General features: G+C 48.9%; 3 protein-coding genes across 3 annotated transcripts; all 3 read left to right on the forward strand.

Moving 5' to 3' along the window:
* Positions 1-59,776: 59,776 nt before the first annotated feature.
* Positions 59,777-78,639, forward strand: SLC25A33 (solute carrier family 25 member 33). The gene is made up of 7 exons (XM_075437412.1): positions 59,777-59,901; positions 68,928-69,107; positions 72,870-72,947; positions 74,463-74,563; positions 75,722-75,788; positions 77,125-77,408; positions 78,075-78,639. The coding sequence occupies exons 1-7, from the start codon at positions 59,852-59,854 to the stop codon at positions 78,275-78,277; spliced, it is 963 nt and encodes a 320-aa protein (XP_075293527.1). The 5' UTR covers positions 59,777-59,851; the 3' UTR covers positions 78,278-78,639.
* A 4,580-nt stretch (positions 78,640-83,219) lies between these two features.
* On the forward strand, positions 83,220-113,662 carry TMEM201 (transmembrane protein 201). The gene is made up of 11 exons (XM_075437177.1): positions 83,220-83,349; positions 89,464-89,584; positions 90,230-90,424; positions 93,402-93,578; positions 94,199-94,587; positions 95,069-95,272; positions 105,326-105,543; positions 107,141-107,212; positions 108,074-108,364; positions 108,865-108,996; positions 109,403-113,662. The coding sequence occupies exons 1-11, from the start codon at positions 83,246-83,248 to the stop codon at positions 109,498-109,500; spliced, it is 2,001 nt and encodes a 666-aa protein (XP_075293292.1). The 5' UTR covers positions 83,220-83,245; the 3' UTR covers positions 109,501-113,662.
* A 1,972-nt stretch (positions 113,663-115,634) lies between these two features.
* LOC142363398 (forkhead box protein D4-like) lies at positions 115,635-118,157 on the forward strand. Its single transcript, XM_075437671.1, has 2 exons — positions 115,635-116,050; positions 118,118-118,157. Exons 1-2 carry the CDS (start codon positions 115,635-115,637, stop codon positions 118,155-118,157), a joined length of 456 nt encoding a protein of 151 aa, XP_075293786.1.
* The last annotated feature ends 3,739 nt before the right edge of the window (positions 118,158-121,896 follow it).

The following is a 121,896-nucleotide window of genomic DNA, read 5'->3' on the forward strand; positions in this document are numbered from 1 at the left end:
CTGGGGCTGCTTGCTTGTCTTGCCCCCTCAAAATTCAAACATAGCTTTGGGTGTGCATGACGTGCGCCTCTGGCAGGCATGCTCTGAAAATGCGAACGTCTGCAGATAGCTAGCAGCCAGAAAGAGCTAGCCTGGAAAGCTGTTGCTCAGCCTCATCTGCCCATGGCACTGCTCGCACAGAGGCACAGAGACTGGGGCTGCTTGCTTGTCTTGCCACCTCCAACTTCAAACGTATCTTAGGTCGTGAGTGCAGGAGGCCTCCGGCAGCCCTGCTCTGAAAATGCGAACGTCTGCAGATAGCTCGCAGCCAGAAGGAGCTAGCCTGGAAAGCTGTTGCTCAGCCTCATCTGCCCATGGCACTGCTCACACAGAGACACAGAGACTGGGGCTGCTTGCTTGTCTTGCCCCCTCAAAATTCAAACGTATCTTTGGGGGTGCATGACGGGCGCCTCCGGCAGCCCTGCTCTGACAATGCGAACGCCTGCAGATAGCTCGCAGCCAGAAGGAACTAGCATGGAAAGATTTTGCTCAGCCTCATCTGCCGATGGCACTGCTCGCACAGAGGCACAGAGACTGGGGCTGCTTGCTTGTCTTGCCACCTCAAACTTTAAACATATCTTTGGGGGTGCATGACGTGCGCCTCCTGCAGCCATGCTCTGAAAATGCGAACGTCTGCAGATAGCTCGCAGGCAGAAAGAGCTAGCCTGGAAAGCTGTTGCTCAGCCTCATCTGCCCATGGCACTGCTCGCACAGAGGCACAGAGACTGGGGCTGCTTGCTTGTCTTGCCCCCTCAAACTTCAAACGTTCCTTTATGGGTGCATGACGGGAGCCTCCGTCTGTGCTGCTCCGAAAATGCGAACGTCTGCAGATAGCTGGCAGGCAGAAAGAGCTAGCCTGGAAAGCTGATGCTCAGCCTCATCTGTCCATGGCACTGCTCGCACAGAGGAACAGAGACTGGGGCTGCTTGCTTGTCTTGCCACCTCAAACTTCAAAACTGTCTTTGGGGGTGCATGACGGGCGACTCCGGCAGCCCTGCTCTGAAAATGCGAACGTCTGCAGATAGCTCGCAGCCAGAAAGTGCTAGCCTGGAAACCTGTTGCTCAGCCTCATCTGCCCATGGCACTGCTCGCACAGAGGCAAAGACACTGGGACTGCTTGCTTGTCTTGCACCCTTAAACTTCAGCGATATCATTGGGGGTGCATGACGGACGCATCCGGGAACCCTGCTCTAAAAATGCGAACGTCTGCAGATAGCTTGCAGGCAGCCAGAAAGAGCTAGCCTGGAAAGCTGATGCTCAGCCTCATCTGCCCATGGCACTGCTCGCACAGAGGCACAGAGACTGGGGCTGCTTGCTTGTCTTGCCCCCTCAAACTTCAAACGTATCTTTGGGGGTGCAAGAAGGGCAACTCCGGCAGCCCTGCTCTGACAATGCGAACGTCTGCAGAGAGCTCGCAGCCAGAAGGAACTAGCCTGGAAAGATGTTGCTCAGCCTCATCTGCCCATGGCACTGCTCGCACAGAGGCACAGAGACTGGGGCTGCTTGCTTGTCTTGCCCCCTCAAAATTCAAACGTAGATTAGGTGGTCCGTGCCGGGCGCCTCCGGCATCCCTGCTCTGAAAATGCGCACGTCTGTAGATAGCTCGGAGCCAAAAAGAGCTAGCCTGGAAAGCTGTTTCTTGGCCTCATCTGCCCATGGCACTGCTCGCACAGAGGCACAGAGACTGGGGCTGCTTGCTTGTCTTGCCCCCTCCAACTTTAAACGTAGCTTAGGTGGTGCGTGCAGGAGGCCTCCGGCAGCCCTGCTCTGAAAATGCGAACGTCTGCAGATAGCTCGCAGCCAGAAAAAGCTAGCCTGGAAACCTGTTGCTCAGCCTCATCTGCCCCTGGCACTGCTCGCACAGAGGCACAGAGACGGGGGCTGCTTGCTTGTCTTGCCCAATCAAACTTCAAACATCGCTTTGGGGGTGCATGACATGCGCCTCCGGCAGCCCTGCTCTGAAAATGCGAACGTCTGCAGATAGCTCACAGCCAGAAAGTGCTAGCCTGGAAAGCTGTTGCCCAGCCTCATCTGCCCATGGCACTGCTCGCACAGAGGCACAGAGACTGGGGCTGCTTGCTTGTCTTGCCCCCTCAAAATTCAAACGTACCTTAGGTGGTCCTTGCCGGGAGCCTCCGGCAGGCATGCTTTGAATATGCGAACGTCTGCAGATAGGTAGCAGCCAGAAAGATCTAGCCTGGAAAGCCATTGCTTGGCCTCATCTGCCCATGGCACTGCTCGCACAGAGGCACAGAGACTGGGGCTGCTTGCTTGTCTTGCCCTCTTCAACTTCAAACGTAGCTTAGGTGGTGCGTGCAGGAGGTCTCCGTCAGGCCTGCTCTGAAAATGCGAACGTCTGCAGATAGCTCGCAGGCAGAAAGAGCTAGCCTGGAAAGCTGTTACACATCTGCCCAAGGCACTGCTCACACAGAGGCAGAGAGACTGGGGCTGCTTGCTTGTCTTGCCCCCTCAAAATTCAAACGTAGCTTTGGGGGTCCGTGCAGGGGGCCACCGCAGCCCTGCTCTGAAAATGCGAACGTCTGCAGATAGCTCGCAGGCAGAAAGAGCTAGCCTGGAAAGCTGTTGCTCACCTCATCTGCCCCTGGCACTGCTCGCACAGAGGCACAGAGACTGGGGCTGCTTGCTTGTCTTGCCCCCTCAAAATTCAAACGTAGCTTTGGGGGTGCATGACGGGCGCCTCCGGCAGCCCTGCTCTGACAATGCGAACGTCTGCAGATAGCTCGCAGGCAGAAGGAGCTAGCCTGGAAAGATGTTGCTCAGCCTCATCTGCCCATGGCACTGCTCGCACAGAGGCACAGAGACTGGGGCTGCTTGCTTGTCTTGCCACCTCCAACTTCAAACGTATCTTAGGTCGTGAGTGCAGGAGGCCTCCGGCAGCCCTGCTCTGAAAATGCGAACGTCTGCAGATAGCTCGCAGCCAGAAGGAGCTAGCCTGGAAAGCTGTTGCTCAGCCTCATCTGCCCATGGCACTGCTCACACAGAGACACAGAGACTGGGGCTGCTTGCTTGTCTTGCCCCCTCAAAATTCAAACGTATCTTTGGGGGTGCATGACGGGCGCCTCCGGCAGCCCTGCTCTGACAATGCGAACGCCTGCAGATAGCTCGCAGCCAGAAGGAACTAGCATGGAAAGATTTTGCTCAGCCTCATCTGCCGATGGCACTGCTCGCACAGAGGCACAGAGACTGGGGCTGCTTGCTTGTCTTGCCACCTCAAACTTTAAACATATCTTTGGGGGTGCATGACGTGCGCCTCCTGCAGCCATGCTCTGAAAATGCGAACGTCTGCAGATAGCTCGCAGGCAGAAAGAGCTAGCCTGGAAAGCTGTTGCTCAGCCTCATCTGCCCATGGCACTGCTCGCACAGAGGCACAGAGACTGGGGCTGCTTGCTTGTCTTGCCCCCTCAAACTTCAAACGTTCCTTTATGGGTGCATGACGGGAGCCTCCGTCTGTGCTGCTCCGAAAATGCGAACGTCTGCAGATAGCTGGCAGGCAGAAAGAGCTAGCCTGGAAAGCTGATGCTCAGCCTCATCTGTCCATGGCACTGCTCGCACAGAGGAACAGAGACTGGGGCTGCTTGCTTGTCTTGCCACCTCAAACTTCAAAACTGTCTTTGGGGGTGCATGACGGGCGACTCCGGCAGCCCTGCTCTGAAAATGCGAACGTCTGCAGATAGCTCGCAGCCAGAAAGTGCTAGCCTGGAAACCTGTTGCTCAGCCTCATCTGCCCATGGCACTGCTCGCACAGAGGCAAAGACACTGGGACTGCTTGCTTGTCTTGCACCCTTAAACTTCAGCGATATCATTGGGGGTGCATGACGGACGCATCCGGGAACCCTGCTCTAAAAATGCGAACGTCTGCAGATAGCTTGCAGGCAGCCAGAAAGAGCTAGCCTGGAAAGCTGATGCTCAGCCTCATCTGCCCATGGCACTGCTCGCACAGAGGCACAGAGACTGGGGCTGCTTGCTTGTCTTGCCCCCTCAAACTTCAAACGTATCTTTGGGGGTGCAAGAAGGGCAACTCCGGCAGCCCTGCTCTGACAATGCGAACGTCTGCAGAGAGCTCGCAGCCAGAAGGAACTAGCCTGGAAAGATGTTGCTCAGCCTCATCTGCCCATGGCACTGCTCGCACAGAGGCACAGAGACTGGGGCTGCTTGCTTGTCTTGCCCCCTCAAAATTCAAACGTAGATTAGGTGGTCCGTGCCGGGCGCCTCCGGCATCCCTGCTCTGAAAATGCGCACGTCTGTAGATAGCTCGGAGCCAAAAAGAGCTAGCCTGGAAAGCTGTTTCTTGGCCTCATCTGCCCATGGCACTGCTCGCACAGAGGCACAGAGACTGGGGCTGCTTGCTTGTCTTGCCCCCTCCAACCTTAAACGTAGCTTAGGTGGTGCGTGCAGGAGGCCTCCGGCAGCCCTGCTCTGAAAATGCGAACGTCTGCAGATAGCTCGCAGCCAGAAAAAGCTAGCCTGGAAACCTGTTGCTCAGCCTCATCTGCCCCTGGCACTGCTCGCACAGAGGCACAGAGACGGGGGCTGCTTGCTTGTCTTGCCCAATCAAACTTCAAACATCGCTTTGGGGGTGCATGACATGCGCCTCCGGCAGCCCTGCTCTGAAAATGCGAACGTCTGCAGATAGCTCACAGCCAGAAAGTGCTAGCCTGGAAAGCTGTTGCCCAGCCTCATCTGCCCATGGCACTGCTCGCACAGAGGCACAGAGACTGGGGCTGCTTGCTTGTCTTGCCCCCTCAAAATTCAAACGTACCTTAGGTGGTCCTTGCCGGGAGCCTCCGGCAGGCATGCTTTGAATATGCGAACGTCTGCAGATAGGTAGCAGCCAGAAAGATCTAGCCTGGAAAGCCATTGCTTGGCCTCATCTGCCCATGGCACTGCTCGCACAGAGGCACAGAGACTGGGGCTGCTTGCTTGTCTTGCCCTCTTCAACTTCAAACGTAGCTTAGGTGGTGCGTGCAGGAGGTCTCCGTCAGGCCTGCTCTGAAAATGCGAACGTCTGCAGATAGCTCGCAGGCAGAAAGAGCTAGCCTGGAAAGCTGTTACACATCTGCCCAAGGCACTGCTCACACAGAGGCAGAGAGACTGGGGCTGCTTGCTTGTCTTGCCCCCTCAAAATTCAAACGTAGCTTTGGGGGTCCGTGCAGGGGGCCACCGCAGCCCTGCTCTGAAAATGCGAACGTCTGCAGATAGCTCGCAGGCAGAAAGAGCTAGCCTGGAAAGCTGTTGCTCACCTCATCTGCCCCTGGCACTGCTCGCACAGAGGCACAGAGACTGGGGCTGCTTGCTTGTCTTGCCCCCTCAAACTTCAAACGTAGCTTTGGGGGTGCATGACGGGCGCCTCCGGCAGCCCTGCTCTGACAATGCGAACGTCTGCAGATAGCTCGCAGGCAGAAGGAGCTAGCCTGGAAAGATGTTGCTCAGCCTCATCTGCCCATGGCACTGCTCGCACAGAGGCACAGAGACTGGGACTGCTTGCTTGTCTTGCCCCCTCAAACTTCAAACGTATCTTAGGTTGTAGGTGCCAGGGGCCTCCGGCAGCCCTGCTAGAAAATGCGAACGTCTGCAGATAGCTCGCAGTCAGAAAGAGCTAGCCTGGAAAGCTGTTTCTTGGTCTCATCTGCACATTGCACTGCTCGCACAGAGGCACAGAGACTGGGGCTGTTTGCTTGTCTTGCCCACTCAAACTTCAAACGTATCTTTGGGGGTGCATGACGGGCGACTCCGGCAGCCCTGCTCCCAAAATGCGAACGTCTGCAGATAGCTCACAGCCAGAATAAGCTAGCCTGGAAAGCTGTTGCTCAGCCTCATCTGCCCATGGCACTGCTCGCACAGAGGCACAGAGACGGGCTGCTTGCTTGTCTTGCCCCCTCAAACTTCAGACGTAGCTTAGGTGGTCCGTGCCGAGCGCCTCCGGCAGCCCTGCTCTGAAAATGCGAACGTCTGCAGATAGCTCGCAGGCAGAAAGAGCTAGCCTGGAAACCTGTTCCTCAGCCTCATCTGCCCATGGCACTGCTCGCACAGAGGCACAGAGACTGGGGCTGCTTGCTTGTCTTGCACCCTTAAACTTCAGCGATATCTTTGGGGGTGCATGACGGGCGCCTCCGGCAACGCTGCTCTAAAAATGCGAACGTCTGCAGATAGCTCGCAGGCAGAAAGAGCTAGCCTGGAAAGCTGTTGTTCAGCCTCATCTGCACATGGCACTGCTCGCACAGACGCACAGAGACTGGGGCTGCTTGCTTGTCTTGCCCCCTCAAACTTCAAACATAGCTTTGGGTGTGCATGACGTGCGCCTCCGGCTCCCATGCTCTGAAAATGCAAACGTCTGCAGATAGATCTCAGCCAGAAAGAGCTAGCCTGGAAAGCTGATGCTCAGCCTTATCTGCCCATGGCACTGCTCACACAGAGGCACAGAGACTGGGGCTGCTTGCTTGTCTTGCCACCTCAAACTTCAAACGTAGCTTAGGTGGTGCGTGCTGGAGGCCTCCGGCACGCCTGCTCTGAAAATGCGAACGTCTGCAGATAGCTCGCAGGCAGAAAAAGCTAGCCTGGAAAGCTGTTTCTCAGCCTCATCTGCCCATGGCACTGCTAGCACAGAGGCACAGAGACTGGGGCTGCTTGCTTGTCTTGCCCCCTCAAACTTCAAACATCGCTTTGGGGGTGCATGACAGGCGCCTCCGGCAGCCCTGCTCTGACAATGCGAACGTCTGCAGATAGCTCGCAGCCAGAAGGAGCTAGCCTGGAAAGATGTTGCTCAGCCTCATCTGCACAGGGCACTGCTTGCACAGAGGCACAGAGACGGGGGCTGCTTACTTGTCTTGCCCCCTCAAACTTCAAACATCGCTTTGGGGGTGCATGACGTGCGCCTCCGACAGCCCTGCTCAGAAAATGCGAAAGTCTGCAGATAGCTCACAGCCAGAAAGTGCTAGCCTGGAAAGCTGTTGCTCAGCCTCATCTGCCCATGGCACTGCTCGCACAGAGGCACAGAGACTGGGGCTGCTTGCTTGTCTTGCCCCCTCAAAATTCAAACGTAGCTTTGGGGGTGCATGACGGGCGCCTCCGGCAGGCATACTCTGACAATGCGAACGTCTGCAGATAGCTCGCAGGCAGAAGGAGCTAGCATGGAAAGATGTTGCTCAGCCTCATCTGCCCATGGCACTGCTCGCACAGAGGCACAGAGACTGGGGCTGCTTGCTGGTCTTGCCCCCTCCATCTTCAAACGTAGCTTAGGTGGTGCGTGCAGGGGGCCTCCGGCAGGCCTGCTCTGAAAATGCGAACGTCTACAGATAGCTCGCAGGCAGAAAGAGCTAGCCTGGAAAGCTGTTGCTCACCTCATCTGCCCCTAGCACTGCTCGCACAGAGGCACAGAGACTGGGGCTGTTTGCTTGTCTTGCCACCTCAAACTTCAAACGTAGCTTAGGTGGTCCATGCAGGGGGCCACCGCAGCCCTGCTCTGACAATGCAAACGTCTGCAGATAGCTCGCAGGCAGAAGGAGCTAGCCTGGAAAGATGTTGCTCAGCCTCATCTGCCCATGGCACTGCTCACACAGAGGCACAGAGACTGGGACTGCTTGCTTGTCTTGCCCCCTCAAACTTCAAACGTATCTTAGGTTGTAGGTGCCAGGGGCCTCCGGCAGCCCTGCTAGAAAATGCGAACGTCTGCAGATAGCTCGCAGTCAGAAAGAGCTAGCCTGGAAAGCTGTTTCTTGGTCTCATCTGCACATTGCACTGCTCGCACAGAGGCACAGAGACTGGGGCTGCTTGCTTGTCTTGCCCACTCAAACTTCAAACGTATCTTTGGGGGTGCATGACGGGCGACTCCGGCAGCCCTGCTCCCAAAATGCGAACGTCTGCAGATAGCTCACAGCCAGAATAAGCTAGCCTGGAAAGCTGTTGCTCAGCCTCATCTGCCCATGGCACTGCTCGCACAGAGGCACAGAGACGGGCTGCTTGCTTGTCTTGCCCCCTCAAACTTCAGACGTAGCTTAGGTGGTCCGTGCCGAGCGCCTCCGGCAGCCCTGCTCTGAAAATGCGAACGTCTGCAGATAGCTCGCAGGCAGAAAGAGCTAGCCTGGAAACCTGTTCCTCAGCCTCATCTGCCCATGGCACTGCTCGCACAGAGGCACAGAGACTGGGACTGCTTGCTTGTCTTGCACCCTTAAACTTCAGCGATATCTTTGGGGGTGCATGACGGGCGCCTCCGGCAACGCTGCTCTAAAAATGCGAACGTCTGCAGATAGCTCGCAGGCAGAAAGAGCTAGCCTGGAAAGCTGATGTTCAGCCTCATCTGCACATGGCACTGCTAGCACAGAGGCACAGAGACTGGGGCTGCTTGCTTGTCTTGCCCCCTCAAACTTCAAACATCGCTTTGGGGGTGCATGACAGGCGCCTCCGGCAGCCCTGCTCTGACAATGCGAACGTCTGCAGATAGCTCGCAGCCAGAAGGAGCTAGCCTGGAAAGATGTTGCTCAGCCTCATCTGCACAGGGCACTGCTTGCACAGAGGCACAGAGACGGGGGCTGCTTACTTGTCTTGCCCCCTCAAACTTCAAACATCGCTTTGGGGGTGCATGACGTGCGCCTCCGACAGCCCTGCTCTGAAAATGCGAAAGTCTGCAGATAGCTCACAGCCAGAAATTGCTAGCCTGGAAAGCTGTTGCTCAGCCTCATCTGCCCATGGCACTGCTCGCACAGAGGCACAGAGACTGGGGCTGCTTGCTTGTCTTGCCCCCTCAAAATTCAAACGTAGCTTAGGTGGTCCTTGCCGGGCGCCTCCGGCAGGCATGCTCTGAAAATGCGAACGTCTGCAGATAGGTAGCAGCCAGAAATATCTAGCCTGGAAAGCCGTTGCTTGGCCTCATCTGCCCATGGCACTGCTCGCACAGAGGCACAGAGACTGGGGCTGCCTGCTTTTCTTGCCCCCTCAAACTTCAAACGTATCTTTGGAGGTGCATGACGGGCGACTCCGGCAGCCCTGCTCTGAAAACGCGAACGTCTGCAGATAGCTCGCAGGCAGAAAGAGCTAGCCTGGAAAGCTGTTGCTCAGCCTCATCTGCCCATGGCACTGCTCGCACAGAGGCACAGAGACTGGGGCTGCTTGCTTTTCTTGCCCTCTTCAACTTCAAACGTAGCTTAGGTGGTGCGTGCAGGAGGCCTCCGGCAGGCCTGCTCTGAAAATGCGAACGTCTGCAGATAGCTAGCAGCCAGAAAGAGCTAGCCTGGAAAGCTGTTACACATCTGCCCAAGGCACTGCTCACACAGAGGCTGAGAGACTGGGGCTGTTTGCTTGTCTTGCCACCTCAAACTTCAAACGTAGCTTTGGGGGTCCGTGCAGGGGGCCACCGCAGCCCTGCTCTGAAAATGCGAACGTCTGCAGATAGCTCGCAGGCAGAAAGAGCTAGCCTGGAAAGCTGTTGCTCACCTCATCTGCCCCTGGCACTGCTCGCACAGAGGCACAGAGACTGGGGCTGCTTGCTTGTCTTGCCCCCTCAAACTTCAAACGTAGCTTTGGGGGTGCATGACGGGCGCCTCCGGCAGCCCTGCTCTGACAATGCGAACGTCTGCAGATAGCTCGCAGGCAGAAGGAGCTAGCATGGAAAGATGTTGCTCAGCCTCATCTGCCCATGGCACTGCTTGCACAGAGGCACAGAGACTGGGGCTGCTTGCTTGTCTTGCCCCCTCCATCTTCAAACGTAGCTTAGGTGGTGCGTGCAGGGGGCCTCCGGCAGGCCTGCTCTGAAAATGCCAACGTCTGCAGATAGCTCGCAGCCAGAAAGAGCTAGCCTGGAAAGCTGTTGCTCAGCCTCATCTGCCCATGGCACTGCTCGCACAGAGGCACAGAGACTGGGGCTGCTTGCTTGTCTTGCCCCCTCAAAATTCAAACGTAGCTTAGTGGTCCGTGCCGGGCGCCTCCGGCAGGCATGCTCTGAAAATGCCAACGTCTGCAGATAGCTCGCAGCCAGAAAGATCTAGCCTGGAAAGCTGTTTCTTGGCCTCATCTGCACATGGCACTGCTCGCACAGAGGCACAGAGACTGGGGCTGCTTGCTTGTCTTGCCCCCTCAAAATTCAAACGTAGCTTAGTGGTCCGTGCCGGACGCCTCCGGCAGGCATGCTCTGAAAATGCGAACGTCTGCAGATAGCTCGCAGGCAGAAAGAGCTAGCCTGGAAAGCTGTTGCTCAGCCTCATCTGCCCATGGCACTGCTCGCACAGAGGCACAGAGACTGGGGCTGCTTGCTTGTCTTGCCCCCTCAAACTTCAAACGTATCTTTGGGGGTGCATGACGTGCGCCTCCGGCAGCCCTGCTCTGAAAATGCGAACGTCTGCAGATAGCTCACAGCCAGAAAGTGCTAGCCTGGAAAGCTGTTGCCCAGCCTCATCTGCTCATGGCACTGCTCGCACAGAGGCACAGAGACTGGGGCTGCTTGCTTGTCTTGCCCCCTCAAAATTCAAACGTACCTTAGGTGGTCCTTGCCGGGCGCCTCCGGCAGGCATGCTCTGAAAATGCGAACGTCTGCAGATAGATCTCAGCCAGAAAGATCTAGCCTGGAAAGCCGTTGCTTGGCCTCATCTGCCCATGGCACTGCTCGCACAGAGGCAGAGAGACTGGGGCTGCTTGCTTGTCTTGCCCCCTTCAACTTCAAACGTAGCTTAGGTGGTGCGTGCAGGAGGACTCCGGCAGGCCTGGTCTGAAAATGCGAACGTCTGCAGATAGCTCGCAGGCAGAAAGAGCTAGCCTGGAAAGCTGTTACACATCTGCCCAAGGCACTGCTCACACAGAGGCACAGAGACTGGGGCTGCTTGCTTGTCTTGCCACCTCAAACTTCAAACGTAGCTTTGGGGGTCCGTGCAGGGGGCCACCGGCAGCCCTGCTCTGACAATGCGAACGTCTGCAGATAGCTCGCAGGCAGAAAGAGCTAGCCTGAAAAGCTGTTGCTCACCTCATCTGCCCCTGGCACTGCTCGCACAGAGGCACAGAGACTGGGGCTGCTTTCTTGTCTTGCCCCCTCAGACTTCAAACGTACCTTAGCTTGTAGGTGCCAGGGGCCTCCGGCAGCCCAGCCTGAAAATGCGAACGTCTGCAGATAGCTAGCAGCCAGAAAGAGCTAGCTTGGAAAGCTGTTGCTTGGCCTCATCTGCCCATGGCACTGCTCGCACAGAGGCACAGAGACTGGGGCTGCTTGCTTGTCTTGCCCCCTCAAAATTCAAACGTAGCTTAGGTGGTGCGTGCAGGGGGCCTCCGGCAGGCCTACTCTGAAAATGCGAACGTCTGCAGATAGATCTCAGCCAGAAAGAGCTAGCCTGGAAAGCTGTTACTCATCCGCCCATGGCACTGCTCACACAGACGCACAGAGACTGGGGCTGCTTGCTTGTCTTGCCCCCTCCATCTTCAAACGTAGCTTTGGGGGTGCATGAAGGGCGCCTCCGGCAGCCCTGCTCTGAAAATGCGAACGTCTGCAGATAGCTCGCAGCCAGAAAGAGCTAGCCTGGAAAGCTGTTGCTCAGCCTCATCTGCCCATGGCACTGCTCGCACAGAGGCACAGAGACTGGGGCTGCTTGCTTGTCTTGCCCCCTCAAACTTCAAACATAGCTTTGGGTGTGCATGACGTGCGCCTCCGGCAGGCATGCTCTGAAAATGCGAACGTCTGCAGATAGCTAGCAGCCAGAAAGAGCTAGCCTGGAAAGCTGTTGCTCAGCCTCATCTGCCCATGGCACTGCTCGCACAGAGGCACAGAGACTGGGGCTGCTTGCTTGTCTTGCCACCTCCAACTTCAAACTTATCTTAGGTGGTGAGTGCAGGAGGTCTCCGGCAGGCCTGCTCTGAAAATGCGAACGTCTACAGATAGCTCGCAGGCAGAAAGAGCTAGCCTGGAAAGCTGTTACACATCTGCCCAAGGCACTGCTCGCACAGAGGCACAGAGACTGGGGCTGCTTGCTTGTCTTGCCCCCTCAAACTTCAAACGTAGCTTTGGGGGTGCATGACGGGCGCCTCCGGCAGCCCTGCTCTGACAATGCGAACGTCTGCAGATAGCTCGCAGGCAGAAGGAGCTAGCATGGAAAGATGTTGCTCAGCCTCATCTGCCCATGGCACTGCTCGCACAGAGGCACAGAGACTGGGGCTGCTTGCTTGTCTTGCCCCCTCCATCTTCAAACGTAGCTTAGGTGGTGCGTGCAGGGGGCCTCCGGCAGGCCTGCTCTGAAAATGCCAACGTCTGCAGATAGCTCGCAGGCAGAAAGAGCTAGCCTGGAAAGCTGTTGCTCAGCCTCATCTGCCCATGGCACTGCTCGCACAGAGGCACAGAGACTGGGGCTGCTTGCTTGTCTTGCCCCCTCAAACTTCAAACATATCTTTCGGGGTGTATGACGGGCACCTCCGGCAGCCCTGCTCTGACAATGCGAACGTCTGCAGAGAGCTCGCAGCCAGAAAGATCTAGCCTGGAAAGCTGTTTCTTGGCCTCATCTGCACATGGCACTGCTCGCACAGAGGCACAGAGACTGGGGCTGCTTGCTTGTCTTGCCCCCTCAAAATTCAAACGTAGCTTAGTGGTCCGTGCCGGACGCCTCCGGCAGGCATGCTCTGAAAATGCGAACGTCTGCAGATAGCTCGCAGGCAGAAAGAGCTAGCCTGGAAAGCTGTTGCTCAGCCTCATCTGCCCATGGCACTGCTCGCACAGAGGCACAGAGACTGGGGCTGCTTGCTTGTCTTGCCCCCTCAAACTTCAAACGTATCTTTGGAGGTGCATGACGTGCGCCTCCGGCAGCCCTGCTCTGAAAATGCGAACGTCTGCAGATAGCTCACAGCCAGAAAGTGCTAGCCTGGAAAGCTGTTGCCCAGCCTCATCTGCTCACGGCACTGCTCGCACAGAGGCACAGAGACTGGGGCTGCTTGCTTGTCTTGCCCCCTCAAAATTCAAACGTACCTTAGGTGGTCCTTGCCGGGCGCCTCCGGCAGGCATGCTCTGAAAATGCGAACGTCTGCAGATAGATCTCAGCCAGAAAGATCTAGCCTGGAAAGCCGTTGCTTGGCCTCATCTGCCCATGGCACTGCTCGCACAGAGGCAGAGAGACTGGGGCTGCTTGCTTGTCTTGCCCCCTTCAACTTCAAACGTAGCTTAGGTGGTGCGTGCAGGAGGACTCCGGCAGGCCTGCTCTGAAAATGCGAACGTCTGCAGATAGCTCGCAGGCAGAAAGAGCTAGCCTGGAAAGCTGTTACACATCTGCCCAAGGCACTGCTCACACAGAGGCACAGAGACTGGGGCTGCTTGCTTGTCTTGCCACCTCAAACTTCAAACGTAGCTTTGGGGGTCCGTGCAGGGGGCCACCGGCAGCCCTGCTCTGACAATGCAAACGTCTGCAGATAGCTCGCAGGCAGAAAGAGCTAGCCTGAAAAGCTGTTGCTCACCTCATCTGCCCCTGGCACTGCTCGCACAGAGGCACAGAGACTGGGGCTGCTTTCTTGTCTTGCCCCCTCAAACTTCAAACGTACCTTAGCTTGTAGGTGCCAGGGGCCTCCGGCAGCCCAGCCTGAAAATGCGAACGTCTGCAGATAGCTAGCAGCCAGAAAGAGCTAGCTTGGAAAGCTGTTGCCCAGCCTCATCTGCCCATGGCACTGCTCGCACAGAGGCACAGAGACGGGGGCTGCTTGCTTGTCTTGCCCCCTCAAAATTCAAACGTAGCTTAGGTGGTGCGTGCAGGGGGCCTCCGGCAGGCCTACTCTGAAAATGCGAACGTCTGCAGATAGATCTCAGCCAGAAAGAGCTAGCCTGGAAAGCTGTTACTCATCCGCCCATGGCACTGCTCACACAGAGGCACAGAGACTGGGGCTGCTTGCTTGTCTTGCCCCCTCCATCTTCAAACGTAGCTTTGGGGGTGCATGAAGGGCGCCTCCGGCAGCCCTGCTCTGAAAATGCGAACGTCTGCAGATAGCTCGCAGCCAGAAAGAGCTAGCCTGGAAAGCTGTTGCTCAGCCTCATCTGCCCATGGCACTGCTCGCACAGAGGCACAGAGACTGGGGCTGCTTGCTTGTCTTGCCCCCTCAAACTTCAAACATAGCTTTGGGTGTGCATGACGTGCGCCTCCGGCAGGCATGCTCTGAAAATGCGAACGTCTGCAGATAGCTAGCAGCCAGAAAGAGCTAGCCTGGAAAGCTGTTGCTCAGCCTCATCTGCCCATGGCACTGCTCGCACAGAGGCACAGAGACTGGGGCTGCTTGCTTGTCTTGCCACCTCCAACTTCAAACTTATCTTAGGTGGTGAGTGCAGGAGGCCTCCGGCAGGCCTGCTCTGAAAATGCGAACGTCTACAGATAGCTCGCAGGCAGAAAGAGCTAGCCTGGAAAGCTGTTACACATCTGCCCAAGGCACTGCTCGCACAGAGGCACAGAGACTGGGGCTGCTTGCTTGTCTTGCCCCCTCAAACTTCAAACGTAGCTTTGGGGGTGCATGACGGGCGCCTCCGGCAGCCCTGCTCTGACAATGCGAACGTCTGCAGATAGCTCGCAGGCAGAAGGAGCTAGCATGGAAAGATGTTGCTCAGCCTCATCTGCCCATGGCACTGCTCGCACAGAGGCACAGAGACTGGGGCTGCTTGCTTGTCTTGCCCCCTCCATCTTCAAACGTAGCTTAGGTGGTGCGTGCAGGGGGCCTCCGGCAGGCCTGCTCTGAAAATGCCAACGTCTGCAGATAGCTCGCAGCCAGAAAGAGCTAGCCTGGAAAGCTGTTGCTCAGCCTCATCTGCCCATGGCACTGCTCGCACAGAGGCACAGAGACTGGGGCTGCTTGCTTGTCTTGCCCCCTCAAACTTCAAACATATCTTTCGGGGTGTATGACGGGCACCTCCGGCAGCCCTGCTCTGACAATGCGAACGTCTGCAGAGAGCTCGCAGCCAGAAAGATCTAGCCTGGAAAGCTGTTTCTTGGCCTCATCTGCACATGGCACTGCTCGCACAGAGGCACAGAGACTGGGGCTGCTTGCTTGTCTTGCCCCCTCAAAATTCAAACGTAGCTTAGTGGTCCGTGCCGGACGCCTCCGGCAGGCATGCTCTGAAAATGCGAACGTCTGCAGATAGCTCGCAGGCAGAAAGAGCTAGCCTGGAAAGCTGTTGCTCAGCCTCATCTGCCCATGGCACTGCTCGCACAGAGGCACAGAGACTGGGGCTGCTTGCTTGTCTTGCCCCCTCAAACTTCAAACGTATCTTTGGGGGTGCATGACGTGCGCCTCCGGCAGCCCTGCTCTGAAAATGCGAACGTCTGCAGATAGCTCACAGCCAGAAAGTGCTAGCCTGGAAAGCTGTTGCCCAGCCTCATCTGCTCACGGCACTGCTCGCACAGAGGCACAGAGACTGGGGCTGCTTGCTTGTCTTGCCCCCTCAAAATTCAAACGTACCTTAGGTGGTCCTTGCCGGGCGCCTCCGGCAGGCATGCTCTGAAAATGCGAACGTCTGCAGATAGATCTCAGCCAGAAAGATCTAGCCTGGAAAGCCGTTGCTTGGCCTCATCTGCCCATGGCACTGCTCGCACAGAGGCAGAGAGACTGGGGCTGCTTGCTTGTCTTGCCCCCTTCAACTTCAAACGTAGCTTAGGTGGTGCGTGCAGGAGGACTCCGGCAGGCCTGCTCTGAAAATGCGAACGTCTGCAGATAGCTCGCAGGCAGAAAGAGCTAGCCTGGAAAGCTGTTACACATCTGCCCAAGGCACTGCTCACACAGAGGCACAGAGACTGGGGCTGCTTGCTTGTCTTGCCACCTCAAACTTCAAACGTAGCTTTGGGGGTCCGTGCAGGGGGCCACCGGCAGCCCTGCTCTGACAATGCAAACGTCTGCAGATAGCTCGCAGGCAGAAAGAGCTAGCCTGAAAAGCTGTTGCTCACCTCATCTGCCCCTGGCACTGCTCGCACAGAGGCACAGAGACTGGGGCTGCTTTCTTGTCTTGCCCCCTCAAACTTCAAACGTACCTTAGCTTGTAGGTGCCAGGGGCCTCCGGCAGCCCAGCCTGAAAATGCGAACGTCTGCAGATAGCTAGCAGCCAGAAAGAGCTAGCTTGGAAAGCTGTTACCCAGCCTCATCTGCCCATGGCACTGCTCGCACAGAGGCACAGAGACGGGGGCTGCTTGCTTGTCTTGCCCCCTCAAAATTCAAACGTAGCTTAGGTGGTGCGTGCAGGGGGCCTCCGGCAGGCCTACTCTGAAAATGCGAACGTCTGCAGATAGATCTCAGCCAGAAAGAGCTAGCCTGGAAAGCTGTTACTCATCCGCCCATGGCACTGCTCACACAGAGGCACAGAGACTGGGGCTGCTTGCTTGTCTTGCCCCCTCCATCTTCAAACGTAGCTTTGGGGGTGCATGAAGGGCGCCTCCGGCAGCCCTGCTCTGAAAATGCGAACGTCTGCAGATAGCTCGCAGCCAGAAAGAGCTAGCCTGGAAAGCTGTTGCTCAGCCTCATCTGCCCATGGCACTGCTCGCACAGAGGCACAGAGACTGGGGCTGCTTGCTTGTCTTGCCCCCTCAAACTTCAAACATAGCTTTGGGTGTGCATGACGTGCGCCTCCGGCAGGCATGCTCTGAAAATGCGAACGTCTGCAGATAGCTAGCAGCCAGAAAGAGCTAGCCTGGAAAGCTGTTGCTCAGCCTCATCTGCCCATGGCACTGCTCGCACAGAGGCACAGAGACTGGGGCTGCTTGCTTGTCTTGCCACCTCCAACTTCAAACGTATCTTAGGTGGTGAGTGCAGGAGGCCTCCGGCAGGCCTGATCTGAAAATGCGAACGTCTGCAGATAGCTCGCAGCCAGAAAAAGCTAGCCTGGAAAGCTGTTGCTCAGCCTCATCTGCCCATGGCACTGCTCACACAGAGGCACAGAGACTGGGGCTGCTTGCTTGTCTTGCCACCTCAAACTTCAAACGTATCTTTGGGGGTCCGTGCCGGGCGCCTCCGGCAGCCCTGCTCTGACAATGCGAACGCCTGCAGATAGCTCGCAGCCAGAAGGAACTAGCATGGAAAGATGTTGCTCAGCCTCATCTGCACAGGGCACTGCTCGCACAGAGGCACAGAGACTGGGGCTGCTTGCTTGTCTTGCCACCTCAAACTTTAAACATATCTTTGGGGGTGCATGACGTGCGCCTTCGACAGCCCTGCTCTGAAAATGCGAAAGTCTGCAGATAGCTCACAGCCAGAAAGTGCTAGCCTGGAAAGCTGTTGCTCAGCCTCATCTGCCCATGGCACTGCTCGCACAGAGGCACAGAGACTGGGGCTGCTTGCTTGTCTTGCCCCCTCAAACTTCAAACATATCTTTCGGGGTGTATGACGGGCACCTCCGGCAGCCCTGCTCTGACAATGCGAACGTCTGCAGAGAGCTCGCAGACAGAAGGAACTAGCCTGGAAAGATATTGCTCAGCCTCATCTGCCCATGGCACTGCTCGCACAGAGGCACAGAGACTGGGGCTGCTTGCTTGTCTTGCCCCCTTCAACTTCAAACGTAGCTTTGGTGGTGCATGCAGGAGGACTCCGGCAGGCCTTCTCTGAAAATGCGAACGTCTGCAGATAGCTCGCAGCCAGAAAGAGCTAGCCTGGAAAGCTGTTACACATCTGCCCAAGGCACTGCTCACACAGAGGCACAGAGACTGGGGCTGCTTGCTTGTCTTGCCACCTCAAACTTCAAACGTAGCTTTGGGGGTCCGTGCAGGGGGCCACCGGCAGCCCTGCTCTGACAATGCGAACGTCTGCAGATAGCTCGCAGGCAGAAAGAGCTAGCCTGAAAAGCTGTTGCTCACCTCATCTGCCCCTGGCACTGCTCGCACAGAGGCACAGAGACTGGGGCTGCTTTCTTGTATTGCCCCCTCAAACTTCAAACGTACCTTAGCTTGTAGGTGCCAGGGGCCTCCGGCAGCCCAGCCTGAAAATGCGAACGTCTGCAGATAGCTAGCAGCCAGAAAGAGCTAGCTTGGAAAGCTGTTGCCCAGCCTCATCTGCCCATGGCACTGCTCGCACAGAGGCACAGAGACTGGGGCTGCTTGCTTGTCTTGCCCCCTCAAAATTCAAACGTAGCTTAGGTGGTGCGTGCAGGCGGCCTCCGGCAGGCCTACTCTGAAAATGCGAACGTCTGCAGATAGATCTCAGCCAGAAAGAGCTAGCCTGGAAAGCTGTTACTCATCCACCCATGGCACTGCTCACACAGACGCACAGAGACTGGGGCTGCTTGCTTGTCTTGCCCCCTCCATCTTCAAACGTAGCTTTGGGGGTGCATGAAGGGCGCCTCCGGCAGTCCTTCTCTGAAAATGCGAACGTCTGCAGATAGCTCGCAGCCAGAAAGAGCTAGCCTGGAAAGCTGTTGCTCAGCCTCATCTGCCCATGGCACTGCTCGCACAGAGGCACAGAGACTGGGACTGCTTGCTTGTCTTGCCCCCTCAAACTTCAAACATAGCTTTGGGTGTGCATGACGTGCGCCTCCGGCAGGCATGCTCTGAAAATGCGAACGTCTGCAGATAGCTAGCAGCCAGAAAGAGCTAGCCTGGAAAGCTGTTGCTCAGCCTCATCTGCCCATGGCACTGCTCACACAGAGGCACAGAGACTGGGGCTGCTTGCTTGTCTTGCCCCCTCAAAATTCAAACGTATCTTTGGGGGTGCATGACGGGCGCCTCCGGCAGCCCTGCTCTGACAATGCGAACGCCTGCAGATAGCTCGCAGCCAGAAGGAACTAGCATGGAAAGATGTTGCTCAGCCTCATCTGCCCATGGCACTGCTCGCACAGAGGCACAGAGACTGGGGCTGCTTGCTTGTCTTGCCACCTCAAACTTTAAACATATCTTTGGGGGTGCATGACGTGCGCCTCCTGCAGCCATGCTCTGAAAATGCGAACGTCTGCAGATAGCTCGCAGGCAGAAAGAGCTAGCCTGGAAAGCTGTTGCTCAGCCTCATCTGCCCATGGCACTGCTCGCACAGAGGCACAGAGACTGGGGCTGCTTGCTTGTCTTGCCCCCTCAAACTTCAAACGTTCCTTTATGGGTGCATGACGGGAGCCTCCGTCTGTGCTGCTCCGAAAATGCGAACGTCTGCAGATAGCTGGCACGCAGAAAGAGCTAGCCTGGAAAGCTGATGCTCAGCCTCATCTGTCCATGGCACTGCTCGCACAGAGGAACAGAGACTGGGGCTGCTTGCTTGTCTTGCCACCTCAAACTTCAAAAGTGTCTTTGGGGGTGCATGACGGGCGACTCCGGCAGCCATGCTCTGAAAATGCGAACGTCTGCAGATAGCTCGCAGCCAGAAAGTGCTAGCCTGGAAACCTGTTGCTCAGCCTCATCTGCCCATGGCACTGCTCGCACAGAGGCAAAGACACTGGGACTGCTTGCTTGTCTTGCACCCTTAAACTTCAGCGATATCATTGGGGGTGCATGACGGACGCATCCGGGAACCCTGCTCTAAAAATGCAAACGTCTGCAGATAGCTTGCAGGCAGAAAGAGCTAGCCTGGAAAGCTGATGCTCAGCCTCATCTGCCCATGGCACTGCTCGCACAGAGGCACAGAGACTGGGGCTGCTTGCTTGTCTTGCCCCCTCAAACTTCAAACGTATCTTTGGGGGTGCATGACGGGCACATCCGGCAGCCCTGCTCTGACAATGTGAACGTCTGCAGAGAGCTCGCAGCCAGAAGGAACTAGCCTGGAAAGATGTTGCTCAGCCTCATCTGCCCATGGCACTGCTCGCACAGAGGCACAGAGACTGGGGCTGCTTGCTTGTCTTGCCCCCTCAAAATTCAAACGTAGATTAGGTGGTCCGTGTCGGGCGCCTCCGGCATCCCTGCTCTGAAAATGCGCACGTCTGTAGATAGCTCGGAGCCAAAAAGAGCTAGCCTGGAAAGCTGTTTCTTGGCCTCATCTGCCCATGGCACTGCTCGCACAGAGGCACAGAGACTGGGGCTGCTTGCTTGTCTTGCCCCCTCCAACTTTAAACGTAGCTTAGGTGGTGCGTGCAGGAGGCCTCCGGCAGCCCTGCTCTGAAAATGCGAACGTCTGCAGATAGCTCGCAGCCAGAAAAAGCTAGCCTGGAAACCTGTTGCTCAGCCTCATCTGCCCATGGCACTGCTCGCACAGAGGCACAGAGACGGGGGCTGCTTGCTTGTCTTGCCCCCTCAAACTTCAAACATCGCTTTGGGGGTGCATGACATGCGCCTCCGGCAGCCCTGCTCTGAAAATGCGAACGTCTGCAGATAGCTCACAGCCAGAAAGTGCTAGCCTGGAAAGCTGTTGCCCAGCCTCATCTGCCCATGGCACTGCTCGCACAGAGGCACAGAGACTGGGGCTGCTTGCTTGTCTTGCCCCCTCAAAATTCAAACGTAACTTAGGTGGTCCTTGCCGGGAGCCTCCGGCAGGCATGCTTTGAATATGCGAACGTCTGAAGATAGATCTCAGCCAGAAAGTTCTAGCCTGGAAAGCCGTTGCTTGGCCTCATCTGCCCATGGCACTGCTCGCACAGAGGCAGAGAGACTGGGGCTGCTTGCTTGTCTTGCCCCCTTCAACTTCAAACGTAGCTTAGGTGGTGCGTGCAGGAGGACTCCGGCAGGCCTGCTCTGAAAATGCGAACGTCTGCAGATAGCTCGCAGGCAGAAAGAGCTAGCCTGGAAAGCTGTTACACATCTGCCCAAGGCACTGCTCACACAGAGGCACAGAGACTGGGGCTGCTTGCTTGTCTTGCCACCTCAAACTTCAAACGTAGCTTTGGGGGTCCGTGCAGGGGGCCACCGGCAGCCCTGCTCTGACAATGCGAACGTCTGCAGATAGCTCGCAGGCAGAAAGAGCTAGCCTGAAAAGCTGTTGCTCACCTCATCTGCCCCTGGCACTGCTCGCACAGAGGCACAGAGACTGGGGCTGCTTTCTTGTCTTGCCCCCTCAAACTTCAAACGTACCTTAGCTTGTAGGTGCCAGGGGCCTCCGGCAGCCCAGCCTGAAAATGCGAACGTCTGCAGATAGATCTCAGCCAGAAAGAGCTAGCCTGGAAAGCTGTTACTCATCCACCCATGGCACTGCTCACACAGACGCACAGAGACTGGGGCTGCTTGCTTGTCTTGCCCCCTCCATCTTCAAACGTAGCTTTGGGGGTGCATGAAGGGCGCCTCCGGCAGTCCTTCTCTGAAAATGCGAACGTCTGCAGATAGCTCGCAGCCAGAAAGAGCTAGCCTGGAAAGCTGTTGCTCAGCCTCATCTGCCCATGGCACTGCTCGCACAGAGGCACAGAGACTGGGACTGCTTGCTTGTCTTGCCCCCTCAAACTTCAAACATAGCTTTGGGTGTGCATGACGTGCGCCTCCGGCAGGCATGCTCTGAAAATGCGAACGTCTGCAGATAGCTAGCAGCCAGAAAGAGCTAGCCTGGAAAGCTGTTGCTCAGCCTCATCTGCCCATGGCACTGCTCGCACAGAGGCACAGAGACTGGGGCTGCTTGCTTGTCTTGCCACCTCCAACTTCAAACGTATCTTAGGTGGTGAGTGCAGGAGGCCTCCGGCAGCCCTGCTCTGAAAATGCGAACGTCTGCAGATAGCTCGCAGCCAGAAAAAGCTAGCCTGGAAAGCTGTTGCTCAGCCTCATCTGCCCATGGCACTGCTCACACAGAGGCACAGAGACTGGGGCTGCTTGCTTGTCTTGCCCCCTCAAAATTCAAACGTATCTTTGGGGGTGCATGACGGGCGCCTCCGGCAGCCCTGCTCTGACAATGCGAACGCCTGCAGATAGCTCGCAGCCAGAAGGAACTAGCATGGAAAGATGTTGCTCAGCCTCATCTGCACAGGGCACTGCTCGCACAGAGGCACAGAGACTGGGGCTGCTTGCTTGTCTTGCCACCTCAAACTTTAAACATATCTTTGGGGGTGCATGACGTGCGCCTCCTGCAGCCATGCTCTGAAAATGCGAACGTCTGCAGATAGCTCGCAGGCAGAAAGAGCTAGCCTGGAAAGCTGTTGCTCAGCCTCATCTGCCCATGGCACTGCTCGCACAGAGGCACAGAGACTGGGGCTGCTTGCTTGTCTTGCCCCCTCAAACTTCAAACGTTCCTTTATGGGTGCATGACGGGAGCCTCCGTCTGTGCTGCTCCGAAAATGCGAACGTCTGCAGATAGCTGGCACGCAGAAAGAGCTAGCCTGGAAAGCTGATGCTCAGCCTCATCTGTCCATGGCACTGCTCGCACAGAGGAACAGAGACTGGGGCTGCTTGCTTGTCTTGCCACCTCAAACTTCAAAAGTGTCTTTGGGGGTGCATGACGGGCGACTCCGGCAGCCCTGCTCTGAAAATGCAAACGTCTGCAGATAGCTCGCAGCCAGAAAGTGCTAGCCTGGAAACCTGTTGCTCAGCCTCATCTGCCCATGGCACTGCTCGCACAGAGGCAAAGACACTGGGACTGCTTGCTTGTCTTGCACCCTTAAACTTCAGCGATATCATTGGGGGTGCATGACGGACGCCTCCGGCAACCCTGCTCTAAAAATGCGAACGTCTGCAGATAGCTTGCAGGCAAAAAGAGCTAGCCTGGAAAGCTGATGCTCAGCCTCATCTGCCCATGGCACTGCTCGCACAGAGGCACAGAGACTGGGGCTGCTTGCTTGTCTTGCCCCCTCAAACTTCAAACGTATCTTTGGGGGTGCATGACGGGCACATCCGGCAGCCCTGCTCTGACAATGCGAACGTCTGCAGAGAGCTCGCAGCCAGAAGGAACTAGCCTGGAAAGATGTTGCTCAGCCTCATCTGCCCATGGCACTGCTCGCACAGAGGCACAGAGACTGGGGCTGCTTGCTTGTCTTGCCCCCTCAAAATTCAAACGTAGATTAGGTGGTCCGTGTCGGGCGCCTCCGGCATCCCTGCTCTGAAAATGCGCACGTCTGTAGATAGCTCGGAGCCAAAAAGAGCTAGCCTGGAAAGCTGTTTCTTGGCCTCATCTGCCCATGGCACTGCTCGCACAGAGGCACAGAGACGGGGGCTGCTTGCTTGTCTTGCCCCCTCAAACTTCAAACATCGCTTTGGGGGTGCATGACATGCGCCTCCGGCAGCCCTGCTCTGAAAATGCGAACGTCTGCAGATAGCTCACAGCCAGAAAGTGCTAGCCTGGAAAGCTGTTGCCCAGCCTCATCTGCCCATGGCACTGCTCGCACAGAGGCACAGAGACTGGGGCTGCTTGCTTGTCTTGCCCCCTCAAAATTCAAACGTACCTTAGGTGGTCCTTGCCGGGAGCCTCCGGCAGGCATGCTTTGAATATGCGAACGTCTGAAGATAGGTAGCAGCCAGAAAGATCTAGCCTGGAAAGCCATTGCTTGGCCTCATCTGCCCATGGCACTGCTCGCACAGAGGCACAGAGACTGGGGCTGCTTGCTTGTCTTGCCCTCTTCAACTTCAAACGTAGCTTAGGTGGTGCGTGCAGGAGGTCTCCGTCAGGCCTGCTCTGAAAATGCGAACGTCTGCAGATAGCTCGCAGCCAGAAAGAGCTAGCCTGGAAAGCTGTTGCTCACCTCATCTGCCCCTGGCACTGCTCGCACAGAGGCACAGAGACTGGGGCTGCTTGCTTGTCTTGCCCCCTCAAACTTCAAACGTAGCTTTGGGGGTGCATGACGGGCGCCTCCGGCAGCCCTGCTCTGACAATGCGAACGTCTGCAGATAGCTCGCAGGCAGAAGGAGCTAGCATGGAAAGATGTTGCTCAGCCTCATCTGCCCATGGCACTGCTCGCACAGAGGCACAGAGACTGGGGCTGCTTGCTTGTCTTGCCCCCTCAAACTTCAAACGTATCTTAGGTTGTAGGTGCCAGGGGCCTCCGGCAGCCCTGCTAGAAAATGCGAACGTCTGCAGATAGCTCGCAGTCAGAAAGAGCTAGCCTGGAAAGCTGTTTCTTGGTCTCATCTGCACATTGCACTGCTCGCACAGAGGCACAGAGACTGGGGCTGCTTGCTTCTCTTGCCCACTCAAACTTCAAAAGTATCTTTGGGGGTGCATGACGGGCGACTCCGGCAGACCTGCTCCCAAAATGCGAACGTCTGCAGATAGCTCACAGCCAGAATAAGCTAGCCTGGAAAGCTGTTGCTCAGCCTCATCTGCCCATGGCACTGCTCGCACAGAGGCACAGAGACGGGCTGCTTGCTTGTCTTGCCCCCTCAAACTTCAAACATAGCTTAGGTGGTCCGTGCCGAGCGCCTCCGGCAGCCCTGCTCTGAAAATGCGAACGTCTGCAAATAGCTCGCAGGCAGAAAGAACTAGCCTAGAAACCTGTTCCTCAGCCTCATCTGCCCATGGCACTGCTCGCACAGAGGCACAGAGACTGGGACTGCTTGCTTGTCTTGCACCCTTAAACTTCAGCGATATCTTTGGGGGTGCATGACGGGCGCCTCCGGCAGCCCTGCTCTAAAAATGCGGACGTCTGCAGATAGCTCGCAGGCAGAAAGAGCTAGCCTGGAAAGCTGATGCTCAGCCTCATCTGCCCATGGCACTGCTCGCACAGAGGCACAGAGACTGGGGCTGCTTGCTTGTCTTGCCCCCTCAAACTTCAAACATAGCTTTGGGTGTGCATGACGTGCGCCTCCGGCTGCCATGCTCTGAAAATGCGAACGTCTGCAGATAGATCTCAGCCAGAAAGAGCTAGCCTGGAAAGCTGATGCTCAGCCTCATCTGCCCATGGCACTGCTCGCACAGAGGCACAGAGACTGGGACTGCTTGCTTGTCTTGCCCCCTCAAACTTCAAACATCGCTTTGGGGGTGCATGACAGGCGCCTCCGGCAGCCCTGCTCTGACAATGCGAACGTCTGCAGATAGCTCGCAGCCAGAAGGAGCTAGCTTGGAAAGATGTTGCTCAGCCTCATCTGCACAGGGCACTGCTTGCACAGAGGCACAGAGACGGGGGCTGCTTACTTGTCTTGCCCCCTCAAACTTCAAACATCGCTTTGGGGGTGCATGACGTGCGCCTCCGACAGCCCTGCTCTGAAAATGCGAACGTCTGCACATAGCTCACAGCCAGAAAGTGCTAGCCTGGAAAGCTGTTGCTCAGCCTCATCTGCCCATGGCACTGCTCGCACAGAGGCACAGAGACTGGGGCTGCTTGCTTGTCTTGCCCCCTCAAAATTCAAACGTAGCTTAGGTGGTCCTTGCCGGGCGCCTCCGGCAGGCATGCTCTGAAAATGCGAACGTCTGCAGATAGGTAGCAGCCAGAAATATCTAGCCTGGAAAGCCGTTGCTTGGCCTCATCTGCCCATGGCACTGCTCGCACAGAGGCACAGAGACTGGGGCTGCTTGCTTGTCTTGCCCTCTTCAACTTCAAACGTAGCTTAGGTGGTGCGTGCAGGAGGTCTCCGGCAGCCCTGCTCTGAAAATGCGAACGTCTGCAGATAGCTCGCAGGCAGAAAGAGCTAGCCTGGAAAGCTGTTACACATCTGCCCAAGGCACTGCTCACACAGAGGCAGAGAGACTGGGGCTGCTTGCTTGTCTTGCCACCTCAAACTTCAAACGTAGCTTTGGGGGTCCGTGCAGGGGGCCACCGCAGCCCTGCTCTGAAAATGCGAACGTCTGCAGATAGCTCGCAGCCAGAAAGAGCTAGCCTGGAAAGCTGTTGCTCACCTCATCTGCCCCTGGCACTGCTCGCACAGAGGCACAGAGACTGGGGCTGCTTGCTTGTCTTGCCCCCTCAAAATTCAAACGTAGCTTTGGGGGTGCATGACGGGCGCCTCCGGCAGCCCTGCTCTGACAATGCGAACGTCTGCAGATAGCTCGCAGGCAGAAGGAGCTAGCCTGGAAAGATGTTGCTCAGCCTCATCTGCCCATGGCACTGCTCGCACAGAGGCACAGAGACTGGGACTGCTTGCTTGTCTTGCCCCCTCAAACTTCAAACGTATCTTAGGTTGTAGGTGCCAGGGGCCTCCGGCAGCCCTGCTAGAAAATGCGAACGTCTGCAGATAGCTCGCAGTCAGAAAGAGCTAGCCTGGAAAGCTGTTTCTTGGTCTCATCTGCACATTGCACTGCTCGCACAGAGGCACAGAGACTGGGGCTGCTTGCTTGTCTTGCCCACTCAAACTTCAAACGTATCTTTGGGGGTGCATGACGGGCGACTCCGGCAGCCCTGCTCCCAAAATGCGAACGTCTGCAGATAGCTCACAGCCAGAATAAGCTAGCCTGGAAAGCTGTTGCTCAGCCTCATCTGCACAGGGCACTGCTCGCACAGAGGCACAGAGACAGGCTGCTTGCTTGTCTTGCCCCCTCAAACTTCAGACGTAGCTTAGGTGGTCCTTGCCGGGCGCCTCCGGCAGGCATGCTCTGAAAATGCGAACGTCTGCAGATAGGTAGCAGCCAGAAATATCTAGCCTGGAAAGCCGTTGCTTGGCCTCATCTGCCCATGGCACTGCTCGCACAGAGGCACAGAGACTGGGGCTGCTTGCTTGTCTTGCCCTCTTCAACTTCAAACGTAGCTTAGGTGGTGCGTGCAGGAGGCCTCCGGCAGGCCTGCTCTGAAAATGCGAACGTCTACAGATAGCTCGCAGGCAGAAAGAGCTAGCCTGGAAAGCTGTTACACATCTGCCCAAGGCACTGCTCACACAGAGGCAGAGAGACTGGGGCTGTTTGCTTGTCTTGCCACCTCAAACTTCAAACGTAGCTTTGGGGGTCCGTGCAGGGGGCCACCGCAGCCCTGCTCTGAAAATGCGAACGTCTGCAGATAGCTCGCAGCCAGAAAGAGCTAGCCTGGAAAGCTGTTGCTCACCTCATCTGCCCCTGGCACTGCTCGCACAGAGGCACAGAGACTGGGGCTGCTTGCTTGTCTTGCCCCCTCAAACTTCAAACGTAGCTTTGGGGGTGCATGACGGGCGCCTCCGGCAGCCCTGCTCTGACAATGCGAACGTCTGCAGATAGCTCGCAGGCAGAAGGAGCTAGCCTGGAAAGATGTTGCTCAGCCTCATCTGCCCATGGCACTGCTCGCACAGAGGCACAGAGACTGGGACTGCTTGCTTGTCTTGCCCCCTCAAACTTCAAACGTATCTTAGGTTGTAGGTGCCAGGGGCCTCCGGCAGCCCTGCTAGAAAATGCGAACGTCTGCAGATAGCTCGCAGTCAGAAAGAGCTAGCCTGGAAAGCTGTTTCTTGGTCTCATCTGCACATTGCACTGCTCGCACAGAGGCACAGAGACTGGGGCTGCTTGCTTGTCTTGCCCACTCAAACTTCAAACGTATCTTTGGGGGTGCATGACGGGCGACTCCGGCAGCCCTGCTCCCAAAATGCGAACGTCTGCAGATAGCTCACAGCCAGAATAAGCTAGCCTGGAAAGCTGTTGCTCAGCCTCATCTGCACAGGGCACTGCTCGCACAGAGGCACAGAGACAGGCTGCTTGCTTGTCTTGCCCCCTCAAACTTCAGACGTAGCTTAGGTGGTCCTTGCCGGGCGCCTCCGGCAGGCATGCTCTGAAAATGCGAACGTCTGCAGATAGGTAGCAGCCAGAAATATCTAGCCTGGAAAGCCGTTGCTTGGCCTCATCTGCCCATGGCACTGCTCGCACAGAGGCACAGAGACTGGGGCTGCTTGCTTGTCTTGCCCTCTTCAACTTCAAACGTAGCTTAGGTGGTGCGTGCAGGAGGCCTCCGGCAGGCCTGCTCTGAAAATGCGAACGTCTACAGATAGCTCGCAGGCAGAAAGAGCTAGCCTGGAAAGCTGTTACACATCTGCCCAAGGCACTGCTCACACAGAGGCAGAGAGACTGGGGCTGTTTGCTTGTCTTGCCACCTCAAACTTCAAACGTAGCTTTGGGGGTCCGTGCAGGGGGCCACCGCAGCCCTGCTCTGAAAATGCGAACGTCTGCAGATAGCTCGCAGGCAGAAAGAGCTAGCCTGGAAAGCTGTTGCTCACCTCATCTGCCCCTGGCACTGCTCGCACAGAGGCACAGAGACTGGGGCTGCTTGCTTGTCTTGCCCCCTCAAACTTCAAACGTAGCTTTGGGGGTGCATGACGGGCGCCTCCGGCAGCCCTGCTCTGACAATGCGAACGTCTGCAGATAGCTCGCAGGCAGAAGGAGCTAGCATGGAAAGATGTTGCTCAGCCTCATCTGCCCATGGCACTGCTCGCACAGAGGCACAGAGACTGGGGCTGTTTGCTTGTCTTGCCACCTCAAACTTCAAACGTATCTTAGGTTGTAGGTGCCAGGGGCCTCCGGCAGCCCTGCTAGAAAATGCGAACGTCTGCAGATAGCTCGCAGGCAGAAAGAGCTAGCCTGGAAAGCTGTTTCTTGGTCTCATCTGCCCATGGCACTGCTCGCACAGAGGCACAGAGACTGGGGCTGCTTGCTTGTCTTGCCCACTCAAACTTCAAACATATCTTTGGGGGTGCATGACGGGCGACTCCGGCAGACCTGCTCCCAAAATGCGAACGTCTGCAGATAGCTCACAGCCAGAATAAGCTAGCCTGGAAAGCTGTTGCTCAGCCTCATCTGCCCATGGCACTGCTCGCACAGAGGCACAGAGACGGGCTGCTTGCTTGTCTTGCCCCCTCAAACTTCAAACATAGCTTAGGTGGTCCGTGCCGAGCGCCTCCGGCAGCCCTGCTCTGAAAATGCGAACGTCTGCAAATAGCTCGCAGGCAGAAAGAACTAGCCTAGAAACCTGTTCCTCAGCCTCATCTGCCCATGGCACTGCTCGCACAGAGGCACAGAGACTGGGACTGCTTGCTTGTCTTGCACCCTTAAACTTCAGCGATATCTTTGGGGGTGCATGACGGGCGCCTCCGGCAGCCCTGCTCTAAAAATGCGAACGTCTGCAGATAGCTCGCAGGCAGAAAGAGCTAGCCTGGAAAGCTGATGCTCAGCCTCATCTGCACATGGCACTGCTCGCACAGAGGCACAGAGACTGGGGCTGCTTGCTTGTCTTGCCCCCTCAAACTTCAAACATAGCTTTGGGTGTGCATGACGTGCGCCTCCGGCTGCCCTGCTCTGAAAATGCGAACGTCTGCAGATACATCTCAGCCAGAAAGAGCTAGCCTGGAAAGCTGATGCTCAGCCTCATCTGCCCATGGCACTGCTCGCACAGAGGCACAGAGACTGGGGCTGCTTGCTTGTCTTGCCCAATCAAACTTCAAACATCGCTTTGGGGGTGCATGACAGGCGCCTCCGGCAGCCCTGCTCTGACAATGCGAACGTCTGCAGATAGCTCGCAGCCAGAAGGAGCTAGCCTGGAAAGATGTTGCTCAGCCTCATCTGCACAGGGCACTGCTTGCACAGAGGCACAGAGACGGGGGCTGCTTACTTGTCTTGCCCCCTCAAACTTCAAACATCGCTTTGGGGGTGCATGACGTGCGCCTCCGACAGCCCTGCTCTGAAAATGCGAACGTCTGCACATAGCTCACAGCCAGAAAGTGCTAGCCTGGAAAGCTGTTGCTCAGCCTCATCTGCCCATGGCACTGCTCGCACAGAGGCACAGAGACTGGGGCTGCTTGCTTGTCTTGCCCCCTCAAAATTCAAACGTAGCTTAGGTGGTCCTTGCCGGGCGCCTCCGGCAGGCATGCTCTGAAAATGCGAACGTCTGCAGATAGGTAGCAGCCAGAAATATCTAGCCTGGAAAGCCGTTGCTTGGCCTCATCTGCCCATGGCACTGCTCGCACAGAGGCACAGAGACTGGGGCTGCTTGCTTGTCTTGCCCCCTTCAACTTCAAACGTAGCTTAGGTGGTGCGTGCAGGAGGCCTCCGGCAGGCCTGCTCTGAAAATGCGAACGTCTGCAGATAGCTCGCAGGCAGAAAGAGCTAGCCTGGAAAGCTGTTACACATCTGCCCAAGGCACTGCTCACACAGAGGCAGAGAGACTGGGGCTGCTTGCTTGTCTTGCCCCCTCAAACTTCAAACGTTCCTTTATGGGTGCATGACGAGAGCCTCCGTCAGTGCTGCTCTGAAAATGCGAACGTCTGCAGATAGCTCGCAGCCAGAAATAACTAGCCTGGAAAGCAGTTGCTCAGCCTCATCTGCCCATGGCTCTTCTCGCACAGAGGCACAGAGACTGGGGCTGCTTTCTTGTCTTGCCCCCTCAAACTTCAAACGTAGCTTAGCTTCTAGGTGCCAGGGGCCTCCGGCAGCCCTGCCTGAAAATGCGAACGTCTGCAGATAGCTAGCAGGCAGAAAGAGCTAGCCTGGAAAGCTGTTGTTCAGCCTCATCTGCCCATGGCACTGCTCGCACAGAGGCGCAGAGACTGGGGCTGCTTGCTTGTCTTGCCACCTCAAAATTCAAACGTAGCTTAGGTGGTGCGTGCAGGGGGGCTCCGGCAGGCCTGCTCTTAAAATGCGAACGTCTGCAGGTAGCTCGCAGCCAGAAAGAGGTAGCCTGGAAAGCTGTTGCTCAGCCTCATCTGCCCATGGCACTGCTCGCACAGAGGCACAGAGACTGGGGCTGCTTGCTTGTCTTGCAACCTCAAACTTCAAACGTAGCTTTGGGGGTCCGTGCATGGGGCCTCCTGCAGCCCTGCTCTGAAAATGCGAACGTCTGCAGATAGCTCGCATCCAGAAAGATCTAGCCTCGAAAGCTGTGTCCCAGCTTCATCTGCCCATGCCACTGCTCGCACAGAGGCACAGACACTGGGGCTGCTTGCTTGTCTTGCCACCTCAAACTTCAAACGTAGCTTAGGTGGTCCGTGCTGGGCGCCTCCGGCAGGCATGCTCTGAAAATGCGAACGTCTGCAGATAGATCTCAGCCAGAAAGAGCTAGCCTGGAAAGCTGTTACTCATCTGCCCATGGCACTGCTCACACAGAGGCAAAGAGACTGGGGCTGCTTGCTTGTCTTCCCCCTCAAAATTCAAACGTAGCTTTGGGGGTGCATGAAGGGCGCGTCCGGCAGCCCTGCTCTGAAAATGCGAACGTCTGCACATAGCTCGCAGGCAGAAAGATCTAGCCTGCAAAGCTGTTGTTCAGCCTCATCTGCCCATGGCACTGCTCGCACAGAGGCACAGAGACTGGGACTGCTTGCTTGTCTTCCCCCTCAAACTTCAAACATTCCTTTGGGGGTGCATGACTGGAGCCTCTGGCAGACCTGCTCTGAAAATGCGACCGTCAGCAGATAGCAGACAGCCAGAAAAAGCTAGCCTGGAAAGCTGTTGCTCAGCCTCGTCTGCCCATGGCACTGCTCGCACAGAGGCACAGAGACTGGGGCTGCTTCCTTGTCTTGCCACCTCAAACTTCAAACGTAGCTTTGGGGGTCCGTGCACGGGGCCTCCGGCAACCCTGCTCTGAAAATGCGAACGTCTGCAGATAGCTCTCAGGCAGAAAGAACTAGCCTGGAAAGCTCTTACTCAGCCTCATCTGCCCATGGAACTGCTCGCACAGAGGCAAAGAGACTGGGACTGCTTGCTTGTCTTGCACCCTTAAACTTCAACGATAACATTGGGGGTGCATGACGGGCGCATCCGGGAACCCTGCTCTAAAAATGCGAACGTCTGCATATAGCTTGCAGGCAGAAAGATCTAGCCTGGAAAGCTGATGCTCAGCCTCATCTGCCCATGGCACTGCTCGCACAGAGGCACAGAGACTGGGACTGCTTGCTTGTCTTGCCTCCTCAAGCTTCAAACGTAGTTTAGGTGGTCCGTGCCGGGCGCCTCCGGCAGCTCTGCTCTGAAAATGCCAACGTCTGCAGATAGCTCGCAGCCAGAAAGAGCTAGCCTGGAAAGCTGTTGCTCAGCCTCATCTGCCCATGGCACTGCTCGCACAGAGGCACAGAGACTGGGGCTGCTTGATTGTCTTGCCACCTCAAACTTCAAACGTATTTTACGTTGTCCGTGATGAGCGCCTCCAGCAGTCCTGCTATGATATTGCGAACGTCTGCAGATAGCTCGCAGCCAGAAAGACCTAGCCTGGAAAGCTGTTTCTTGGCCTCATCTGCCCATGGCACTGCTCGCACAGAGGCACAGAGACTGGGGCTGCTTGCTTGTCTTGCCCCCTCCAACTTCAAACGTATCTTTGGGGGTGCATGACGGGTGCCTCCGGCAGCCCTGCTCTGAAAATGCGAATGTCTGCAGATAGCTCGCAGCCAGAAGGAGCTAGCCTGGAAATCTGTTGCTCAGCCTCATCTGCCCATTGCACTGCTCGCACAGAGGCACAGAGACTGGGGCTGCTTGCTTGTCTTGCCACCTCAAACTTCAAACGTATCTTTGGGGTCCGTGCAGGTTTCCACCAGCAGTCCTGCTCTGAAATTGCGAACGTCTGCAGACAGCTGGCAGCCAGAAAGAGGTAGCCTGGAAAGCTGTTGCTCAGCCTCATCTGCCCATGGCACTGCTCGCACAGAGGCACAGAGACTGGGGCTGCTTGCTTGTCTTGCCCCCTCAAACTTCAAACGTAGCTTTGGCGGTCCGTGCATGGGGCCTCCGGCAGCCCTGCTCCAAAAATGAGAACGTCTGCAGATAGCTCGCAACCGGAAAGAGATAGCCTGGAAAGTTGTTGCTCAGCCTCATCTGCCCATGGCACTGCTCGCACAGAGGCACAGAGACTGGGGTTGCTTGCTTGTCTTGCCACCTCAAACTTCAAACGTAAATTTGGAGGTCCGTGACTGGGGCGCCTCCGGCATCCCTGCTCCCATAATGCGAACGTCCGCAGATAGCCTGCAGCCAGAAAGAGCTAGCCTGGAAAGCTATTTGTCAGCCTCATCTGCCCATGGCACTGCTCGCACAGAGGCACAGAGACTGGGGCTGCTTGCTTGTCTTGCCAACTCAGACTTCAAACGTAGCTGAGGTTGTCCGTGCCGAGCGCCTCCGGCATCCCTGCTCTGAAAATGCGAACGTCTGCAGATAGCTCGCAGCCAGAAAAACCTAGCCTTTAAAGCTGTTGCTCAGCCTCATCTGCCCATGGCACTGCTCGCACAGAGGCACAGAGACTGGGGCTGCCTGCTTTTCTTGCCCCCTCAAACTTCAAACGTATCTTTGGAGGTGCATGACGGGCGACTCCGGCAGCCCTGCTCTGAAAACGCGAACGTCTGCAGATAGCTCGCAGGCAGAAAGAGCTAGCCTGGAAAGCTGTTGCTCAGCCTCATCTGCCCATGGCACTGCTCGCACAGAGGCACAGAGACTGGGGCTGCTTGCTTTTCTTGCCCCCTCAAACTTCAAACGTATCTTTGGAGGTGCATGACGGGCGACTCCGGGAGCCCTGCTCTGAAAACGCGAACGTCTGCAGATAGCTCGCAGGCAGAAAGTGGTAGCCTGGAAAGCTGTTGCTCAGCCTCATCTGCCCATGGCACTGCTCGCACAGAGGCACAGAGACTGGGGCTGCTTGCTTTTCTTGCCCCCTCAAACTTCAAACGTATCTTTGGAGGTGCATGACGGGCGACTCCGGCAGCCCTGCTCTGAAAACGCGAACGTCTGCAGATAGCTCGCAGGCAGAAAGTGGTAGCCTGGAAAGCTGTTGCTCAGCCTCATCTGCCCCTGGCACTGCTCGCACAGAGGCACAGAGACTGGGGCTGCTTGCTTGTCTTGCACTCTTAAACTTCAGCGATATCTTTTGGGGGTGCATGACGGGCGCCTCCGGCAACCCTGCTCTAAAAATGCGAACGTCTGCAGATAGCTTGCAGGCAGAAAGAGCTAGCGTGGAAAGCTGATGCTCAGCCTCATCTGCACATGGCACTGCTCGCACAGAGGCACAGAGACTGGGGCTGCTTGCTTGTCTTTCCCTCTCAAACTTCAAACATAGCAGCAATATTAAACGCTCACTTAGCAGTGTTCAGGAGTAGACCACCAAGGATGGCTGTATCATTGCCTGTTACAGAAGCAGGGAAACTGAGTCATGGATCAATGAATTGACTCATTGAATGGCAGACAAAAGGCCAGTGTAGAGTTAGGAATTGAGCCACAGTCTCTTGAATTCCAGCCCAGAGCTTTCTCCACAGGGACACAGAGCTACTGGGTTTGGGTGTTGCCTCATTTTTGTGTTGCTCTGTCTGCACAGGAAGCACTCTACTCAAAACATGAATAAACGTGAATAATGCTCAGTTTAATTTTTTTTTTTTCTTCCCCTCTGTTTTCTTGTTACAGGACAGTCTCCCAAAATAAATGTTCCCTTGAGTCAGTTCAAGTTCTGGTAGGAAGAGTTTCCACAGAGTAAAGACCTTTACCATTGGAAGTGTACAAATGGGTGAGTCAATTTTTTTTTTTTTTTTTAAATAGCCCCATGATCATATAACTTGCTATATTAGGAACTTGTGTAATTGAGTCTTCTGCTCAGTAACTTCTGAGAATAGCTGGTCTAGATACTTCAGAGGAAAACGGAACCCCGTCCTTCCTTTCACCTGCACCTGGGCCTCTATAAAAGACAATTGTGTAATGTTAATTTCTCTGTAATCTCAACTGTGTCTTTGGGACCAACACTGTTACCCTTCCAGTCTTTTCCCTGCTAACTAAAAATGGCCCAATCTCAATTTTGGCTTCCCAGCTGAGGTTCCCACAGACTGTGACAAAAGACTACACGGACATGCGTGCAGCACTGCCCTTTCCTCAACGAATTCACTGATGCCTCTGGTGTGTCTTTTCCCCAGACTTGAGAAGTTTGTCCTGAGCAACTCTGTGTTGTGACTTTCCATCCCTTATTCACTTCTCTCTACTCCGACTCACTAGTATGACCTGACTGTAGCTTCTTTACTGAACACAGTGCTTAAATTACACAAATTATTGTCACAAGGGTAGCATTGGTTAGGCACCTCCTTAGTGTATGTCAAAATACACTTTCCAAGTCACAGTGTCAGGGCAGGAGAGGATCGTGATGAACAATGTCATCATTAAAGTGAGTGTCTGCATGTCTCTCTCCCTGCCACACTGAAGAAAAGAAAGGGAACAGGAACTGGAGAGGAAAAGAACTTGGATAGACAGCAGTTCATACCCTGTGGTGCAGACACCTTTAGGAAGGGAGGAGAGAGTGAGACAGACCACGGGTGGGAAATGCAGTTTCCTGATGGAAGAACTTTGGCTGACACATGTGCTGTGAGTAACACAGACTTAGTGACCCCTGTCTGATAGCTATTTATAACCTCTCAACAATGATTCCCTTATCACGAGCCCACAGTCAGTGTCTGCCCACCAAGCAGGGAGAGAAATCAAGTCAGAAGTGGTGTTTTTGCAACAGGAATAAGGGAATTGCCAAGAACTCTCTTCTCTATGAGTGAGGCCATGGTCCAGCAGATTACACGTACGTAGAATCAGAGAAAGGACCCTTGTGCTACCCACACACTGTGTAGATCGAGGGAATTAAATACAAGCTGTCACGGCTCTTTGCCAAAGCACCCAGATCCATGACATTACCCCTTTTGGCAGGCACTCTTTAATTAGGCTGAGAGCAGTGCAGGAGGTGAAAAGGCAGCCAGCAAGTGTCTCACTGGGACGTTGCTGTTCTGCTGTGTGTCATGACCATACATGGTTTGAAGTTCACAAGAGCTGGCTAAATGTATAGATTGCACATTGTGTAGAAAGGTGTTCTTGCTTTACAGTGTAATTTACTGTCTGTTTATCTACAGCATCAGATAACCTTTAGCACTGAAAATGAGAAATGTACAAAGAGGTAAAATTCCTAGGAAAATTTTGGGAGACAAAAGGTGCTTGTGTAAAGCAGAATTATCTCTGTCTGTCTTGTGTGCATGTATGAATTTCTCAGGAATCCTTCACAACAGAAAGTGTGTTGGATCTAGTTTGTTTATACCATTTCCTTCCTTCCCAATCCTAAGAATTCCCTAGCAATCTTTTCATGCTGCTACACTTGTGCTGCATTACATATCAGTCTTACATACTGTAAACGTGATGTTCCTCCTTGCTCCTGAGCTACGCCTTATGTCTGAGTTTCTCCTCCAGCCGTGAGGTCGATATGGTTAGTAGAATGTCCTGGAAGTCCCTGGCTGTGAAACAAGTGGAATGTAATTGCAGACTGAAAACTACTGCATATCCATATAGGTGCTACTTTCCTGTTAGTTATTTACACCTATACAGATCAAGATCCATCTGTAGTAGTAAGGTTGTGTGAAAGGCGGTAGAAGAAGACATTGGAGTTGCTGGAATCCAATGGAGGTTACAGTGTAACTTCAGAGGTAATGACTGGTTGCAATCTTCTAAAGAAAGACCAGGGCAAGGTGTGTAATCTAGCATGCTGGTGTTCCTAATGGTTCCCTGAGCAGGACTAGCTGCTTCCTAAATTACGTCCGTCTGGAGCCATTACTCTGTGTGTGTCTATGATAAATCTGCTGATGGCAACGGCTAATGAAGAGTCTTCCCTAGTCCAGCTGTCAGGACTGTAGCATGCAGAGGTGAGAAATCTGTTATCTGGCAGGCATGGTGTGAAATGCAGGGAGAACCACAAGGCCCAGTATAGCTCTGAGCTTGTTACATTTTGAGTCAGGAAAAATTTGAAGCTTGAATTGAGATTTTTTTTTTTTCCTATCTTTTTGCTTTTGTCATTTTTATTTCTGTGCTGTACTGTTAAACGGGCACATTAAGAAACTAGTGTCTCTACATTAATAACTTCTATGGTTGATAGTTTGGGCTCAGTTTGAATTTGACCAGAGCTGGCAGCAATTAAAAGGTAAGAAGAAGGCAGGTTGGGAGTAAGGACAAGGATGCAGGCTGTGATCCAGTGGTGAGAAGAAGATAGCATCAGTTAGGCTCGGGAACTAAAGAAACTGTAAAGTACTTATCACTTCTGCCAAACTTAGGTAGTGAAGGAGCAGGGGGAAGTGTTTCCTCTCTTCAAAATTAGCACAGACTTCTGTTCAAATAGGAATAACACTTGGCCTAATCATAAGGGTAAAGATGGGGAACAACAGGTTAAAACTACAGCAAGGCATGGAAGGGAAGCACCAAGTCACGCTTTGCCAGCCCAGAGTGGGTAAGCGACAGCTGCAAATCCACCAGGCTTTCTCACTCCCAGGACCAGGCAAGTGCATGTGAGCCTGTTCGCTCCCGGTCCTCAAGTGTCTGCTGCTCTGGGAGGGGAAGGTGTTTTTATTATTCAGCCAAATAGCTCTGCCTGTGTGGCAAGTGAATGACTCAAAAATACCTTGGAAGCTGTGGTGAGGGTGATGACATCACTGGGCAAGTGCGTCACTACAGCAATCTCAGTAAGCTCATTAGAAGATGAATCTTAATAACAAGACAGGGAATACAATGATACAGATGTCCAGCAGTAAGCCTGGGGAAGGGTGAAGGCTTTGGGAAGGGACGAAGGGAAAGCGTTCACGGACACCACTCATTTCTGGCTGTGATGCTCTTGGGCAAGCCTGGGCCACCCTTTAGACATATGGGGCACGTCACCTGAGCTGAGGGACAGGTGCCAGCGAGGCACAGCCCTGGGGCAAGGACTGCTTGTTGTCCTCCAGGTAGGGGAGGACCATTGCTGTACACTGGTGAAAGGGCTTAGTATAGCCCAGAGAGAGCTGGTTGTGTCATTGATATTCCTGGCTGGGAATAAGGGAAACCTAAGCACAGCTGCAGAGACAGCTGAATGGAGACTGTACAGCTTAGCACAGAGCTCTGTGAAATCTAGCTGAACTTGGCATCACGGTCTTGCTGCAGCTGCTAGGACTGTCCCCCGTCCATCTTCCCATACAAAGGGGCTGGATGCTTTTGTCAGTCCTATCATCTTTAAAGCCTTGAAGCCACCTGCTGTCCTGCTGCTGAGGGAGTGGGAAGGAGCAGGGGGGAGAAATCTGCTCAGTCCTTGCAGATTCAACTTCTGATTACTGCTTCGTCTGCTCACCAGGAAGGAGTGCTGGGAACTGGGAGCAGCTAACACAAGCCATGACCATTGCATGTGCAGGCTTCCTCAGCTTGTCCTGGGTGCCTGCCATTTCTCCTCATTCACATATACTCATGCTTGGGTTTTGCAGTTTTAGCTGCAATAGTTTTAAGCTATTTTTGCAATGAAGGAAATTAATGTAGAGCGGGAATGGAGTACAGGTAGAGAACCCAGAAGTGAATTTAAAAAAAGCAGGAAAAGAGGTCAGTCTATATCCACAATTCAAACTGAGAGGAAGATCAACCCCTGCCTCCTCTCCCACCCCCATCTCTCCACTGGCTGTTTTTACAAAGTCTCCTGGCACCATGCTGCATCAGCATCTTCCACTGAGGGTAGATACTGGCCTGGATGAGCAGCACAAAGTCTCCTTTCCAAAGAAGCTTGAAAACTTTCCCTTTCAACCAGTCATAAGCAAAGCTGTTGAGGATATAGGAAAAACTTTCTGCTTGCTGTTTGACACGTCTGGTGCAGGCAGAAGCTCACTGTGAGCTCAGCTGAACAAAGAGTGGCAGAAGTCCAGAGCCAGCAGAGAATGGAGAAAGCAGCAATCACATTGTGGAGATTTCTCTCTCCAGTGCCCCTGTATCTCTGCAAATGGAATTCCAGAGATTTTTTCACGTGCAAATGGATATTTCCTTTCAGAGTCTCTAGACTAAATAGTAGTCTTTGTGTCTAAATGGACACTGTATGCTGCTGACCTCTCAGTCCAGCACAAACCAAGTAATGTCCTACGGCTGCTTGAGGAGGATAGAAAAGGGGGAGAGGAGGAGGCATGAGACAGGTTGATCTTCTTTATCATTTCCCCCTGTCCCCCCCTTCCTCTTTCCTATTTCTCATACCTATAAAGTCTCAACACTTAGTTAATATTATGCTAGAAGTCGAAAAGGAACTTGTCTGTGCTACGCAGATGGTCGGCTCAGATAAAGAAGACAGTACTTTCCTGCCTTCGTGTGTAAAAGTGCAGATGGGCTGTATCTTGTGCTGCAGTGTGGGGCATTCGGAAGATGTTTGGACCATGTGCTCAGGAGTAGGCTGAGAAGGGTGCAAGCATTTTTTCTGCAGAAGGGAGTGTCTTTGGTTCTTTGCAGCTGGGAGGGCGCAGTGAGCAAGCTGACGAGAAGGATGCTGATGTAGTTGTTCCCGACTTTGTGCAGGAGAATGAACTATGTGACCTCTCAAGGGCTCGTTCTGGGATGAGATGATTCAGCACCCCCACGCTGACACTTCCCCCTCACAGTTGCATTTATGGCTGTCAGATAAGGGATTTGGCCCACGGAGATGGGCAGGGGTTCACTGCACTGCCCACTTCTTTCTCTGTCTAAATCCAGCTCAAGTGCCTGGGCTGACATCATTTCTCTCAGATGGGCATGAGGGAGGGGCAAGGCCGTTCTGACAAGTCACAGCCCTGATTGCTGATAAGGAGGCCTGCCACCAGAAAGCTGCCAAGATCTGCAAGTCTCTGGACTGTGTTGTCTGACCCTCTCCCTCCAAAAACTAGATGCTGGAGAAACCAGTCTCTGCTGACATCCGGTTTCACTTTGGAGAAAAGGCAACCGATACGTGAAAGCAGAGAGCCCTGGAGCCCATGCCAGTGTGAAAAGGAACTCGGCATGGGGAAATGGCACGTTCTTGTTCTTGGAGTGTGGGAGAATCTTGTGTTGGTGAAACTCTTCCCGTTGCATGTAATGAAAGATGGTCTCTTGCTTTGAACCCTTGCAAAGTGGACTTACAAAACTACAGCTCTAAGCGGGAGGATTTTGCCCCGCAGTTTGTCTAAGTGTTGTACAGCACAGAGTTGGGGGCCCATGTTCATGGCTAGAGAGAAACTGAGTAAGGCTAATCTTGTGGACTAGGAAAACAGCCTCCTTAAACCTCCTAGGAAGAAGCAGCATTTTCCTAGTGAAAGCACGGGAGGATTCCATTCTTTGACCTTTCTCTGACTTCTAGCATAAGCTGACATTTGGGCAGTATATGTTCTGCTTGGATAATCTATCTCTATCTATGAGTGACAGCGACATCTCCGTGTTCAGGGCAGAGGTTCATAGGACAGATGTTTCCCAAGTGCGTGGGATTCTCAGGAGAAAGTACTGTGTTTGTGTAAGCTATTATTAAAGCCAATTATGTCTGTAAAACTTTCTTTCCTGGTGGAAGGTTGAGGTGTTTCATGACATGCAAGTCACACAAAGGACACAGATGCGTATTTATTGCCACACGAGTACAACCTTACTCTTCCCCTTCTGCTCTCCCACCACCTGCAGAACCGGTTCTCCCCACCTAGAGCCAGTAACGAAAATCCCTCTGTGGCAAGGAGAGGGAAGAGCAGTCATGTCCAGCTCTTGATGTGACACTCCTTTCCCTGAAGGGGGTTTTGACAAGGAAACTTCCTTCACGATCCTGTCATGTTGCCTGGCTGTCTCAGCCAGCCTGTCTCACAGGGCATCCATGTTTGGAGAAGCTTGGGCCATTAATAGTCACCAGACGTGAGTTAGCCACAATTTCATAACATACCAGAAAGCCATTGTCTGGTGAGATGTATAAGCAGTTAAAAACCCTATCAGATTCCTGTGTCAAAGCCCAGGTGGAATCAAAATCATCTTGTGAGCCTACTCCAAGGGTGTATGCAGCTTCCACAAAGAAGCCAGAGAGCTACCCGAAAGCTCAGACTCCCGGGCAAATAATAACACATTGTGCTTCTATTCCATTTCAGCCCAAGAGCTCAAAGAGGTCCATAGATATTAACCCTACACTAGATCTATTTTATCCATAAACAGGCTAAGATTCTGGAACAAATCATTCTGTAACTCTTCTGTTTCCTCAACTAGATCTTTAGCTGACATTGTCAGCTCAGGACAATGTCACCCAAACCTTGCTTGGCAGTTGACTGCATCTATGTCACATAAAATTGAGTTAATTGCAAGGAGCTGCTGAGATTGTATATCCAGTAATGCCTTGCTCCCTCGCAGCCTGCAGGCTCACTGTACTCATGTTCTCTTGTGTTCAAGATGTGGTAGAGGTGCTGACCTGTTAATGTCATGAACTAGTCAGTTCTTAGACTTGTGAGAGAGTTGCTGCCACTCAATCCACTGGATGGTGTCACACTGTCAGTAGAGTTTCACTGTGAATATTACCTGCTGAATACAGACATTTTTGCTGTTGTGATTGAACGGAGATTTGCGTACGTCTCGGGGAGTGGCTGGGCCATTCAGCTGCTCCTCACTTTCTTCGTCTCTTGTAGAGACAGGTAAAATCAGATTTATTCTTGAAGGAAAACCCACTGCAATTCAAAATTACCAGTGAGATGTGAACAGTTTGGTGTCTTGCCATAACTCAGGTAGGGGATTAGACAGCAATCTTAATCCCTCTTCTGTCCCATTCCCAAAACCCCCACTCCTGCTGACAGGGCAGTTCTTTCCTATCTCCACTAAATTGTGACCTCTGCCCTGGGGCTGTGGTACCCTACATTCAGCGCCCTGATGTATAAATAGTTTTGCACCTCATCATTTTTGAATGTTGTTTATACCCCACTGCCTGCCACGTCGTGTGCCAAGGTTATAAATACGCTACTGCGTCTAGACTGTATCTAAACTTGGCATTGGGCACTCAAGTTCACAAGAGGAGCAGTTTCATCTATTAGTGCAAAAGGGGTGCCCCAGTGTGTTTGATCAGGGGTCCAAAGGAGACTTGGCAAGAGACTGCTCTCCTCCTGCCATGGCAGAGCAGCACTGGCCCCGCTTTCTGAAGGGGCCTTGGAAACTCTCTTCCTCCCCTGCTCCAAAGCTACTGGGCACCCAGCCCAAAGGAAATACCTGACCTTATCCCTTGCTGATGTGCTTCAATGCACCATTGAGTGCAAGAGGCCCGAAACATCACAGACTCACCTTCACTAGCCTGGACAGATCCAAGCTGCGGCTGGGCTCGGGCTGGCAAGACAGCCTGAGATACTGGGGGTGGTGGAGGCGGGGATCGCTGCAAGACTGAGCTGGGAAGGAACAACAAGCAAGCCTTAGTGGCTGGTTAAAGTCATGCTGATACAGCCACAGCAGGAGCCTTTGCTAGTAAATACAGAGTCACAAGCAAAGCTGATGCATTTCCCCATGCAACATGTGAGTGACAGTATGTATTTTAACTAAGGACAGTGAACCCTTAAAGCCGGAGTGTCTGTATCTATGTGAGGGAGGCTACACGAACTCCTTCCCACCTCTGGGTTTTCTTGCGAGGCTGTTACATGATGGATGAATGACAGAACAGAGGATCACATCTCGCATCAGAGCACTGGCTGTAAATGTATTTTGTGCCAACATTGGCCAGACCCTTGTGAAATCTCACTGGACCACAACCTTAGGAGGCAGCATGCTAAAGCCTGGCTCCACAGGCTGGCTCAATGCTATACAGCATTGCTCCTCTCTAACTCACAAAGGTCATAACATTCCCTGAAGGATCTGGGACAGACTTTTTGTTGCTTGACTGAATGTAGAACATCTCAGTGTGGTTGTGGCATGTAAGCAGGCAGGGGTCCCAACAGCAGGGAGCGCAGAATTGCCAGTCAGTCTCTGTGAAGTCCCCGATGATTTATTGGATGCATTTAAGCTTCTGTAGGCCATAGAAAGGTAGAGCAAGTGTGCATATCTGACTGGCCTTTTGCACGGATCCAAGTGGGTCCAGCTGCTCCAGCAAGCCCCAGGAGGGCTGAATAAGAAAAGGAACAAAACAAAACAGAAAAAAAGAAAGGAAGTAGGTCATCAATCACTTAGCTGAGATATGACTGTCCAGTTGCAAATGGCACAATGAAAGGGCAGGCTTGGGACTAGCAGGGCCAGGACCCACAGCTCTGAGCAGAACCTGTGTCCTTCCCCAGAGTGGGGTTGGTACTGGTCTCCCGCTGGCCTTGGCCAGGCTGACAGTGGGGCCGTTGTTGGCCCGGTCAAACCTCCTGCTCCTGGCAGCCTTTTGGTCCCCTCTTGCTGAACAAGACTGGGATGATGCAGACTGTAACTCTTCTCTCAGATCTTGGGTGCACCTTGGTGAATCTCTCCCACCTCAGCAGCAGTCTGCCTTCAGCAATGCTTATGAGGAAATATCTAATCAACCCTAATAAGACGTAACAAGTTGTACCTTGCCACACCACAGGGCTCTCCGTGCTGCTGATACTAGCTGTCTGTGGTGGTGGAGGTCCTTTAGCCATGAGGGATGGTCATTTGGCTATCAACAGCAGGAAATGGGCAGATTCTGGCTCTGCCATGACGCATAGAGAAGACTGCGCAGGACTTGATTACTTTCTGGCCCCAGCAGTTTTGTTTTCTGACAACTCCAGTCCTTTTTGTGTTGTTGAGCTGCAAGGATTACAGAGGTCTTGACACAATGCTTCTCTTGCTTTCAGAGGGGAACAGAAGACAAAGCCATGTGTGAGAAATCTCCTTCTTCATGGAAAATTGCAAGGGATAATGGTACTTTGCTCCCCACGCCGTGCTGGTGCCCATACATCTTACATGACCACTCTGAGGTTAGTCTTAAAAAGCAAAGAAAAATCTGAAGCAAACTTGATTGCAGTTGTACTGGAAAAATCATGCAGCTTCAGTAATCTGAAAAATGCTCCCATTCATGGAGTTAAACGTTCTCTCATATCAAGGCTCTCAGCAGGGGCACAGTAAAAGGAATTGAGTAACAGTTCAAAAAGATGTATTTTGGAACACCACCATAATTTCATGGTATTTAAAACTATTGAAGAATTCCCAAGGAGTGCTTTCCCAGTGCCTCACTGGGAGCAAGCATCCAAGCAGTGATTATTTCTGCTGCAGAAAGATTTCCACCCATTCAGTACAAAAGGTGTCACCTTGGATTCCTGTGTACTTCTCTCCAGAATACCTGACAGGTGCTTGTGATGCCTGGAAGATGGGAGATCTGGCCAATGTCAGACGTGATCTGTTGCAGCAGTGCTGCTATACTTAAAGATGCAGGTCTTGAGGTGGGTAGGTGGCAAACCTTGATCTGGTATTGCTGTCCTGTAACCTCACAGTGGTCTGTAGGGTGCCAAAGACGGATGTCCCGAGTTGCTCAGGGACTGATGCCTCACTTATTGACTTGGGGTGAGAAAATGAGGAAGGAGGAGAAAGAAAAAGTTTTTTGGGGTGCTGAAAGTACCCAGCGAGCAAGTGAGTAAACCGTAATAACCTACTTGGGCAGGAAGCACATCTGTTTGCAGACACTAGCTAAAGTGTGAGCTAGAGCGCAACTGCTCACACAGAGATAACAACAATTAAAAAATCCCTCCGCAGGTTTATGGGCCCAGAGGAACTGAAGTTGCTAAATGGCTATGGTTTCCCTGTTTGACATGTCGCCTGACCCCCACTCTGGCAATGACCTGCAGCACCAGGGGCACAGCACTTGCCTCCTAGATGTTATTGCTTGTCACCTGACTTGCTGTTTGTTTCCTTGTGCATTAGGGCAGAAACACGTGCTAGGCATCATCCCTACAAGTCCCATTTGCCCTTTTGGCAGCACCCTCATTTCGATCATGGTGTACTAAGCAACATGCAGATGTGTTTATTTTGTTTCCTGACAGCAGGTTGAGCCTCAACACTGCTATAACTGTGTTTTGACTTGGGAGATGATACAAAGGCTGTAGCAGGGACACCAGGCTTGATACTATCGGCTTTACGCAGATGATATTCCTTGTGACTTCAGTGAGTGAGTTGCCTGCATTAGCAGTACAGGATTGCTGAGCGCCTGCCACAGCCTTTGTTCCAGCTCCTTAACCCCTTGCATGGGCTGAAAGGCTGGGGGTGTTGAGTTCATGTGTCTCAGTTCAGGCTGTGGCTCAGGAGGACAGAGTATGTACTGCAGGATTACGTATGTGGCTGCAAGTAGTGCTCGTGTGTGTCAGAGGACACGTACTTTCTAGAAGATATGTCATGGGACCTGCCTTTGCAGGTAGGGAGAGGTACCAAGGGGAGTGGTGTGAGCTGGACCGCATTTGCCTCATGGCTTTGCCTGTGTTTGGAGAATCTGCAGGGTGTGAGGGGTGGGGGATGGCGTTGATTTTGTGTCAGGCGCTGCGTGCTGAATGAGGCGCCTGCCCAGGAATCTGGCTGGGGATGTTTCTCCTCCAAGCTCTCCAATATTCTGGGATGTCCTGGGGAGGCTGCAGAGCTCATTTCCTCAGTGCCTGGCACTAAATCTACTTCCCAGCTCTGCAGCAGCCATGCGAAGCTGCAGGGAGGCCATGAGGTGAGGCATGTTTGAGCTGTTACCTGGGCAACAGCTAAACACTGACTTCAGATAATAATTGTAAAATAACTTAGCGTCAAGGCAATGAGGTGGGGGGAGAGGGGGGCTGCCACTGCCCGTGGTCCCCGTGAGCCCCATAAAATCCTCAGTGAAAAGCTACTTGTGCAAGCCAAGTTGGCTGAAGCTCAACCTGTACTCAGAGCTCTTGACAAGCTATACCCAGGCAGAGGCACGTGATGTCCTGGTGCTTTCAGGTGGCCTCCAGCAGCATCATATCCAGCCACCTGCTACTGCTGCCACCTCTTTGTGTTGTCTGTAGTTTTAAAGAGGCTCTGGGTGGCTCCATGAAACACATCCAAGGGGAAAGATTTACACACAGACTGTTGCCCGAGGATCCTTGAGGCAGCACAGCCTCTTGGCACACTCCTTACAGTCTTTGAGCAGCAACTTAGGTCCCTTGCACTTGAGCTTTGCTAGACTTTAGTCAATGGTTGGTTACTTTTTGGGTTGATCCTTGAAACTAACAGCGAAAGAAATAGAAAGCGCTAGAGCAGGCTGCAACTCTGCCAGTGCTGGTCCAATACTGTGGCTGGGTACGTGCATATGTGTGCTGGTAACTGGGACAGACTGTGACCTTGTTCTGCATAGAAGCAGCCTGGGGACTACGAGCATGGCTCAGCCATGACTTGCATCTTGCTTTGCTGTGACAAAAACTTGGCTTGAATGGGAAGCAGAATGCTTCAGAAGTAGATGCCTTAGAAATGGGAGGGAGGAAGGGAAGAGCAGCAGTCTGCAGAGGAAGTGGCAGACTTTCTTCCTTATCTTCTGTGCCTGCGCTTCTGGATAAGAGGGACTGAGATGTTCTGCAGCTCTACCCTCCCTGCCCAAGTGACAGATAATCTGTGGCCGGTTCTTGCACAGTTCATCAGACGCACAGGACACATCAGCTGCTGCTGGGATGGCTGCAGCAATTTGCCCTGCCTGTCTGGATCGCGTTACCTAAGGGCATTATGCACAAGAGGAACAACAAAACTGAGGCAGAGATCCTCCTCTTTGTCTGGTTGCACAGCACCCAGCACACTGAGGATCCTGGTCCATGACTAGGTCTTTAGGCACAATAGCAATATCAAGATGAATTAAGGGGTTTTGCACAGTATGTATAGCATGACATAAACTTCTACCTAAGCACACAGCCATTCTGCACCACATACGTGTTACAGTGCAGAGCTTAGTATTTGTTTGCCACTCCTAGATTTACTGGAAAATTCCTTGACCAGGGTAGGTTGTACAATACAGAGTTATTAAAAATTACTAGCACTGTTCTGTCTCTGTGGTAAAGCTGGCCCTGGTGCAGTGAGGACTTGCTTCCAGACAGATGGAGCTGAAGCATTAGGTAGTCAAGGGAGGGATGGGATTATATTTGACAAGCAGCATGAGGTCACTTTTTCAGTCCCCTTCGGGTGGGATATATCAACAGGCTGCTGTTTGCCTTGAATGCAATGACTAATTTATTTTTTAAAAGCTGCTTCCCCTTCCCTCTTAACTCCTTCTCATCCTTTGCAGTTCCTCTTTGTTTCAGTCAGAGATGACAAAGAAGTGTGAACTACATCAAATGATGACATTTGCCTTGGAGCCACAGATTAGCAAAGGGGATGTTTCTCAGAGCAGCCAACATACCATAAGATCACCCACTGGCATACCCTGCAGTCAGCCGCCTGCCAACTCCTACAGGCATCTCTGTACAGCTATAAAATAGGAATAGTTCTCCTTCTTTTATCTGCCTTATCATCTTAGACTGTGAACCATGTAGGTCTTGACAACGGGATTAAAACTGCTGGGGAATCCTGAGGATCAGGGAAAAAGTTGTCACTAGTGCCGTGGCATTTGGGGTCCATCCAACATTTCCTTTATGGAGCGACTCGGGCAGCATATTAGAAAACAGAGCATGGGCTGAAGGACCACTTCTGGAGGTGACTGGCGTGAATTCCGAGAAGAGTCTAGAGAACTCCCCAGTTCGCCAGCAGATCCGTGTGCTGAATCCATTTATGGCAAGGTCTAAAGTTAGAAAATGTGTAAGCGGTTTTGAGGGGAAGCACCAGCAGGCTGTTACTTGCTAGGCCAGCAAAAGGTGGGTGCCAGCTTACCCAGTGTAGTGGATAGACAGTTTGGTTTGGATACCAGTGCCAAAGCCAGAATGAGGCCCAGCAGCACTGGGAAAAGTGGAAAATGCAAAAGGTGTTGTACAGTGAGCTGTTAAAGTTCATTGCCTCCACCCGCATGCAACCTTGGTCTGAACTGTATTTGTCCGAGCGGCTCTCGTATACGCACAGAGTCACTACCAGGTTAGCTACATGCCAGACTGCCATGGTAACAAAACCCAACTCTCCTCCCAGCAGGGCTGGAACCGAAGTCTGACACAGTCCAGGACTGACAGTGTGTCTCACCAGCTGGTTGGAGAAAATGGGTATCCGCTGGTGTAAGTCCCCACCCAGTCAGGGAGAGGACACTGGGAATAAACCTGCTCCAAATCTTCGCCTCTGAACAAGATGTTCTTGGCGTCTGCCTGGAGCTTGTCCTACCAGATCTCGTTTTTAAAAAAAAAAAAGGCCACTACTTTTCTGTGCAAGTCAGGCAGGCGTTTTCACTCCCTCTCTGTTTGGTCAGCTCCTGGAATTACACCAGGTCATTCTTTCTGGTGAGGAGTGCTCGGGCGCGGAGGTGGGAGGAGAGGAATGAAATCTAGCTGATCTTGGAAGCTAGTCGCTGTCTGTGATTTCTCTTGTTAGCAACGAAAGCCTCCATGCTAGCGTCTGTGCTAGCAATGATAGACAGCATTGCAACTCCTGAGAGCTTCAGAGGACACTGGGCCTCTAACTCTATGGAGAATGTGGATCTAACAATTTCTTGAGCTGCGGTTTCTCTCCAGTGGCAAAACTCTGGAAATGCTGGAATTGAAGCATTAGCATTTCTGTTTATCCAACTCTACTGCAAGTAATTATTAGCATTTGTACAGTGCTTTGGATGTTTAGGTTATGTTCAGGCATTAGAGACTTACTATTCAGAAAAGGTACTTAAATGAGTCAGTGAATTCCAGGATGAAATAAATTCTCTGTTGCTGTCTTCAGAAAACTTCAGTGGCTGCTGCATCATCCAGGGGGATGAAGGTCTCTGAAGACCTGCAAGTTCTTGGAGCACAGGGGTGGTATGTGGCAGACGCTGCCTAAACCCTTCTGGATTCCTGTAGGCAGCTGCCTGTAGTGGCTGCTGTAGTGCCATCGCTGGAGTGACCGGGCGGTGTGCCTGGGGCCCTTGCTGATGGTCTAGCCTTCCATTTACCTGTGAGTTTACACTGGTGGCTGAGAAGCCACAGCAGTTCGGCCCAAGAGAGTGCCTTGCACAGGGCACAGACAGCCGAGGACTCTGGTGGAGGGGCAGAGGTCCCTGAGCAGGAGGAATTAGAGCTATGCAAGTGTTAGGCAGATGCTGAATCCCTCGATGGTTTGATTTCTTGCCAGCAGAGCATGCCGTGCTGTAGGCATAGGGACAAGGTGTGAGTAGGAAGTGTGTAAGGGAAGGGGGGAGCCTCTCCCACCAAGAATATGCGCTTTGTACCCTACACTTCTCTGGTTTTCAGCTACCCAGCAAAATGAAAAACATGTGAGGGGCGGAGCAGGAGGGCAGGGATTTATGGGTTGTTTTATAGAAGATGATATAAACCACTTTTATTTCAAGTCCTCTGTTGTGTTAATTTCCTCTCTCCTTCTCTTGCTCTCTCCTTAACCGCATGCAGGAGAGAGGCAGAGCCAGCTAGCCCCAGGCCCTCTGCAGTCGCAGCATAAATCTACCTACAGAATGCCTGTGGTCAATGGCTAGCCCACCGCTTCTATTCCGGCTTATGGGGCCAGGTAATGTCCTTATGCTGTGGGCACCAGCTCCTCCAACAGCTGTGCTGAAATGTGGAGTTATAATAACAGTGCACACTACTTTCTTTATAAAGAAACATCCTTCTGCAAAGGCACACAGGTTGGAAAGGGAGTGGAAAGCTGCAGAGCATTCATGAAACAATTTTTCATTAAGTAAAGCCAGCCTAGCCCCACAATAACATTGCAACGAGACAGAAAGACAAAGACACACTGAGAGAGCAATCAAATAGCCACGGTTGTGATTAAAACACACAGCACACACATACACACAATCAAGCAAAGTAAAAGAGCTCCTTTAAAGTAGAAAGAGGGCCAGTGGGACGCATTGCAGGCGGAAGCGCATTCCAGGCTGGTGGCCCCAGCAGAGCAAAAGCTCCAAAGTCTTGCCTGCACCACGCACAACAGTGCAGCCTCTGACAGACAGTGAGTGTAGAGTCCCATCTCACAGATGCCTGGCTGCCAGCAAAAAACCCCACAGCTCATACAGGATCCACAGCTTAAAAGGCTGCCTGTGTGAGTATCGTGAAGTGGGCTTGGTGTGGCCGAGGAAGCGCATTGCAGCACTGACACTGAGGCAGTCCTTCAGCGTCAGGAAAAAGGGAAAGGACTGAACTCTGAAAGATCCTTGGGTCCAGATTTGGTCCCAAAAGAAATCCTGAGATATTTCAGGGCATTGCAGCTTATTCTGGAGTTCTTGGAGGTGAGTGGGTGAGTGGGTGGGCTTTCTGGAAAGATCTGGTGATCAACAGTGCCAAATTTATAGAAAAAGAGGCAGGGCTGATAAAGCTGTAACAATAGGACACTCCGTCCTTGTGGGGTTTACTGCTGTACTACAAGATCTGTGTTGGCTCGTTGCTCTCATATCCAGATTGTAACATTGCAGAGCATATTTAAATGAAAATCCTCATCCAGTGAATAAAAAACAAGCCCAGGAAAAAATATGTTCAACTTGTAGCAATTATTGCTCTTGTTTCTATAAAACTTAATCCTAATCTTGGGCTGTTAGACGAAGTCTTTTTAAAGCGATGTTGGACAGCAGGGTTTACTGAGCTAAATCTGGAGGTCACCCAGAGCTTTCATGTTGTAGCTAGAGCCTCATTAATTTCAGGGGGCCTGTGCACAGACTTCATGGCAGAATCAGGATGTCAGGGATGAGGTAAAGGAAGTAGTCCTGGAATAACCCAAGGAACCTTGTATGGTAAGGCATGGAAAATGCTTGGTTGCAACCTTGTTACTTAGTTCTGAAGTGAGGACAGCAAAAATCAAAAGACAGGAAAGGTTGGAAAGGATCATTTAAAGCTAAGCTAATGATAATAAAAAAGCACATGTGGAAGGTAATAAATCTGATGGGATAGGCAGCCATTTTGCTAAGCACTTTACGCTGATGTTAGCTAATAAAACAGCAGAGTTTTTGGTAACTGAGCTCATCTCTTCTGTGCATTCCACGCTTACTTAAATTATTTTTTTCCTCTTGCAAGGAAAAGCTCTTTAAGGGAGAGATTGAATCAAGTGATGACGTGCAAATCCAGGGAAGTGAGAGTATTGTTGAGACGAAGCATATTTCATTTCATTCTTGCAGGTATTTTGCTAGTTAAACTACAGTGATGCAGGAACATGGGAAACAAAGATATCCAGATCACTGTCACATTGAAAATTTTCCCCACCTTGCTTCTGCTGTAATTCCGGTTGGAGGATGACAAGAACATATAGGTGATGCAGTCCATCACCGTGATATTATGTTTAAATTGAAAGCAACTCCAGTTCTTCTCCACAACAATGATATTGTTCACTTGCATTATAGCGTTGTCTTAAGATCCCAGCAAGGACCAATGTTCCGTCTTGCTAAACTCTGGAGAGATTCAGCACCTGCTCCAAACAGATCACGACCTGAGTGCAGGGAATTGTTCCAGGTTTCCATAAAGTCAGTGGGAGATCAGGAATGGTGCAGTTTTCTGAGCCCCCAAGTCATTGTGCAGGCCCAGAGCACACTGTCTAATGCCAGTGCTTTTCTAACCAAAAGGACAGTGAATTGATGTATTCATGTGAATTTACAGCTGAAAATGGCACTGGGTGCATTGGCTGTATGTGCATCACAGAATTCTCACGCTACCCTGGCTTCCAAGAACTGAGATGAGGACATACTGAGGAATTACTGTGACTGCCAGAGCCTCTGGACTCCCCGGGGAAAGAGAGCCTTGGCCAAAGAGATGCTAAGAACCAAGGGATGTCAGTGTGGCTCAGAGAAAACTGGTACAGGAACAAGCTGCCATTTTTCAACAAAGCAAGCCTATGCAATTTCATTGCAAAGGTAGCTGAGTCCATAATTTGTGTTTGCACTCCTTGTGGAAAAAGGCATGAAGTGTGAAGGCTGGATATGGACACAAACTCTCTCCAGCTTTGGGGATATTATTATTCGGTGATTTTGGCTGGGGCCATTTTTCCCCCCTTTCACCCAAAGAAAGATTCGTAGTTGGTGCATAAGACAGTGTAACTGCACCATTAGTTTGCGTTGTCTAAGGGTCTGTCCTTGATACTTCAGACCAGTCCTTTGGTATCCAGGACAGACCCCTTCACGCTGCTCAGCTGCTCTGCGACAGCCATCCCTTGCCTGTTAAGTCATGTATTTAGCTGGATTTTATTTAAGTGTAGAGTGATGGGATTGATAGGGGTTACTTTGTTGTTGGGGTGGACAAAGGGAAAAAAATCCAAAGAGAAGGAAAGAGGGTGAAAGAAAGATGGAGCAGAAAGGAGGATAGGGGTTTATTTGCGCATTGTACATACACGTTGTGAAACAGTGGTGAGCCCTGGCTGTGTCCTCAGTGAGACAGGGGAATCTCCCCCCACCAAATTCCACAGAGGGGTTGAGCTACAGCCTCTGAATTCAGTCTTCAGCTCCACCAAAGTTGAAGAACATTTGATTTTGCTGTCAGTCCATTGCTTGCAGATGTAGATTCATGGAAGCACCTTAAGGCTTCAGAGCTCAGAAACAGAATGGACTAGCACACTGGAACCCTAATGGCTTGTTATGAGTCCAGTTCTAACAATTAATTTGGGTACAGAGGGAAAGAGATGTTGCATGGAAGATGCAGGGCATGGTTAGTGACTCTCACGCTTTGTTGTGCTTGTGCTGGAACTGGAATGCTCCTCTCATACTGGCCTGTTGCCCTGGGAGGGTGGGAAGCATCAAACTGGAGGCCGTACCTTTTAAGTTCCCCACCCAGCCCACTCCCCATTCATGAGATGTTTGATCCCTGAGTTCACTCCTGAATGAGGTCCAGGTAGCTCCTTAGCGTTTCAGCTGCTTGTCCTGGAGCCTGGGATCACAGACTCTGCTCCCATATGTTTCCTATTAATCTTCGTCTTGCCTGCAGAGAAGCTTGCTATGGGGATGGAGGGAAGTGGGTTCGCAGAGAGGGATGCTGCTACTATTTTCTGTTGCTCCCCTTTTCATTCTTCAGAAATCAGGATTCTTTCTGCCTATATGTGGCTATATAGGCTATATTTGCATGAACTGCCAAGCGTAGAGGAACTCTGCTCACCTACTACACTTCAGTAATGCTGGCTTTTGGGAAAAGGCTCTCAGGGGCTCCCGGTATTCCTCACAGACCCCCAGGAGTTCCATGTATCCTTTAGAGGGAAAACTACTGAGGTGTCTCAGCATTATGCTACAGGCCGTCCTTCCCCACAGCATAGACATGAACTACAAGTCACCAGGATTTTCTTATGTTCGTAGCAGAAGGAGAGCTGGTCTTCCCACGGTCAGTGGCTGGCATAGCTCTCAGTGGGCACGGAGCCAGGCTGTACATGGGCAGTCTTTTAACAGTCTCTCAATAACCAAGGACTCTCAAGGCTCTCAGTCACTTGTTCCAACTGATTGCATGTCCTATTCTTCTAGAGAGAAAACCCAAAAGACTATAAAATCTTGGGCTCAGTGGCATTCTCCTACCACAACCTCCTGAATCCAGCTCCAAGCTAGTGTGGAAAAAAACATTTTCTTTTGCCAGTTTTAATTTTACCCAGCTTCTCATTCCCTTGAATGCCCTCCTTGTTCCTGTGCTGACAGTGTTGGGTCAGCTCTGCAGTGGTTGCACAACACAGTGTTTAAAATGGTAGCTGCTTCTTGGTGTCTTGGCCCTGAAGGTGGAACTCAGCCCGTTTTAGCAATGACAAGATGTTTAGTAACAGTGGCCAAGTCTCGTAAGAAACCAGGCCGTCCATCTGCAGCATCTGAGCACAGCTGGCTGGGAGGCCGTACGTGTTACAACAGACAGCTGCTGACCTTTGGGCAACGCAGTCTCTGCCCTGGCCTCATCTCTGCTCGCTCATTTTGTGCCTGCTGTCTTTGTGCTTCAGCTTTCCACATGTAAAACAGGAGTCATCAATAATCGCTCACTGCAGAATGAGACAGATAGAAGGAATTCAAATTATGTGTGTAAACTTTGCAGCCTTTAGGATGTTCATTAAACCACTTAAACTACTCTCAACAAAATATTGCTGACAGAACAGCCAGGTGAAGTGTCTCCTGCTATGTTTGTAAAAATACATATATGTCCTGCATGCTGCTACACCCCTGGACTTTGGATGCTCTTTTAGTCACACACTTCTCCCAAGGCTCCTCCCAACATATAAGCAATGACCTCAGCCATTCTTAGGGCAGCTGACTGGTATCAGGATCTTCATCACCACCAGAGAGATTTCTTTGACAGTACTCCTGGCAGGGATGCACTTCATGAAAAAGAACAGAGCTTCACATATGTATCAGCCCGCTGACAGACACCCACTTAATGCAGGCGGCTTCTAGATTGCTTTCGCCAGGTGCTTTGGCTGCTCTAAGTTCAGACCTTCAGTGCGTTCAGGAAAGAAATGTAATTCCTTATGCTCTTGCTTGATTGTGTTGCTGGTTTTAATTTGAATGCCAGAAAATAGCTGAGTTGCAGGCATCTATCAATTGTGTTGGACTATTTTACCGATATTTCAGCTAGCTGAGGACTTGAGACAGAACTGTTACAGAAGTCAGACCCAGCTCCAGCTGTGCTCAGTGCAAAGAGAGTAACTGCCTTCAGTGGGAGCTGGATTGGGACCTACACCAGTGGGTGCAGTGGTGCTGCAATGTCTTTCATCTCAAAGTTGCTGGGTGAAATCCAGACTATGATGGTAATGGTTGGGAAGCTGCCAGCTGCTAATGATGTGGAACAAGTTGGTGAGTCCTTGCTCCAGTTTGTAGGAAGCCACCAGACAAAACAAGTCCCAAGAATAGCCAGCTCGACCCTTTCCTGGTTGGGTTCATGCTGTACTGGCAAGGGAGTAATTTAGGAACTTCCCCTGATGTGGCTCCTGTGGTGTCTGATCTGTGGAGGCCACAGTGCTTCTGTGCACATTTATCCTCATGAAATTCCCTAGAAATACTCAACATGCTATAAAAACAGTGTCTGGAACATAGTGCTTTCCCAGATCCGGCCCACTCTCCTGGTGCTCTGGTACGCTCACAGCATAACCACAAAACCTGCCGCCTCCTTTGATTTCCCTGCCTGTAGAGCATCTCCTGGACTGAACACCTACACTCTGCAGTGCTCTTTCTTTCAGTTCCTATAAGTGAACTGCACTGTGTGATGGACGAGCAGACACATTCTCGTGTGGGGTACCCCAAGAGCATCCCATGCAATGGATGGCTGAAGCAAGAAAAAGTCCAGAATACTGGATTTCTAACAGTATCTCACCGGGCATGTGAAGCAGTGTGGGAGATTGGACAGACAATATTTTTCCCAATTTCAGATCAATACTGGGAAATGATGATTGGGAAGCTGAGGCAGCCCACTGCGCAGACCATCTGTACAGCTGTTGAGGCAAGCAGCTACAAGCAACCGTACCTCCTCGTTCCACCTGGCTGCGAGAAATGACAGGAAAGCTGACGGCCAGCAAGCAGGTAATACTTTTGCTGCGTGGCTCAAACAAGCGAGGAGCTCAAACAGTGCCAATGGCTTTGTTTTCTAGGGCTTCAGAAAAAATCAGCGATGCCTGAGCTTTTTAGAACTGATCTCCCCTTTGAGATGTGTTTTGTGAAGAGGGGCAGGAGCCACACGACAGACTGTCTTCAAAGTGTCCAGGGGGATGCTAGAGATATATACACGCAAAACTGGAGGTGCACTCAGAGAACAGGCGCAGGATCTGTTAGACTCCTCACTGCCCTAGGGTGGCTGTGCTTCTATCATTGCTCTTACAGTGCTCTCTGCTGGGGAGTGAGAGGTAGAGGCAGGCATGGCTGCAAGTATCGCCTAGCCTAGAAGGTAGACAACCATCGCAGGTGAAGGAACGATGTGCAAATTTAGCTTAGGCATTGCTCCAGTGAATGTATACGATGTCCTCTGGCCCATCCGTACAAACTAGGCTGAACTGTGCCCCAGGAATAAGTTTCTAGCCAATGCAGAAGCAGATGGCATAAATGTCTGGAGCCATGAACCTGTTGCCATTCTGTTGGCGTGACGGTGGTCCCTGGGCAAACAGGTTTCTCCTGCAGCCTGGAGCACATTGAGGCTGCCTCATCAAGACACCCAGCTGGAATTATGCGTAACAGACTCCTTAATGAGCTTGGCAAGACAATTAGATTAGTGTCTCTTACTGCTTCTACTCTGCTGCTGGCCGTGGTAAATCAGGTAAACAGTAAATTTCACTGGGATAACTGATCACCTAGTAAAATGGAAAAACAGAAGCTGTTGATCACCTATCTAGCTAGCAAAGGCCCTGCTAACCTCGGATTTGGTGATGGAAGAGCACTTTTGTCACCCTAACTTGTGTCATTTTCAGAAGCTGATAATGGTGGCCTGGTGAAAAAAAAACCCACCTTTCTGTGCTCCTAGAGGGTACTTCCACCAGAGCGCTCTGCAGACATGTCTTCCCATTCAGAAGGGCCTCTAGTGCATATAAGCAATTGGGTGAAAACGTACAGTTTTAATAGAAATATAGGTTCCAACCAGTATCGTGTTCTGTTACAATAGAGTCATCCCCTTTTATTAGTATTCTTTAGATTCAGTGCTGTCCGTAAATAGCCTGTAGCTACTTTACTGATATTATATAAACTCTCAATAGCTTGCAACTTGTTCCTAAACATTCTTAGTGGTGATAAATTGGGATATGTGGTCTCATACACTACAGCAAATAGAGAACTGAGCAGAAGAGTGTTCGTAGGTAGACAGTCCTGGGAACTGCCTAAGCAACTTACATCAGCTGCTGCAAGGTATTACATTTAACTGAAATCTATGCTGGGCTGCAGATGCGATGAGTGAGGAGTCAGCTCTGTCACTTCTCCTGCCCACAGTCAGACATTCCTAAATTGCTTCCATGTGAATTATGAGAGCTGAAGTACCAAACTTTAGTGGCTGCTCCATGTCTCTCTGGCAGTATTAAGGGGCATAAAGTGAGTGAAGATGCTTCTGTAAGAGTGGAGTATTTGAAGAAGCCATCATAGGCCTGGTGAATCTCACATGGGGCAGATAGGGAGGTGCTGGGCTGCAGTCTGCCCTTACAGCTATTTTCTATTGCTGCACATCTTTCCTTTTGTGTGGGGCCATAGGATGCAGAGCGTACATTAGTACAAAGTTATAAACAGTATAAAGTTTGCTGACCTTCATCTGTCCTACCTCAGCCTAACATGGAAATAGAGAAAGGGAAATCAGGCCCGACAGCTTTAACGTTGAGAATTGTAACGAGCCCTCCCTCCTGCATGCATAGCCCTGCCATGCCAGTCACTGAACCGACTCCAAATGGCTGTGTTTAAAAACAACACAGCTCTGGACACATCCTTCCGTAGGTCTCAGATCAGAAACCCTTGTCCCGAGGGGTTTCTGGGAAGCTGCTTGATGAGTGGCTGTCTTGAGCCTACGCCTCCCGCACACCCCCCGTCACGGGCTGCCACCCAAGACGAGGGCCCTGGCGCTTCCCTCCTGCCTGGCAGCCACTCTTGCTCCTGCCTGGCCCTTTGCCTTACAGCAAAGCCCAGTTACCAACCGACAGCTGCACAAGAGTCTTCAATGTGCGCAGCACAAGGGCAGGGGAAGAGCAAAGGAACGGCAACAGAATAAAACAAACCAAGGGAAAGGACACCCATCCCATGTGCACATTCTGAAGGACTCTATATGCTCCAGTTACTTCAGCTGATTTTTCTCTCCTTCCCTGTGTCCAGAAGGCACAGCTGCTTCTCTCCTCAGCCACCCTTGCCATAGGAACTTCTCATCCTTTTTCATGCATCTTGCACAACTCTGGCATGTCAGATCCTGTCAGGACCAGCTTCTCCCACACCCACACCTTTGTGCCCCTAAAACAGCTGACTAATACCTTTCATTGCAGTGGGGTTGGACTAGATGACCTTTAAAGGTCCCTTCTAACCCAGACTATTCTATGGTTCTTTCTGACTTGAGTATCTCACCTGCTTCCTCTCCCTGCCATGTCACAGCCACCCCATCTAATGTTGTCCAGGAAGGCCAATTTCTCCTTTCTTTCCTCTGCCCCCTGCTTGAAGCAGATTTTCTTCTGTCACTCAGGTCAAGCTTCCCGTTTCCACACTGTAAAGGGCTGTCTGGCACCTCCCCAGGCTACAGAAACGCATTTGATCTAGGAGCTGTTTTCCCAAGTTTGCTGGTGGGCTAGAAATAACCTCCTGCCACTGCCTGCCTATCCATGAACTGTTGTGTTTGTGCACATTCATGCACTGTCAGCAGGGCTGCTTTGCCTCTGTGGAACTGGGAGCATAAGACTGGGGCTCAAACCTGGTTTTGATGTGTGGAGGGAGCTTTTTTGTTTGGGCATGCGGGAAAAAGCTTGGCCAAGTTCAGCTTGGCTGAACTATGTATATGTGTGTGTAATAGGGCCCTGTGTGTGTGAAGACGAAAGGCTGGTAGTCCTGCCTTTGTGCATTTGTAGTTTATACACATGTGTAAATGAGAATATTTAGCCCAGCTTTCACTGTGTGTATGTGTCTGCTTATATGAATCCTTACCTATTTGCAGTGTGCGTGGGTACCACTGTTGTGTCGAGCTGGAAGTCTTAGCAAAGGGTCCTTATGGCCAGTTCTGGTTGTGTTGATGTTACCAGGTGCCCTAGATGTGTTTTCTCAATGCTTACACCTACCTGGAAGTTTCTGTCACTGTGATAAGGTCAGTGGGTTTTTTGGCTGGTGAGAGGCACTATAAACAAGGTGGGCCTCCAAAGATCACATGGTTGAATCAATACCTCAAGTAAACAAAAGAGATATGTTAATCGAGTCACCTGCATTCTGATAAACCTGCAGTGGTTACCACCTCTCTTCTGAGTCATCTCCTCGCCAGATGTTTTTCTTGTTAGATTCATTTGCATGATCCGATGGGATTACGCTTCATTTATCTCACCATTTGACAGGCCCAGCATCCTTGATATATTTACAACTAGCAAATCTATGTTGCTGCCTGGGCTCTCTGGTATATATTCTGGGTCATCACAAAGAGTAACTTTGGAAAATCTTGATGATGACTTGGGGTCCTCAGGATCCCAGGATTTATGGGGACCAGGTGGTCAGAGCTGTCACTTTGCCTCAGATCCCATTTGCAATTAATGCTGTATTTACTCCTTGGTTTCATCAGACTCTGCAGAGAAGGGATCCCATCACCCTTGTCCGCTAGACTGATTCTGCTTCAGTAAATCTCTGCTCTTTAGCCACCACACAAGATCGCTTAGAGGCAACCGTTCTTTATAGCACCTTAGGATTTGTCACCATCACCTCAAAAAAGAAAGAGAAAGGTCTAGAAGGGCTGATCTCCGGAGACTGAGGGTCCAGGACAGGCACCCCCAAACAGCGCTGGCTGATCCCAGGGGGGACCCAGGTATTGGTTTTAACCCTTAAGCCACGTGCACACCCAAATTTCAAACTCCAGCGCCTGGCAGTGTTAGGACTGGGAAGTTTGGGTTGTGCCGTAAGGCAGCAGTGAAGTTCATGTCTGAATTGAAGCTAGGAGGCTGTTTGTTCCAGCCTGTTGTCAAGGACAACAGAAAACTTGTGTACATGGAATATACGCAGACCTAGGGTCTTCTTGTAGATTTTAATGTTTTCCTCGGGATTTCAACTTTTATGTTAAAAGCCAGACACTGGTAAATGACCTGGCTGTGAAATTAACCTACAGCATATAAACTGATGGCATCTATCCTCCCGACGAGTGTAAATCACTGCTCCGGGCCGCAGTTCTTCCACTGACTTTCGGGGAGCATAAGTTTTAAACACCTCACGTCATGTGTCTCTGAAATACAAATACTTCCAAAGATCATCATGGAGCCACCCCTCAGAAATACTCAGCGCAGACATCTGAGCTTTCCCCCAGGGCGTTCAAAGGACTGAAGGAAAGCGGCAGGCTTTGACTGTGTGAACGGCACTGTGGATTTTGTTGTTGGATTAGTCTGAGGTATTTCCTCTGTTCTTAACATAAAGACGTATGAGCCATGGGCATAGAAGGGCCCATGCGAGAAGGCTGAGGGGGGACCTTAGAAATGCTTATAAATATCTGCAGGGTGGGGGTCAGGAGGACGGGGCCAGACTGTTCAGTGGTGCCCAGCGACAGGACAAGGGGCAACGGGCACAAACTGAAGCAGAGGAAGCTCCAGCTGAACATGAGGAAGCACTTCTTCCCTCTGAGGGTGACGGAGCCCTGGCCCAGGCTGCCCAGGGAGGCTGTCAAGTCTCCTTCTCTGGAGATGTTCAAGACCCGCCCTGTGCAGCCTGCTCTGGGTGACCCCGCCATGGGCCCGCAGGCCCCGCCCCTCACAGCAGCCCGCCCGCCCGCCGCAGCCACGCCCTCGGTGACGTCACACGCGGCCATTTGATGCATTGCGCGCCGCCCGCCGGCGTTAGGCGCGCGCCGCCGCGCGGCCTCCAGCTCCCGCTGGCGGAGCCGGAGCGCGAGCCGGCGGCGGCATCATGGCGGGCGGCTCGCAGGAGAACACGCTGCTGCACCTATTCGCCGGCGGGTGAGTGCGGCGGGGGAGGCCCCGCGGGGAGGGGTGCGGCGCGGCTCGGCGGCTCCCCGCGGGGTGCCCGGCCGCTGCCTCAGGCGAGGGGCGGGCTGCGGCCTCCCCTCGCCAGGCCGGGCGCGCTGCGGGGCCGGGCGCAGTCCGCCTTTTCCACCGCCTCCCTCACGACCCTGCGCGCCCGGCTCGGTCCGTCTGAGGGAGGAAGGCAGGCGGTGCCCTCCCGGGGCTAGGAAACACAGCCTTAGCCAGCCCAGCGAGGGGGGCTGAGAAGGGATGGTGCGGCTGGAGGGCAGAGCTGGTTGGGCTGCTGTGACATTTAGCTAGGTGTGATTTTAAAATCTTACGTAGCTGTGGCGTCCGGCACTGTTAAATGAAACATCTTAAATGCCGCCCTCGTGTGCGGCTTCTGATGAACTAAGCAGGAACCGAGGGGTGGCACCCAGAAAGCCTTGTCCCGACAGCAGGCTTTGGGCCTTTTTGATAGGCCATAGCTTGATCTGGTGAAGTAAGGTACCTGCACAACGCTTTAATAAGCTCTCTGTAGGTGGCAATTAATAATGGAGGCCATTTAACTGCCTGATCCATATAATTATATTGAAAAGGAAGTACTCCGAAAAGGGATGGGGGGGAAGAGAGAAGGCCCTGTTACTTCTGAGTAGTGACCTGGCATGCCAGGCTGCTGCTTTTAAGTTCCTGCAAAGAGATGTAAACTTCTTATTTTTCTTGTGTTAAAAGCTTAAAGTAACAACCCCCCTCACCCTAACCCACAAACTGCCAACTGAAAACCCTCCTAAAAAGCCTTGTTAATTAACTTACTGCAGTAATTTTAATAGTAGTCCAGTAAGATAATTTTATGGTGTGAATTAAAAATAAATTGTAAGAAATCATTTGTTATGTAGAGAGTAAGTGCTGTTGTGCACATTTCTGTCCTTATCAGAAATCTTCGCTTTTTAAAATCTTTTTTTAATGGCTTAAACTATCTTAGTAGGATATTCTGTAGTGCCTGTCAGCTGATAGTAGTTAGGAAACGAACGTGAAATCTATTGTTAGTTTAAATCTGCTGATTAGTAGACCATTGTTTGTTCTGTTGCTAAACAGGAGACTTCAGTGTCCTGTGACACGTCCCTGGAGCAGTAAGTTCGTTTAATGTAATATTAAACCCAATGAAGCTACGTTTTTCAGAGACATTGCCCTTCTGCTGACTTGGATGCTATGTGTTGTTTTAAGTCCTCCCTTTCCCTCACCTCCCCCACTTGCATTAGAGTAGTACACAGAGCCTGTGGCAGAAACTGGGCCTGAATGTACTCATGCTGCTTGTTTGGATAGTGACAATGCCTATCTAGGACTCTAGGTGTCCTCACGTAGCTCATCAGACTCTAAATAAATAGGAATTTTAAACTCATCAGTGTTTAATCTGGTACTGGGTGATCAGCATCTTCCTTATGCATTTAATGTACCCTCTACCTTTTTCAGGGATTCTAGTAAAGAACCATTTTCTGCAGCATGCCTAGGAAGTCACTGGCTCCAGTCTGTTTTTGAGAGAGCATGAGGGGAAGGAATGGAAACGCAGTAGGGAATATCCCCCGACCACTCTGGTATAATAACACTGATCTATTTCTAAACCAGCAATGAAGATACAGCACTGAGGAAAGGGATGGGCTTTTAGGATACACTGGCCTTTAAATGTTCATTGCTGGACTGGATTCTTGTTCTGTGTATCTTGTTATTTACAGAGACGTGGAAAAGTATACTACCATTTATCTTGCTGTGTTGTTACAGAAAGGGAAATGAGACAGCAAATTTAGTCTTCTCATGCACCACCCAGTACGAAAGTGTCTGGTCCACCAACCACCATCCAAACAGTTCGTTTCAGAGCGGTTCCCTGTACAAGGCCCTGAACTGCCATATCCTCTGTGCATGTACGGATCTACTAATGCTATTAGCTCTGCTTTTGAAGGGAGAAATGCAGACTTCTTGGGACTCGTTGGCTAGAACAAGAAATAGACCATCAGTTTTGAACTTTTGCCCAAGCTATGAAAACACCTTTCTCTACATGAAGGAAGTGTGGTAGGAAATATGTGATATGTTTGGTGGGGTGCTGGACTAGCTGACAGGCGAGCTAGAAACCCAAACGTGATTAGACAGGAGGCTCCGTGCCATGCCTGCCTTACCCATTTCGGTTTTTAGTAGTGGTAAAGGATGCCTGCTCAGTACAGTCTGATTAAAGGAGCTCAGCTGTGATAATATTTTGCTACATCAATTACATCATCAAAGGAGTTTTAGAAAGAATTGTTAGTGTGTTAGTGCTTGAGAAATAGTCTCTGAGGTCTTTCCTCAGTCGTTCAAATACCTTTACCTATGCGCTTTCTTTCAGAGAACCCTATTCTAATAAATGGGTTGTGTCGTGACATAAAGCTGTTTGCAGAACCAAGACCTTGGGTACAATTACCCCTTCAGCAGAAGAAAGTCTTGGAAATTCGGAATATTTAGAAGTTGTGTAAGATGCTAACCTTTGTTCAATTGTGAAGTATTTTTTGCAGATAAAGCAAGAGCAGCCCATTCACTTGGAATAATTCTGATAGCGACATTATTGGTACTACGTTAGCTTCCTGTGAAGGTGAGGGTGGGGTGCGGTGTCAGTTTAAGATGATGTGATCCAGTGTCCTCATGTATGCATGGAAGAGGCAAGCCGGCCTCAGATGATCTTAATGGCCAGAATAGAAGTGTTTAATGCTTTGGAGGCTAGAAGTGATGAAATGCACTTCAATATTAGCAAGTGTTCTCCAGTTGTTGAAAGAGACAGCTTCCTATTAGCTGACTTATTATAGGCAGACAGACTCATTGGCTTCTTTTTGTTTCTGTTAGTTCCATTTAAAGCTTACAATAGTAGCAGTAAACCAAAGGGTCTTGGCATTTTGATGGGGACGTGACTCTGAGGGCAGAGAAGATTTCAGAGCAGCGAAGAGAATGATGCCAAAGTTGCACAACAGATGTAAATGTGTTTAAAAGTCTGGGTTCCTGCTTGCTTGCTGAAGTCAGTGCAGTTGTTTATTTTTGTTTGGGAAGAAATGTGGACTGAGCTGCAGCAGAGGTTACTCTGTGTTGTCTTCCCAGATGGACTAATACTGTTTACTACACGGATTTCCTAAGAAGTGGTGTTTAGAGGCTGTGGTGCCTTTCATCAAACTGACAAAGAGCAAAAACTGGGAACAAACATTTAATCTTGATTTCATATAGGTATGTGTGATATGTATTCTTTAGTAGTTTGGTTCAAACTGGAGGGACTGTTTGTTTGAATAAAACCATGTTTGTGACTTTTTTTTTCTGTCTTGGTATTGAGGCCTAAGTCCGTAACTCCCTTGCTCCTGTGGCTCTGAAAAGCAATCTCAGATATCAAAGTTTGCCTAAATCACCTGTAAAAGAGTTGAAAGCATACTTTGGGAACACTGGTGACATCAAACTGCTTTGGACTGAGGGCATAGTGACATCTGTCTCTGTGGGCATAGGTTGGTTGTCTCAGTTGCAGCCAAGAGGTGTTTGATGCACCAGGTTGCTGAGAGCCTTGTTCAAAGTGTTGGCTTTGACCAGGATTTGCCTGAATGTCTACTCCAGGTCACAGAACTAAAGACGTGTTACTTCACAAATTGGTAACCGAACGGGTTGTGGGAAAAGGGACTGCTGTACTTCTCCCACGGATGTTAATCGTTAAGCGATGTGCTAATGCTGACAAACCGTTTGGGAAATAACGTTTCCGTTTGTGAAATGGAGAGAAGCCTTCACCTGAAGTATATGTTTCTGCTCTACTGTGCATAGTCCAGCACAGCAAGAGTTAATGAGATTGACTGTCCTCCACCCCTCTGCCTAGTTCAGGTTCTCATGTGCATTATGTTATTTACTAACAGTGTATCGGCTCAAGGAACACAGTAAGTGCTTACAGGAATATCTACTCCTGATGATAACATTATTAGCTGGACGTTTATTGAATGCTTAATAATTCAAAATTAAGGCATTAGGAACAGTGTGTATTGTTTTGGTACTTGGTTTGCTATGGCATTTGAGAATGCCGCAGTTTGTTTTGTTTACAGTCTTGACAGTGCAGTGATGAAGTATCAAAGATATAACCTACTTTGCTGTTTATGCTATGCATGTCATGCTAGAGCGTGTGGCCTGCTTTAGAAAAACAGAATGAAATTCCTGTTGCAAATACAATCTCATTTAGAACTTTCTGCACTTGATGTTAATATACCACTCGCTTTGGGATTTCCTCATCTGCCTTCATGGGCATGATCCTCTGTCAGTGACTAGGAAAGCAGCTAATACTCTGCACTGTTAGTGCTGTGGTTTAGTTGTATCCCTGGCTGTCCCACTGAATTCAGTGTCTCACGGCTGTTTTTAGGGGGCTCTGCAGGCTTCTGAGTCCATCAGAGGGATATCTATCCAGTCGGTAGTAACAAATCATATCACAAGGTGTATTTTGACATTTAAAGCTGTATGTGGTGCCATCCATGAAGCGTGACCTGACGTATGCTTGTCAGCCTGATGCTGAAGTGGCCCGTTAAGTATAGTTGCCAGAATATTTGCACTAATACTTCTCTTGCAGGTGTTTCACTTGACTCCTGTCTGTCAAAAATTCACTGTTAAATTTTGAGAGTAGCTGCTGTCCTTTGAGGAGGAAGAGGTCGTTTCAAATGCTCACATAGCAAAATGTGCCAGGCTGGGTTATAAGTTATGATTCCTCTAACCAAGCCACGCATCATCTTTGCTTATGATCTTGGTAAAGTTGGTGGGACTCTACTGAAAGATCGTGAAAGGTTTGGATGCTTTTTGTTTGTTTGCTTTTGTTTTGCGTAACTTCCTTTAATGTTCAGCATTGTGGTGTTATTCATATTAAGAATATTGTTCAGCGATTAAATCTAGGACAGATGAAGTAAGCCCTACTCTTAATTAAGATTCTTGGCATCTGTATCAATTGTGCTAGTGGGTGCTGAGAGTTTATTTCAAATGCAAGTCATTGGTGTACTGGGGATGGACTTTGTAAAGACAAAAAGCTGGCAGCAAGAGAAAAATTGGAATTGGATTTTGAGATTTACATCCGTGGCAAGTTTTCAAAACAGTTTTTTCTTTTTATGGAAGTAAATAATTTTTTGGCAGCTCTTAATGTATAGTACATTATGTATCTCCAGAAATGCAAGACATGTTTCATATTCTCAGACCAAGAGTTTCCTTACTTCCTTTCTTTGGACATCACAAGGCAGAGAACTGTTTTTTACTGCTCGAATGGTGATACATGCCCGGCCCATCATGTAACTAGAGGAGACATTCAAAGCCTGAAGTACAAATACTGTTTTTCTGGCAAGTAAGTGACAGGCCAAAGCTGATGAATTGTTGGGTGTCTCACACTGAAGTGATTCTGTGATATGTGCAGAGCATAACTGGCAACCTCTTGTTATATGCTTGCCGTGTGACCTGTTAAAAGATACTCTACCATTGTGTTTTGTTTCTGGGGAGGCTTCTAGCTTTTGACTAAGGACAGATTTAGACATTGCTTTGGGATTTTTGCAAGAGACTAGTGCAGAAACACTCCTTGACATGTCTGGACCTGTAGTTCTGCACTGAGGTATTGGGGGGGGGGGCACGACCCAAACCCTGACTCAAACCAGTATGTAGACTTGGAGATTTTACCTTGATTGCAGCATAAGACTTTCCCAAAGGAAATTTATCTGGCTGTATATCCATAGTCTGAATCTTTCAGGCCTTATGGCTGTTTATTTAGCTGAGGAATGCTGTTTTGTTTTGTTTTTTCCTTTCTTCCCAGATGCAGGCATTTGGAACACCCGAGGAATACAAAGTGTTTCTTTCATTCACAGTGTGTTATTTTTCAGCCATCTTTCCAGGGAATAGAGCAACACCAGGGTATGATGCATAGAATTCCCATGTGGAGGAAAATTAGCTCATGTGAAAAAGCTGCCTAGTACATCAAAGTCCTTACTTGAACTATCTGCTGCATATTTATATTTGGGACATAATGTAAGCACCCTGTTGACTTTGAGAATTCCTCCGATAGAGAATGCTTTTTTCTTAAATGTCACACTGACAACATAAACTCTGAGCTGTTAAAACTGATGATGCGGATATTAACTCATTGTGTTGAATATCAGAGGAATGTGTGTGCATTACCAGAAGTACTTAAATATTTAAAGGCTGCATAAATTAACTGGATTATCAAACTAAAAGGATAAAAGGCAAGAGGTGGGCTAGGAAGGCCAGAAGGCAGCTGATGCAGGAGGGAATATGACAGAGAGGCTAAAAAATTGAATGGGAAGATATCACTCTAGACTGAGCAGCTGGTAGTTCAGAAACAGCAAATGGAGTTTCGGTGTTCTGAATTTATGAATTGTTACTGTGAAGGTATTGTTTTAATGTTCATAAATGCAAAATAAATGAGGACTGAAGATGGAGTACACAGTAGTGGAGTATTGGTAGATAAATGATTTGCGAATTAAGGCAATCAGATTCTCTTCATTGAGTTCCCACAGACCTACAATTTCTCTTGAGTATGTTGATTATTCAGGTGTTAATTATACATACTCGTGTCTGTATTGGGTATACATAGTAGGAAACGTGGCAGTGAGGATCTGCAAGAGGGATCCTCAAAACCCATCCTGCTCCGAGTTACAAGTGTGAGCTGTGGGAACAGCAAAGGTTTTGCTGGAGATGCCATTCCTGACCTTTCATCTTCCTCCAAGATCTGATTTCAGAGCAATGTGAGATACACCTCACAAAACAGAGAGGGATAAACTGATGTCCTCCAGAGTAGTACTGACACAACAGTCAGCACACAAAATAATCAGATGGCTACACAAAGTAATCAGAGGCCTGATAAGGTCTCTGTGGACACTGTCATTTCTGAGCCAAATGACACAACTTCAGCTAGTACCATGAAGCTAGTACCATGAACCTAGTACCTAGTCCCGTGAACAACTTTGACTTTATTCTGCAGTCAAAGCATAAGTGGTTTCAAAGGCATGAAGGCAAAGCTCTTTCTTACAGTATCTGTCACTTCAGATGTATGGATTCTCCCTAGTTTAGGTTTTTCCCCCTTTCAGCAGGAAGGAGCAAGAACTTAAAGCAGAAACTCATTGAAGTATGGTGTTGAATGGTATTGCTAGTCTTGGTGAAAACAGTTGCTTTGTTGGATGTGTTTGTATCTGAAAAGCGGAGTGTTTGGGATCATGTGCTTGCACAGAATCTTGCAGAACTCGAAGACTGTAGTGAGGAAGTTGTATTCCCCAGCCGTGTGGTCTGACGTGTCCTTCTGAACCTTACAGAGAACCTGAATTTATGTGATTGTACAGTCAGGGTGGCCAGATTGTTAGTGCAAGTGCAGGGGCTTCAGGGTTTTGGCAAAGAGTGGTTACTCTTTGATATGAGACGTACTGTTTCAGCAAGCAACATAAGCTGTACTGGATAAAGCATTTATTAACTAGAATGTATCTCCAGCTTGGATTTTTCTGCCATTCTTTAATTACCATTTTCCTTGTGTTGCAAAAAAGATTCTCTGAGTAAAATAGTTCACGTCTAGATGGGGCTGTAGAAAATATGCACTAGTAGCTTTAGTAGTGTCCTGTGTGGATCTCTGTTCCCAAATTAGTGCATGCAGACTTCTTACGGCTCTAGCAATAGATGCCTTTTTTTATGCGCAAGACAAAGTATAGGATTTTTTTAAAAATTCATCTCCCTTTCATGGAAAACTACTAAAATGACAATTTCATGTTAACATCAGAGAGAGTGGAATTGTTGACTCCTGGTGTTTTCTAAGGAAAATCGCAAACACAGATTTTTGAAGGAATCGCATGCTTTGACACTTGTGTAACAAAATACTTCCTAGTCAGTAGGTCCAGTTGTGGTAAACACCCTTGGAAAAAGTCTGATATCTTTAGTTAAATCTTCCTAAATATCAGTGTGTTTCATTAACAAAATTTAGATATAGTGCCATTTAACCAACATCAGCATTATGTTTAGTTGTGAAATTTGGCAGAAGGGACATTCAGTTGCCAAAGAGGAATAGCAGCAGAGAGAAATGATTTGACCAGTTACTTTCCAGATCACCAATTAAAATGAAAATTAGGACTTGTACACCTTATTCTTGGCCCGCTGTGCTTTTTCTGAGGCTTAGTCCGACTACATGGAGTATATGCCTATTACAGGATCATTTATTTCTTCTTTATATAAATGTATATGTGTGTGTGTGTGTCTCTGTATGTGTATGTAGATATACACACATATGTGTGGGTGCATAGTGTTTTATTTTTGTCCTTCTGTTATCGGAGTATGGGAATTCTGTTCTTTATTAGCCGTTCTGTCCTGTTAGTCTGTTTTCCCACCCTCCCTCTCATCCTTGCAGCTTCCTTCTCCCCCACCCCCAAAAAAGTAGTTGATATCCGTTGTTTTTAAGAGGGCCTGACTTAGTGTAACTTTGAGATCTGCTGCTTCTGTAGACCACTGTTTTAATTATAAGTACTGAAATGGTGAAGAATTATATTGCTGTGTTTTCAGTCTGTAGTGTCCTAATCCCCAGTGGCTTGTTCTCATCTGCCAGCTTCCTGCTTCCCACAAGAAAAATCCATCCGAGGGTATGTCTGTTTTAGGACAACAAGCTCTGAAACATGGATGCCTGTGAAGTTTTCACAGGCAGAATTCCAAGTCCTGGCAGAACATGGGACCATCAGATGGTCAGTCAGGGATTTTTTTGTTAGTGCTGGGTATCATCTTTGTGTTTACCAATCTCATCACTACACATAATCATTGTAACAGTTTCTCAACCTTCTCTCCCCTCCCCTGGGGCTTGGGAACAGTCTCACTTACCTAATGCCAAAACTGCCCTGCTTCTGAATGATTTGTCCACAATGCGGAGCAACTGGAGACAAGTCTTCCAGTTTTGTTTATATGCTGTGCTGTAGTTTGACGCATCTGTGTAGCTATGTTTTCCTGACTTTGTCTTCTCTTTAAATTGTATTTTACAGATGCGGAGGAACAGTTGGTGCCATCTTTACATGTCCCTTAGAGGTAATAAAGACTAGGCTCCAATCTTCAAAGCTAGCCTTCCGGACTGTCTACTACCCACAAATCCAGCTGGGGACCATCAGTGGTGAAGGAATGGTCAGGCCGACGTCTGTGTCACCAGGGCTCTTCGGCGTTCTGAAGTGAGTGCTGTACCTCCAGTCATTTAGCGTTGCTTGACACCAGTGGTTTGAGTTGCAGTTCCTCTGTGCAAGCGTGGAAGGTGAATTTTTCTCCGGACTTGCACTGGAAGGATTCATGTCAGCTGGGCTTCTTCCTTCAGCAGTAGAAAGATAATTTTTTCTTTTAAAAATACATATGTATTCGGGACTCCCGAGTGTTCCTTTGAACTTCCACAGAAATTTGTTTCCACTGCTTAGAAGCCTTCCAAAGTGAATTGACTTGAATAAGTGTGTGGAGGTGTTATTTTTAAATTGTGTCCTCACATTTAGGTTTTTTGGTAGTTAGGACTTCCTAGGGATCAACACACAGGATGTACGGTAAACTCATGATGTGCCTTAGTTTGTGGGAACTATCACAGAAAATATCCTGGAGGAAAGGACTTTTTCTGTTTTTTGAGGCTGACAAGTGTCGTCTTTGTGTCTCTCTGGGAATAATCGTGTTTACTGTCTCCTTTGAGCATTGGAACAGGTAATCCTTTCTAGCTGGGCCAGTTCTTGCCAAATGATTGAAGGACTGAATGAGCCATGTACGCTGTCTTTTTCCCAGAGCTTTGGGTAGCTAGTAGAGATACTTGTTGCTATTGCTGCCCATGCTGTTTACCTGTTTGATGGAGGGGAATTTTGATTCCTCTCTTGAAGCGGTCTCTCTTTGGAGTGTCATATAAAAACGAGAGCCTGTCACCATTCCTTCATGGGAATGGACCAACATTGTAACAAGGTTTCTGATTCTCTGTGCTTAATTGTGCATGTCAGCTCCTGATCTGGCTTTGAAGCTGGCCCTGCTTTGAGCGTGAGTTTGGACCAGATGACCTCCAGAATTCTGTGTTCTCATATATTTTAAGTTATACTTGTCTGCACTCTTGTGTGGGTGATCTGTAATTGAAACTGATGGGAGTAGGGGAAGGACACTTTTTGCAAAAGCAGTGTCACTAAAATAGAATGTCTAATTTGGTCTTGCACTAATTTGGTCTTGGAAGCTTTTATCTTTTCCTCAGCTATAGCTGACTTAATGAGCTCTTCTCTGTTTGCTATTAGATGTTGTCTTTGCCAGTTATTATTGTGCATCAGTCCTGTCTACACCTGTATTACAATCCCTGCTAAAAGCCTTCTGTGTGGTTCAGACTGCAGCAGTTGATGCTCCAGTTGTTCCCTTTTCAGATGTGTGCTCATAAAGGGGAGGAAATGTGAAATCATCTAGCTTACAACTGCTGAACAGTTTTACCAGCAACTCTGAAGTCCAAAACTGTACTACTTTATTTCATATCAAAGCACCATAAACTTATGGTTCAGACCTCATGCAAGTGGGCTGAGTTTGTTTGGATCATTGGGCACTCCAGGGTTATACAGAGAGGCCCTGTTTAGATCAGGTAGCAGAAATGCCAAAGAAAATAATGACTAGCAGAGCAAGTGGAATGATTTTATGTAAGGCCAACATGCTTGGCACATTGCCTGGGGAGAAGCTGCGCAGTTATATAACAGTACAGTGCTAATTCAAATTCTCTGCAGAACGATCTGGCTAGAGTCATTCTGGGACTTGAGTTTCTGTATTGTAAACAGTGCTTCTCTCCCCTGCCAGACACTTCTTTGTCTATTCAGAGGTGAGTCTAGAGCAATTCGTGACTGAAAGCGTAAGGTAGTGCCAGCTGCCTTTGATTTTCGTCTCCTTTCCCTTGCTATTTTTTTACCTTGCAGCATTGGACTGGAGGCATCTGTAACTAAAGCAAGTGAAAACTTCAAGGCACAAGGCTCTTAGTTCATCCTCTTGGCCCATCTTTTTCTGGAGTTGTTGGGGTTTTTGTTTTTTTGTGGTTTTTTTATGGTTTTGTATTTTTTTATTTTATGGTTTTTTTAGGGAGAGAGGAAATGGTTTAAAATTGGGTCAACATTTTAATATATTTATTAACCTCATTAATTTTGGTTACCATGATCTCGATTTCATTTCATTTCAGGGACTGCTTAGCTGCACGTATTGCAAGTTTTTGACCTGCTTACTTGAGAGGATTGAGAAGTGAGAGCAAAATATTTATGCTGTCATTCCCTTGCAGGCAGCATCTATGAAGAACAGATAATGCTATTGATTATGATCCGTCTGATAAAATACAGATGTGTGAAGAAAGAAGTAAAGTTAGGTCTCTTGCTTTTACTCTTCCATCCCTTTCTCAGTCCTGGTCATGCATGCATTGCCAAACTGGATAGACTTGGGCCTTCTGGTTTGGGAAAACTGTATGGCTAAAGAAGTAGCCACTAGAGCCCTACATACAAAAGTGCTCTGTAAGAGTTCAAGGTGTTGAGTATGAAAGCCCCTTAACTGCTGTAAATAGAAAGAAAGTAGGTACTCAGGAGTGCAGGTTAAGTCTGCTGCTGAATAGAAGGCACTCCAGAAGGACAGGCTGTTTTTGTCTAATCCATTTAAGATTCTGATGAGTCACCCCAGCTGGAATCTGCAGTCGTGACTGTTAAGTGACAAAGAACAAGTAGTTGGTGGATTTGTCTCCTTGGAGACACTCAGCCCTGGAGTTTACACAGAAAGTTCAACTCTGCTGCAGAAAGTGTTTCAGAAGCTTCTATGTCTTCTTCTGTCTAATGAACTTGGTTTTGGAATCTGGGGGGAACATTCTCAACAGTGCTAATGACCTAGAAAGCAAATGCTGAAAAATTGTAAGTTCCAGCAGGTGCACGTGAACTACCCATGGAGCCCGGGGTTGTCTAGACTTTCTTGCATGGTTTTCACATGGTGAGTTCAGTTAAAGGGGCTGCTGTCTAACAGATTGTGCACTGAAATCCCAGTGATTACTGGACTATAGCTGGCTTTCACTGATAAATACTTGGCTGCTCACTAGTGTTTGGTGGTTGGTTTATTCCTTGTAAATATATCTGCTGTTAGCAGTGTAAGGAATCTGTAAGATAAGCCTTTTTTAATGAGACACTTCAGTAAGGTATTGTATAGAACTTGGCAGCTGCTGGGGAAGCTGTCCAAACAGCTTATCTTCAGAGAAGTCCTAGCCTAGCGTGCCTTCTGAGGTGTGAGGGAATATGGGTGGAAATGACTCTGGAAACCTGGGCTGTAGCCATTGCAGATCTGCAGGAAAGCATCAGTTGGTGATCTTCCTGCTTTAGACCTGATCATGAAGTCCAGTCCCAACAGTGATTCACAGCAGTACATCTGTAGTTGGAGTTTACTTGGGAAAGATGACATGAACTCTTTGGAATGCCCTCAGAACCAGATCTCCCTGAAATACCTGGGCAGACAGCTTGTGGTACGGTTGCCATGTTCAGCTTTCACTCTGGGGAAAAAAACACATCACTAGGTAACTGTGAAAGGGTTGTGGGTTTTTTTGGTATCTCTGTACAGGAAACAAACTCCTGAATTGTTTAGGTAGAGAATGACAAAAATATTCTTTGTTCATCAGAGTCAACTATTGCTGGATTCTCCATGAAACTTCAATTCTTGCTGGTTTTCAAAGAATGGAAATTATAACCATGTGCCATATGACAGACATTGGCCTGTAGTGCACTGAAGTTTTATGGTGTAGTGGCTTTTGTTCAGTAATGTATGGTTCTGGTAGTTTTCAAGTATATTGTGTATCTTAAAAGCTAACAGCTTTATAATTAGTACTCATTGCTTTTGTACAGTTAGTTTTGACTAACTGTCTGACAGAACAAGAAGTGTAATTTTTAACCCAAATACTATCTCTTTTTTTCCCTGTTTGTTTTTATTTTAAGGTCAATTCTGGAAAAAGAAGGACCAAGGTCACTCTTCCGGGGGCTGGGTCCAAACTTGGTTGGAGTTGCACCATCAAGGTGAATAGTTAAACTATTGCTAAAATACACATTTAAGGTACCAAACCAAACGTTGCATTGCGTTCATGACTCAAAAGACTAGGTCGTGAAGTTATCCCATCTATAAACTGAGATTTGTGCAAGTATATTGCACAGTATACATACCAAGAAATACTTCTAAAAATCTGCTTTGCATTTGTATAACACTGGAAGGTGCGATTAAATAAGGCACTGAAATTCCAAGTCATTGCAAGAGCCACTTATGTGCTTGAGAAAACAAGAGAAAGTAGTGCAGAAGAATCTGTAGGATTAATATTTGCATTTTTCTAATATGATGCTACTTCTCTGTGAATACATAAAAATACTTGCCAAACACTGAGTAGGAGCTATATGTCAGGGGAGAGGAGCACCTATCTGGTCATTGGTTGCCTGAATTCTTCTTGAATGAAAAACTGCAGCTGAGGGGGAAAGACCTGCATTGCTGCCACATAACCCCAAAGGTCTGTGTGTGTGCTTTTCTTTTTAAAGGAACAACAAAAGCAGGTACAAAGTTTGTTTGTGTTTGGAAGTCTTACAGGCACCTAAATTGTTCCCACATGTACCTATGACTGTCCCGTTCTTGGCAGGGCTTGAGATCTTTGTGCCTAGCTAATGTTAAAACTTGTTAGCAATCAGGAAATTGGCAGATATTCTTTGTCTGAAATTGAACCAGTTGAAAAGGGACTGGAAAGAGTGGTGTACTCCCTCTCTGGCCTCTTGCCTAGTAGGTAGGATGTTCAACCTGGAAGTGGGGAATCCTATTTCTGTGCAAGTCATCTTTGCAGAAGGGATCTGAATCCAAAACTGCCTGCTTTTTCGTGCAACTCACTCGTGCTGTCCTTTGTGTTCCTTTGTATGCTTCCATTAAGATTGGAATAAGGTACTTTATGGAAATTCTCAAATTGTAGCCACCAATATCCACCTTTTTTGTAGCAGTTCGAGGAGCTGAAATCTGAACATACTTGGTTCAGAGAGCTTCTTACTCATCGTATTGACTAATGCAGTAGCTGAGCTGCTTCTATTTCCATGCATTATGTAGGGATTTGAGGTGTGTAAAACTTTTCATTTCAGTTCAGTGTTAAGTGCTTAAAGCATGAAGTTCTGCTAATGCAGTTACAGTGCTGAACAAGACAAGGCTCCCGGAGGGAAAGTGACTTTGCCAAGCTTACACAATGTGTTTAATGCCAGAGCTGGTGGAGGTGTCCAATCTAACTTGCTTTGGCTGCAAGACCATGTTGCCTCCCATCTCAGACTTTGTGTGAAAGTAAAATATTTTTACCCTGTGGGTGTCAAGTCAGATAGTGGTACGGTAGTGTAAGGAGAAAAAAAACCCAAACCCTGTGTCCTTGTAGGTGGAAGTAATCATGTGGAGGCCTCTTTGGAGAGAAGGTCTTATTTTTCAGGGGGTGGGAGGAAAAACATTAATGCATCTGATTTGACATTGTGTGCATTACATTGCTTTTCTTATCTTTATTTTTTTCCCCCCCCTCCTCTCAGAGCTGTCTATTTTGCATGCTACTCCAAAGCCAAAGAGCGATTTAATGGCATTTTTGTGCCCAACAGCAACATTGTGCACATCTGTTCTGCTGGTTCTGCAGGTATGTATTTAATGCATGTACTGTACAGTCTGCAGCAGTACCCCCATGTCCAGCCCCTCACCAATAGCAGGCAATACACCCGTTGGTATCTGTGTGGGTCTGAGATGCACCTTTAATTTACTATAAGTATTAATAAGTATTTAGTCTAAGCTGTTGTTGCTACAAGACTTCTATCCCTCTCAATAGTTACGAAACTAATAGAATGAATCATAAGGCGGGGACTGGACTTCCAGTCTGTCTGTACAGGACCTGGTCTAACACACCAGTCTGGGCTGGCAGCTCTGGAGAACTGTGGTGTGTGAATGAGTACAGAGACCAATATGTGGTGCATTCTGAAAACATACACTTAGTCTGAGGTTGCATGTGCCAGAAAACAGGAATTTGCTAGCTCCTAATTTACCTTGTCTGCAGGGGAACTGTTTTCGTGTTCAACACTTTGAAATATTTCTAGATTGTTGTTTACTAACTTGGGATGAACTTTTTTCCAACTGCAATGCTGTGGTAATGTCTCTGAATGTGAGGGGAAAAAAAACCCACTAGTAGACACCAGCAAACTTTTGATAGTGTTTTAGTCAGATTGTTTTAGGATGTTGTATTTTTCCTAACAGGATGGGGAAGATAGTTTGTTCTTGTTGGAAAAATACTGCAGAAGAGCTCCACTAGTTCAAACATCAGTCACAAGTGATCATTAAAAATAATCTTTCCCAAACTAGTCCCTTAATTATGCATGGATTCTGTTAATGAGATGGCTCAATGGCACCACCTAGAGCCTTGGGGAAAACAAAAGACTAATACGTGTGTGTGTTCCCCACAGGTTTCCTTTTATCTGTTATTCTAATACCCAGTCAGTAAGGTATCTTGTCTACAACAGTCTTTAGAAACATGAAGTACATACTAAAATAGGTGCAAAAAGGAGGAATATTTAAAAGAAAAAAAAAAATTCCAAGGCCATGGGTTGATGGCTCCTGAAGTTGGACATGAGATGGTTCTCTGGCAAGAGAGAGATTGTAAGCTACACACCTACGTGTTGTTTGAAACCTCTAGGTAGACCCGGTAACTAGAACCGTCTCACTGCACAGTGTATAAAGTTCATGTTTGCCGTGGCAATACACCAGCCTGGATTCAGCTGTACTTACTGTCTCCTTTTCTCTTCTTCAGCCTTTATCACAAATTCCCTGATGAATCCTATATGGATGGTGAAAACCAGGATGCAACTGGAACGGAAGTAAGTAGCTGATTGAGGGAGATGGGATGCCCCTGAGTGGCTAAGGGAGCCTCTGGAAAATGGAACTTTCACATTTTTGCTCGTGGCTCTTTGTACTTTGATAGATCTTGCCTGGTTGTTTCCCTGACTCTCAACCCCACCTTTCAAGCCACCAGGCTTCTGCCTGGTCAGACCAAAGGTTAAGGTTCTGTGTGTTGAGCTTCAGTTTGATGCGCAGTTACTATAGAGAAGGATGTGGAAGTTGCCTTGAGTGCTGAGTTAGATTCAGTTTCTGGTTTCACTGTAAATCTTAAGTTGGGCATAGCAATAATTTTCTCTCAGATTCCTGCTTACAGAATCTTCTGTACTTCAGAGGTTAAAGTTGAGGATAAATATATCAAGGACTGAAATGCTTTGATACAGCAATAATAGAGGCTACGGAAAGGTCAGACAAGCTCATGTGGGAGGCTGCGCATGAGGTTGCAATCTGTGCCCCATTTGGCAACATCACTTGTACTGATCTAGATCACACGGGTGTGCGTGTACTGCAGCAAGCCCCAGGTACCGATACACAGCTAGGTAGCTGTCAACAGAAAGGCTGATGTTCAATTGTAATGAAGCCACATTAGTTTAGTGTCATAAAACATTCTAGAGGCAATAAGAATCTGTTGCAGTGATTTAATGTTCTTCTGCTTCCTTCAGCATTGCATTACTTTTAACCATACCTCCTGAAGACAGAGGGGGAATTTGACAGTAATACCTTTTATTTGAGTGATTCACAGTCACTGGTATATATCGAAGCGATGAGGGACTCTGCTAATAATGTGACTGCTTAGAATGGAAGTGTCTTCCTGCAATGGCATGTTAGGTCAGATAAGAAGGATCCTTTAAGGCACCACAACTTATAAATAATTTATAATATTTAATTCCAGCACTTTACAGGGTGGCACCTTTGAACTGAGTGCTGCCCCTTAAAAATGAAGGATGATTTCGCAGGTAGCAGACCTCTGTCTCTTTGCCTGCTGAAGATGGCTTTAAATGGAATTACTAGTTTAACACACAGCAGTGTCTTTTCAATGCTTATTGTCTTTTAAACCATTGATGTGAACTGTGACAGACTGGATAGAACTTGAGCTGAAAGAATTATTATGAGTATGTATTAGTAAATTAGCAAAGCCAAGTGTACACTCTTAGCATGATATTCCTACTCTGTGTAGCTTTCCTAGACAATTTTTGGAGTAAAACTTACCGGAGAACCATTTCTGTAGTTACGAAAACTACTGAAAGCTTTGAGATCTCTTTTAATATTAATTCTTTTTATGGGCTCATTATATGCTCTGTTCTGTTTGTTTTTTAGAGTCAGGGGTTCCAAACCAATGAATGCTTTGCAGTGTGCTAGATATGTTTACCAGACAGAAGGTATCCGCGGCTTTTATAGGGGCCTGACTGCCTCCTATGCTGGGATTTCCGAGACCATTATCTGCTTTGCCATTTACGAAAGTTTAAAAAAGCACATAAAGGAAGTCCAACTCCCACCTGCTCCTTCTAATGGGACCGAACGGAACTCAACAGACTTCTTTGGACTGATGTTTGCTGCTGCTGTTTCCAAGGGCTGTGCCTCTTGTATTGCATATCCACATGGTATGTTAACTTTTCCGTTTATGACTGCAGTAGAACAGCTGTTGCCTTTAATCCAAGACAAATGATGGGGTTTAGGGCTGTGAAATTCTTAGTTGTTTGAATGGCCAAATGCATGCTACTGTGGCGTGTGCATATGCAGTGGCATTTTCAGTACTGGTCTCGCCATTCCTAGTTGGTGTTTGGGACTCCGTGGTTTAAAAACAACTCAAAAAATGCCATAAAGAAATTGAATGCCTAGTGCTTCTGTTCTCACCTGTAGCCTCATGTAGCTGAGCACCCACAGCTTTTGGGATTCTGTGATCAAGTGGTGAGAAAGACTTGTGGGCTGAGGAGTGTTATTCTTTTTGGATAGACGTGAATGTTATCATGGGTATATAGAAAGAGCAGCATTGATTATGTGAGCGTCAGGGAAGCATTTCGTTCTGTAGTAGCTTGAATGAGAAAATAATCCACTTATTCCACATGAGAGGGACCTCATCTTTAACTTTGCTTCTTGCCTGAAGGGCAACGTGTGCAGGATTCCATGGCTGGAAGTACTGGCAGGCAATGGGTACAGGAAGGTTTTCATGTCCCTGGGTTTTGCGTACTCTTTCCTGGTAATGGCATGTTTCCCAGTGGCAAGGTTTAAGCCTTGTTAACTTTGGGCTCTGTTTTACTCTTCTGCAGAAGTCATACGGACACGGCTGCGAGAAGAAGGCACTAAATACAAGACTTTCATTCAGACAGCTCGTCTGGTAGCACATGAAGAAGGCTACCTCGCCTTCTATAGAGGACTCTTTGCCCAACTCATCCGGCAGATACCAAACACAGCCATTGTGTTGTCCACCTATGAATTAATTGTGTATCTGTTAGAAGACCATGCAAAGTAGCAGAGCCAAGACTTCGTTACAGACTGTAGACCAATTTCTTCGTTGAACAAATAGTCCTTTGAGACTGATGCAGGTGGCAGCGCTGGTGGAAAAACTACAAGTCTGTGACCACCTGCTGGATATTTCCTTTTGGATTCATGCTTTCTGAAAGGTCTCAAGTCATTAACGTTAATAGTTAATTATAACTTTTTTTAACTTAATGATAATTAAACTGTTACTAAATTAAATTACACTATTTAATTTAAGTATATGTTTGTCCTTTTCCTTAAGCACAGCCATATGTGGTCGAGGAATGTACCTCATGCTATCGAGTGATCTCTTGGACTGATGTTCATTAAAACTGTATTAAAACAGGAGAAGAACTGGTTTGGAAATTTGAAACTGTCTTCTTACTGATGGAGTCATGTCACTTTTTAGCACTGTAATAGCCTAGTGCCCAAATAACTTTGAGAGTTCTTCTGGTTTATTCAAGGTGCATCATTCATTGCTGTGTGAGCATCCTGGAGTGTTCAAGTAGGACAATCTTGTAGTACGTTTCTCTGTTTTGATGGTGTGAAATACGCACACCAGAAGCTCTTAGAAAAAGCTGTTTACACTGGTGGTATTGCTGGAATATTATTGTGGGAGGCTTTTAGTAAAAATTTAGTTACAGTACTGTGTGCACCTGTGCATTTGGGATACTTGATTATGCTAGTGTGTGTAAACAGATCTGTCATGACTTGGCTTTTAGACCTTGCTTTTGTGAGGGACTGGGAGCGTACAGACAGTCAGTGACTGTGGTCTGGCTGCCCTGCCATGAGATGCGGTAACTTGGTTGTGTATCCTGGCCTCAGCCTTTTACTGCTCTGGGGCTTTTTTGTGTTGTATTTTCCTTATACTTCAATGCTAGGGGTCTGGAGAGTGGAAGAGAGGATAAGATAGGTCCCAAACACTGTAGACTATAAATGCAGTTCTGGATTCTGCTTTATCATATGATACTCGGGGAATTTATCCCTGTTGATTTGATGTCCCTGTAGAGCAGTGCTTCTGATGGCAATGAGATACTGTGTTATCTCATGGACACGTCACTGGAGTTCAGACAGAAAAAAGTCCACAGCCTGTGAAAATAGTTTCATTATGTCATTACTTGATGTCTTACTGAAGGAAATAAGCATTCGCCAGCTTAGTGCAGCCTGTTGAACAGTTCTCGTGTTTCATGTAGATACGATATCTGCCTTTCCCTTCAAAGGCACAGTATCAAAGGGGTATTCTTCAACAGTAGTCATGATGCAGTTCTTACCTTTCAGTTACAAATTAAATATCCTGCATACTTGAGATTAGTCCTTTCATAAATATTAGAATATGCTTTTAATTTTGTTAGTCTCTTTACCACTTGTATTGCAGCAGTACCTTGTGATTAAAGTATTGTATATGAATAATTACTGATAATGCAAGATAAAATGTTTTAGAACTCCAGTGGGTAGATTGGTGTTTTGCTTTGGCCATACTATGCTCTCCTACTCATTAGTGTCATTTGCTTTGGCAGCTGAGACAAACACTACAGCATTTGAGCCCAGCTTCAGTCTTCCCTGCTGTTGAACTGAACAATGAGCTTCTCATGATTTGAGCAGGTGTTGAGTTCTTGAGCATAAACAAGTATTCACGGACATCTTAGACTTCAAGGACCATATACAGTGGAGGTGGTATTTGGACTTGGAAGGATCATGCAAAGCATTAAGAAACAGCCTAGTAGTGAGTAGGGGTGTCTTTTGTAAGATAAAGTTTTCAGGCTAGTATTTTGTTGCAGAAATACAATGGGTTGATAACTGAATTCAAACCTTCACGTTTCTTCTCATTAGAACCTAGCTGATGACTGGTACTTGAGGTCATATTTGACATCAGTGTGATGGAGGAGCATAGTGCATAGAGAGAATGTACATATACCTCATTAGGAGGCAAAACTGCAAAAATAACTGATTTCTATTATGACTTACTGAAAAGAATGTATCACATTACCCCTAAGCTAAAATAGGAAACGGCTGAGTAACTAAAAACTGGCATGGCTTTTTTTATGGAGACTATGAGCAGCAAAAGCTGTAGTCTCTCTATAGGAGTCAAAACTGTCACACAGTGCTGTTACTATTTTTGAGAACTAGGACGCTTGTGCTGCTACTTTGAAATGTTTTCTGATATTTGCTTTCTTAAATTAGTATTCCTCCGTACTTACAGTACACCAGCTCACTTTTAAAATGTTAGTCAAATATGTAGATTACTGATACTTTTTCAGAATGGGGGGAGGGAACTCAAACCCTTTTGAGGTGTTTGGGACTTGGTAAGACGGAAAGCAAGAAAAAGTGAACAAATTTTTGTTCCGCCTAAATCTGATGGAAAATCAGGAATCCTGGTGGATTTTGGGGTTTGTTATTTAAGCTTTGCTACCAACCCTGACAGAATTAGTCGTAATTTGATAGGGGGTTAATAAGCTATATGTGGAGCTAATAGAATTTCTGAATTAACTTAGTCCTTTTTCCTTCCTTTCTCTTCTAGAATTTTGAAAATTCACTAACCTGTGATTCCTTAACCTTCTGAAGAGTTAACATTTTTAGGTGATGCTCTGAGCAATCCCATTGATGTCGTTGAGTACAGAATAAGCCCATTACCAGAGGGAAAAATTTGAAGTAGCCTTTTTCCAAAGGGCTATCTGAATTTTTGAAAATAACCAACCTTTCTCTGGTTATGAAAGAAAAACCAAAAGCATTTTTCACTGTTCACTTTTTCAGCTTCCACAAAAAGTGAGTTTCATGGAAGGTACGTAAATTCGTTACTGGTTAGAATTTCTGGGGCAGTTTCCCCTCCAGGTTTAGGTTTGATTGCTAGACCCTTTGTAGCTTAATTATCAGTATGGTGATGAAACTCTGGTCATATCTGAAGGGACCACAAAGTTTCCATTAACTTCACCAGGACAGAGTCTGTTCCCATTCATAAAGTAACAGTTAAATCACAAACACACTGTTGCTACAACAGTATGAGCTACTCTTGTTGGTTAATTTAGCTTTAGAAGCATTTCTTAGGCATTTGAAGATGTCTCAAGTCCTTACACTATAAGACTGACTGCCTCCCTTTAGGTATCCGTGGTTGCCTTGGTATCCCTCAAAATTACCTACATGTACTGGTGGCTGTGATACACGCTTGTGTGGTGACTGCGCCCCTCATCATGATTTATAGTTGTTTTGCACAATTTCCTTATTAGTTCCTGTAAGGAGGAAACTTTTGGCTAACAATGCATCTGTGGTTGGACTGATACTACAGATACAGTTGATAGGAAGGGGGGACAAGCTCTCAAGTACAGAAGTCCTAGAGGACTTCTAGAAGGGCTTGATGTGCCAGGTGACTGGGCTGTTCTTCCTCCTTTCCCTATCATTTGGTCTCATAAACCAATTGCTGAATTATTGAGCTAAACAGTGGAAGAGAGATGGAAAAATTATGTCCCCCTCGCATTTATCAAGAGGAAATAGTCACTGTTATTCCATAGAATTAACTTCTGTGGCTAAATCTGTGGAGATAGAAATGGAACAGGTAAGACCCCAACCACAGTTAAGACAAGCTTAAAAGTACAGCTTGTCTCCAGTACAAACACTTGGCTATGAAGAGCTTTTCCCTTTGTGGCTTCTTAAAAACCTGATGTTGACACAACTTGGTCCTGAACTTGAGGCAGTTCTGTCTGTTGTGCTGAGAGGGTCTTTTTGTTTTAAGCAGGAAAACAGCTGTGCAATTCGAGGCAGGATCAGTCTCCTATTTGGTAGAGGTCTTGCCTCTTTCTTTCGTGTAAAAGCAGGGCACGACTCAAACCACCAACTGCTTCCAGTTCAGTAAGAAGGGTGAGGCCCACCCATGCGTGCAGAGAGGGGCAGCACATAAATGGGTGTTAACTTTGCTTTCTAGGGCAGAGCTTCTGGACAACCCTGACCTGGGAACTACTCCCATCAGAGACCAGAGGGCTTTCTGCAAACTGCATTATTTATCAGTCTATCCAGAGAGAGGGAAGGTCTAGAGCCGCAGCTTTCAGCTTCTGGCTCACAGGTAACAAGATGCCCACAGAGCCCTCTCGTTCCTGCTCCGCTTGCTGCGCTATCCCCTGGCCAACAGCCGATGTTCTTCGCAGCACGTGGCTTACTGGGTAAAACTGAGCAGGGAGCGCAACAGGGTCACAACCCCCGCTCCAAAACCGGTGCGGAGGGTGCAGGAGTGTAGCTGGGGGGATCCTCCGTGTTCCGCGGGCAGCCAGCTGGTTTGGTAGGAATGTACAAAGAGACATTGTGCATTCCTACAATGACAGAGAACCTGTTCCCTCAGAACTGGCTCTTCTTCCTCTGCCTGTTTGGTGTCTGTAATTCTCCGAACAGCTCTCCTTTTTCTGCAAAATTGTACATCAAACTCAATGGCCGGTTCCCTGCGTTGATGCAGACCCCCGTCCATCCCGTTTCCCCCGCCGGGACTCCCCTCCCGCGGAGCTGGGTCTGTCAAAGCCTTTCCCGGGCTCGGGCCTGCGGCCCCCGGGGCCCCCCTGCGCCGGGGCTTCTCTCTCCTGCTCCAGCAGGGCCGGCCCCTGCAAGGCCGGGAGCCGCCTCCGTCACGCAGAAACTCCCGCGTCTAAATTTAGGAAAAGAAATTTAAAAGAAAAAGAAAAAAACCCCAGCAAGGCAGCTGGTAGCGGCGGGCGCCGGGCCAGGCACGACGGGCCTCGCTCCGCGGAAGGGCAGGGAGCCCGCCGGGCCGCCCCCGCGGCCACGATCTCGGCCTTTGCGGCGCTGACTCACGGCTCCGCCGCACGACTCCGGCCTTTCACGCCGCGCTCTCCGAGCCGTGACTCACGGCGCCCGCCCCCGCCGCGGCGGAGCGGAGGGGCGGGGCGAGCCGGCCCGGCCCCGCCCCGCCGCGTACAAAGCGGCGCCGCCGAGGTCAGAGCAACGGCCCGGGCGCGAGAGCGGAATGGAGGGAGCCGCCGCGCTGCTGGCCCGCTGCCCCGCCGCCGGGCTGGGCGTCACCGTCTGCGCCGCCGCCGCCGGGCTGCTCGTCTGCCGCATGGCGCGGAGGTAGGGGCCAGGCCGCGGCGGACAATGGGCGGCCGGGTGCGGGCCGGGTGCGGGCCGCGGCGCGCTGAGGGGAGGCCGGGGGAGCGGCCCGGGCGCGTTTGGCACCGTTGACCCCGTTGCCTCTGCGGGGCCGCGCCCAGGAGCTGCCCGCTGCCGGAGCGGTGCGAGGGGGGCCCCGGCGCTGCCCTGCTCCCGGGCCGGAGGGCGGCCTTGCTGCCGGGGGTCCCCCCCGCGTGTGAGCTCCCCGCGTGTTTCCCCCCCACGCGTTTTCTGGGGCAGGGGGAGCGAGCGTTGGGCTGCTGGCCTTGACCGGGGTGGAGGTGGATGCGTGGGTGCAGGGGCAGCGGTGGGGGAGCGCCCGAAAGAAGAACAGTGCAGTTAGTGGGGTGCGAAAACTTGGGGAGATGGCATAGGAGTCGTTAGTGACCAGAATCCTTTGGTCGTTTGTTTCTGCGGTGCACGGAACGCTTCTTAGAATGAATTTAAACAGACCAATTGAAAGCCGGGTTTGAATAGCATCAGGAGACCAGTCAGGAGGTGGGTTTCATAAAAGGAGTAAAGCCTGATTTGACAGACTTTAATCGAACATAGCTGGCAGCGAGTGTGGGAATATATGGCATAAGAGGTACTGTGGTGGCTATAACCAGCCAGGCTCGAGCAGTCTGCTCGTCTGATGGAGAAAAAGGCGGTCCCGAGGGCTGGTTGTGGTAAGGTTCACTTCAAGTTTACGCTGTTCGATAGAAGCATATTTCTACACCCACAACAAAATACCGAAAGTTTACTCCAAGGCATTTGCTGTTCATATAACCGTATAAATGACCAGGGGTGTGTTAGCCTATGTACAAGATTTGGCATTTTTCTGGCATATTTAGGGCACCTAAGAAACACTGGTGGCCTAAAGCAACCCCCAGTGAAGCAGGCAGCATTTCTTTGTCCCAGTTGAGGCTAACATGTGTTTTGAGGGAAGAGATGGGATTTGTCTTGCTTAAGTTCATCGAAAGGTCCCTGGAATGGGAAGCATTTCTTCCCAACTCCTTGAAAACTGCTGGTGAGCTGTAAATATTTTCAGGAGGTGACCTTGATAATTCTTCAGGGCTACATATTTTGGTTTCTCAGTACTATGCTGATATTACCTAATTGCTTACTTTGCCTTAGTTAAATGAATCTTCCGTAGTCATCAAGGAGGACAGCTTTATAAGGGACTGATCCAAACACAGACCTGATGCTGCCTTGGCTTTTGGTGTTAATGTTGTGATATAGCCCTGCTTCGCTCCATTTTCAGCATGAGTGCACTTACGTATCTAGCAAGATGCCTTTACCACCTTCTGTAGCAAGGGAAATAAAATATATCAGAACAACCTAGTGGGAAACAGTTCTGGAAGAACTGTCAATATGTGGAGTTGCACTGCTGTGAGTGTGCCAGCATCAGACTGTGATTTTTATATCGGGGGGGGGAAAAGATTTGATGTCCAGATATGCACAGGAACTCCTTAAACCTTATGAGTTTGGGCCAGGTGTGTTCTGGGGCATTTCTTCGAGATCGTAGCTTGGCTACTTGTTTGTTACATATTGCTGGAAATCAGGCTGCTGAGTCCAGGCCGGCAGCTGTAGCCACATTCCCTTCATCTGCTGCGCTCCTGTTCGTTGTTGGCTGCGGACATGGTGCCAGTACCGATACAGAGTACCCCAGGAGGATCTCTTTCTTTGGGTCAATGATGGCAGAGGCAGCTCCTCCTACAGGTAAAGTTAGGATAAGCCATCACTTGTTCTGCGGGAGGCCGGCAGGAACTTGGGAGCTGCCGTGCAGCTAGTGCATGTAGTTGAGAAGCCTGTCGCAGATTGGAAATGGCAAAAAGAGGCACGTTTTCTGGAGGATCCTGTCCTGATGGCCAGTATTTGGCAGAGTATTTGAAACTGCAGCCTCTGCAACTTCTTGGAAGACAGCCTTTGAGGGGAACGGCACAGGAGGTGGGTATGACTGTGGGTATCTTATCCCCACCTGGGTCCGCTGGGCACCTTTTTTCCCTGTTAAGAGGACACTAAGTCCAGCTTTTGGGAAAGGACAGGCTGCGTTAGAACCCATGACACTGTATGAGAAATCTGGTCTTGTGGCTGAATCTTCAGCCCTCTCTACAACTGCTAGCTCTGAGCAAATGCATCCATGATATAGGTTGCCTGCTGGAACCTAGGCAGCTCCGATGTGTTTTTCCCACGTTGAAGAATGGAATTTAGTATTGGGTCTGCACTGGCAGACCCCTTCATTGACAGGTGATGGACATGGAGACAACTTGGAAGTTGTGTCCCTAGCTGTGAGCTCAACGCGGTGTTGGCCTCAGTGAGCTCCTCTTGACTCGGTCGTGGGCTTGGTCAGTACTGTGAAGCTTTGGCAGCGTGCTTATGTCAAACTGCCGTCAGATCTTGTTCTGATCAAAACTGATCTGTGCAAAAGAGTTCCTCCTCTTAGTGTGTTTTTTCTTCAAATTTGCTGGCGTAGCCAGTATAATTGCTTTGTAATCCAGTTGTGCCAGAATGAAGAGTGTTGCTTTAAGTACTTCTAATGGAGAACTGTTTTTTGCTTTTAACCCTTGGCAGAGGATGGGGGTGACCCAGTGAAGAACTGCACATCGACCTGTGGCCTCTTTTAAGAATAAGGAAAATCAAACATCTTCATCTTCCGACCTAGCAGTAAAGGGGGGTGGGGAATAGATGTAAATAAAAATATTTAGGAATCCAGTTTATTATTATTGGGTAACTGATCTGACCTGCACTTATCAGGGAGACTGTGCTTCTGGCAATCTATTCAAAGTGTGGACTTAAGCTTAACCTTAAATGTATGTATAAATGGGGAATAGCGGAGAGTGTTTGTTGGGAGTTGGAAGGAACATAGGTTCCTTGTTGTGTTACGTGAGATACCCAAGTTAGTCACTAGCAGTGTTTGTCAATGGGGATACCTGCAATCTAATATTTGTTAGCAAAATAAAGGAGTCTGATTGCCTCTCACACGGGAACGTTTTGTCATACTGTCTGAGCAGTCTCAGACATTAGGTGTTGATCTCATAACGGAGTTTACTCCAGGTATGTCCCCCCGGTGCTGTCTTAAGCAAAGATCTTCTATGTGCCAAACAATTTGTCCAAACCTGGGAATTTTTTCTAGCTTGTTTGCGTGTGCAGGCTGCATACTGAGTTAGCACAGCAAGGCAGCTCTTAATAGAATCTCTCTATGCAGTAAATAATTCAGTCACTTCTTGCTGCTCAGGTTTCGTTTTGCAAGGTGATTCTTTGTCCAGTGAAGCTAATTCAAGTTAATACAGTGTTAGATTATAAACTCCTTAGAGATGATTTGCCTAGTGTTTTGCAAAGGATTGAGCACATTGTAGATGCTCATATGGGTTTTGCGTTGTCTGTCTTCTCATAACAGAGTGTCTGACTTCAGAAGCGATGTGTGCTCTCGCTTATTCCATTCAGCTGCTGCTTGAATTCAGGCAAGGTATATATAGTTCCAAAGTCATTGCATCTGTATTTGAGAGTCTTTCCAAATGCAGTACTTGTTTTTTTGTTTTTAAAGTCCTGCCCAATTACTAGAAAATTAGCACCGTACCTATATGTTCTTGCCTCAAATGACCTTTTTTTTTTCGGTCTTCTTTTTGCGTCCAGCAGGTTGGGAACTTCTGATTTTTTTGCACCTGTTTCTATGGCAACAGATTACAGGTTCTCAAAAGGAAGGATTATTGCTTTTATCCTAAATAATCCAGGATTTAGCAGTTTCTTTTGCATACATTGTGAGAATGAAGGGCTGGTACTTAACCCTGGTAGCACTTCTTCAGCCTCGAGGGTGAGAAATGGAATCCTTTTTGGAAAAGATGGAAATGTCTTGAGTATACTAAGGATTTGGTCTCCGATATTAGCAAATTCTCAGATGGGATTTGGCATTGGTTCTGTTTTTGCTTTGTAGCATGCATGCTTTACTTATTTTTTTGGCCTGTGCTTTCCACTTCTGTGTTACCCTTGAAATTAGTGCTTCTACCTACTCTATCATGTCGTGGAAGTTAGAGAGTGGTGGTAGGTTGAGGCTGAAGTGTGGCATGTCTTATTTTTGTGGGTGCCAGAGGATGATGCTGGAGCAGCGTGAACGTGGGATTGCAGCGCTTCCTACGGTGCCTGGGACCCCTGCAGTAACCTGCATCAGAGGGTGGAGTTTAGGTTGTGCTGGCAATCCAAAGTCCATGCTCAAGGCACAATAGGATCTGTATTTTGGTGGTTTACATGCTGAAACCTATGTGTTATGTTTTCATAACTTTTACACCTATGATAGTGAGCTGAAACTAGAACTAACAGGTGTTGCTGTCCGTCCTTCATATGGCTGGTTTGAACGTGTGGTTTGCTTGGCTTTTGGTCAGTGGTAGCTCATGGATAACTTGGACTAGGGACCTAGATTTCTGCCTGCTTTAAACTTTTTTTTTTTTTTTTTTTTTTTTGCCTGTCACTTTCAATGGTGGTATTTTTAACTCAGATCACTTACTGCTTTGAGCCCCCTTGGCAATGAACAAAGCTGAGCAGTGAATATTCATTTTAAGAGGGGTGTGGGCGTATGCATCTATTTTGAGATGAGAATCTGTCACCCTAGTAGCTCCAGCCCTTTTCTTTCAGCATCTGGCAGGGAATCCTCTGTGCACTTCGGCTTGTCATGCTTCTTTATGGTGCTTTGTTTGGAGCTTATCTTTGTCATGAGTACTTAAACACGAGGCCCAAGCATCACTTGAGGATTTGATACTTTATGAACCAAGTTTCAAGACATGAAATGGGAGTGGGGAAGAATCTTAGTTGTAGGCATGCAGCTACAAGGGCAATGGCTGAGAGAGAAACCAGCTCAACGAACGGGAGAGCCACCGGCCCATTTGGCTGTAGGGTGCCAGATGACATTTCTGCAGCATTCAGAAGATGTTTTGCTACAGAATGTTGTAGCAGCAGAGAACGTTTCCTAGAGGAGGAAGAAGAGAAGTTGCTCTCAGCTGGTGAGCACTTTGGCTGACATTACGTGCTTTCCAGGCCCTTGGTGAGCCTCCCTGCTTGGTTGCTTTCGCTGCTGCCTCCGAAGCTGTCCGGCGGGCGGCTCGCTGATGGCTCGGTGGAGTTAGGCAGCGAGCAGGGCCGGCAGCAGCTGGGTGCATCTGTCTGCGTAGCTGCCATAGCGAGTCGCTGCCGGGCTTTGCCTGCGGAGCGAGGGCGACTGGGACAGGTTCTGATAAACCCAGGCAGCTGGGCTGTGTTGCCTTGACCAGCCGGGAAGCTTCCTCTTGGGTGTTGCACCAAGCCTCGAGACAAATGCAGACCTTTAGCAGGCAGGCTCAAGGGCCAGGCCACTGAAGTTCTTTGCCCAAACATCTGTCACAACCTGTTGCAATTGGGCTGTGTCACAGCTGTTTCTCTTGTAGTGACTGTTGTTTTAACAGGATTGTTTTAAAAAGCAAGGGGATTGTGGATCCAGGTCATTAGTCTTTGTCCCTGCAGTTCCAGTGCATAAAAACTGGGGAAGACACGTTGATTCCTTAGCTGCTTATGTATCTACAGCTGTGAAGAAACAGCTATTTACAGTGCCTGAACCTTGGGATAATTTGATATGTGCTTGTCCTTGAAAAATTTTCTAACAAGCAGAGCAGACAAAACTGTACCTGTGAGCCCATTTCCTGAGTTTCTGAGCACCATCATACACAGTTCTTGTGGATCCTAACTTCCATTTCCTAGGATTCTGCGTATTAAGCAGCGACTTTACTGCACCCTTTGCATATATTAACACTGCTGATTATGGAGAGAACTCGCACCCCCAGATGCACCTCTGAAAAAACAGTGAAGTGGGTTATTCACAAGGTTGTTATTCTGGCATGCTCGTGGTACTAGCACAAAGAGATACGAGCATCAGGCATAATTTATTTCTACTTTAATAGTCCATCTTTTCATTGCTAAAATGACTGCTATGAGTCATATCATTAAACACACTGAATGGCAAGATTGATTGTTATTCCAGCCTCTCTCACATTTCCCTGTTTGAAAGCCATTGCTTTCCTCTACACCAGCTGAATTCAGTGTTTGTGCCTGACGCGTTTCCTCTCCTGACAGGAAGAAGCCCACACACGTGACGGTGAACTGCTGGTTCTGCAATCAGGACACGGTAGTGCCGTATGGGAATCGCAATTGCTGGGACTGCCCCAACTGTGAGCAGTACAACGGGTTCCAAGAGGTACTGTGACAGAGTGCTCAGAGAGGGGGGCTGGGAAGGCACGTGCCCTGTGGGACAGTGCTGGCGGGAAAAGCTTGCTCCTCATTTGAGATGACACAGGCCTAGTGCGGATGAATATCCAGCGGTTTGACAGCCGGCAGCTCTGTGCTGGGCGCCTGTGAACTCAGTAGCTGATCACTTTATCAAATATGAGAAAGAATCCATGCATACTGGGATGTGCTGACATAGAATGAGAAAGACAAATTTTCTTCTCTTGCTTCAGAGGGCAAAAAGGGCCTTCACATTTTCACCAATATCTCTTAAAAACCTTTTTTTAATATATGGAACATATCTTCACTGGTTTTGTATTTTGGAACCACTGAATTGCTTTATTTAGGGTATTAAATAACAAAGCCTGTCTTAAGCCAAAGTCCACCACCAGTAACTACTTGCAGCAGGTGTACAGAAAGAGCAGTGAATGGGGGAGATTTGAAGCATTTTGTCACTTTTTCATACTTGTTTCTTTTGTTACATAGGGGAATGCATGGATTGCAGAGCTTCTGACAGAGCTTAGGGAATGTTGTTGTCAGCCAGAGGATACCTAGCTTTAATTTTTATGATCTCATGTTTGCTTTCCTTCTTGCCTCCCTTTTTGCTTCTTGTCAGAATGGAGACTACAACAAACCCATCCCTGCTCAGTACATGGAACACCTTAACCATGTTGTGTCGGGTGCTACGACTTTCTGTGATCCTACCAAACCACAGCAGTGGGTGAGCAGCCAAATTCTGCTTTGCAAGAAATGCAACAGCTATCAAACCATGAAGATCAAACAGCTGGCTTCATTCGCACCAAGGGAGGAGGTGAGTATTCATTAGGGACTGGCATCACAGGAGAATGTTTGTTCAAGGCATTCCCATGCATACACGTGCTATTCCTGCTCTGTTTAATGCCATGCTGCAGCCTTGTAAGCAGCAGGGAGAGGAATTTTTCAGTGTGCTGTGGAACAGTGCTCCAGTAGCCTTCGGAAGCACTATGTGGCACTCTAGTGCAGAGAAGGTTACTGATTAGTGTTGCAAATTTATCTAATCCTACTTGAAAGCCAGACTGTAATGACCTGTTCTAGATGGACGCTGAAAGTTGAAGCTTGAGCCCAAAACCAGTCGTGCACATTGCTGAGATCAGCTTACAACTCCAGCATTTACCATTGACCCAGCTGAGCTCACAGGATCTGATCGGCACAACAGCCCACTAGTCACCCTGAAGCCTTGACAAATTTTGTTTTTCCCGAGGCCTTGGCTGTGCTGCTCTGCTTTTACTAGTGGAGTGGGAGAGGAATCCTGTGCAGCCATATCATCTCCCTGGTTAGGCATTTGTGCCTAGGAGGGCAAAGGGATTTTACAGTTATAGCAGCAGGATTTCCTGCTGAGCAACTTCTTGGACTTCCCGTTACTTAATATGCAATAATTATACTTAATAAGGTAGGATAGTGGAGTTTCTCTTGCACAATTTTATGGCTCCCCAAAGTTTCATGCAGGGAATTTAGTGCTCCAGTCCTTAGCTTTCAACCATGGTCAAGCCTTGGGGTTATAAGACTGTGCTGTAGTGGGATGCATTTATCCTCTGGGTTGCCTAATCCAGTCTGCTTTGTGTAAATGTTGTGAGTTTAATCATGGCAACTCCCGGGGAACAGATTTAAATTTGATCATGCTTAATGAGAACATCTTCGACTGATTCCCTTTTCTCAGCTGCATTTCTAGTCCCTGCCTCTTGCCAGACCTATCCACTTGCTCAGCCGGCCTTTGGCCCCTTTTTAGGCATTGAGTGAGCTGCAGTGTCTGTGCCAGCTAAGAAACATGGTGCTGTGTTATCCAGCATGGTTAGATGTGTGTGTCAGCAACAGCCATGGCCTCTCTCAGCATTGCTGACCGGTCCAGTAAGGGGTGAGCCTGCTGCTACTAGTCTCTCCCATGTGATTTTTCTTGATTCCAGCAGAGGAAGCCTATGAAACTGCTGCAACAAGCCCTCAGGCAGCTACAATGCATCTGTGCTCTTCCCTCTCCCAAAGAAGCTGTGTGCTTTTAGCTGTATGTGTTTAGTACAAGGATCTTGGTAGAGGCTGGCAGTGGAGACGGAAGAGCCCTAGAAGCCTCTGCAATAAGTGATGTGTCTGCTGTAGTGAAGCTGAAAAATGTACCTTTGGCACTAACCACTGTCTGTTTTTACAAGTGTTATTAATGATTTACGGAGGTCATCTTGTCAGGGCTTTCAAACAGTGACAGCCTTTGAGACTGGGGGCTGAGTTTCGGAAGGAGTATCATAGAATCATAGAAAGTTTTGGGTTGGAAGGGACCCCTAGAGGTCATCTAGTCCAACCCCCCCGCAGCGAGCAGGGACACTGCTAACTAGATCAGGTTGCCCAGACCCCTGTCCAACCTGGTCTTGAATGTTTCCAGGGATGGGGCCTCCACTACCTCTCTGGGCAACCCATTCCAGTGTTTCACCACCCTCATTGTAAAGAATTTCTTCCTTATATCTACCCTGTTTTAGTTTAAAACCATTACCCCTCGTCCTGTCACTGTTGTCTCTACTAAACAGATTGTCCCCATCTTTCCTATAGGCTCCCTTTAAGTACTGAAAGGCTGCAATCAGGTCTCCCCGCAGCCTTCTCTTCTCCAGGCTGAACAAGCCCAACTCTCTCAGCCTGTCCTCATAGGAGAGGTGCTCCAGCCCTCGGATCATTTTTGTAGCCCTCCTTTGGACCCGCTCCAACAGTTCCATGTCCTTCTTGTGCTGAGGGCTCCAGAGCTGAAGGCAGTACTCCAGGTGAGGTCTCACCAGAGCAGAGTAGAGGGGCAGAATCACCTCTCTCGACCTGCTGGCCACGCTTCTCCTGATGCAGCCCAGGACACGGTTGGCCCTCTGGGCTGCCAGCGCACATTGCCGGCTCATGTCCAGCCTTTCGTCTATCAGTACCCCCAAGACCCTCTCGGCAGAGCTGCTCTTGATCCTTTCATCCCCCAGCCTGTATTGGTACCGGGGATTACCCCGACCCAGGTGTAGGACCTTGCACTTGGCCGTGTTGAACCTCATGAGGTTCACACAGGCCCACCTCTCCAGCCTGTCCAGGTCCCTCTGGATGGCATCCCGTCCTTCTGGTGTCTCGACCGTACCACTCAGCTTGATGTCATCTGCAAACTTGCTGAGGGTACACTCGATGTCGCTGTCCATGTCATTGATAAATATATTGAACAGCACTGGTCCCAGTACGGACCCCTGAGGGACTCCACTCGTCACTGGTCTCCATCCAGACATTGAGCCGTTGACCACTACCCTTTGGCTGCGACCATCCAACCAATTCCTTATCCACCGAACGGTCCACCCATCAAATCCATGGCTCTCCAATTTAGGGAGAAGGATGTTGTGGGGGACCGTGTCAAAGGCTTTACAAGAGTATGTCTCTCCTTTTTCCAGCAGGGTGGTGTGAAGGGGCAACAGGTCTTTTGTGTCCCCTCATTTGAGAAGGGGAAGAGCAGGTCTGGTTTTTTGTCTCATCTTCTGTGTTGAGTTCATAAGGGCTTGACAAAGACAGCAAAATTGGGCCACAGCAGACTTCTCCAAGGGCTGTTTTGTCTCTTTGGGGCCATGGAGGCTGGGTCAGCTGTATGAGAAGTTGGTTGTATGGCTGGCCTCCAGCTTGGTCACTGTTCAGGCCTGGTTTCAGGGAGCTGTTGCTCTGGACACTGGAAGCATACCTTGCTCATGTGTCAGTAGCAAGCATGATAACTGGTGAGGGACCTGCAGTTCTCACCTACTTTTCCTCTCCTGTTCTTTCACCAGGGCAAATACGATGAGGAGATTGAGGTGTACAAGCACCATCTAGAGCAGACCTACAAGCTGTGCCGTCCATGCCAGGCTGCTGTGGAGTATTACATAAAACATCAGAATCGGCAGCTCCGGGCGCTGCTGCTCAGCCACCATTTCAAGCGCCGTGAGACAGACAAGACCTATACTCAGGTACATAGCGGGACAGATCAGGGATTTTAGGGGGAAGTGCAGTGAACTTGGTACCTCTGCACCTGGGTTTGCTGCTGGGAAAGGAAGGCAACGGCCTTGGGGCTCTGTAGCACTGGGAGCTCGGGTGCGTGGCGGAAGTTTAGAAGAGCACAGGATAGTCACCACAGGTGCTCCTGATGTTAGTTTGAGGTTTCCTCTTGCTAGTGTCATTCAGTGCCATTGCCACAAGGTAAGTCTAAGTAAAAATAAGAACAGAGTGGAAGGCAAGTAGTGAGAGAGACAGAAAAGGGGAAATAGAGAAGCCAATTTATGAGAACAGCACATGAAAATACGGAGTACAGGTAGAAAAAAAGAAGTAGGAACGATGGGAAGTGTTTTATGACCTTCTCTTTGCCCCAGTGCGCTGTCTGACCTTGGCTTCTGCTTGTAGCTCTGCTGTTGCTCTTTGCTAGTCTACAGCATCCCTTGTGGTGTCAGCCCAGTGCAGAGACTTATAAGGACTTACAAGGCAAAACTGTCCCGTAAACCATACAGCCTGGAAGAGTTTCATAAAGCACCATTTCAAAACCTTACTGCAGTTCATTCAGCTTCTGACACAGTGTTTATCCCTTCCTCTCCAGAATTTATGTTCATCCTCTTCTGCTTCCATAACCACACCAGCTCAGGTGATATTTCTGCGGTTCTTGGCCTTCCTCAGCTGTGCGTTCCTGGTTCTGATGGCCTTGTATGGGTCAGGCGACCCCTTCTCACTCAGCACAGCGGTCCCTGCTCCTGTCTCCTCTGGTCCAGCGTCCATTTGGAACAGGACTGGCACAAGCTCACATGCAGACTTAGAAAATGACACTTCCGTGATGGTGGCACGCTGGACGGAGCTGCTCCACCTGCTCCCAGAACAGATGGTGGAGAACCTGAGTGCCGCATGGGCTTACGGGAAGCATCACCAGATGGCAGTCGCTGTCCTCGGGCTGTTCACCTGCTTGTTGGCTGTGTTTTTAGCTGGACGGATCAGGTGGGTGTCCTCTTTTCTGCTGTTTTGCTTAAAGGAAAACTGCATTATGATGGAGTTCGTTTGCCCTGTCTTGACTCGGTGAGTCGGGGGTAAGCATCTGCCAGAATGGCACACGTAATACTGTTCGTAGCACAGTGCTTATTCTTTGGGTTGCCAGCCAGCTGGGTGGAGACAGCAGATCTTGCTTTGGATCTGTGCCTTGGTTCGTACAATTTAATCTTGAGTTACTGTGAATGAAAAGCTCCCTGTACAGCTCTGTAATCTTGTAGAAAATTGGACAGATCTATTCAGGTACTTGCCACAGCAGTGGGAAGGGCTGCAGATGATATAATCGTACCAAGAGATAGTACGTAACCTGCTCAGTCTGTGTACCCTCCCCACCTTCTCCCTCCCTTCCCTCTCCTTCCTCAGGACCATGGGGATTCATTGGTGTTTAAACTCTTAACCTTGTGTCTTGTTTGGTTTCTTTTTGGCATTGCAGGCTCCGGAGAATTGATGCTTTTGCTTCGGTGTTGTGGTTCATAGTGATGAGTCTACATTTAGCTGAGAAGTACCTGAAGACGGAAACACCCAACTGGCTAGACACGGCCAAATTTGGCACCACATCCTTGTGCTGCTTGGTGGGCTTCACCGCAGCAGTGGCCACGCGGAAGGCAACGGGCCATCGGAGATACCGGCCCCGAAGGTCAGAGCCAGAGCAGTGACGCTGGGGGAAGGAGGAAAAAAAGCCTTGTGAACTCTTTGCGACTGGTGCTTCTCTCTCCTCTTTTTCTTTCCCGTTCCTCTGTTTCTTTTTTCTTTTTTTTGAAGTAGATAAGCAGTGAAGATCTTTTCTTCCTTTATATATAATTTTTGATTTTTTAACCCATCCTTGCTTACCACTGTGCTAGCTACTTGGAGCATTTCCACTGCTGGTGCTAGCCATGGAAGCTACTCCTGCTGCCTCCATTTTCCCTTCCTCCTGAATCTTATGTCAGCAGTGCAAATATCCAGCTTCCCCAAAGCCAGTTCTTCCAGCAGCTGCTTCACAAACTGCTCCATAAATGCAGCCTCCTCCCCATTCTGCTCCTCCAGCCAAAGAGATTCTGGCTTCTCCTGTCCTTCTGGTTCTTCTCACTGCCCGTCCATCCTTAGCCAGTCACAGAGGAGTCCTCTGCCTTGATCCTCCGTGGGGCCCAGGCCACCTTCAGTTTTCTAATGGTGCTGGTCATTTTAATTTTGAACTGATGGGAACTTGCCTCTGGATTCCAAGTCCTCGTACCATGTGCTGTAGTAACACTGCATGGTGTACAGGCATGCGAGGAGGGGACCATGCGTAGTCCGTAACCTGGTTGTTCTTGCCTTGCACTGTGTAGCATCACTTAACTGCATGCTCTCTCGCTCTGCCATTCTCCTGTGACTCGTATTTTAAATGGAGAGGCGTCCTTAAGTGCTTTTAACTGGAACTTCAATAATTTATTTAAAAGGGTGCTTTAAAAGGCTGTGTAGCTCAGGGTGTCTTGATTCAATATCTGAAAGTATTCAGCTGCTTCAGGCTAAATTTTCAAATCTAACAGTGGCTGTTGCTTTCAATGCCAGTTTTCATTGGGTTTTTTACCCACCTACCCCCACCACCCCCCGAGGAGCATCTGTGTAAAAGCACAACTGGATAAAAATGTGTATGCTCCTCCACTCCTGTAGCTTTAGAAAGAGAAGACATATGGGACTAACAACCTAATGCTGTGGTATATGGTCAGCTTTCATTGTACATAACTACTTAGTCGGTTAATGTTTTCCTTATGGCTGAGAGCACAGATTAGGAGGATGTGTTATAGGAAGGGGTGGGAGCCTCTGCTGTGGGACTACGTGGCAGTAGAGATGGATTTTTCGTGTTACTTGGAGGGGTTCTATTTTGAAGTCTGGCATTGGTGCTAATCCTGCTGAAGGAAGGGGTCTGGAAATTGTGACTTTCAGTTGAGTGCCTAGCAGTCCTCCGCTGAAAGCTGGGATGACTGGATGTTACTATGTGGGGAGGAGGGAGCTTTCGACTGCTTGGTTTTTTGTAGGATTAACGTGTTGGGGCCTCTTAGGATAAGCAGTCTGATTATCCTGCACTGTTTTTTTGCAAGACACTCCACTGAGTTTGTCGTCTGAATTTGGGTCTTTCAAGAGGAAATAGCACTGTTACAGAAGATCTGCTATTTCCTTTTGTTCAAAATAGTGCAATGGAATTTGCCATACTAATAGTGTGATAGAAGTTAATTGGGTGTCTCGATCTTCCTATGTATAAACTCTGTAATAATCAGAATGGAGCTCTTGCCATGAAGTATCTGCATCTCCTGCTGAACGATTCAGACACTACTGGATGATGCAGATGCTGGTGAAACTATAGAAGCTTTTTTAAAGGAAACAAAAACTATTTCATAGCTTTTCATAGTTATTGTTCTTCAAACCAGTATTCATTTTGAAAGCAGAAAGGTAGCACTAACTAAAGCTCTGTAGAGATTTGTTAACAATAAGCCGAGTGTGTCATGGGAAGGTACAGCACCAGGCTGAAGGACCATGTGCCTGTAACTTAAGGGGACACACAACCTCTTCCCCATATGTGCTTTCCTTTGGAACTTTCTCTGGTGCCTTCAGATAACTGCAATATCCATTTCCAAGCAAAGAGAACACCTTTCTCCATTCTGGTGCTTGTGAATGATGCTGCTCTGAGGGTTGTTTACTTACTTGTCCTCAGAAAGAATCCAGCATCTACAATCCGTGTTCCCATTGTTTACCAATCCTGATCCAAAAGGTTTGTCTTCCAGCTCACAGTCACAGATTGTTTCTTGTTCCAGTCTCAGACTTTCAAAATGCTGAATAATAACCATTATGTCCCATTTTCCACTGGGACGCTACATTCAATAGAGAATGTTGTTTCAAAGTAAATACTACAAAAAGCCACATGACTTTGTCAAAACAGGAAAAAAATGCCAGCAGGAGTGTGCAAGGTCCCCAGTGCTGGGTTAGACGTTCACAATGACCCTGGTGCCTCTTTCCTACTCTCCATTAGGAGATTTAATAGGAAATGCTCCTCAAAAACCCAGTCTTTTTTCTGTACCGGCCAGCCTGTTGGAGCAGGCAGCAATGTGAAGACAGACAGTAGTAGGCTGGTGAAAGGATAGGAGGGAAAAAATAGGGTGGCAGAGGGGGAAAGGAAAAGCAGGGGGACAGTGTTGTGTATGGATGTGCTATCGCTGCCTGCGCGGCTTTCCTTTCAGTGCAGTGGTCGCTATAATGTTTTCTCCTGTGGATAACTCCCCGCTGCAGCAGCCCTTCCATCACCACTGTTCTGCCGCCCTTCTGCTGTTGAAAGTGGGGCGGACAAAGCCACCTAATGAAATAAATGCTGGAACCAGATGCAGTGCCAGCTCTGCCGTTCTCTAAACAAGCTGCACAGAAGACCCAGGAAACGTTGAGCTATTGTGTCCATTAAGTGAAATAAGCCATCTAGACTTTTTTTTCCTTTCTCCCTTCTTCCTGCTTCAGTACTTTCATGTTTTCCTCATAAAGTTAAATGTAGGAAAAGACTGATGTTTCCATTTAGCTGTGATTGTCTTCTGCACTTACCTATAGAAGTTGGATTGAGAGTTCCTGCTAGCTTCTAGCACACAAACTTGCAACTGTCTGATGTGGCAGTTCCTCCTGCTGCTCTGCTGTCAAGTCTGCCCAAGTGATGGGAGGAATCTGGTGTTCAGAAGGATATATTGAGACCACTACAAGGAGGAGGGGTGTGAGCAGCTGACAAACTCTTAAAAATGCATGGAGGGGGTCATGGTAGTGTCACGCCTGGTTTCTAATGGCAATATCCTTTCTTTTTTTAATAAGAATAGAATTAATCTGTCCAAATTTTCTTGCCCAGTAGCGAGGAAACTAAGTGGCAGCCTCTAAAGATGCTTGTCAGCCTCTTCGGATGTTTTTCTTTCAGGAGCTGAAAGTCAAGTCTGTATTTGCTCTTTGCCCAGTTTCATGTGGCCTCCTATCTCTTCTGAGCAACTGTTTTCCTCCCTTCTGTTTAGCAGCACTTTTTTTTTTTTCCCTTTCAATATAAACATGCCCCATCTTTGAGCCCCGCATGTTCTGGTGCCTTTCATGATGTTTTGCTGTTAATTTTCCCACTGCCTGATCTTTTCTTTTATTCTTCTGTCTTTTTTCCTGTGCAGCCTATGATGGGATGGGGAGGGCACACACTAGATACCAGTAACGGGCAATTGGTAGAACTGTGGGAAGAAGTGGGGTTTACACGGTGAGGCCTGAATAATACTGTTAAGAAATATTTTAGCTCTGTTTGCACAGCAAGTGCAAATCTATACTGAAAGTGTTTTAAATCTTTTCATCTGGGAAATAAGTTAACTGCAATTGACATGCAAGCAAGAAATCCATTTGTCTTTATGCAGATTAGTACAAATGAGGTGTATTTACAAGTTGCACTAATTTTATGTCAGAACATCAGAAAGCTACTTTGGTTTATGGCCAAGCTGTATAACTGAAGCCCTGGTCTCTGTGGTGCTTTGTCCACAACTTCTAATGGAAGAACTTTTGGACTCATAATTGGAAAAATTTCAGAGGCGAAACAAAATAACAAAACATATTGAAGTGTGGTTCAATTTTAATGCCAAAGAAGCTTTTGTATTTGCTCACGTGTCAGCTTATTTTCCCAGTTCTTGGTGCCTCAGCACGTCTGTGCTGCTGCTGCTAAAAGCAACAGAAAACGTCAGAGCCTCAAAAAGTAACTTGCAGCAATTGAATTTTGGGTCTTTTAGAGACTCTGATGCTGACAGTCTCCTCTCTTTCTACTTTGTCTTGTGCTTTTGCTGATGGTGGAGGAGGATTGATCTTTTGGAGGAGAGGGAAGGAGGAGAAAGGTGTTTCTTACAGAGGTGTTCTGATTTATAAACTGCTAGTATTCAGTCTCTACCAACTGTGTCTCCTTAGACAATTAGACCTGAAGATCATCAGTTATCAGTATTTTACTGTTGACTGTTCTGGGGAAAAAAACAAAAATAGCTCAGCCACCACTGCCTTTACTGAGACTGTTCCTGCAGTACCTGATTTCAAAGCCAAATAGACTGTTCTGAACACTGTGCCCTGCTGTAGGTTCTGTACAGAAGGTGCTTTCCCAACTTTGCGTTTTTTCACTTGAACTTCAGTTAGGAAATAGCTCAGCAGTAACTCTGCCTGGTTGCTTCTCCCACGGTGAGTCCAGCAGAAGGAAGTGTGTGCTTCCAGCTCAGGTATCTTAGTGCAAGCCCAACATTGGAGCACAGTGCCACCATCCCCATGAAGCTGAGGTGCTATTTTGTATGACACAGGGGTATACGTTTCCTTCTGCTGAGGGGGATAATAGCTAACAAAGGGCTGGCAACTTACTAACACAGCTGACACAAAACTCATCCAGAACCACTTGGTCAGTGCTTTGAGCTTCTGATTTTAGCTTAACTGGACTCATATTTGAGGCCACACGAGGAACATGCCATAACTTGTGATCACTAGACGCATTGTTGCATTGTGGTCACCATGCTTTGTTGCCTGAGGATTCTCCCAGCCATGCAGGCCAGAGCATCCAAACATTTTGACTCAACAGTATTAGAGGATTTTAGCCCAAAAGCCTCTAATTTCAGGTGCTGCTTTTTTACGCTGGCCGTGTGCTGGTGTCTGGACCAGAGGATGGTGCCACAGAATGGAGCTGAGGTGGTGAGCTGTTGCTAGTGGGTTTGTGTGTCACTTGAAATCTGCTCCAGCCCAAAGTGGCAGACTCCAGCTCTCATAGTGGCTGTGGCTGATCTGCCGACACAGAAGCGTCTGGTACTCTGCCCAGGAGCTGGATACAGAACGGGGCCGATGGGGGTTCATTAAGTGCCTTTCCCTGGATGAGAGTATTGACAACACTGTGTTGCTCTGCTGCAGTGGAACTAACGCAGCTGCAGCTGGGGACAGCAGTACCTGTACGTCTGCCAGGCCAGTGCTTCTGTCCTTTATTTGCCACCAGTGTGTGGCTCAGAATAAGAGGATACTTGGGCTGCAATCTTAAATTTCTGAGCAACTTTGCTGACTATAGGAGGGGTGAGGGAGAACCCAGAACTAGCAACTGAGTAAGCATCTCTGCTGCTGCGACTTCTGGTCTTCCCGAAGCCCTCGCCGACATCAGTGCATGCAAACTGACGCCTTTGTGGCCCTTTACAATTCTGAACATGCTGTATTTATATCCCATTCTTTCCTTTCTATTAACTCCTCTCTTCCTATGTCTGTGCTTTGCATGCCGTAGTAAACTGAGCTTGGGTGTGTCAAACAGTGAGGACAAGAGGGGAGTATAAAAATGGTGTAGTAGTGTTTTACTTTGGCTTTATGAATATTTTTCAAGTATGCTGAAATTATGTGAAGCTAATAATCATGCTTAAATACTATAGAAAGTATGTATTGATGTATTGTGGACAAATTATTTATACTCTTATAAAAATTAATATCATTAATAGCCAGATGATTGCTCCAGACTGACTCCACTCATCAAAGCAGGGAGCTGTGGTATGTGGCTTTGCTTTGGTTTTTAAAGAGATGCTGTTGAAACCGTGTGCTGTCGCGTATAACCCGCCGGTTCATTCCAGGTGTGCTGTCACCTGCGGGTGCACCTGGGGCCTCTGAGCCGTGGCAGATGCTCTCGTATGGAAGGGGCAGTACTCTGTCCTGAAGCGTACCTTGAGTCATCCCCTGGAAATCCTCGTGTGGGACCAAAGCTGTCAAGTGTACGGGCAGGGCAGAGGTCCTCTGAACATCTTTGTCACGCCAGCACGTCTGGATTTTTGTAGGCATGGGATGTGTATACACACACCCCTCTACCCTTGTGCCGCCAGCTAGGAGGGAAGGCAAAGCTGATGCCAGACATCTGTCTGTACTTTACAAGGTATTCGTGCAGAAGCATTTTCAGCTATAATTCAACCCTCCTTTTCCATCCAAAGCAGGGCAACATTGTAGGAGAAAAGAATTCTTAGTCTTGGCAGCTAAAGTTTCTAGCTCTCAAGTCATGTATCAAACACTTAATGTGTCTGAGACCTGTGCCCTTTTTTAGCGTTATTTTCCCCTCTCTCTGTGCCTGTTTTTTTATTTGCTGTATTGCTTTTTACTCCTGATTCTGTCACCTTGACCGGAGGCACAGGTCATGCGACTGACTGATGTGATACAGCTGACCAGACCAGTGACTGCATCTCAGCTCACGGAAACTCTCTTCCCTCGCAGCCCACAGTCAGGCAATAGAGAGCTACTTCTGCAGTCTGGGCAGCAGCACCCAAGCTGCCTGGAGAAAATGATGCAGTTCTACACGGATAACTCGTAGCTAAATTAATTATGATGGGACTTAAGTCCAGAAGAAACATTTTACTGCATGACTAACACACGGTTCCCTGGCTGCCTCCAGGCAGATGAAGCTGGGTGTAGACAGCAAGCTGCCTGGCTGTGACTGCATGCTGCCTTCTTGCTTCATGTGCTGAATTATCTGATAGTAGGAGTGGGTCCATCTACAGCCCTGTAGTCTGACCTGACCCATGCTCTCCCATGTCTCTCTCCATCCCAGGGGTGATGCAGCATCTCTGGTTAAAATGTGAATTTAAAAGGCGCACACATATGGTGTTGTCTTTGGATAAGAGGTATTGGGACAGAGAAGGGGAGGCTCTGCTGGCAGGAGGTGTTTCTTCAGGACAGTGTACGGTCCCATACCATGTAATACTCTTCTTTAACCTTCTATTTATTTATTTTTAAAGTATCTGTGTAGCAGAGTTGTGCCCAACTGTCTAGTAATGCTGTGATCATTGTAAACACTAATTACAATACCCAATTTTTGATGTTCACAATACCAAGTTCTGAAATAAACGGCTTCCAGGCCCTGACTATTTCCACAAACTGTCTGACTCCAGAGCCTTTTTTTTCTTTTTTTTTTTTTTTCTTTCCTTCTTTTTTTAGTTACTTTTTCACTGTTACCAGACCCACTGTTATCACCTGCACAAATGGCTTGAAGCACTGCTGTAGTCTGCAAAGACAGAGCTGCACTGCTCCGTTCCTGGGCTGTGACATGGCTGCTTCCTGCCTTCTGATCCTCTTGGTCTCCTCACCTTTTTTCATCTGCTTCTGAAAGAAGTTTTAGTTCAGCTGACTGTTCTCAGGCGTGAAGCGCGTTCCCATCACAGCACCCCTGCTTTTTAGCAGCGTATAGCCCTCTTGACATGGCAGTGGCAGACGCTAAAGAGAAGAGCGCGTAGAAAAGGAACAGGATTTTGCGCATGTTGCAGGAATTTACTTTGTTCAGAGCAGATCAATATTTAAGCCATTCTTTGGTCAGCACTCAATCCCAAGGCATTAATATGCTATGCTTAAAATTCTTCAGCTCTTCTTTGCTAACCAGAAAAATTCCTTTTCTGGATGGTGCGAGACAAATGATTCATCAGCTGCCCTGAGGATCTGACTCCACTGACTTGGAGAGGTTGAGAAGAAGTGGGGCTGTTGAGCGGCAGAGCCCATGGAAGTCTGATCCTAAAAAAGTTATGGTCCCAGGAGACAGACTGGATTTACAAGCGATAAATGATTGTAATATCTTCCAGCCCATTAAGTGAAAAACTGCCAAAACACAATAAGCCAGATAAGCTGTTTTGCAGAGCAGCAAGGAGCTGTGTAAAGTTGGATCCTTTAGCCCAAAGATACAAAAGGTGCAAAGTTAGGAAAAAAGAGCGATGTTGTTCACAGACAATGCTCTGGTTTGGCCCTTCACAGACATGGCACAGTGAGTGGTAGGTATCACTCTTTCTGATATGATTCATATCATAGTCCTGAGCTGCACTTCTCATTTCCTTTCCCATTCGTTTTCTCTCACAAAGCTGAGATGGCCATGTGCATCTGCTGTTTACATCTGTGTGTGTGGTGGGGCACATGTGTACATGCCTGTGCACTGGAGGACTCTGCACGTTTGCGAAGCATGACACCCTTCCCAGGTCCTCTGGAACCTGAAGAGGTTGGGCAGTTTCTGCTGCAAGACTGACGAGTTCCTTGTCACTGTTAAAGGCATGTCCTGCTTGCAAGCACCAGGAGGCTGGTTGGCTCAGCTGTTGTTCAGCCTGATTAAGCTGGTCGGGATTGTTGATGTCTGCCTCGTACTAGCAGATAAGTAGTTTTATAAGATATTTTCAGTTGTAATCTTAGCTCTAGACTGCTTCTTCTGGACATGCTAGCACTGCGTAATATTGCTGCATCACCTCTTTAATCTCCAAGACAGAATGGCAAATGCATAAATAGCCTCGCAGTGCAAGATTAAGACACTTATATTCCTTCACGCTCTGATTTAGTAGTGCCTTTCCTCTGACAGAAGAAAAGCCATGTTGCTGCTTTCATCTGTCTCAGTGTTTTCATCAGAAGTGACTGATCCTCCAAATGTTACAGCTTGATTATATGCTGCAAAGTCTGTTATATCCATTTTAAAATATATACACTTCATACTTTGTTAGTACTTTCTCATGACTTATTTGACAGGAGTACTACGTGTTTCTAACTAAACATAAATCTTACAGGAGATCCTGGAGAGATGTTGTTCATATGCTAGATTTTCTTCCATGTATTTTATTCAATTGTTAAAAATACTACAAAATTCCTATACTTTCAATACTCCAACCTTCTTAGAATGCTCATTTTTGTGGTGTGAGGACACCAGTGAGACTCCAAAGCTGACTCCTCATTTCTGATGCAATGCAGTCAACTAAACTGTACACGTAGACTAAGATCAGTGTGTGACTGCAAGGAGGAATAGAAAGAAGGTAAAAATAGTAAAATTTTTACAAATTGTTCAGTTTAAGTTGATTCTTAAATTTTAAACTGCTGCAAAGGTTGGTGATGAAATGGGGATATCAGAAATTAATTGCATAGTTTGTTTGTATATAGTGACTGAGTGTGAAATACTATGGCAGTGCTAGCTGCAAAAACTGTTTGAAATGCCAAGTCCTCTTACACAATTATTTTACCGGTGGAATAGAAGTCAGTTTGTCTGTAGCACTTAAAAATCAAGCTAACGGGTACAGGTGCCCTTAGTATGTTTTGTCTGTTATCTCTGGTCTTGTGTTCTCAAGTTGGATATACTGTTCTGCAGCTCCCCTCTTTCACTTGGAAAGAACCCACTGAAAACAACTCGCAGAGCTAGAAACACGATTGCCATTATTATTGCCAATTCAATTTTTTTACAGGCACTATGATAGAGATTGTTTTTTATGTGCTAGAAGCAAGACACAGTGTATGCTACAGGAACACAGTTCCCTATGAGTGGCTATGCTAGTACATATTTGTGGTTAATTATGATATGCAGAGAAAAGAAAATGTAATGGGTTAGGCCTAAATTTAGGACTGGAGAACCCAGGTTTGTGTCTCTGCACAGGATTTTTATGTGACCCTTGACAAGTCGCTTAGCTGCTTTTTGCTTCTCTTTCCCATCTGCAGAATAAGGGTAGTGAGTCTACAGGGACAGGTTGGTGCACGATAATTTAAGTAAGGTTGAGCAGTTCTTACCTCCCCAGTTTCAAAAGTGTAGGAACATTCCTGTAAACTCTTAAGCGTTCTGCATCTTGCACTCTTGCACTGAAAAATTAGCACAAACCTAATGAGAAAGCAAATGTTCATGCAAGAAGTACAGCTGAGAGAGGGAGTCACTGGAATGTACTTGTTGCTAAATGTCTGCCATGTGTGTCATTTGCAGGTACCTTTCTGGGGATTCGATTACCCTCTTTCCCAGCGGCACTGGGACTGGCTTCGCTTCCCCTGCTACGTCTCTCTTTGTCCCAACACCACCCAATATTCTCCAGCTGACAAACCAACAGCTCTTCAGGTCTCCACGCAGAACTTCCTCTTCCTCTCTTCCCGGTCGTCTCAACAGGGCACTCTCGCTGGGCACCATCCCCTCCTTGGCTAGGGCAGGTAAGTGGTGAGCCTGAAACTTTCTGGTCCCGTGGAAATGACAGTGGAGTGGTACAAAGCTTCAGAGGGCAATGGGTTGTGAGGTATCCACATGTTACAGTCCTGTTTAGGGATTGCTTATCCCTAAACAGGCATGTCCAGTGTTGCTAATTTGTTTTTTGGCATTAAGAAATTACGCAGCATACCATTGCCATCTTGGTGAAACAAAAAGTCTCACGGAGTGCTTGCCTGCTGTGGGTTTACTGAAATCCAGAGGTTCCTCCAGGCATTCGTGGCAGTACGGCACAAGCAACAAGGCTATGTGTGGGAGAGAGACAGAAGCAGTTAGACCTGGGAATGGAGAAGAGCAGTTTTTGGCAGTGATTGGGAGCGTTAGGATAACTCGTCTGTCAAGAGCGATTGCTCCCTCCCTTCTAGCTGCTTTGTGTAGTTTGCTTTTTGCGCTACAGCTGAAGGGAGCAGAGCTGAAGGCAGGCTCTTCCCAAAGTCTGGGTTTGATATGCATTAGCACAACTATTGAAGCTGCTTTAGAGACCTCATTTCCCCTTGTTTTTAAGGGCTCTGTGCGATCTATGGAAGATTGATAGGTTTCAGGAAGGACTCTCTCAGTAACTCATTAAACTCAGTGTTGCTGTGCTTGAAACTAACAGATGGGAAATAACGTTCAAATGCTGTTCTCTATCCAAGGAAAACTAAGTTTTCCTGTGTCACTAACTGATTACCAGAGGACTGATTGTCAGAGGACAAAGCGTGGGAGTTTCTAGGATAGCACTGCAGCAAAGAGAGCAGTCTTGCAGGGAATTTTTAGTTCATTCGACATTTCTCTATCTTGCACTGCCAGCAGTTTTGCCAGATCCGCTAAGAGCAAGAGAAAGAGCAGCCGTGCAAACCTTTCAGCAGCGTGGCAGCTCTTGGCACAGCCCTTGCCTTCCTAGTTGCCAAAGTGCAAACGCAGCGGATGGCTGGGATTCCCCCTGCACACTAAACCACCCTCGTGAGGACTGGGCTTTCTTTTCCCAAGGTGCAAAGCCAGACGGACTGGCGAGAGCGTGCTGTCGGGGCTGAATATTTTTTGCGAACAGCAAGGTTTTCAACTTCCAAAACTGTTTGCCTATAATGATGTAAATCAAGTGCCTTAAGCTCTGAGGTTTGATTTGTAGCACTTCTTTTTCCTGACTTAAATACTTTTCTTTCTTTTTTTTTTCTCCTGCCTCATTATTATGGCTACTGTGCCTGACAGCTAGATGGGAATTCATCTCACCTTATGATCTACCCTTCACACTCTTTGCATGAGAAAAGGGTACAACCATATCTTTACGTTCTTCCTTTTAAAGTAGAGGCAAGCCAGGCTGTTATACAGTCACGGGGTTGTTTTTGGCGCCTGCTGTACAGATCTGTTCTGCTGCAGCTGGGAAACGTGGATTATTCTGATGCTGGCTTATAGCCTGCCCAGGAAAACAGGGACATTTTTCCTGCCTACATTTATCACCCGTCCCCTTCTGAGATTGATGACAAGATGATGCAGTTACATTTCTGAAGGACAGACCTCCAGCAGCTGAGCCAGCTGGGTTCAAACTGTTTCATTTTGGCTTTTTAGATTCTGGCTACCTGTTCAGCGGGAGTCGACCAGCCTCGCAGTCATCTCAGTCCAAGGAATCTCCTACATCAGGTAATGCACTAGGCCTTCCAGGGCAGTGAGTAGGTTGAAACACATGATCCCACGTTTAATTCTTCCCTCCCTGCTCACATCCCAGTGAAAATATCAGTTTTGCTGTCAGAAATGCTGCAGAGAGAGTTCCAGCTAAGAGTGGGATTGCGTTAAAATAAGGTGCTATATGTGTTGGATGTCCTTCTTCCTGGAGAGCTTGCAGTGAAATCAGTGAGACAAAGCAAGGATCACTTCCCTGCTCTACAGCTGAGCTGAGATGGCTTTGATAGGAGACTTTACACTGTTCCTAGGGCAGCTCTTTTAGTTCCCTTTCCTTCCCCAGCCCAAGGAATTGCTAATTTGGCTACCCTGTCTGTCTGCCCTTTCACTCTGGTGTCCCCCAGTGACCTGTCTGTTGCCCTCCTGACCCCACATGGATCCTTGGGCTGTTTGTGCTGCCTGAGGGTTTGCTGCTGGACAGGCAGCCACAGCCAGGCTAATACCCTTGTGCAGACCTCCTCGCATCCTGATACCCTTTCCCAACAGCCTTTAAAGGACACGCCAGAATGGTTAATTTGCCTGCAAAGAGCCTGTGTAGTGCAGGCTCTCCTGAATGGACACAACTGAGCAGAGAGAAAGCTCAGCCGGCTCCTGATAAACCCATCTCTAGTCGAAGTCATTCCCGAGTGTGCCAAAGCGCGTGTGGAATTTCTCCATGTTTTGCAGTGTGGGAACTGGAATGAATAAAGCATTTTAGTACAAGATTAGTTGGACGATTGCAACTCCCGTTCTCTTTTCTTGTAGAATTGTTAAAGAAAACTGTGCCTCTTGTATGGGGATTATGATCTCATTATTTTCTCTTTGGGGATGTTTCCATTTCAGAGCACTTTTCCTTGCTGTCAGGCAGCTGTGCTCCCTCCCACATCCCCTCTCCAGCACCGTCGGTGGCTGGCTCTGTGAATTCCAGCTCCAGTTCCCTGCGGTACCGCCGGCCGCTCATCAGCCCTGCCCGCCTGAACCTGAAAGGACAGAAGCTGCTGCTGTTCCCGTCTCAGAATGAGGTCCTGCTCACCCCAGCCAGCTCGGAGGAGCACACCCCCTCAGACAGCAACATCTTTGCTACCGAGTTGTCCTCCTTTCCAAAGAAGAACCTCAGCGAGCGGGGAATGCATGGTATGCTGGCAGCCTGCTGCGCTCCTGGAAATGCATTTCTGGGAAGGAGCTGGCTTGCAATCAAAGCCATACATCATCTAGGCCACACAATAGATGGGAAGCCTTCAGGAAAAACCCAGATGGTGATGACTGTTAGGCTACCAAAGCTCCCTTAAGAATCCACTGGCCTGGAGAGCCTCTTGTCTGCCAAAAGAGATGTTGTTTTCTCACTTAGTGGTGGCCCAGGGACACTACTACCACCAACTCCTCCCTTGTTTAGATAACTCTTTTAGCCACGGGTGTGGCAGTGCTGATATGGACGATGTACGGGACAAACATGCAGACAACTTCTGCTGCGCAGCAGTGAAATTTGCCTTTTGTTTCCAGCTCCTGTCCTCAATCCTTTCGTGATTTTACCAGGCAACCATTCATTACTCATGTCTAGCTTTCGTCTGGTAACTTCTGCTACTTTTGGCTTCCACTGGTGCTTGCTGAATTTTCGTATCTTTTTCTCCTTGCAGATATGAGATCTGCTGTGGAAGGAGGGAGTATCTGCAGTGATAATTCCATCAAAAAGGAGGATCACTCATCACGCTCATCTATGTGTGTGGTAGACACAACTTCCAAAGGGGAAGATTTGGCAGGCTGGAGAGGTAGGTGCAAGTTGTGCAAGTGCTTCATATATGTGTGAGCGTTTCTGTGAGGGTAACTGAGATCTTTCCTTAACCTTAATAAGGCTGTTCCTGTTCTTTGGACTGTCTGAAGAATACAGAGTGTATTTTTCAGACAGTCCAAAGTCACAGAGTGCTGAACTAGACAGAAGGAAATGGGTGGGGGTGTGGGTGTTGAGAAGAGCGATGAGATGAGAATAGAACCAGAGAGAGCAGTGGAATCTTTGCTGACAGGAAAAGTGCTTCATTGATTTCTGCTTGTGGTGAAAATGCTGGGCAAAGAGAGAGAAAGAACACAACATATGTTCAGTGTTATTTATCTCATCGATTCTTTAATATCTCTTTCTACTATTCCCTTTTTTGATTTGTGTTGTCCTCTTTCACCAAGGTCATTTTGGTAACTCTGCTCTCCGAGGTCTGCTAGCCGTGAGTCTGACTCTCAATGCTATCTTCACATCAGCCTATGTCTACCGGAGCCTGCGTTGATTTGTGCCAACACTCCGTTTCTTTCTGGTTCCACCTGCTTCTGAGGAGACAAGAAGAATTCAACCACGGCTTCATGTCTAATGGCCGTGCCACTGGTGCATGCTGTTTTTAAAAAAACTACTGTATGCTGAACTGTCATGACAAGGAAGCCAGGTAGCTGCTGCCGCCACTTCCAGATAGAACATATCACAGGATTGTCTCTGGAGGTGGCAGGCAGAATTCCCAGCAAATTCTTCAAAGCAAGAGGCCAGTCAAATGGCCCATGCACTTTCTTTCAAAGGAACTAGACCTAAGGCATGAGCCTGGAAATGTGTAAGCTACGTTTTTAGGAACCTATCCCCAACTCTTCTTTCTGACATATTAACCTCATGCTGATGGTGCTGGTAAAATGAGGAGAATCAGAACAAATGGGCTGGAGAAGAGGAATGGCTTAGTAGCTGGTGCTGGGCTTTGGCTACTGTAACAGCATTGCCAGTGGTTCCTCTTCTCTCTTCCCTTTGGCTCTGTCCTCTAAATTATCAGTGAATTTTCTTTAGTTGCCTTAAGCTTGCCTAAGCGTATGGGTGACCTTGGCTGCTCTGTCATATTGTTGCATCTTACATGTCCATGTGCTTCCACCTGGGCTGTGCCCTGAGGCCACTTTCACCAGTTGCCATTCTGGTCCTGCTGGTTCTCAGAAACTGCTGCCTGTCCATACCTCCAACCAGCGCTGTTGGACTGTAGGTGTGCACAAACCCCAGACAGACATCCTTTCCTAGCTTGCTGTAGAAGGAGGAAGCCTGCGCTTTGCTTTACCTAGGAGGCATTAATTCTGCTACAATTAATTCTGTAATAAGAGAGGATCCCTATGTGATTTGCACCATAGTCAAAGGGCTTCAGCTCGCAACTCTGACTGCTGGTGTTTTCACTGAAGCAGCAGCTGGCATAGCTTATTCTTGCAGTAAATCTCACAAATCTGTTCTATTGGAAGATACGTGAGGACCTGTCTGATTGTATACATTTATCCAGAAACCTGACCCCTCAGTCTGATACTGGGATTTGCTAAGTAACCATTTAAGATATTTCTTGCTGAGTTAAATGCCAGCGTGCTCTCAGTGAGAAATACCAGACCTGCTTCTGGACAGTTCAGCCTTCTGATTCTTCTTTTCTAACCCAAAGGAAGTAGCCCTAGATTTTCAAAAGCAGTTTACAATTTGGGCACTTCTGCTTTCAGGTCAGTCTTCAGCATTGCTTAGAATTCAGGGGCCATTTACGGTATTGTGCTGAATACTCAAAATCATTCAGTACATCTTAGGAAAAAAAAAATCTTTATGTTTTGATTTTTAAATCTCAAGTGCAGAGAGTTTTACCAATGTGTTCAAGGATACCTGGGGCAAAGAGAGCCAGCTGACATTAGCTATGTGTTTCCTGGAGCAGGACTGACTCTATTAAGAGTTTTTCTATTGTCTCTTCCTTTGGGCTCCTTTACCTCAAACTGCCTTTCTCTTTCCCTCACCCCACTGTCCTGTCTTTGCATCTTGAATTAGTGTTACGCTTACTGTGTCTTTTCTTCCCTTTCAGTTCTGCTGCTGTTCCCTCTATTGTACTCTTGCATGTGCACAGAAACAAAGCGTGCCTCTGCTGACAATTCTCTGCTCCGAACCTGAAATTCACACGTCAGAGTGATGATCACCCTTCCTTTCGCTTCATTTTTTTTCTTGCATGTTTTAATTGAGTTCCTACAGAGCCTCATTTAGTACATCGTGCGAGTGATAGCCAGACTCTAATCAGCATGCTATATGACAGAGTAAATGGGGCTTTACTGCTGGTGGTTCAAGCACTGAAAAATGAAGCCTGTCTTTGTCTCTTTCATTTCCTCCTGCGTTGTTTTAGCAGCCCACTTCCAGCCGCTCCTCCCCATCCTCCCTTGTTAGCAAAGCCTGCTCATGGCTCACAGGCAGAGGACAGGCCTCTGTCCACACGTGCTGATCTGAGGGGCTGTGGAGATGTCATTCCTGGCTGTGCAGCTTGCTCTCAGCCTCTTCAGAGTGTTGGTCAGGGGCTGCACAAGCTGGCACCTCCTGTACAAAGGCCTGGATCCAGGATAGAGACCTGCAGCAGGAAAGGGTGCTGGAGGTTGACGATTAATTCTTTCGCAACTTGCACAAATTGTTGCTTGTCACCAAACCAGACCCGTAACCTTGCTGTTAAGAGATTTTTGTCCCTTTTGTAGACTTCTGCAAGGCTCACTTGATTGTGTGTATAGGCAAGATGCTAGCAGACCAACTTTACAAGCTTCTGCTTAGACCTCTGCTGTTTGATGATGTCCTGGTGCAGTGTGTGACATCCCACTCACGGATCCTTGTCCTGACTTCCAGCATACCCAGGGGCCTCCTATGCAGAGACAAGCCTGCCAGACAATACTGTGGCTTTGCTTGTTATTACACCTACAGATGTGCACTGTGACTTCATGTATGCAAACTTGCCACTTTCACCTCCCAGTCTGCACTGAGTTTTACCATCACACTCACCTGGAGCCCAAGTTGATCTCTCTCTCTCTCTACCAGATTGCAATACAAATTTTCTCCTCCTTTCCAGCAACCAAGGAGCTGCAGCCTCTCAACGCACCTCTTCTTGCCCGTATTCCGGAACAGGAACAGTTTAACCTCTCACTGCACTTCCAAATCTGCTCACTGAAACTGTTCTTGGGCGGGTATTTGGTGATCTTGTCCAAAGCAATGTAAAAACTTTGGTTTTTATTGCTGAAGAGGGAAGACAACAAACTTTTTCATTCTGGTGCTAGAACACTCTCCAGTGGTGCTTTCACAAGTTGTGAAGCCTTCGCTTGGATAGTACACACGAGTATACGTGTGTGTGTGCATGCATATGTATAAAAACATTTGGAGGGTTTCTTCGTTTCAAAAGATCTGAGCCCACGTTTGTCTCTGTTGTTGGCCTTAATCTAGCTCTTAGATACTGTGTCTATCTTGCTGCTGTTTTCTGTATGAGGCTGGTTTGGAGGAAACAAAAGATTATCTGGTCCCCCTGTAAAAATCTATGTGACTGATGATCTTCATACAGTGTTGTTCAGGGGAGAGACTTTATTTTTCTAATATTTTTTCCTACTGTAAAAACTGCTGGAGTGTATGGAATGGAAAAGATCTTTACAAAATGGTCTGATAAAGATTTGAGCATTACTTAATAATACCAACAATTAACGATCAGGTAGGATATAAATGAGCTCCATTTCCAGACCTTTTCCATTACCTACCTTCCCTTGAAAATGCCCAGGTACTTTTTCTTTTGGATACGAGTTGTTAGGCACGTTCTGAAACCTTGCAGAGACTTTTGATGATTTTGCCGTTCTGAATTAGTAATAATTTGGATTCTGGAGTCTGGTTCCAGTTCTGACATCTGGGTAGTTTGGCAGATGTGACAAATATTATGCGCTTATTTATTTGATGGGATAGAGAGAATTGGTAGAACGAGTTGCTGGTTTCTGTAGGTCATCATATCTTTTTACATAAAATCTTAAGACATGAAATTGGTCGCTGTGGCAATGTGGAAAAAACCCTAATCGCTGGCATACGTAGGCCATATTCACTGAATTTTAGGCTGTCTGCTCAAGCAACAAATTTGTCCTGTGAATGTTCTGTTCCCACTCCCTCTTGGGTGATGGGAACATCTGTAAAACACTGAGGAACTGACTGGGTTCCTTAAAACAGGGCAGCTGGAATCAAGGGCTTGTGTTGCCTGTGGATGCTGCTGTAATTTTTTGTTCTTCCAAGCACCATTCCTGGAAATAACTATGGTCTTAACCTCTCTCACAGACGTTTGTTAGAAGGCTCGAAAGGGCCAATTTGGTCTATACTTAATCTTTTTTTTTTCTTTTTTAATATGCATTGCATCCAGAAATTATCATCACTGTGTACTGTGGTGGGAGTAAGGCACAGAGTACTTTTGGATGGAGTGGGTGTCTAGAGAGGGTGGGGAGGAGAATTTTGAGTCCTAAACCTTATTTCCTGTGAAAGAAATACTGTATGTCATGTGTGTATACTTGTTTGGGGAGCTCTGACATTGTACAGTTTAGTTAAATGCGCTCCAAGGGAGGAGCAGCTGCTCCTCAGAGGTGTTTAGTTTATGCTTTGTGTTTAAAGAGGAATATTTTTCTTTAAAAAATAAAAACGGATAAGTTTTCGCCTTAGTGTGATTCTGTTCCTTGGGGAGCTGAATATTTCTGGGGGAAAGGAGAGATGGTGTTTGTGCTTGTGTGTGTGTCTGGTCAAATTAACTTCGATCTCTTCACCCTTTTAAAACTAGCAAGAACTAAGAGAAAGCGCAAAGCTCTGTGAGCTTCCCCAAAGCAAGGAGAGCTCATGGCCATGATTTGAAAATGGAAGGGGAAGTACATTGTTATGCTTTGAAGGCTTTCCATCAGTTAAAAGGGAAGTCATCTCCTGCCATTAACTGATGTTCTGAACTTCTCCTGGGATGCACCTGCACCCCCACAGAGACCCTGCTGTCTTGGACTCCTGTAGAATAGGGACTGTTGTTCACGCACCTGTTTGGTTGGAGCCCTGACCCCAGCTTATGACTGTAACATCGCATGGTAACACCAGCACGATTTCATTTTGTCTGGATTTTCAGTACTTTGGAAGGCAGGGAGGAGGGGTGTAAGGCAGGTGCTGAAGGCTTTGGTCCTGATCCAGTCATCTTCCAAACATGCAGATGTCAGCAAGAAAGCCAAGAGGGTTATTTAGATGAGTGAGGACTGTGCACATGTAAGGGATGTTCAGTGAAGCCCCAGAATTCGCCCCAAGATGCGCATCCACAGAGTGTCAGAGTGGCCCAGTTAGATGCACACCTTACGAGTTGCGTTCTTTTGGCACCTAAGGGATTTTTTTCCTCTGAGATGGGGGATGAGAGTCTTTCTAAGATATTGCTTGTATGTGTTATACTCTTTATGTTTTTATTTTGTAACGTAAATTAAGAGACTGGCAGCATAAGCTTTTAGACATAGGCTTTCTAAGCACAGGCTTCAAAGGCTGTAGTTTTCCTGCATTTATACTTTATGACTCATGTTTTACTTTGTTAAAATGTGCTGCTGATTTGTTTTAAGACCTGCCAACGTATTCTGTCTTACCTTTAAATACCTGGAGAGGTTCTGCGTATCGCTATGCAGGAGGGGATGCCCTTCTCAGACACTCTTCCTTTCTCCCCCTCTTCTTTCAGTCAGAGACCTGTTTAGTTCTGCAGTCTGTTTTTATTTGCAACGGTGGTGTTCCATTTACTTTCTTCTCCATCACACAGTGCTAGCAGAAAAAGAACTAAACTCTGGTCATGCAGGTGGGTCTTGCTCCATCGGGGAGCTTCCTTCTGCTGTCGGGGGATTTGTTGTAACCAGTAGGGGTGTTTCATTCTTAACACTTTAAATATTTCCATCTAGCCCAGTCAAAGTTTTGTATTCAACGGCCTGTACAGTATTTTTAAAATATGAGGCACGACAGCCGTGTTTAACCCACCGCTATGGAGCTGCTGTTGGTGCTTTCTGCAAACGGAGAACAGCAGCCTGAGCCCTCGATGTTTTCCTTCTGTTTCTGGGCTCTGTAGGACTTTCAGAAAAAAAGAGGAGCTGATGCCTTCCAGACTAGCGAGTCGTGATTTTTTTTTTTTTTTAGTTAAAGGTTGTTGTTGGGTTTGAGGAGTGTTTTTTAATTAATGAAGGGCAATCAGAGAAACGGTTTTCCGACAAGGATACGTGCTTTAGATCACTGGCTCCGTCCCCCCCGATAGTTCTTTACGGACGGATGCATTCGAAGCGTTGGGCCAACAGCCGAGCCTCGGTCCCCCGCAGCCCCGGTGCCTGCGGGGCTGGGGCTGGGGCTGCGAGGGGGCCACCCGGCTGCCAGGTGTGCGGCTGAGCCCCGAATCTCACCGAAACGGGAAAAGCCCCTCTTTGCGGCTGCTTTTACTGCAGTTAAGCTACAGCTCGGCGCTGAACTTTGCCCGCTCCTCGGTGTATTTGGGTTTGCGAACCGAAAGCGCCGTCCCGACCCTCCCGCGACCCCAAACAGCCCGGGGGGGAGCTGGGGGATTGGGGGGGGGGGGGGCCGCAGGGTTTAGAGGGGGCAGCGGCGGGGCCGGAGCGCGGTGCCATGGGGGAAGCGGAGCCTGGGGAGCGGCGGGCGGCGGCGGGCGGCCCGCTCAGCCCGGCCCCGGGGGAAGCGCCGGAGAAGCCGCCCTACTCGTACGTGGCTCTGATCGCCATGGCCATCCGGGCCAGCCCCGAGCAGCGGCTCCCCCTCAGCGGCATCTATGCCTACATCGCCGGGCGCTTCCCCTACTACCGCGCCGGCCCCAAGGGCTGGCAGAACAGCGTCCGCCACAACCTCAGCCTCAACCCCTGCTTCCGCCGCCTGCCCCGCCGCCCCGGCACCCCGGCCCCTCGCCGCGGCGGAGACTGGGCCCTGGACCCCGCTTTCCACGACATGTTCCCGGGGGGGGACTACCGCCGCCGCCGCCGGCCCCGCCGCCCGCCCACGCCCGCCCCGCCGCCTCCCGCCGCGACATGGCCGCCGCCGCCGCCTCCTCCTCCGCCGCCGCCGCCTCCTCCTCCGCCGCCGCCGCCGCCGCCGCTTCCCGGCTGCCCGCACGGCCCCTGCGCCGCCCTGGCGCTGCCGCTGTCCGCCTGGGGCCCGCCCGCCTTCCTGGGGCCGCCGCCGGCCTGGCCGCTGCCCGCCGGGGTGCGGGCGGCTCCGCGCCCGGCCGACCCAGGGCTGGGGGGAAGCGGCCCGGCGGCAGCGCTGCCCGCCGCCTTCTGACGCGGGGTCCCGGCCGCAGGAGCGGGCCAGCCCCAGCCGGGCTGCTCCGCGGGGCTCCCGGCATAAGCGGCTGGAGAGGGCTCAGCTGCGGGAGACGCCCGGAGGAAGCCGGGCCCGCCAGGGTCCCGCCGCGCTGACCGGGATGTGCCGCCCTGCTTCTCCCCGCCGCGCTGCTGCCCCGCTGGGCCGGGGCCGGGGGAAGTCGCGGTGCCGTGGTTGGAGCCTTCGGGCGAGGCCGCAGAGCCCCAGCGAGCTGCCCGCCGCCGGCTGCCTGCTCCTGTCTCACGGCGCGCCGGGAGCCCCGCCGGTGCGCGTCCTGCCCAGAGTGGAACTTGGTTCGGTTCGCGCAGCGAAATTTATTTTTTCAAGTGTCCTTAAGCTCATTTTGGAGCTTTTCTTTCAAGGTTTACGCAGAAGCAATATGTGTATTTTTCGGTTTGGGAAGGGGAAGGGGGGAACCAACCCAACAGCGAAACGCAAACCCCAAAGGTCTTTGGAGTAATACTGGGAATGTTGTGGGTTTGTATTCAAAGTGAATTTGTATGGGATTTTTCATATAGTAAAGGGTCATTTTATATTGTTGCTTGTTATATATGCTTGTTATATGTGTTCCTTGTTAACATGTTTGTTATAAAAGATGCTATAATTACTATGCAGGGATCTTTTTCCCTTTTAATTTCAGAGGGAGGTAGTTTCCATGCTTTTCCCTCAGAGTAAGGGTTCAGAGACAAAATATGCTTGTAATAAGAACTGTGTTTTAAGGGAGAGAAGAGTTCAAATACTGTTGTATGTTACATTTTATGACTTATCTGATAAATAGCACTTCCGAAGAGTTGTGGCTTCAGAAAGTACTGAAGCTATTTTGACGCTTTCTGGATGATCTTTGAAAGAAGATGCAGCTTAAATCCAGTTTTGTATTTCTTACACTTATGAAGTGATTCTGAATGTCATCTTTAAATTCTAGCGAGATGATACAAACAATGCTGGAAATGCTGTTGGATTTAGCTGCGGCAACGTCTTCACGGTTGTTCTGACAGAATGCCAACGTATTAAAGATGCTGCAGTTTTATGAGTATTCAGGTTGCTTTTTGTTTTCTGTTGGTCTCATTTTTCACGTAGCTCCTCGTGATCTTGAACACTAAACCGCTTGCTGTACTTTGAATAACTGTATTTGAACTTTGGTTATAAAATCAGTTCTGTGGCCAAGGTGGAATGCAAGTGCATAGGACTTGTTGCCTGTTGAAGCTGGTGGTAAGTCTGTATGTAACTGAAACAAGTCCTTCTGGGGGTTTTGTTTTAAATAATGTATAGTTCTGTTTTGCCCAAGTTTTTAAGTCCCTGCTGTGGTTTAGAGCATATGTGAACAATACACGTATGTGAAACTGCAGCTGCTGAATTTTTGGTATTGAGTTTGACCTCTGCACTCCCGTTAACTCTGCTGTACACAGAAGGATGAAAATAGGAAGAGTGTCTGAAAGTCTGGGTTGCTTTGTGTGTGATTCTCACAGGTTCTTTTGTCAGCTAAGCACCATACGCGGGTTATTGAATCTGATGATGTTTCAGCTGAGAACTGCCTTTTCCGTAAAGCAGACCTTACTCTTTGGAGGTTGAAAGAGTAGTAACTGTTTACTTCTAAAAGACTCCCATTTTATTCTAAAAGAATGAATGGAGGTGTGCATGCAAAGAACAGATCGATCTCTTTTCTTGGATCATCGTTCTGGTCAGAGTAGAATTGCCTTCAGAGCACGGTATAGCTGGTGTTACTACAAATAGACCTGGTATTTCTTTTGATATTTCTTCTTCCTATTCCCTTGTAGGTACTGTGTAAAGAGTGCAAATGTCCACAGTCACACGTGAAATTTATTGTGCACCCATGCATTAACTAATTGTTTGCTCGGATATTAATTGTTTGCTCATGCATAAACTAATTTTGCCCTCATGCGTGAACCAGTTGCATGCTCGTGCATGAACTTTTAGCTCATGCATGAACTCATTGTACCTTCAGGCATAAATTAATTGCTTGTGTGTAAATTAATTGTGCCATCATGCTTTCAGAGTATGGTGTAGCCAGTGTCACTGAGATGGACCTGGACCCTGATAGCATCTTCTTTCTACTCTTATGAGTAGAAAGTGTCTGCGTTTTTGTGGGGGTGGGTGCACTTTCATATGTGGATCTCCAGAGCTAGGAGCAGAAGGAAATCAAGTCTTGGAGGAGACTTGCTCAGGGTTTTCTCTAGGGCCTTAGCTGTGGTGCCACTGGAACAGGCACGCTCCTCACTGGCTCCATCCCACCCCATCCCCACGAAGAACGGGACTTTCTGATTTTCTCTTTCCCAGGTAAAGGTCCAGTGCCTGGGGCCTCCTTAGAAATCCTGTGGTGGGCTGTGGCCCTGTTGCAGGCAGAACAGTGTTGACTCAGGGATTTTTTTACATAATTGAATTTATTGCTGGTTAGTACAACTTCTGGTCACTGATTTAGGCACTGGGAAAAACCCCATAAATGATCGTACGCTTAGGGAGATGCTTTCCTCCCCCTTCCCCAGGCTCAGTGGAAGCCAAACACCCACACTTCTCCTTCCCCATCCCAGCTGCCCTTGATTTTGCCCAGAGTTGGGCTCAATCCATCCCAGTTGCTCTGGGGAGGTGGTGAGTGCTGCAGGAGGCTGGTTATGTGCGTAAGGATGTCTGTACGCTGCTCTTGGTGCTTCTTACTGGTTTTCTGTCACCTGTGGCCTGCAGGCTCTCAGCAGGGTCTCTGGGTCCCAGCCTGGGTCATCTGAATTATGCTAATTGTGCCCTCCTGCACGGATGCAGTGAAAGCTGCAATTCATGCCCAGCGCAGGCTGCAAAGCTGGGGCCCAAGAGGAGGCTTTTGGAGAAGGCTTCTCTGTTTTTTACGTGGAATACCCTCTCTTGGAGAGGGGCAACAGCTACTCCAGTTCCTGAAGGACCAGTTAAGGTTAGGGAAGCTCAAGGGTCAGCTGGGGGGTACAGGGCCTCAGGCACCTGGCAGCAGATGCAGCTGCAGCTTGTCTGGGCTGACGAGAGCCAGAAGCTTCTTTGCCAGCGGCAGCGCTGGTCTCGATGAGTCTGGGTGAGCCGTGGTGGGATTGAGAGGTTCTCCCTGTGCTGCAGACCCATGCTCGCCTGCGACATGGCTCCCCACAACCTCTCGGTTTCTGCGGGGTGCGTACCTCTGTGTGGAAACCAGTCCTGGACCAGGGATTGCTTTTGGAGCAAAGCTGCCTGCGACCCCAGCTGTTGCTGGCAGGGGATGGACCGGGGTAAGTGCTGGCCATTTCTGACTTCCCTAATGATCTATTTGATGGCTTGGCACCCTCACATGGGGTCGTGCAGGGGGGGCTCTCTGCCTCCCTCATTCTGGGTGCTGTCTTGTGCTTACTCCAACCAAAAGCATAGATAAGGCTGCTTTTGTGTGCCCTTAAGTAAGGTTCACTCCTGCCCCCATTATTGCCCTTGAAAATAAGAGATTATAAGCAGTGTACGAAGTGAATTTTGTAGGCCAAACAGTCCAGGTGGTTTTCTGGGAGGCTGTGTGCCCGTGGCCCTTAAGGCCCTCAGCAGCGCTGGCTTTGCGTGGGTTCGAAGGGAGGTGTTTGCTGCTCGTTTCTACTCGGTGGGTGTTGTGGTAGCAGCTACAGGCTTCAGTCCTGGGCCGGGACCCAGCCGAGAGAGGCAGAGCAAAGGAGGGGTTATATTTGCAACCATTTACACCAACTAACTAAGCAAGCGCTTTACCGCGCGTGTTGTCCGTCTGGTGTAATCCTGCAAGTAGCAAGAAGTAGACGTGTCGCACTCAGAAGTGGACTTTATTGTTGGGTTTTGTGGGGTTTTTTGGTGGTGGTTCTAATTTTCAGATGAGTTTGTGACTCTAATGTCTGAGGCGTCCTTCTCCCACAGGAGATGGTGAGCACCATGGAAATTATTAGGTACATCTGGTCCGATGCTTTCAAAACTATCTAGTGAGTTTGGGTCCTGGACACGATACTCCCAAGGTTTTTGAGTATCGAGCATTTAGAAGTGTTTCAGTTTGGACTTTGCAGTTGCGTTTAAATTTGGGAACAGCAAATGTATTGTTAAGCCCCTGTCTTTGCCGATTTACTAGCTGGAAGTTCTCTTGTATGTCTGAAATCCTTCAAAGCCGGTCTTATCCTTCATCTCTGTGTGTGATTCTCTGAGTAAAGAAGTTATCTTCCCAATTAACTTTGGCTTTTAAGGGGGTTGGGGGAGGGAGGTGTTCTTGGTGTTTGGGGGTGGTGTATTTTTGTTTCGTTGGGTTTTTTTAAGTCTTCAAGATTTCCTGAAGCAGTTCTAGTTTTTAACTTTTCTGGATGTATTTAATTATGACTGCGGTTTGCCAACAGCCTTCTGTGTAATAGTCTTCACAGCTACAGCATTCAGGCCCTGGCATTTCTGCCCAAAAATGTTTATTGTCTGGAAAAAGAAAGTGTGGTCGGTATGTAAGTTTCTGTTTTATTCAACAACTGCAGTAGACACACTAGAAATGACATTTCAAGCTTTATATAATGACAAATACATGCCAAGAGCTCTGTTTATACCTTAGGTATCTGAAGAACAGGAAAGAGAGATGAATGCGACTATATCCTGAAAGACAATACTGTGAATTAGAGACTGGACTGCCAAGTTCTAAAATAATTTTTCTTTCCTGGTCTTTGAGCGCTGCTTCTTGTTGGAAAGATGGATTTCTTAGGATTAAGTGGCAAGGGTCTGAAGGGAGAGTGGCAGTGTACGGTAAAGAAATGATTATTCCTGTCCAATGCCTGGTGTATTCATTTCTCCACTGTTTGTGTGAATATATGTGGCTATATACACCTACTGGTTGCTCCTGCAACTTTACAGAGAAACAGATGATGTTGCTTCCACTCTCCCTTTCTTCAGGGTAGAGCTGCTATAAGCTTCGTTGTATCTGTGAGGCTCTGGCTGCGCAGTAGCTGTGCTGTGGAATCATAAGGCAGCCTAAATAAGTTCCGTGGTGTGCTGGTGCCTGTGTGCCGTGGATAGCGAGTTGCATGTGGTGCATGAAACGCCGAAAGGCGTTGGAGGCGGTGAAACAGAATGCGATATATCGGGCAGAGCATAGGACAGTGGTCTCGTGTTTCCAGTTAAATCCTCTTTTAAGATGAACACTGTGAATCAGTGGACACAGGAATTCTGTGCAGCACAAAATACTGATAATGTTGTCAGATTATACAAGAGAATTATAGATGCAGGAATTTTACATTGGTTCAGCTCTTGTTTTTCATCGCTCTTAAAAAATGTACAGGTCTATGAACTTTTGAGGACACACAGAAGAGTAAAGAGCTTTGTCTTCTCTCTCCAGTGGGTTCGTGTGTGTCCTGTTGGTCCTTCACTAGTTTTAGCAGCCTGTGTACATCGGTACACAGGGATTTATTTGCCAGCACTTTCTTGGTTCCGCAGCTTTTCCCTTTGCGATTGCCACTAGATGGGGTGCCGAGGCCAGCGTGCCAGCAGTGCGGCTCGGCGTTGGTGAGGCTGAAATGGGCCTTTCGGGGAGAGGCCTCTGCATCTCCAGCCCCTCTGGAAAACGAAGCTG

This window comes from Opisthocomus hoazin, chromosome 16 (genome assembly GCF_030867145.1).
Source record: "Opisthocomus hoazin isolate bOpiHoa1 chromosome 16, bOpiHoa1.hap1, whole genome shotgun sequence".
Lineage (NCBI taxonomy): Eukaryota > Metazoa > Chordata > Aves > Opisthocomiformes > Opisthocomidae > Opisthocomus > Opisthocomus hoazin.

What these genes read in the sequence shown, in the direction of transcription:
- SLC25A33 (XM_075437412.1), top strand. Translation starts at nt 59,852, where the DNA reads ATGGCGGGCGGCTCGCAGGAGAACACGCTGCTGCACCTATTCGCCGGC. An exon ending in CTGCACCTATTCGCCGGCGG is followed by an intron (nt 59,902 to 68,927) that starts GTGAGTGCGGCG and finishes TGTATTTTACAG; the next exon opens with ATGCGGAGGAACAGTTGGTG. An exon ending in GTTGGAGTTGCACCATCAAG is followed by an intron (nt 72,948 to 74,462) that starts GTGAATAGTTAA and finishes CCCTCCTCTCAG; the next exon opens with AGCTGTCTATTTTGCATGCT.
- TMEM201 (XM_075437177.1), top strand. Translation starts at nt 83,246, where the DNA reads ATGGAGGGAGCCGCCGCGCTGCTGGCCCGCTGCCCCGCCGCCGGGCTG. An exon ending in AGTACAACGGGTTCCAAGAG is followed by an intron (nt 89,585 to 90,229) that starts GTACTGTGACAG and finishes GCTTCTTGTCAG; the next exon opens with AATGGAGACTACAACAAACC. An exon ending in CAGCGAGCGGGGAATGCATG is followed by an intron (nt 108,365 to 108,864) that starts GTATGCTGGCAG and finishes TTCTCCTTGCAG; the next exon opens with ATATGAGATCTGCTGTGGAA.
- LOC142363398 (XM_075437671.1), top strand. Translation starts at nt 115,635, where the DNA reads ATGGGGGAAGCGGAGCCTGGGGAGCGGCGGGCGGCGGCGGGCGGCCCG. An exon ending in CCGCCTCCCGCCGCGACATG is followed by an intron (nt 116,051 to 118,117) that starts GCCGCCGCCGCC and finishes ATTCCCTTGTAG; the next exon opens with GTACTGTGTAAAGAGTGCAA.